The 144,179-nt window shown below is 36.0% G+C and overlaps 1 protein-coding gene across 2 annotated transcripts; it reads right to left on the bottom strand.

The window, feature by feature from the left end:
* Nucleotides 1–33,287: 33,287 nt before the first annotated feature.
* On the bottom strand, nucleotides 33,288–138,784 carry KLHL4 (kelch like family member 4). 2 transcript variants are annotated; one of them, XM_026101305.2, is made up of 11 exons: nucleotides 81,824–83,800; nucleotides 55,797–55,970; nucleotides 55,205–55,341; nucleotides 52,289–52,485; nucleotides 47,555–47,767; nucleotides 46,309–46,495; nucleotides 43,072–43,296; nucleotides 41,148–41,310; nucleotides 37,840–38,052; nucleotides 36,122–36,293; nucleotides 33,288–35,047 (listed from the first exon to the last, which is right to left on the bottom strand). In XM_026101305.2, the coding sequence occupies exons 1-11, from the start codon at nucleotides 82,240–82,242 to the stop codon at nucleotides 34,988–34,990; spliced, it is 2,160 nt and encodes a 719-aa protein (XP_025957090.1). In that variant the 5' UTR covers nucleotides 82,243–83,800; the 3' UTR covers nucleotides 33,288–34,987. The 2 variants fall into 2 exon arrangements, with proteins under 2 accessions (XP_025957090.1, XP_025957092.1); XM_026101307.2 differs by lacking the exon at nucleotides 81,824–83,800 and adding an exon at nucleotides 138,686–138,784 and having other exon boundaries at nucleotides 33,290–35,047.
* Nucleotides 138,785–144,179: the final 5,395 nt, after the last annotated feature.

Raw genomic sequence — 144,179 nt, 5'->3', positions numbered from 1 at the left:
TGCTGCGCTCTGAATAGGCTCCAAGTAGCTACGGCTATTTGTAGAGTACTGTAGCTGCCACGACTTTCGCTCCCCAATTAAGGTTTTATTTTTCTAATTCCATCACATAATTGAGAGTAAAAGGTACTAGGAATTAGTAATGTGTTACAGGAAACAAAGAGAAAGAAGCGCAAGCCACTATTTCTGTCGTAATTTTCAAAGGTCAAAAGAACCTTTTACAGTGGATTCTGCTCATAGCCAGAAGCCCTATGCCTATAAATGCTAATGTTGTAAAATCTGGAAGAAAAGCATGTTTTAATCAGGAAGTAAATTGCTGGATAATTGGAAGATTTACTGACTAAACATCAGGAGTAAAAAAAAAATTCTAGAAAAAAATACATGCCTGTTTATAGTAATTTTCAAAGTCATCATACAAAAAATAGTTATAGGTATAAGAAACACTCCTATCCAGCAGAAAGAGATGTTACTACCTTTAGTAAAACTGTAGTTCAGAATGGGCTTTCATGTCTACTTTGGAAAGAAATTTTTTCTAATTTACAACCGAGAGCCATAGATTCTGAACGGTTACAGAGAGAACATTGAAAATATGATCAGAGGCTGAAAATATGATCTGGTGCTTTGCTGTCGGAGATTCCTGGCTTCCCCCATTCCCCCCATTGAGGGCTTCCACAGCCTTGGACTTTGGCATATAGCTGCAGTCAGTGCTAGGGTTTTTCCTCCAACCACGTCGTAAGACTCTGCAGCCATCTCTTTTTGCTAAGTCTTTCAGAAGGGGTTGTTAAAAGGATTATGGTGCATAGTCCCTGTGCTGTGCTTCAAGGATTTATCACTAGTACTGAGTAAAGAGAAGAAAAGAATAGGCAAGGGAATCATCTGAAGAGGGATTATTGTTGTGTGTTTTAGTGCTGGGAAAGAAAAGGGGGGACTACTTCAGCGTGTTAGAACTGAGCAAGAATCATGGCCAGAATTCTTAGTGCAGATTTTTCACATATTGATTTTAATTTGAGTATCCTTTTAGGTTTTTTGTTTTTATGCAATTATTGCAGGTACTTTAAAAATTCAATCATTTTAAATTGTCTTCAGTTTTCACTGCCTATACAGAGAATCAGTGGGTATTGAGGGAGAAATCATAATAGCTCTGAAAGCACTATAATGATTTTTTCATAGTACTTCCTAAAGATAACTAGTTTCAGACTTAACAAAATGAGAAATTATCTTCTGGGTTGCCTACTGAATGTGAAATAGGCTGATCTTAAGTGTTTCAAATCACTAAAATCACCGTGATTATGGCTCTTATTAACTGCCTACAAGTTTGGTTAAATGAGTTATTTGTGAAATTTGACTGAAAGAAACCTCAAACTCTGACGTGTTCAGTACAGGATGAAAGACCATTCCCATGAAGATGCTTGCATGCCAACAGTTTGTCATGTGCAAGTTCTGCAGATGAAGAATGTTTAAGGTTTGATCCATTCTTCAATGCAGCTACAACAATCTATATTCACTGAGGAACTGATCCTAGTTTATTAGGAGCAAATTTGAATGACCTGGGTATCCACTCACTGAGAAGTTAATCACCTCTTAGTTCACTGAACTATCATTCTAGTCCAGTGGCTTTGTGGGAAGATCCCAAAGAGCTTCTCATGCCTGCCATGACCTGACTAGCACTGATACTACAGTAATTGCTACACATTTGTGTGAAATTATGTAAAATTTGTGTGGGTCTTACTAGGATATCTTGAAGAATTTTCACCTAGACTTTTTGCCCCAGAATGCTACAAGAGAAAGCAGGCATTCTTCCTGTCCTCTACAAAATACTGCAAGATGGACAGCTGTAATAAAGTAAAATGGGGGAAGAGGGATGGACAAGAAGGAATTGAGAGGAGGTGACTGCTTAAATTCAGAGGATTGAACAAGAGCAGTAGTTGTGGGTAGGCTTTGAGACTGTGACTATTCAAGACTATTGAAAAGGTTTATATCAATTTCCTGCCATTAAGGTAGCTAGGATTCCTGCCACACAACATTTGAGCAGAAATTTTCTGGACTAAGCCATTCTCTGCCTATCACTTACTAATAAAATGTACATTTAAATAATTAGAGAACACTCTGTCTCAAGGAAAAATCTAAATAGGCATCAGATGGCAATCAAATTTGTTCAGGGAAAGCACAGAGATATGTTCAGAGACTATTTTAAATATTTAAAGTCATAGCTATTCCTATTGCTAGAATTTCAGGAAAAAATAGAGATTTGCTATCAGAAAAGGATGCAATGCACTGAGGAACTTACATATATCTTAAATGTGTAGATCAGAGAAATTATTAAATGCAAATAAAGCTTTATTCGAGTGCTTAAACGTCACTTGAAACCATGTGTGAATCTGCACATGAAAGCAAGGAATATACTGACCAGGAAATAAAGGGAGCCCTCTTTTACGTGTGCCTATTATCTCCAAGTGAGTGTGTGTTATGGTATAACCAGGGGATTTTAGCTAATGGCATGAAGTCACTGTGTAAGCTAAAGCAATCGGAGTTCTCCATGGAGTCAGGGTGAGCAGTAACCCCGCAAGAACACTTTGGAAGAGCGGCAACAGCCAATACTGCGTAGCAGTCTCACTTTCATAAAAACTAATTCACAAAGGGAAATGTCATTTCCCTATGCAGCTATTTTTAATGTATTTTAAAACAGTCGTCTCCTAACAAGTCACACTTTCAGGATAATTAAGAAGTAACCTCGCTTAGCATCTAGCTATTGCAGGTCTACTGGATTAAATCCAGTTTATGGTGTGTCCTTTTCTCAAAGATAAATGTATGTGTTGTATAACCTTAGAAATGTAGTGCTCAGAGGAATCTCAGGAATAATTCATTCCTAAATTCACAGAGCATCATCTAGACCTTCATACTTGTTTAGCATCTTTTCAAAACCTCTTGCAAGCTATGCCACGGCTGACCTGTACATAGCTCCATTAGAAAAGATAAAGCTGCATCTGAGAAGCATCTTGTAATGACTGGGCGGATACATTGCTGGAGGAGGTTTCTGCTACAATGTTTGAAAACAATTGCTCTTTTTCATCTGAGTAATATATTAACCAAACCATGTTAAAACTATTAAGTAAGGCATTTACTAAAAAGCCTTTACAATTAGTTTAAAAATTGAGTAATTAGGCCCATGCTGCGATGATATTACTTTTCTGATATTACTTCCAACTGATACCCAGTCTCACTGCAGTACTTTCATTAGTTACTCTATGTAAATTAACTGTGAAAGAATGCCGTATGTTTTCAATTATATTTTAATGGAAAAGAACAAGTTATTTTCTTTTAGACTGTGAGAGTTAGCGGTAGATATGTAGTACACATAAAATTGGCTTCCCAATCATTTTCATTTGCAGAAGGTTGGTTTGCAGTAATTTATCTTTGTGAAGGGTTTATAATCAACCAGAACTTAGATTTACATAAGATTAAAGTTATTTTTAAAAATACTTATATTTCAAAGTATAGCATAGTGCTTTTTGATGACAGATTAGCTAGATTCTGTGACTTGACTGGGAGATGGAAAAGCTTATAATGGGAAAGGGTACTATAAAAACAAATTAACAGATACTGATGACTGACAGCAGCAAAAAGAGCTTCCATGTTAAATATACATCTACTTTTAGTACCATGTGAAGTACTGAAGATGTAACAGATAAATTGCATTAATGTTCAAAAAAATCTCAGTTCCTAAGCTATGCTAATGAAAAACAACCAAAATACCAGAAATACCTATGACTGTTTAGCTGTAGAAAGAGGTTTAAATAAGAAAAGGAAATTATCATGAAGATCAGAAATAGTAGTTAGTACTTTTGAATTTTTTGTTTTATTTATTTATAAGCATTAACAACCTGTTTGTGTGGATTTCTTTATTAGATTGTGGAGTTTTCCATTTTTAATGTGGTTTACTCTGTATGAATGTATAAAATTTCAGGTCATTCTTTGTGAAGCTTTTCATGCAATATACACTTTCTGTGAAAATGCAACATTGTGGCCAGTTTGTGTAGACCTCCTGAAACCATATGATAAATACTGTTTAACTCAGATGCAAGAAATTAGCACTAGGAAACTTTCATATGAAATAAAACATTTTAATTTAGTTCAGAATTCAAATCTATCCTTCTGTTCAAACTTAAAGGTAGGTCAGTATAAGTGAACATTTAAAGTCATTCTCTCTTTTTGTAATAATTGGGTCACATGAAAGAAACTGATGCAACGACATAGCTGAATTTAGAATAATATACTTTAATTATCAAAATGTGAAAATACTGGAAATCCTAAACCGAATCTATTCTCTGGGTCTTTGTAGGCTTTTACTGGGTTCAAGTATGGTGGCTACTGCCATAGTACAATCATTACTCCATTCCTTTTCTGTTTCCTTAGTACGTCTGCAATACAGGAGCTGAGAGAGATTTGGAGTTGGACATCCACTGCAAAACAGTTCATACCAGGTCTGGCTCTACATTAATTTTGATAGGGCACTACCATTTCATCGGAGTTTCATGAAACTGCCTGCCAGAACTGGAAATTACAAGGCCCCCTGGCAGAACGCTGGCAGGTGAGCCTGGAAAAACTGGGTGCCATTGCACACTGGTACTAGTCTCCATCCTGCTCCGAGGGGTTGCGTTAGCACGGACGTGTTCCTACCTGCTTGTGCAACGACCTCAAGGATCACTGGAGCAAACTGAGTTGCACAGCGTGGGGTGACTCCCTGGACAGAGCCCCTTGCTTTCTGCGTGCCAGGGCAGGACTCTGTGCTCCACTCTAGGTCCTTCTGCCTCACAGCTGATCACCAAAGCCCATGTGCATCATGGCAGAGCATCCTGGTTGCTAGTACTGACTAGCATCTTTTGGCTGCACAAATGTTACTCTGGACAGATGGCCAGAGGGGTTGAAAATGCATCTGAACTCTTGCTGGGCACATTCAGGCTTCCTCACTCTCACTTCCAGTCCCAGCCTCTTTTCTGCTCTAACACGAGACCTCATGAGGGCATGCAACTGTCAGAGAGGACGAGCCCCAGAAGCGAAGCACTTACAGAAAAATTGTACTATTCAGGAAGCAGGGTTTAATTATTCTGTAGTTTTTATACCATCCTGATTTTTTTTTTTTCATTCTGATCAAGACTATTGTAATACAAGCAGAAACAGATGTAGTTTTGGTGGTGATCCAGACTGCGGATGTAGTAAATGCCATCTCTGACTTGCGTCAGGGAGGTATTTAGCTTAACTAGATTGTGTGAATTATTTTACCCTAAATGCTGTGGTTTGATTCTGTGTCAGGTGATAATGGTCCCCTTCTGTCCCAAGAATTGTCTGTCTGGTCCCGAGGATTAGTCATCTCTGCACCCTCCTGGTCTGTTCTGATGAGTCAAAAAGGCACAAAGGTTTGAGCCTCCTCCTCCTCCTTTCTGATAACATGCACCAGTTACCTCCTGGGTCTTAATTGAAGATAATTTTTACGTACTCTACAGGCTTTGGTGTCAAGGATTCTGTAAAATGTATAATTATGCCCTAAATAGAGTGTTTAATGAATGTAAAAGACATTCAAGATTGAAAGGAAAACTCAAAAGATTGAATAGCATTTTAATTAAGTCAGCATTGTTAAACAAAAGAAAATAAGAATATTAATGATCAATTTTATTCTGATTAAGAAAAGGGACTATGGAATGAATATCTATTCTGCTTAGAGTAACCAGTTCTCTTAGTTGCCTTTTGTCTCATTTGCAATTCTTCTCTTTTGCTTTAGTCATTTCTAATTTACACGTGGCTTTTAACAGAACACTCTCTATGTAAGTTTGTCCAAAATTCAGTTGCTTATTAAAAAAGTCAGCTGGCTGCCTGAAGGGCACTAGCTTCATGCTACCTGATGCCTGACAGCCATCACCTCCTGTTTCTCTACTCTGCTACACTAGTAATTTTTGTAATCCTTTCTGGTGGATAGCTTCAAAAGAATAGGAATATTTTCTCACTCTAAAGTATTCAGATGGAAATATTTCCATTTAAAATAAAGTGTGCATTCTCTGTCCAGAAATTGTGTGTTATTATCACTCAAATTCATGGTAAAAAGTGGTTCCTGTGATTAGCCTATGAGTAACAAAAGAAAAAAAAAAAGAGTAAGAAAATAGCAGCAGTTATTCACTGAGGAGGAGAGGATCATTGAAATAAATTGGGGAGATCTGTTCACCTTTACTGTAGGCCTGGTGTCAAAACATTAAGGGATAATAAACTACCAGCATTTAAGTAAAGTTGACAGATTATGTACTTTTGGTGACACTCACACAGATCCTGCAGAGTGTGCAGATTAACCTTGAAAAAGGGCATTGTTCAGTGTGTATGGGGAAAGAGCATCCCCTGCAAAATTAGATGGAAATAGCAGAGTTTAATAGCTGCAGTATCAGAAAAGACCAAACTGATACTTTTTTCGACATGGAGAAACATCAGATGTCAAAATATACATATGAGATTGGTCATTCACTAGAGACAGTAGCTGCTTTAAGAGTAAAATAGCAAGGTTTGCTTACTTGGGATATAACTAGGCAAAGGCTTCTGTCAGGAAAATGAGAAATAAATACATGAGCTGAAGAGTTTTAAAACCAAAAAGAGACTGAGAAATGAATATTTCATTTTTGAAATCTTTTTGATAACTTCAGTGGTTTGGGGCTTACCTGGGAAGATCTTATAGCTGATGAATATTCACAACATTTAATTTTAGGAGAAGAGTTTCTATAATGCAGAGCTACCCTAGAGAAAGAAAAAAGCAATTTTTTCCAGTGAAAAAGTAATAAAATGAAAACCAGAGGTACACACACCCCCACACAACAATTTATAATAATTTTTTTAGCATTTCTGTAATGCAGCGGATGTTGCTATTGGAGAAATCATTGCACTGGTCTGCTCGTTATGAGGACTTGTATTTTGAAGAAGCACACGTGGTTTTCACTACCGTGCTATTTTTAAGTTAATCTCTCTAACATGGAAATTAAGAGAGCTTTGGTCTTGTCCTCCCCACCCAGCTAACTTCCGCTCTCGTGTCTTTGGGCTGACTGTTCATATGGTCGTGGCATCTGCGTGTCCACCAACACCAGACATGGACGGAGCTCGTCCAGGTGTGATGGCGGTGTCAGATGTTGTCCTTGGCACCCCGAGACACAAAATTTGCATGGTTTTGGACTTTTGAGAGAGCAGCCTAAACCAACTATTCTATCTCCATTTTTCCAATCATTTAAAAATAAACAGAGGTTGTATCATCTAATTATGCCGTTATTAGGGTTGGGGGGGGGTTGTTTGTTTCTTTGGGTTGTTTTTTGAAGAATCTCATTCCCTAAAGTTATACAGAGCTAAAGCCTGTGCTTTTAGTAGAGTCAAAAAAATACGTTGTCAAACTTAAGGGATTGAAAAATATGTTTACTGATAAAAACCTTGTCTAATTCCCTGTCAACACTCAAGTATTTCATCATGAAGTTTAGAGTTTTGCTTGCTCTAGCTTTAAGTAACTCAAGGGTTAGTTTTCCTCATGGACTTCTGAGGAAAAATTCCCCAGTTTAGGAAGTTTAACGTATCCTTTTCCTCTAACATTATTGAATACATAAACTATGGGCTATAAATATTTCGCTGCTTGAAAAGACCTCAAAATACTTCCGATGTTATTTCACTCTTTACTCATTGCTATCTGAGCAGTTTAAATAAGGTCAGTATTTTCTTTCATGATGATCTTTCCCCCTCCTTCATGACATTTTTTGCAGTTCTTCCCAGTGCATGCTTTCATTTTCTCAGTGTGATACTTAGTTGCTGAACACATCAGATAAATTTCCCTAAAACCACTGAAAGAATTGTCACTATCTGTCACTTTTCTATAACCATAGACATAATTATCTATCTCAAGATGGTTAATGAGAATATAAATGCAGTCTTGTATTCATTTACATTTATTCACCTAGCCAGCAGTTATTTAATTCAAGACCCAATTTTGGCTTAATAGTAAGAAAAACTTAAAAGATAATACGTGCGCTTTCCATGAAAGAGAGCTGCTGCCTTTCTTGTCTCACCAAACCTGGTGGTTGCTTCCTGTCTGCTAATAGTCTGAAAAGAAGAATTACTTTTGTTTTTCTCACTATTTCTTTGTATTGGGACAGGAATGATTTGTGGCCAACAGTCTATAACGCTACAGAGCAAGTTCCTGCAGACAGGTATTTTTTCTTGCTTATGCAAAGGGAACAGTGATGTTGCTGTAGCCTAAGAGCCTATCGTGTCCCGTCCTACTACTGCAGTGACTCTGGGTGAATCAAGCTAACCATGGCCCTGGGGAAACTGCTCCTTTTCTGAAAGATCAACTGATGTCACTGAGCAGTTACCTGAATCCTGGAGCGAGAACAGAAACTTCACTTTCTGTCTTATGCCATTAGTAGATAGATCTATTTGTCTCTTGACCTGCATTAAATTCTTCAAATAAGTAACAAATAGGATGATCAATGGTGGTAGAAGTGAAGGCCTTTCAATTCAGTAGAATGACAAAATAAATCATGATGTTAAAGAATATGAAAATTGTTTTAATGGAACAGAAGAAAATGCATTATTCTCTCCAATTTTAGTATATTACACAAAGACAGTAATTGTATATGGAATAAGGGAAGAAAATAGAATGAATCTCATACTCAGTACTAGATAAAACTCTGAAGTCTGAGTAAAAACAAAAGCTGTCATTTTATCACTGTTGTAATAAAGGACCATCTTATGTATTTTACCAAAGAGCTTAGTATATTAGCTGATGCCACCATCTAGCGGACACCAGATGACAGTGTTAGTCTGAGTTCAGTGTCCCACAAATTCATTCTTAAAACGTCAAAATGCTACACTGCCTGTATCATTTTCGCACAGATAAGTCCACTTTAGAACTTCTGCTTTTGGAAAATATTTTTAAACTGTCATTTTCCAATGGCATAAAAGTGAAAATTTGGAAGCACAGTAAAATTTCTTCCCAAGTCATGCAGATGTTTTTAAAAATTTCAGCTGCTGCTATTTCAGTACGCACTTTGGAAGCTAACTATCAGTGCCTGCTGTTGGAAACGTCAATGGAAATGTTAAAAGTTTAATTACTGTCCTAAGTTTGTGTTTCTATTTCACTGAGGCGCTTGGTAGGTCTGTACTTCCTAAAACTGGGTACCTTGGCATGGGATCAGCACTGCATGTCCCCATCTCAGGGCTGGTGTTCTGGTGTTAATGCTCTACTTTACCCCCCCCGCCACTGTTTTCAACAAATCAAAATAGAAGAGTGCCAGTATCTATAAAATATTTTAAAATGCCAAGCCTTTAGACAAATTGCTGCAGAATTTAATCACTTACTATGAAATTGTGGTTTGGCAAGCATTTTCACTCACTGCCTGTGAGAAATTGAATGATACAGTGCTGAGTTCTGCAAGAGTGGGCAGGGAATTAGGCAATGCTCTTGATGCACAGGCGTGTTTCTTGTGGGCTCTGAAGCTTACAAACACGCACACTCCCCCTTAGAAGTGCTTGGGATATCACTTCACGCTTTGATCCTTTATTGAGAGATGCTTCCCTGGCTGTAGCTGCTGCCAATCTCCCCACACACATGCAGAGACAGGCCTTCCTTTCTAGAAGGTGGAGCAGAATGAAAGCAATAACCAGCCTTCTGGAAAATCTCCACCAGCACACCAGTTTGTCACTTTGAAATGTTGGCCAGGATAGAATAGCAACTGCTGCAGCAATTTCTTTGTTAAAAAAAAAAAAAAAAAAAAAGGCTTTCTGGCCTACCCGTTCATTGATCCAGCATGATCAGGGGATGTTCCTTCTCCAGACACTAGTCCTGGGGCCTGATTCTCACTATACACAGTGTGGGACATTTGTCTTGTAGGCCCTGATGCTCCTGAAGGCTCACAGTCAAAGTGCTAAGCTTGAGTTTGAAACCAGGGTCCTTTTGCCTGGGAGGATGCAAGCCACTTGGCAGCACTTGTTTAAGTTCAAGAGTGGTTTAAGTTGTCACCGTAGATGTAGCTGCTCTGACTTCAGAAGACTCCCTTGAACTTAAGTCAGTAATTCATTAAAGGAAATGGAAGCCTTTATTATAGTCTTTAATTTCCGTATTTCTAAAACCACGAATGAGCATGTGAGAGTCCATTCACCAGCATGCATGAGTAGCTCATCCCCCTCTCTCTGTTCCCTCCTTTGGCCTGTGCCCTGGCAATTTATACAGTGACGGCAGTGCACGAGCCTGTGATCGCTGTGGCAGACTCCCCGTAATAGTTTCTATAGTGATTACTTCAGGGCTCCATGGTAATGGACACAGCCAATTAATTTTCTGTCTATCCTTTCTCCTTGCATAACTTTACTAATGCCAAAACTAAATGTCAGGTAGGAAAATCTTCTATTTTGTCCCCCTAGCCTAGAAACAGTAGATAAGCATAAAATCTGAGCCAAACATTAAATCTCTGGAGATTTCACATATGACTAATTACAATTTGGAAGCACATATGTTTTAAATTAAGCATTATTTTTTAACAGACAGAAAATGCCACGGACTGCAGTAGTTCAGTACCCTTAGGATATCAGGTTGTGATTTCTGCTGTAGAAGTTGATCTGATAAGATTTTTTTTTATTATTTCCTCCATGCTGCCTTTTGCAAGCTTTACTGAAGAAGAAATTATCTGGTGTCAGGTGTTTAAAGGACAGGAGGGTATTCCTGCAGTCACACACCTCGCTAGCAATTTGTCCTGTGGCGAATCGTGAAGATTTGGCATGGTAATGTCCAATCCCGTAGCGATTTTGAGATTTTGCAGTGGGAAATCAAACCAGTCTGATGTTGAGCCAGATTTGTAGCTAAATTGTTATTCCTTGTGATAACCGCTGTTGCTTCCTATTTGTCACTGCGCGGGGCTTGTGCATGCATCACTCTGGCAGGTGCTCTTTATGGCCACGCTTCTGGAACTGGGTCAAGGCGGCTGATGGCTAATTTGTGCTCAGAAGACCAGAAAGCATGATAATGGGAAGGGAGGCGATTTTGAGCGGTTCTGTCCAACAGTTCATTGATCTAGTGGTGTGGATTATGATACGGCATTTTCACAGGCACAAAGCTGCCAGCCATCTACAGTACTTTTTGTAAGAAGAACCACTAACTGAATCAAGACTTGAAAATAATGTCCTCCTTTTTTTAATGTTCTCTCTGAGAAAATGAAATACAGTTTTTTGCATAGTGTGGGATCACAGGTTGAGTCTAAGCGTATTTTCTGAAAAAGTCCTTAAAATATACTGAAAAAAACATGCTTCATTATTATGAACTTAAGCATTCATTATGGCTACAATAAAAATAGGGATATTACAGAGTATATTGAAATAGTGCTAATGAACCTTGACAAGAAAATGCAATGAAAAGTTGATCTAGATGGGTGGGTGATTTGCATATAACTGACAGTCAGTAATAAGATACTCATTCACTAGTAGTTTTGAAATTAGATTAGCAAAAATCAGTAGTACTCATAAAATAAAAGTTTTAAGTATGAAATTGATTAAGTAGGATCAGTCTGTGAAGCCCTTCAGTTTGAAAGGATCAAATCTGAAGAATCAAGTCTCATCAAATGATAGCTGGGTCATCGGGGAGGGCAGCACAGTTGACTGAAATTTGAAGAACTGCAAGAAGCAATGAAAGATATGAGAGTTTGCAAAGCTGATGGCAGCTCTTCAAACATGTGCTGATACACATTACTGCCTGGTGAACAGTTATCCCGCCTTTGTTTATGTAATATCTTGGTTTGTTGTCATCTTGTCCTTAATCCCAGTGAAGCCTCAGGTAATTATATCTGGCTTTCCTAAAACCTCAGTAGCTGATCTCTGCCCTCAGGGAAGACAGCTGTGGCATCCTGCATGAAAATTGCATGGACCTAAAAGTAGCCATTATTTACATCCTGAGCAGAAGCATCAGCTGATCATGCTTTATGATCAGCTGGGGTCTAGACGGGAGAGTCAGTCAAGCCAAAATTCACGGGTTTGCCGCTTCTCACAGGCCTTGGGATCAACACGGGCAGAGTGTTAAACTGCTTGCAAAAAACTCCTCTCCTTTTCTTTTTCCTTTGCTCTTCTCAGATTGTATTATAGGCTATGAATTAAAATGTTACAGGTCAGAAGACCATCTTACTTGTAGACCAATATTTTGAACCAAGTGATTAAAATTTAAATGGAGATGGAAGTAGTAAATACTAATATTGTGGTGTCTACAGCTGGCTGTTTTGTTTTGTTTTGTTTACCTTTACCAACATGAAATAATTTACTAAGCAAATTAATCTAACAGCTCTGAAGTGCTGCATAATGAATTTCTAAATATGCAAAGAATGTGGTCAGTACTGTGCTAGAAACATAAAGAAACACTCCATGAAGATTCTTTTTCTTGTCCTTTGTATTGCATTTTTTCTCCCGAGGAAACCGTAGCCAGAAGAAAAGCCCACAGCCTTCAGAGAGGCATGCAGTATGTAGAAGAAGATTGCTTATTGGGGTATAACCACCATTTGTTCAGTTGTTGTCATGTGTCGTCCCTCTGTCGGGAGCCACACAGTTCAAGCACGCTCCCCAGCTCCATTGCAGCATGTCAAAAGGTGACAGGGTGGCATTGCTTAAGATGCATATTCCTCTTTGAATCCCTTTGATACCTGTTGTCCAACTGGTCTTTGCAAATCTCCTGGAAGCATGTCTTATTTTACTCAGTACATGCTTTTAAAAACGTTGTAACCCTAGAAACCTAATAGGCAGTCTTTCTACTCAGGTTTTAAGAATGTCCCCTTCTGTAAGAAACAAGTGCCTTGTTGCGTGTTAGAATAACTCATGCTCATCTTTATCACCTGTCAAGGTTACAGAATAAAAATATAGATTTCTTTAAAATAGGGTTCTGTAATAATGAAACAACATTACAAAAGATATAAAATGCATTAATAGACTATACTTTGCATACTCTCTTTGTCTGCTTTCACATCTCATTTTGTTGGCAGTCTGCTTCCTTTAGGTTAAACTTGGATCTTTTCTCATCTTTCTAATATTTAAAGTATTTGCTGCTTCCTTCTTCCTGAGAAAAACAAAGAGGAGGAGTGTGGAGCAAATGTTATGATTCTTCTTTTAAGCCATCTTGACCTTGAATATACCAGCCTCACTCACATCCAGAGTACAAAAGCTGCTTTCCTTTTTTCTCCAGATGTACTCCCCCTGTTTTCTAGAAGGTCTTTGATCAACTTATCCATCGTATGGCTTCTTTAGGGTATTCAGGCTTTAAGATTTTTTTTGTCTTTTATAACCTTTCAGAGAAACATTGGTAGAACTTCATAGCATCATCATCTTACTGAATTCTTAGTAGCATGTAAAACTAAAGATGAGATCATAAACGCTGAAATTTTGATCATGGGAGATATCCTTTCCCCTCTCTTCCATGTTGCTGAAGATACTGGATCTCTTGCAGGGTCTTTATGTTTGAGTTTGTCACAAATATGTAAGTGTGAATGTGTATGATGTTATGAGATTTACATGTAATGACTTCAGTACAATATAATTACCACCTGCAAGAAAAGAGTCACAAATAAGAACGTTCATTTTCATATTGGTTAAGAAACTTGTTTTCTTTTAAGCTATATCAAGGGTAACAATGATTATCTCATACTGTGTTTACTAAGAAGAGAAACTAGCACATACTTTTTGAAATTCCTCAATTTTATTCATTGTTTGCTTAGGGAAGCTTTAAATATTTTTATGAAAGAGAAATGGAAAACTTCTAAATGCTGAAAGTATCCTTGTCTGCCAATTTAGATTGCTTAAACATTTGTCATTAAATAAACTTTAAAAAAGTACTGTAATGAGCTATCTGGGACTGGAGTAACGAATCATTTTAAGTGCAAAGGAGAAACAAAAAAATCACTCAACGTATGTATTTATTTTACTTGATAAGCCCCTGATTTTATTAAGTGCCTCTAAAAATACAGGGAGCATTGAGTATATGTAGATGACTCAGAGGTACTGCATACACATTACACACTTAACTACCTTGAAAAGATAATGCAAAATAGTTGAAATTCTTGTAGGTAGATAATGCACTACTCTAACCACCTACTATTTTTAAGAACTTGTACTTACAGCAAAATGTATCTGAAAGAAGTCCCATGTCATCTTAATGACATACATTTTGCTGTCAAAAGAACTAGCTGCCCACTTTCTTCCCCAGCTCCCTCTTCCCCCAGACCCCACCAACAGAAGTGAAATTTTGAAATGGTTTGCAAAATGAGCTAGTTCTACCACCTTCCAAATATTTGGTTAAAATTGGAATTAAAAATATTTGGATATTCAGCATAGCATTCAAACTTATCTCATTCTAATTGTAGCATTAACTTGGATGTGTTGTATACTTTAATTGGTATATAAGCTAGATCAGTAGATAGATTCTTAAATAAAACTTTTTAAAATAAATACAGTCTAATAGAAGATAATACAGAGCAGGTACAAAACCAATTGACAGCTATGACTAACCTGGCCAAAACAGCAGGAGATACAATGACAGCATTAGGCTTGAGCCCACTTCTATGATGTGCAAAATAGAATAAACAGTATGAAATGTAGTATATCATACACGTGCCTTGTTTTTCCTCAGAAATCCATTTTGCCAACACTGACCATGGGACACCAACCTAGATACCCTGTCATAGACCTAGGTTCGACCCAGTTCACCTGTTTTTGTGTGTTAAATATGTTAAACACACAACACTGCACATCAGTAGAAGTAATCAATGGAAGAAATACGGTAGGGGAACAATCGGCTAGAAAGCTGATTTTCTTCAGAGAATGATCTAGAGGTTGCTGTGGTTCTGAGCAGAGTGAAAGGGTTATAAGGCCCTACCAATCTTCTGCTTTGGAGAAAGATATCTTACATTTGGAGAGCATGCAGAAGAGAATAGGAATGATTAAATGACTAGAAAATATGATCTACACCATAAAATTGAAGTAATCTGGCCATTAAAAAGGAGAAGTCTGAAAGGGAGACAGAAAAGATTTCAAATACCTAAACAGCTGATAAAGAAATAGCTGATAAAGAAGGTGATATCTGCTCATTGTGTCCAGATAAGCTAAATTCTGCTTTGAATTTTAACACTAAGCATTCAAACATTAGGGAAAACTTTCTAATAGTGTAACTCTGACAATATGTTTTCCTGGGGAGATTTATTTCAGTGTTGGAAGCCTTTAAAACCATGTTAATAATGAGTCTAGGTATCCTGCTTTAGGGAAATGAAGTGATTAGGTGACGTCTGTGGGTCTCTTAGACATTTTTTCTGTAGGATTTCATATTCTAGCACAGACAGTGTGTTGGCACAGCTCAAAATGTAGACCTGCTTTTTCACGAAAATGATTTACTTATACATTTTAACACTTTTCTTTTAAAACAGTGAACTACTATAAAGACACAACTTACTTTTTACAGTTTCCTGTGAATCAGCATCCTTACCTATTATTGCAATAACCTACCAGCTTGACTTGATCTCTGAGACTGGCTGGTGGTTTTGTCCATAGTGGGCACTTTTGCTTTTCCTGTATTTGACTTTAATCCTTTTCTTAGGAACACACATTATATTTGTCCCTTCAAAATTCTGAAAAATCTGGGTATCTTGACTTACTACATCTTCTTCAAGTGTATTTTTATTGGGAACTAAAAGCTTTTATGTGTTTAGAATACCTCTTAAAAAAAAAGACACGATATCTTTTTCATGTTTCTTTACAGTTATTAATTGAGTACATGCTAAGATTTACTAGGTCCCCTTTTAGGGAAGAAGCTTAGAAGGAGGAATAAACAGAAATAGCCCCAGTGAAACTTTTTATACCTATATATTTGTTTATCACATGAGTCTTTAAGTGGATCTATGAAATGACAATGCAGCACCACCATGATTTATTTGTATGCATTATCTCCTGAGACATTACAACCTTCAGGACTGTTGTATTTAGAAGTAATGCAATGTTTAAGTTTCAATACTAATAAAAACTTTTCTATTTAATCACTAGGAGGTCAGGATTCATGGCTGTCATACTACTAGAACCACTGATCCTCAAAAGAGAAGCTTTAAGTATCATTATGAAGGAAACAAAGGACATATTCTGAAAAAGGTAAGCAGAAAGAATGAATCTCTCTCAAACTCTGGTGACCAGAAACCATTTTATTATATCTAAGACATAGAGTATAATGCATGTCAGAATAGAACATAAATTCCTTTGACATAAAATTATACTGTTTAATGAAAACAAGCTACAGATGGATGGAAACTTGTGAATGCTCTGTCAACCCTTTGCCATTCTGACAATAGCTGACAACAATAAATATGGAGAAAAAGTAAAGAACGTTCTGCTCAATTTTACACATCATTTACTGTACCTGCACTGATTCCCTTTTAAAATGGACATCTTCCAAAGTCACATGTAGCATTATGGAGGAAAAGCTATTTTATAAGTTACTGGAGCTGTTCAAAGAAAGCAGTTTGGTCAATACTGGGCCAATTAAATCAGTAAAAAAATCATTGTGATTTTTTATTTTTTTCCATGAGAATTGTTATTATTTAGTTTCACCCATACTAGGACATGTTTGGAAAATTAATGTTTTGTAAAGGAACTTAATAAACAGACTTAATTTTATTTCTGTTACATAGAGAAAGATTTACTTTAGTAGGAGAGAGCTCATGCCCAGCATGGCTTACACTGTGTATTGATAGTGAATGAGCAAGGCAAAATAAGTGTTTATCATACACCGAAATGTCAGGCACGTTTTGATTAAAGTACACTTTTTCTGTGTCTGTTAGTTCTGAGAGTGCTTACAGCATATTTCTAAATATAATTCCACATTTATAGTTTAGCTGATTTACTACCATTATGTGGGAAGGAAAGACAGAAGTCTGGCTTTCAAATGTCTGCCTTTTTTCATAACGGTAAAACTGTGCAAGCAATGAGAATAATGCCTTTTCTCATAGGCTGGATAGCTAAGCTATGATACCAACTAAGGACTCAAAGACAATATATTCTAAGGCATCCAGATGCATTTCATCACTTCTAGTAGACATTTTTACAATGTTATTATCGGAATCTTCCCATTTTTAGTCAGTTGTGTTTATTTCAGAAACACGAAAAATCAGTCAAAATTGATTAATCAATGGGTCAAAATTTCAGGGAAAAATGAAAGTGTCTTGGAACTCAGTCTCTGGATATGTGTGATTAATGTCACAAGTGCTGCATCACATGCTTGATTATGTGTTTGAACATGTTAGTTTTCACAGAATTGCTTGTGAAGGTTTTATGAAATGGTATTTGTACTTCAACTCCCTTAAGACATAATTCTATTCGTTTAAATGCTGTAGCAATGCCAACTTTTTAAGTATGCCAGTATATACTTTATGAGATTGTTGAATAGCCTTGTGATTCTGAACTGCAGATAAATCTTCTGCCATGTTTGTTTTCAAAGCCCTCCTGTCTACTAGTTCTGTTTTGTTTTCATTAACTGTTGACTCACGTAACTCTATGCAAAGAAAATCTTTGAGATATATATAAAGTTAAAAAGATATATCACAAGTAATTCACAGAGTATTTGTTAGTGTCAAGAGACATTGGCTTGAAGCTCTAGAGGATTTCTTATATTAGCAAAATTCTGCAACCACATTTTTAGGCTTCCCGAGAAATATTAGAAAAAATAATTGATTACTGAATTACCCTCTATTTCTAATTATCACAGTATTATAATGCTGATATATCATGTGTGATAATATATCACATTCTAGTTTTTAAATCACTTCTTCTACACTTTGAACATAGAAGAATGTTTACACATTCTGAGAGAAGAACTGAGAAGTTTGGGTCCTCTCTCTGTCCAGATCTTCTCTCTAGAACCAACCCACCTACTATTCACACAGACCTGCTACTGAGGTTTCTTGCAGCTTAACCACCAAAATATCTAGCTATTTCACCACCCAGCATTTCCTTATGCTCTCCCTGCCCCCCTGTTTCCCCCCCCCCCTTCCTTCTTCTGTATGATTTTGCAAGTGAGTAACTTTGAAGGCTGGTGAGCTAATTATTTTTCTTGCTTCAGTAAGGCTAATTTAGGGTAGTTGTGTTTTTCTTTTCAAAAAACAAGACAAATTTTCATATAAAGATTTCTTCATGTGAATGTTTGCAAAATACTGAATGAATTAATGTATTGTTGTTTCGAGTATGTCCACAGATCACATTTACTCATCAAAATTATGGCATGTTGTACTTGGGGACCCTTAAAAAGAGAAAATATTACAAGATGACACCTGTCTGATTTTGTTCATCATTCTGTGTTTGTAATGTCTGTCAGTAGCAAGACTGTGGTTTTTTTTATTATTTTTTTTTTTTTTAAGAAAGGAATAGTGTAACTGAATCATAGTTTTGCCTTTCATAGCAACTTCTACACTGGAATTTAGAGAAGCGCTTTATTCAGTTTAATTAAAAGCAGAATTCTCAATGTGCAGCTCAGCAGATGGACTGAAATAGAAATTTCAAAGCATGGTCATTTCTGTGACTTTACAAAAATCTACCATGAACTAGGAAAGCATTAGATGAGCCGTCAAATTTTGACTGCATTGTAATTTATGCCAATAGAAGGTCTGCATTAGCATCAGCGAGCTACTGCTAAGTGCTAAGGTCAGTTGTGCATTTCACACCTCAGCTGCAGAGGAAGGATTTTATTGCTTTCCATAGTCACGCTGCAGTGAAAAAGGTTCTTTATGATGCCACAGACAATTAATTGAGGTACATTACCTAGAAACTAAAAAGGTCACATGTGGAACATAATTGACACCTCATAACCCCTATTACTGATTACAGAAATGCAAATTTGTACTTTTCAGTTTCCTCTGAGTAGCATAAATCTTCTCCAGCTTTGCATTATGTTTCCATTTGCTTACAGTCTTTACTCTTTAAAATGTTTAATTTACCTTTTTCAAAGTAACACCATCTACATTTAAAATTATACCTTATACAAATTTTACATTCATAAAAGGTCTGTTAAACTGCAATTATATTTCTGTGCAATAGCATGGAGGAAGACTAAAAAATGAGCACCATATATGAATAACACAATGCTTCAGTAACCCCCTTTAGGGCTACATGCACTAGCACTTTTTCTGTTTCATGAGAAATATTTGCCCTTCCTTGTGAAGGGAAATTTGAAAATCTATGAGAATTTCATATGCTGAAAAATAAATTATAGGTTTATTTAAAAGCTGTTCTAATATTTTGTTTTTGTTGTGTACAAAAGAAGCAATCCTATCACATAAAGATGAGAAGGTGTTAATCAATGGTTAGCTACTAAACTTGCTCAAATCCTCCTGCATATTTATGCATGCCCACTTATAAGGTTAGTACATCAGATGTCAGATCCTATTGGTTTTACTGTAACTGATGTTTCAGCTCACTGTTAATTTCTGGCATCACCCACAGCATCACAGCATGGCATCATGACACAACTTCACTGCGCTGAGAGCTCCTTTCCTTGTAGGCTGTAATATGTTTTATCAAGGTCAAAGAAACATTCAGTAGAATGTGAAAATTTTTCAAAATAGGACAAGTTTTAAAAAGAATTACATCTTGATGTAGTTCCGTGTGAAGCCTAGCTGCTTTACAGCAGGGTCTTAGCTGAGGTGAAGACTCTGGAAGAATGAGATTTGACTCTGCTCCAACGTCCGAGCCAGGCGTTGCAGGTCCCTGCACACCTGCGAAGCTTCCAGGCAGCTGTGTAGGTCTTGCCAGCCCAGAGCTTCTCAGAGTCTTCATGTTTCCCATGCTTTCCCAGAATGCACAGACAGCAAGTGTAATACCAAAAAATGCATTCATGTCCATTGCAAAAATTGTTTTGGAAAGACAGTACCTGAAGACTTCAAGTCATAGACTCTTAGAATAATTTCGCCGTCACAATAGAGCTAACTTTGACATTAGATCAGGTTGCTCAGGGAGGTGGATGTGCTCAAACTAGTCTAGCAGAGGGCCACTAAGATGATTAAGGTGTTGGAACATCTGATGTAGGAGGGGAGGCGCAGAGAGATGGGAATATTTAGCCTGGAGAAGCGAAGGCTGGGGGAGGGTGGGGGTGGATCTTATCAGTGTGTGCCAGTACCTGATGGGGCAAGTAAAGAAGACAGGGCCAGACTCTTTTCAGTGGTGTCCAGCAGCAGGACAAAAGGCAATGGGCACAAATTGAAATACAGGAAATTACTCTTAAACGTAAGAAAAAATTTCCTTACTGTGGGGGTGGTTGAACACTGGCACAGGCCTCCAGAGAGGTGGTGAAGTCTCCCTCCTTGGAGGTGTTCAAAACCGAACTCCTTGGAGGTGTTCAAAACCGAACTGGATGTGGTCCTGGGCAACCTGCTGTAGCTCCCCTGCTTGAGCAGGGGTCATCTCCAGAGGTCCCTCCCAGCTTCCGCGATACTGTGATTCCCTCCTCTCTCTGTACTCCTGGACAGCCCACAGAAGAGTGGTGATATTTATATCTTCTACCTTTTGTTTCATTTGTTATACAAACCTGTACCTACCCCGAAGTGATCCTGTGCTGACAGGTTTCAGTAGCACCTTGAGCCAGCAGCGGCTGCCTGTCGCGGTGCTTTCACGGAGGGCGCAGGTTCGGCTCCTTGTCCCCTGCATTCCCATCATTAGACTGCAGCAGATCTAGATGTGGTCCCCGAGCACCCGCTGTTTCAGGCCTGCTGGCACTGCAGACATAGCAAAACAAACGTAAAGCCTTCTGTGGCCTTTTTTGTACTTTCTCAATTTTTCCCAAGAGCCTCTGAGGTCTGATCATCCGCATACAGGTCTCCATCCTGATCTACGCTATAGGTAATTAAAGGCCATGGTTATAGACCCTCGTGCTTACACTATTTAAAAGACAAGCTGTTTTCTAGTACATTTTATGTTGGTATACGGAAGCATGCTTAATTCTTTTGGAGAGGTGTGCTGCCGGTCTCATACACAGTATTTTGTCTCTGGTCTGCAAAGAGGTTCGTTAGGCCAAGTCTTCGGCTGATGTGACTTGATACAGCTTCACTGCGCTTGAACAAGCTGAGAAACTCGCTAACTGTGACTGTAAAGATAATTTTTGGCAATATCTGACCTTTTCAATGTTTTACTTTGCAGAGGTGTTTTAGACTGAGACTGCTGATTCATTTGATTTTCTCAAGCAATTGGTATGTTGATTTGTAAAATCATCGACTGAAGAATTTTTCCTTAAGTATTTTCTTGAGTATTTTTACATGAGTATCTTAATTAGCATATCAGGCTTTTAATATTTGTTATCTTTTCAACTAAGTCCATTTCTACTTTAGTTTTCTTTGTTAAATGCACCACTTCCCTCCCCCAAAGAAACAGGAGTCCACTGTAAAGCTACCGTACACAGACAATATTTTCCCTTTCATAAGAGCCATATGCCTCATCATCAATTTTTTTTAGCAGTAATATTGTTTCCTGCTGTTAAATCTGTTACTACTGAGACACATAACAAGCTTTTAAACTTTTAAAAAGCATCAAGTAAATCTGTTACTACTGAGACACATAACAAGCTTTTAAACTTTTAAAAAGCATCAAGTAATGGATATGCAGCCAGGGATCCAGCATATCTTTGTTTCCCTCATTTAAAATGCTGCTTTGAACTTATTTTGAAGAGGTCAATTTTTTTATACAATCCAAACCTCAGTTTCTCTTGTAGTCAAATGCTGCAGTTTTTTCCTCTCTCTTCCTTTATGCCATCAGCCAAACAGTCTGCTGTTTGTGGTATTTTTTTCAAGTTGGAATTAAATTACTTATGTTGTAATTCAATACCGGATTTAAAAATGGATTTGCTTTGTAAAAATAGCTCTGAACACCATTACAGATATACCGGCTAGTCTGTGTGACTTTCTGAGATATCACCTGCAGGAGACTAAAAATAAAATTTGTCTGTACTGAATTACACGAGTATTGTGCACGCCATTAGACAGAGGTGGAAGGCAAGGCAAGGAGTTTAAATTGCAAGGAGTTTTAAAGATGTAAAGTTAAACACAATACAAAGTTTTCCAAAGTCTGAAATGAATAGAAATGCAAATGAATTTTTAACAACGAAAGAAACAGTTTTATTGCAGTGCATGAAAAATATATTTTAACTTGCAAACGTTTTTTAGATAGTTTAGATAGTTTTTTAGATTCTTACAGTGACCCTCTAAATCTGATTCTAGTAATATGTAAGATATAAAAAAAGTACTTTTATCTGTTGTTTTTAAAAAGTTTTTTTCTATTTCCCCTTGGAAGCACTACATTCAACACATCATGCTGTAGCTCATTCATTGTGTTCAGATGCAGTGTCTGAGGTAGCTGATATTTGTCCCCAAAACATGCACCTGGGAAATAATAGAAGAAGATTTTAAATACAGAATTTTATTACAGAAAGACTTTTTTTAAGTTCTGACTTACTCAACAGATTCCTCTGAAAACCTTTGCCTCTACCATCTTAAAAACAAGAATGAGTAAGTTTGTTACTTGTAATTATCAACCGATAACCAAGCACAATTGCACAAAATTCTGCATTTATGTGCTCTGAAGTGTCTTTCCTCAGCTGAGAATTTGTACCGAGACTCTTCTAACACATCCTGTAAATCTGCCTGAGAGAGATGTATGGCTCTGCACCATACGTTTGCAAACAGATAGACCATAATGTGATTCCTGGTCAACTTTTTATCTTTCTTTAAAATGTGTCTTGGTGGTCAAGGTTAGATGTGCAATACTGTTGATTTCATAGCAATTCTTCGCTTGTCTCTCTGTTACTTGAGTGCCATTTTGATTGCTGTTTTGAGAGGATGTGTGTATGCGGTAGGTGGCAAAAAAGGGGTCCCCAGTAGTGACAAAAAGGAAAGGATCAAACTACATGATCCATAAAGCCATTTCAAGTCTTTTCCTTGGGAAGAGTTCTTCTTAAAGGCTACTTAAACCAATTATGGGACTATGAGCCTTTCAAGATGGTGACAATTATTGAATCAGTTTCCCAACAGTTGTCCTGCAATAACTGCAGCAAAAGTTTCCTTTCAGCTCTGGCTCCGGCCGGCTGGTGACAGGGTGCCGGCACCGCTGGTGGAAGTGGCCTGGAAGCTGCCCGGCAAGGGCTGCGCTCGCCGCAGCCCCCAGAGTCTTCCCGGTGCTCCGTGGTGACGGCCTACGAAGGAAGGGAAGGCTCGGCTGTGAACAAAACACAGCAAATACAAGTCAGCTAACAGACAGATAAAGCATATGTAAAGCGAGATTTCAGAGAAGCTGAGTTTGATGTATAAAGCAGAAGAAAAATCTATCCCTTTTTTGTTGTTGGGTTTTTTAGCTGAGGATCGGTTAAGGCCCTTGAAAATCCTCTGCTGTTGAATGAAATATAAACCTGTTAGTATTTTATGATTAGGAACTTTAATTCCACTCCTATCTCTGTAACCAGATAATTGAAATATGAATATATATACGATTTTCATGTTTAAGATATTAAGCGTAGGGAGGAACAAATTGCAAATGCTGTGCTGCTTTCCGGTCTGAGAGAATGGTTGAGTTGGCAGGAAGAAAACAGGAAGAAAAGCCGTCACGAATACTTTTGCCTTCTCTCATATCTGCGTTGCTTCTGCTTTGCTTCATAGTCCTTTTACTTTAGTGGAATAAATCATCAAATAATGTTGTATTTTATTTTATTTAAAAGATGAATCTGAGTTTGAGAGGCCCTTCAAAGTCCTTCTAATCTATTCCCTATATTTTCCTTTTTGTTTTTTTCTACTCTTCGGTGTCTGTTTTGGCTCCTGACCTATTCGCTTCAATCTTTCTCATTTTTATAGAATATTGTTAATGAAGTGTGTACCATTTTGCCTGGGAAAAACATGCCACAGTGATTTTTCGTTATTTTTAAAGTGTGTTTGATTCCATCTAGCAGCTGCAGGCCCCCTTTTTCACAAAAGAATCTGATTACTGAGTGTGATTTAAATGAATTTTTCTTTATATGTGAAACTGTTTTTCCCAACTGTGAATCTGACAAGCACTTGTTTTTCTGAGTATCAGTGTAATACTTAAAGTTGTAAACACACAATCATCACAAGACTTTTTATTTACTATTGTTAAATACAAACAGTGTAGAGTGAAAGAAACTAATGAGGTCTTTGATAATCAATTCTTATCAGAAGTGTCTTGGGCAGAATGTGGGCTTCCAATTATCAGCCGTTGTTCAGTAGCTGTATACATATGCTTTTTCATCCAGAAGTGCTGATTTTATCTTTATTTTAAGAAAGATGAACTTACATTTGAATGCCTGAAATTTAAACTATTCCTACTTGGACTGCTTACTTGACAACTGGCATTTTATCTTGAACATTTTTACATGTAAGTACTGTCACAGAAATATCAAGCTAAATTTTAAAAGGAAAAACTCAAAGGTGGGAAAGGCAGGCAATTGGCAGGTAGGGGTCTGGGGAATTTGAGAGCAGGATATTTGATTTTAAGGAGTCTCTGGGAACAGAAGAGTGGGTAGAATAGACCAGCCGTTCTCTAGGGAAATGATGGTTCCAAATTTGGGAAGAAATTGGAGAAAATACTGCTTTGCAACTGACAGTTCAGCAGGAGACTTTTAGTGTAAGAGAGAAAAGACGAGACATAAGGACTGTATGTCAAGCTTATGTTTGTTTGTTAGTTTCTTAAAAAAGACTCTTTTCTTTAGATACACCTGTTCTAATGTAGCCAATATACTGACAGCTACTTCAGCATCATCTCTTCCGGCACCTAAGCACACAAGCTTTATATTTTTGTTTCCTAGCTTACATAAATATAGCCAATTTATCTTGTAATGTTTTTAATGTAAGCAGTTTGTATAAATATTAGTTCTGTCTTTTAAAAGGGAGCAGCTGAGGAGTAATCAGATTGGGAAGCTGTGGCATTGAATCCTTTTAGACTTTGAGTTAAGCAGTAAATATTTCACTGTCAGCATTCAGATAAGGTGACCTTCCCCTCCCCTCCCATCTCTACTCTTTGCACCCCAGAAATCAAGACCCTTTGGGACTTCTTTTGCCCTACGGTTGTAGTTATTGAGGCATTGTCTTGGAGGGGTTTCCCCCCCCCCAAAAAAAAAAAAAAAAAAAAGTAGTGAACTTTGCCATATAATACTGGCGATTCATAAAACAGTATTTTATATATTTACAGTGTGTTTACGTGCCTAGATAGAGCATGGTCAATGATCTCTGAGCTCAGAATTACCTTGAGTTCACAGGAAAAGAAAAATAAGAATAGTTCCTTTGATTTAAGTCTGACAGATTAAATGATAGCATTTTTAAGTAGTGTTGTATTGAGCTATCTCCACCTTAAAAAATTATATAATTCTTTTCCTCACTGAACATTTTAGGTGTATTTACAGCTATCCTAAGTACAACAACATAAAGCTGATTGTAAACTGGTCTCTGTTTTTTAAAAGAAATGGTTCAAAAGCTGTATATTTTTGATGTTGTATATGTAGTATCTCTTTCTGATTTCCAGGAGTAATATCAGTCAATTGTACGTCAGTTTGAGGTGATAGGGAGAAATAATTTGTACGTATAAAAGCACGTTTCAGCTGGGTGGTTTTATACAGAGGTGAGATGAGACTGTTTGGGAACCCCTGGAAAGTCGCCTCCACTACCTGGGAGCTGTTGCTCTGCTCACTGCTACGAAGGAAGGAGAGGGCAGTGATGCACGGGGAGAACAGACCTGGCTTAGACCCATAGAAAGAAAAGTAAAGATTATATGAAGTTTAGATATCACTCAAGTAAAGCTCACTGTATTCACCTCTGTCCCCTTTTCCTGATTCTTCAAAAGGGGAAAATGAAGAGAAACCCACTTACATTTACGATCTTAACATCTACAGAGATTTATTTGGCTTGGTTTGGAAAACGTGTCTCTTAGAAAAGGCGGAAATGTGCAGCTTGCACTCCATGTCAGGGACTGCGTCTTAGATGTGTCTGGGTTAAGTCAGGGTGTGGGCTAACTGGCTAGTCCACAACTAATTGGCTACTTGCTGTGAGCTAATGGGCTGTTGGGGAATTCCCGAGACAATGAGACGATACCGTCTTTTCTTCATCAGTCTGTCCATGTCCTTTGCTTTTCCTGTAGAGTCTTTGCAACTAGATAAATGATTTATTTTTGTAATTTGGGCTCAGCGAAAGAAAAGCCAAGCAACAGTTTGAGTGTGCCAGAGTGGTGGGGCGTGCGCAGAGTGAGCAGTGCCCGCTGCTGCGCGGGGAGTATTTACGAGAGGAAAATGCTTTGCTGGAACTTGGTCGAGTGTGCACGCGCGCCTGGCGAAAATGTGGAAACGGGAGACTAATCAATGCAGTGGGCTCTTGAGATTATATAATGGGAAAGAGTTTATTTAATTTCAGGGATAAATATTACTACAGTGTAGCTTCATATTTGCTTAGTAAGAGCCAAGATCCCCCCATAAGTTATCACATAGCACCATCTCCTGAGCAAAGCCTGTATTGCAAGCTGTAAGACAGTTGGATTCCTGAGCTTTAATGGTCCAACTGCATACACCCACAAGACAAAACCTTAGTATTCCACACGTGGCTTTTTCTGCCCTGAAATAAGAATAAACCTCTATCAAACTTTGATGAGGCAAAGGACCCAGGTGGTTAGGGAGGGGGTCTGTGTAGAACAGGTTCACATCTTCTCTGACTGAAAAATTCACTGACGGTGCATAAATTTAAGCAAATGCACAGTGAGAAAATCTTATGTAGAAAAAAAGGTGTGTGGTGACCGTCTTGATAGCAAGATCAATATACAAGTAAATTACCTCACGCAGCTGCAAGTACATAATATGCCTGGAAACAATATATGCAGGAAATTACAAAATTCAAAAGACAGCTATATTTGCAGAAGAGAAAATTTTGATTACCAAGACCAAAGCCTTACCAATGCGTTATTCTAATAGTGCAGGTATATGCATTACATATCATAATAATGTATATTATTATTCTAATGCATGTATGTTATTCTGGTAATGCTTATACATCAGTCACATTCTTTAGTCACGTAATTATGCTGAAGAATGCTTCACTGTCAAAGGAAAGAGAGCAGAGAAGTTTCCAGTTTGAAAGGACGACAGTTAAATTTGGAGTTCTGTTGATATTTGTGACTTTTACTAGTTTTTGTAATTTACTGAAATATACTCTGTTTCAGTTTTGAAGTTTATTCAGGAAAAGGGAGAGTTTCCTCTTTCCAGAAAATTGCTAAGTTTATCTATGGAACAGTAGACAGAGCAATAATCTGGTCATAGAATGTTATCTGGTAACTCAAATGCGGTCCAGGATTTATTATTTCACCTATATAACGAAGGTTTTTTTTCTCCATATATTTTATATCCGCATCTGATGAACAGGAAAATATGAGTGTTTATTCTGGGCTGTGTGCTTGAGTACCTTGCCTTCTGCAGCTACAGCTGTGCTCCTTGAAAAGCTGTAGGCAACCAGCCTCGTGCCGCCCGTCCTCGCCGGTGGCCTCTCTGGCCCTGGCTGCAGCCTCCCTCCCTGGCACAGACCCGACCAAAACCAGGAGCTTAACCTAGACCTTGCCTAACCCAGAACGTTTTAATGTGTTGGTGCGTTTGCCTCTCCAATGGGTGAGGGAATACCACCGAAACTACAGCCAAAAGAAGGTAACTGAGAGTTAAAATAAGATGGGGCAGTCCTGCCAGGGAGGCCCAAAACTCCTGCCGTCACATAGGGGTGTGTTTGTTCTTTACCCAGTTTCAGGCAGTCCCGCCTGGGACTTTCCTGGGCTTGACTTGCATTCTCTGTTCCTTAAAACTTCGTTCTGTAACTTGCAGAATGTAATGATAATGTGGCTGAAAACTTACAGTACTTTCAAAACAATCGTTCTATAGTTGGAGACTTTTCTGAAAGTAAATTTAATGAAAACATTTATTTTCTCGACAAAAAGGAGGAAGAGAACTGGAAGTGTCTTGGATCAGACTTCCTGCTTCAGTAACAGACAGACACACCTTCACATATAGTTTTTCTATTTTCTATTACAGCTTTTTCTATTTTCTTTTTCTATTACTAATAATTTCTACTACTTTCTATTACTTTTCTATGATTAATAATTTATTAGCCTATATTTAACTGCCATATTTGAAAGATCGTTCCTGGACAGCTTTTCCTATTTGATTCGTTTAAGTGATAACCAGAGGATATTTTTTCTACTATCCTCTTCTGTGCACTCTGTAAACATGATTTTTCATGTGTGAGAAAACAGAGCTGTTATTTCTCTTTGCTTATGTAGAATTGCCACAGAGGAAAAAAGGCCTCAGAGATGTGGGCATAAGGTGCAGAACCGTTAATGAGTGCGTGTGTGTGTGTGTGTGTGTGTGTGTGTGTGTGTGTGCGCGCGACCCAGCGGAGCCGTACTGAATAGGGAATGGTTTTATGTAGTGTTTTGTTGTCAGCTTCCTTTGACAAGGGATGAGGTCAACAGAGATCTTCAGGATAAAATGAATGTAGTTTTCCTGAGAGAAAAGAGCTTCTTGATCTTTGTGAGGGGAAGTGGAAGTGAAAGGATTTCTGCTTAGATAAAATTCCCCCTTTCTGTAGAAGGGGAGATAGAAAACAAGGGGTGAGGCTCAAATATCAACTGCAGGTGCTCTGAGTGTGCAAGCTCTTAGAAATGCTCCAAGTCACTACTGATTGATGCAAAAGCTGTGTTTAATCTCTTCAGGAATGAATTCTAATCAATAAAATGAAGTTTTTCCTCTTTGAATCATAGGAGCTTTGTGCATATAAAGTCATTGCATTTATTTGGCATGCAATTTTTATGATGTCAAGCATCACAGAAAAGGCTATGAAGAGCTAATTTCAGTGCAGGATTTGCTGAAACTGAAGCTCAAATACTGAAAAACATACTTTATCCACTTAGCATCATCCACCCCATCACTGAAAGAGTCTGGAGTCAGGTGGAAAGGAAAAATGACATCATGTGAGACACATGAACAGAAATACACATGTAGAAGAGGTAGGATTAACCTCACCCAAAATCTTCATTGATTCCCTTTGATGACACTACCCTGCCAGTTCCTACCAGATACCAGCCACCAGTTATTCCCTTTTATATTAAAAGATTTATTATCTCTCTGACCAATCTGGCACATACTGTAGTAATGCTGTTTTTTTAAGTTCCTTAACCAAGAAGGCAGAAACAAGAGAAGGTGGCAGAATGAGCTAGTTGACTGGGTAGCTCTAATAAGGCTCTGAATTTCTGTGAATCTTTGATCAGACATACTGCTTGCTGTCCTAAAGGAGGAGCAACCTAGTGACTAATCTGGGTGTTGAAATGTTTGGGCCAAAATCCTTCCTTTAAGGTATTTTTCCTATGTGGCATCAGGGAAGTCATTTATTTTCTTTGTGCCACTTGTAAATAGAGATAGTAATGCTTTGCTACCTTGCAGATGTGTTATAAAGATGAATGCTTCAGTAATATAGGCCTATAACTACCAAAGATAGATCGAGCAGGGTGTCTTTGAACAACTGTATTTTGGAGCACCCAAATACATTTTCAGTAGCAGGTTTAAAATAAGCGTGCAGACCTTTTTTCATGATGCCTGTAATTACATTGTAAAATTCATTGCTGCAGGATGCTGCAGAGACCAGAACAAATGATCCAGTAAATTAGCGAAGGACAATTTCATCAGTAACTATGAAACGTGACAGTGCTTAGTGATTGCAGAAGTCTCCAAATACCTGATAGTAATAATCTGAAAAGTTACGTCAGGGAGGGCATTTTTCCCTACTAGTTGTTTCTTGCACTCTTTGCCTAAGTATCTGCTACTGGTCCCTGATAGAGACATCATAGTGGATTAGGTGGACCTTTAGTCTTTCCCAGAATGAATTTCAAGTGGTAAGTGGGTTATCCTACTTTCCAAACATTATTTTCCAAGTTTTATACTATATAAAATACCGTTGCTGCACCAGGTCATAGAGACGTTATCTCCCAATCCAGAAAGTTAAAAGGTGATTTAAGGGCCAGGACTTAAAGAAAACCCAATGATTTGGGCAGAAGAGAAATAGCACAAATAGCAGTCATTCTGCCAGTGAGAGTTATGGTGAAGGAGCAGAGCAGCACAAGGCCGGAGATGAGAGGGTCACTTCCTCCTGGACCTTGTAGTGCGTTGTGCCTGCTGCTGTCATGAGATTTAATAAGCAAAGAAGCAATGTAACTACTACACCTACTCATGTTTGTTAAAGGAACAGAGGAGATGTGGAGGGATGAGACCTCATCAGAAGATATTTCTAGGTTTCCCTAGCACCTAATCTATGTCTAGCCATATCCAAAATCTCTCCAGCTTGTTTTTTTCCCATCTTCTTGCTAGGTGTCCAATTTCTTACTGCAAATTGCTACTTTCCTCTCACATGATTTTTCACTACAGAGCTACTATGGGACACTAATAGCTACTAACTTCTATTTCTATGGAAGAAAAAAAAAAGTTCTAAAAACACTGAAGAATTGCTTGCTTTAATCCAAGAAAAGTTAATTGTGCCTTTTTACTGCTTGGATACAAGTGTCTGTTCAGATTTTATTTTGATTTTTTCTTACTACTTATAATTTTAAGTTTACAGTAAGCCTCATTGCCATTTCATCCTAAATTAGATGATTCTAAAAATAATTCAGGATGCAAGTATGTTATATTGCTCTTATTCTTTGCAAGTTGAAATAAACTTTCATATCAACAGTTCCAAAACTCTGCTAGCCACAGAAGGCTTTTTTGGGAATGAATATGTATTGCTGTAGCAAAGAGCTTAACACCATACTTTGGCTTCTATTCACTGAAAAAGATCTTAGAAAGGTGGAGTGATTATTGATTAATTTAGGATTTCCTCCATACAGGTGTCTGAATGGCATCTGATTTATTAATAATTACAAAATTAGGAAAAGAATGATCAAAATTTTGTTGGAGAGGGGTGAGAAGAGGGAGTGCTGGGTTATTGCTGACTTACCGAGCCTAAGCCTGGGTGAGTTACGCAGGACTTGTGCACTGAAGTTTCCTAGCTGAGACCCAGAGGTGGAGGCAGACGCTGACCGGGGAGAACCCCAACTGCCAATTGCACAGTGGCACATAAAAATACTTTGTGCAGAGAAACAGATACTTCATCCCTTCAGCTTTCCGTGGTACCATAATAGCATGCCTCTCAATATCCTGCCTTCAGACAAAGCTTGAGATTTCAGTTTTCACTCAAGGAAAGGATGTATGTGCAGAATTATGTCTCCACATGCAGTTTTTAACTCCATTCTTCCCTATGTTTATTACTTTTATTTATAAGGTCTCACTTATATTGCTCTCTGATTTTTCTCTGTTTCATACCCTTTCCATATTTTCCCATTTCCACTCACCCTTATCTTTGTTTTGTTTTTATCATAACATATTTTCTTAAACTTAAAATCTAGAAAGCATGCTAGTTACCATGGCCTTGCCATAGAAATGGATAGACCATGTTCAGGAAAAACACGTTTGGAACAGTAAGTAACAGATTTTCAGTGACATAGGAGACAGTAATGAGGACATAGGGTAAGGTCTCATACTTTACTGACACCGTCTCATCACGTAATATGCACCTGTAAATATTCACTTCACATACCATATCTCAGTGGTTACGGCTCATTGCAGGAAGAGCTACTAAATTTATCAAACTGATAAATGTGGCTGCATGCTACAAGATAAACAAATGCTACAGTTTTTCCTTCTTATTTTATTTTAAAATAAGCAAACCTCATGACACAGTATCTTTAGAGACTAGTAAAGAAGAATAGAAAGTGTAATTTCTTCTAATGCTGTTTTTGAGACTTTATTAAACTATACAAATGGTAGTATATTTAAAAAGTTTTTTTAGTGGACTGTTTACATTTAGTGTGTTTCCTAAGCCTCTCATGCCCAGTTTGCTGATAAAGCTTTTAATAAAATTGTACTTACAATGTCTCATTTTAGAAATAACTACAAAACTTAATTCTAAATATACAGTGCACATGCCATTAAAAACATGTGTTTTGTAATGCAAACTGAAGAACAGGGCAAAGGCGGGGAATTTTGTGACATCCCTGCAGTCACAACGTTTGCAAGCCTCAAAGGCAGGTCCCGGGTCTTTGCATTCCAGTGCTCATCCACAGTTTGCGTTCTTCAAAACTGACCTTTTCTACGCTCAAGTCTTCATTTTCACTTATAACTGTAGATTTCACTAAGTGTTAGATATGCCTTTATATTTTGTAAATCACGCTCTACTAGCTAAGGGCTCTTGTGTGCTCTCTCTCCCTTGAGGTTTTTTGCCTTCTTTTATCCCCAAGAAAACTTCTAATTCAATGCAGAGGCTCTATGGGAAAGACCCATTTGTATTGCCAGTTTATTGGTGTTAGCTTTGACCTGTCCTTCTTGCCCATCTTTTGACGTTGTTTGTGTATTATTTGTATAATTTAGAGCTTTAAAAATGGATTGCTTTCCAACCAATAATAGAATGAATGAGGTTATAGTGGTTACTGGAAACAGTGACATGTTATGGGAGAGCATGAGAGAAGCACAATATAGAGCCAGAATAAATATAGAATATAGAATATAGAGCCTGATAAGCCGCAGTGACACGCTCCCTCTGATCCACCTGGTATTTATTCATACAAAAGAATATACATGGCTCTGCGTGAGTGAAGCAGGGGGGAAATGTTAGTACATTTGTTTTTAATGTTTTGGTATTTACTGTGAAAAGGTGTTCCAGGTGGGTGTTCAGACAGGTTTCCTATAGCATAGGGGAGAGAGAGAGAGATTAAATTAGGATCTGCCTTGCACGCGCGCTTGTTTTATTATGCAGACTTGCTGTCAAGCCTGATGAGTAGGCCAGCTTCTGACCCCGGATCTGTTTGCAAATAAAAACCCGCGTGTCCATCCTCTGGTGCAGATTCTCTAAGCAGTGACCCAGTGGCTGTTTTAGGGTTTGTCTCACATTTGATTGTCTCTTTGGCTGGGTTTTTTTTTTTTTTTTTCACACAAACTGACTCCAGATCAAAGTAGTTCTGAAATAGAGTTTACGTTTTCCGGCCCACCAAGCAAGTACATGTAAGTATGGGAAGGAAGGTAATTTTTAGTTTACGTGGACCAGATGCAACGAGGAGACTGTGACAGGATCTTTTGTGATATGAGAGCACAAAAATTAGAGACACACTTCTGTGCTTTCTATTCTTTGAAAAGATGTACAATAAAAATCACAGAGTTGTTAAAATAATATAGATCTTCTTAGCAGAGAAAGTAAAGTTTATTTGAATGTGGCATGCCATATATAAACATAATTTAATTGCTTTTTAAATTTAAAAATGTTTTTTTCTTTTTATAAATACACTCAAGAGGTTTTCTCTTTGGAAGTGTTCAATACAATTAACAGTATAACTTTTTTAAAAAAATCACATATTGCTGAATTCTGAAAATACAATATTCTCTCAGGAATATTCATGATATATTCATGAAATGTTCCGAGAATTTTAATCTGTTTGTCCTGAATTTTCTTTTACTGATGTAACAACAACATACCAGAGGCTAGAGCAGATAATGTCCAAATAGCATGCTTTACAGTATGGAGTATATCCTACATACATTCCATTCCTAAAATACACTTTCAGCATTTGAAATTATCAAAAATGAAATTAAAGCAAAACATGTCAAAACCCTCATAAAAATTGGCACACAAAAAGAAATATCATGCATGTGGAATATTATCGGTGGTTTTCCTAGTGATTCTTTTCCTGTTTATTCTTCATTCTTAGCATTCTCATAATTTCAAATAAAACATAAGCATGCGTATAGCATTGGTATATACTGTTACACAGTGCACATGTTCTTTGCTTACCGTATTTTCTACTGTACATGAGAGAAAGCTGGTAATCTTCAGCTGAGGTCAAAGATTGTCATATCAATATGATATAAAATTTTCATTTCGTAAGTTATACTCAAGGAATGTAATTACATGAATGTTTTAAAATTTTAATGTGCAGTGATTATTCTAAGAATAGCCAAACTGGTTTTACGTGTACTGACAGATGGTTAGTGGGCAAAGATGAACCCAGGAATAACCTGACACTGTGATCAGCATTAAAATGTCACATTTCAATGCACTGTGAAAATGACTGCAAATAATATTGGCTTTGTGTTTTGATAAAGGAGATTTCTTTCTGTTGGCACACACTTAGTAAAACAAAGATACCTTAGCCCTACTATTTTTTAACTTGCAGCATTCAACTGAGTATATTGCTAAAAATGGATATTCTGTCGTAGCACTAGCAATGTTGGAGGTTGAACAGCAACCAAATTCTACGCTTCTCGGATTTAATTTATTACACAATTACTTGAAAGTCAATTGGGTATTCTAATTTCTGAACATGGAAGTGAAGTTACTTCTGCAGCAAATATTATGTTGTGAATGATATTTATTGACCAATATTTCCTTCTGTGCAATTCTCTGTTGAAGGTGTTTCTCTTTTACCCATTTTCATTTACTTCAAATATAAAACCTCTTTTTACAAACATTAGCATTACTGTTGACATATAAAAGAAAAAAGTATATGAAATCTTACACACATTTATCACTTTCCTACTGCATTTGATAAATAACAGAAGAACTTTTGTAACAAACCTGAACCATTCAAACATATTATTGAATTGCTATGTGTTAGGTATAATAAAGTAATAATTCACTTATACAAAATTCTCTGATTTTTGCAATGCAGGAAGACTCCAGTTTTGTGCTCTAATACCGTAAAGGCTCAGAGATGAGTATTCTCTATAGTGGTGAGCTGCTAAGATGTATATGGTTTGTACTGCCCTCTGGAAATATTTTTTATCCTCCTGACTCAGTCTCCATGGAACTGCGCTGAAGCTTTAGTTTCACTATACATATGGTCATCATGGCAACTTCACAACAACAACACATGCACCAGCCCTTCCGATATTGACAGGAACTTCCTAGAAAAGAGAGAGGAAACATTTTTAGTAGACTCTCATGGACAGGACTAGAAGAAATTACTTGCAGATTAAAAGGAAAGCAATTTGTTTATCCAAACTAATGTACTGCTAGAAAGTAAAAAGTACAATTAGATTTAACTAGAACTCTGAAAATAGGATTTTTGCTTTTTGGAAAAAAGACTTTTGCAGCTAGTGAGAATTACAAGAAGGGAGGCTAGTGTTGTTGCTTTTAGCTGTCGTAAAAGAATTTTATATCTTGTATTCCAAAAACAGGGACTATGCAGCTACAAAAGGATCTTGACTTTTCCCTTGGCCTCAAAGGGGATGGTCCTAGCTCCAATCACACTTCAGGTGCATCCAGCAGAGGGCTTTGCTCACAAAGCTGTGCCGCTCCGACCACAGGCTCGCCAAACGAAAGCACTCCGAGTTCTAAAAAGTGTGTTTTGACTTCTTGTGGATCATATTACTAGATATGCGAACATCATTTCATGCCAGAATAGAGAAAAAACAGTCTTCAATTCTTTTTTTTAATCAAAACTAATTCAAAAACCTATTTAAGTTATTGTGCAGTTACAGCTGATTGGTTACAGCAGCTGCACATTTTATGCCCGTATTGCTCAGTTTTCCTTTAAGCCTAACCTCGTTCCCAAAGAGCCTGGATGTTTGGCTTGGCAATGATTAGGTGAGACACTGACATTTTGCAGCCGCAGGTTCTGTGTTTAACTAACTCAGTCCATCTCTCCAGTCATTGCACAGCATCTCTAGCCCTTCGTCTGCACATCAGAATGAGGTGGATAAGTCTGAAAATGCGACTCCTCCATTACCAAATGATTTGTATAACCAGATTTACTTACCCATGCATTGTCTGCATCCTTTAGTCTGAAAAGCTTTCTACAGTTATTAAGTAGGACAGGCGACTTTATACATTTACACGTACCCTATTTTTATACATTGCAAACTATGGTATTACCACATTCTAACACAGCATTTTTCAGAAAACTAGTACTAATTTTGCAACGTAATCATTCTTGCTTTGTCCACTATTCAGATAGATTTCTTCATATATGTAATTACCTCTGTCCATTCATTATTTTGAGCATCATAGGACTCCACAGTATCCAGGTATGTATGGCCATCGTAACCTCCAACAGCATATAATCTGTCCCCGAGAGGGCAAATTCCAACAGCATCACGAGGTACACTTAAGGGTGCCACTGTTGTCCAAGCATCTGTTTTAGGATCATATCTAGGATGTTTATGATCAGAATTAGAAAAAGTCTTTGAAAAAAAAGAAACATAATATTTCAAATTTAAGTAACTTAAATTTCTCTTCTCCTGTATTGTAGTTCAGCTTGCACCATGAACTAGTATAGAAAAATATGAGTAATATGACTAAATATTTTATTTAGCCACTAGAGGGATCTTCAGGCACATTTAAAATGTCCACATTTTCACTTTATGATTACAGTCTCTCAGTCCTATGAGATTATACAATCAATATGTTTTGAGCATAAATGAAGACGGAGGGAATGATGGTGTGACAGCAGTTGAATCAGTAAAGTTAAAGTAAATTTCAGTTTACTCCTTTTTCTTCAGAAAGATTTTTATTTTCTATTTCTCGTCAGAACCAAGGTTTTAAGTAAACTTCACTGCAAAAAAAGCTAAAATATCTCATATAATTGATAAAAGTTGTAAGACAAAATGTGTGGCAATATTTGATATCAGTGTTCATTTTACTCCAACAATATGTATTCAGCCAGTCTCCAATATAAATTCAGACAAATTCCACTGCAGTCCTAGCTTTACACCATCTAACTGCAAACAAAACATTGTGTTATTCACAAGAGGGATTTGAATGCTTGCCCAGTTTTCCTTTTTTGTCCCCCCAAAACCTCATCAGAGTAGTCCTTGCACCAATAGGCTATTAAACAGCTGATGAGTCAGTAGGGCCCCTTTTCCCCAGGGCTGGAGTATCCCCCTGTCCCCTCCGTTGTACCACGTGCCAGCACAGAAACAAAGCAGCATTTGGTACGCAATACCTGTATTTTTAAAAAGAAATGTCTGGTATTTGCAAACTCTTAAGAAACTATGCTCCTCAGTGGAGAAAACAAAAATGGGATTAAATAAGGATCAGATAAACTGTATTTTCATTTAAAAAGGTAATTTCTCCTGGAAATGGATATAAAGCCAAGAGGTTGCTTATTTCTACCCATTGTTCAAACTTGATGCAGGAGAATAAGTGTTGAGTTTTGCAGATTTGATTTTGGATTTGGATTTAAATAATGCCCAGGCTTCTGCTAGGGCTACGTATTGAAAAATAACAAAGTATGCAAGACAAAAAATTTTGGAGGAAACATGTTGACAAACGAAACAAGCATTCTGTGATTTCGCTTTGGTTTCTCCCAGCTCTTCATACTAGGGAATGGAGAGAAGGAACACAAGCTGACACTTCAGAACACTTATTTTGCAAGTTGAATTAAATCTTTGGAGTCTTATTGAATAAGAAAATTAAACTTATTGAACTAGCAGGGAAAAAAGTGTTCTGCAGGTACACATTTTAAAATCATCAGATCCCGTAACAGTCCTGTAAAGGTCTGAAAGATGTCCATTAACGTACCAACTAAAGCATTTCTGGCAACATGAAAATTGCGTTCAGTGTACTTTTCTAGACATGGAGTATGTGCCGACTTTATAGTTTTTACTTCCTTTGGAGTACTCAGTTTTGACATTGCAATAAATTTTTTTCTATTTCCTGGAATGTTAAAAAAAACAAAAACAAAAAAACCACTTACCTTTCTACACAGTCGGAAAGCCGAGAACAGTGGTTGGAAGCAGGTGCATCATGACCTCCCACAGCATATAAGAACCCGTTGTATGTTGCAACGCCAACGCCGCCTCTTCTCTTCGACATTGAAGCACATATGCTCCACTTGTTTGTGTGCGGGTCAAAACACTCCATGGATTTTAAGCAGGAGCTCCCATCTCGTCCACCAACAGCATACAGTCTGGAATAAATACCCACAGGAAGACAAATGGACTTTCAGTCTTTAGCCTCTCATTTTAAAAAGAATTTTATTTGGTTAGCTTTATTCAAAACACTTACATTCTCATTATGTCTAGTGTTTGCTATCTAAAGCTATGCTCTGGAAATTTCTTTGCACAACAGGTTTTGCATGCTATACAAGGCAGTTATTTTTTTCATTTTGCAGTGCAAATTTTCAAGCAGTCACATTAGAAAATATTAAAAAATACTTATCAGTTTCTTTAAATATGAGCTATGGATGGCATTTAATTGAAAAGCACTAAACAAGGTTAAAACATAAGGGTGATTTTCCCTATGACTTGCTTATTTAGTACTTGACATCTTAGTATGGCATTGTTAAGCAAATTTCCTGTGCTATTAACATGTAAAAGAACCATAATGAACTTCATAATATATCAAAGCCGTATTTAATATACTTTTGACAGTGTTTCCTCAGCTTTTGTATTTGAGAAAATCTGCAGGACTAAAGTTACTGTACAGGTATGTCAGTCATGCCGTGCCACGTCATGTCATCTTTTCTGAAGTTCAACCTAAGGGCACCTACACAGGCAGTTCTTTCTCAGCTGGGTGGTATGTTTGTATGTGGCAAATGCTAGAACCTGAATTTAAGTGATCTAGCTGCGGTTCAAACCAGCTGGTGTTGGGAAAATATCTTAGAATAAATGGTGGAAATCCACATTAAGAACCATGGAGTTTTCTGTGGCTTTTTGCCAATGAATTTTACAAAGCCTGAATTTCTTTTGTATTCCAAGCTATCTTGATGCTGCTAGAGTATGTACACAGGATGTAATAGCAGAACTGTTTTAGATGTTGAGTGTGTCCATTTTCATGTGCCTTTCAGACCCTCGCTGTTACTTACTGCTATGAAATTGAATTTAGCTAGTGCAACTAATTAGATGTTTAGGGAACAACTCATCTTGTCCAGAGTAAGATACTCAAAACAGAGCAGAAGGACTGTGCTTGCAAGGTGCCTGTTTTTCTCCTGTGACTGGAAGAGTTTTCAGATCCCTCTGATATATAATTTAACAAGAAAATTCTTGCCCAGTGAGAGAGTAATACAAGCCCGATCTTTTAATGTTTGTGAATTGGAGGTAGACTTGAGCTCTGTGCAGTTTGTTGCTTAGCCCATACAAAGCTTGAGGATTTGTTTTGTTTTCTTTTCTTGTCATGCTCTTAGCTACAGTCTACTTGTTTACACAGCTTTCATGGAGAGAGGAAATAACTGCATACGTGAACAGATTGGTTGGGGTTTTTTGTTTTCCATAATGTATCTAGAAACATGGCAGAGTCATCTAAAAAAAATCTTTTTCCGTTCTCCAAGGAGAAGAACAAATATATCCATATTGACAGATGTTTTTATTACACATTTCATTGGTCAAAAAGTGTTGTTTCTATTAAAACTCAAAGTATTTTGTGGTGAGATTGAATAACTAACAGTTATAATTTCAGTAGTGCTGCTATAAGAAATACGGTGTGACTTAGGGAAATGGGAAAAGTAGAAGCATTCACCTAGGTTAGCCCGCAGCAGTAATGCTGAATGAAGGACATTTGATCTCTGCTTCGCCTGCTGTGCCAGAGATTACATCACAAAACTAACAGACATGATTTCAGTCAGGTTGGAGACAGCCTGTATCAGGAGCGACTGAGAACAGAGTCAGGATCAGGCTGGATTTCCTCTTTGACAAAGTGGTTTCCTGCATGTCACTGTGGAAGGTACCAGCAGGAGTTTCTGGTGAAGGTTATGTTCAGAACATTTCCTCTGAGATACGACAGGGACTTGAACAGACAGTTCTCCTTCCCTCAAACTTCAGACTTACTGATTAAAATCATGTGATGTTTGAATGCAGTATCCTGATTCCTCCCATATGCGAGGAATTTGTACATCTGCAAATATCTGTTTGTTGACATCTTTGCTACTGGTCCATTATCCTCCTCTTTCATAACCCTCTGGAATTTAAAAAGTGAACAGGGAAGCCGGTGATAAGGTTTCAGGCCAGATGCAGTCCTCTGCTACAACCGTCTGTGTCCCTCCGAGGCCCTACAAACTGTCATTGCCAAGGGGCTTCCATGGAGTTAAATAAGAAGGTAGTTTGGCTCAGTCCATATCTCCAGCATAACCTGGGTCATACTACCGGGCTCTTGTATTTTCAGGACCAGACTGTCTTGCTGAACAAGGGGAACAGAATTCTGTCAAGCATTAATTTATGAATTGTTCTTCCTCATGCTGAAATACAGCAAATACCAAATAGGAATATAAAATAAGGTGTAACACACCTCATTTTACAGGTACAATACAGGTTGCACACCAGGTTCATACATGAGTCTGTTCCCATATAAGGATGTTGGGTCACTTTAGAGTCTTAGGAGGAGGCTTAAGTAAATTTTAAAAATCTTGTCTGGAAAACAATTTACAGCGTACAATGAAAACATGACCTCAGTTTATTCAAGGGATAGATAAGGGGTAGAATAAAACCGGATAGCTTAACACTTAGAGAAGGCTGTTTATTCCGTGCCTGATTATTAAACTCGCCTTCCTTTGATTCAACATACCATATATCTTCTGACTTTTAAAAATTCTTCTTGACTCTGAACTTGTCAAGGTCATAGCTGCATGCAGAGGGTCTAAAATGACAGAAGAATGGCTTTGTTTCCACAGAAGTAGTTCTTTTAAATTGTGCTTCCTTAGGCATACTGATTTAAAAAATGTAAAGTAAACTTAGAACACTGTTTAAAAAGAAGTTCATCTAAATTCCCATGAGTTATATTCCATGTAAAATTCTGATATGTGTGTTAGAATATTTCCAAATTGCCATAGCTTTGGAGAGCTGAAATATGTTTAAAATATGACTGCAAATTTGAGAACAATTTACAGCACAACAGAGTAAAAGCTTTTCTTTCCTATTTTTGTACATTACAACTTCTATTTGTTTTCTTGAGGTGGTGAGTTACTATATGATTGAAAAGAATATTTTAAGAAGTATATTGCGATCTAAGCAAAAGGAAGCAAGCAAGGAAGCAAATGAAAAGCAAAAAAGAGAGTTTTTCCTGTTCACATACTTGCTATTTAATGCTGCAACCCCTACAGTGCTTCTTGGAGTTGACATGCTCGCAACATAATTCCACTGACGTGCTTGGGGATCCCATCTTTCTACTGTATTAAGATAACTCCATCCATCATGGCCACCAACAGCATACATTGGTCCTTCAAGCATTGCTACTCCTTAAAAGATAGAATTAAGGACAAATTATAGTATCTGATAATTTCAGTGAGTGATAATGGCTTAACTTCATACTTTAATTCCCTGTATACAGATAAGCAATTTCAGTATCTAAAAGCTGCCTTGTCACTGAGCAGAATAAACATACGTACACAAAATACTTCACATACAGTATTTTTCTGACTAAGCGTTATCTTTTGCCGAAAGCTCAGAGGAAAGCTGCTTTATTTGTGATGTTCTCTTCTGGGATTTTTATATCTTCCACTTCTGTTGACTCTGTTCTGAATCAGATTTGAGCCCATACATGTGCAGTAGTGCTATTCTTTTAAAGAAAAGCAAAGTTTGAGCCAGGCAATGACAATATTTTTCCAAAGCAGCTCTCTAATCCTGTGCTCTGATCTAGCTGAAACTCTGTAGTCACTCCAGCATGAAGCCTAAGCTGAGTGGGCTGCTGTCTTTATTTGTAAAAGTACCATAACGTTTTAACGGCGGTAGGTGGAGCACACTAGGATAAGAGCTGACTTGTATCTGTTCTTGTGCCTCCTATTTTGTGAGCTGCTGCTGCCCCTGTTGTTATTTGCTAGCTTTGCCAGTAAGGCAAAATGTTTGAATCTGGCTGCTTAAAAGTTAGTTTTCTAAATCTATCCTTTCAGGCGTAAACAGCCTGATTTTTTCAAAAGTGCTAACTCCCCCCAGACTCGCAGAGAACCTAATAGGAGCTGTAGGTGTAAGGCAGCTTTGCAAATCAGGGCCGATACACAGTTAGAAGCCTAAATTTGGGCACTCAAATTGTGACCTACTTGTTGGGTAGAATTCTGTCTCTGCAGCTGGTAATCCTACAAACTTGGATAAGAATTAATTATTTAAAATTTTTTTTTATTCTTTTCCTTTATGACCTCTATTTGTTTTTATGAATTTGACAGACTAGCAGGTAAAAAAACTCTACACTATTCTTTTAACTGAGACCAAGTGGTGCAAAAGGTAACAGGCCACAAACCAAGGTTTCCTGAATAACTCCCCATCAGTCTTTTTATATTATTCACTAAAATAAAAATATTCTATGTCGTTTGAACTTAAGAATGATTTATGCTTATAGAAAAAGCTATTAAATGAAGAGAAGCCAGCCTTTTTCATAACAACTATACTATACAAATCATTCAGAAATTATCTTAACCCCACTTATGTGCTCTCCCAACTTTAAACTTTTTCTTATATTTTGTAGTTCCAAAAAGAAACTCTTGATTTCATATTCATATTATTCAAGCACTGTGAATAATATTGATTATAGGGTGGTATAGATCCATAGATAATAAGCTATGGCAGAGCTCTGTAAAATTTCTTGTAATGACAACATTAAAATTAGTGAAGGTGTAGTTTATTCCCTTATAGCAATCTTTTCTTCAGTGTCAGTTATTCTAGCATCTGATTTTCAGAGGTGTTAGGTATCCATAAGTCATCTTTTTCAAGAACAGAAGATCAGGCTGTTACTCTCTTGCAAACATACCTCTTGACCAGCAAATTCGATTTGGAGTTGATTGTTTTCTCTGCTGCTTACATTTTGCAATTTTTTAACAGCAAAATTAGCTCTGGAAGGCTAATGCTGGTTAGGTGAATGTTGATAAATAACTCTCTTGGAAAATATTTTTACAGATATTGTTGCATGCTATTAAATGCTTTAAGAATGTAATGTCAGCAGTGTTTGTGTCAATCAAAATTAATCTGTACATGATACAAGGTATTTTCAAAGAAAAAGTACCTCTTACCTAGGCCATGTCTGTGTGTCGACATAGGTGGCATTACAGTCCAAACTTTGGTGATAGGGTTGAAACATTCAACAATATTAGAAGTTTTCAGACCATCTCTGCCTCCCACAATATAGAGTTTGTTGTCAATTACTGCAACTCCAAACTGTAATCGTCTGCCATTCATGGTGCCAATTTGTACCCAACTATTAGTCCTGAGGTCGTATTTTTCAATTGTAGTGGTGCCTGTTAAAATTTAATTATTATCAAAACGTAAACAATATGAGATAGCTGTGAACTGATCAGTGCCCAGCAGTAAGTAGTTGGTGCTCCCCAAAACATTATTAAACTGTACAACGTTGAAATTGTGTATGTGGACTTCTGTTGCTGCTCCTTGAGAACTTCAGTTACGAAGTGTGAACCTAGTGAGAAAGCTGCATTAATTTCATGCATATATGATTGCCAAACACTTGAGAATAAGCTGAGGGCAAGAAGATGCAGAATTACATGTCAACAAATTTTTTTAACACTGAAAATTTTGGAGATAAGTTACATCTGTTACTTTTTTCTCATTCTTTATTAACACAGTTTATCACAGCTATGCACTCCTTAACCATGCTTGTGCTTAAACCGTTAGCACTATCAAAAACTAAAAATGTATCAAGGTATCTGTCTGTCTTAGCACTTGGGCTGCATCCTCAAGAACAGTTTTGATGCTTTCCTTTCTGTGATGGAGACAGGGAGAAGGCTGAGTTGTGTGTGTGCATACGCTTGCTTCCCGTAGGCAGCTTCCCTGAGGTTCACCTTTGCAGAGCCCTTGCAATAGCTATTTCTCTGCTGCAATATATAAGCTGTATTTTCAATTTTTTCATGTCACTAAGTTTTTAGTAATGTTTTTACTACAGCTATCCATATGGCTCATGCCATAACTCCCTGCCATTCAAAACTAGCATTTTCCATGCACTGGCTCCTGTCAGTCACTCAACAGCAGCAACTGCTCCTGTGAGAGCTGATTTAGCACTGCAGGGAGATGGCTGACTAACAGCCAGGTAGGCAGGAGGCAATTGCCACTGACCCATGTAGTGCGCCTTGTAGCATGGCTTCAGTTTTTCTGAAGTCATCCAGATGAGAAAAAGAGAGCTTATTTCTTAACTGGAATTTGAGAATAAAGAAGTAGCATTTTGAGTACTACAAAAGGCAGTTAGTGAGTAAAGAATTGTTCATGACAGCAAAACAACCATGGAAGGAAGCAGAAAAGAAAGGTAGCGTTCGCTTCGGAGATATTTTCCCAAGCAGAGTCTGAAATAGATCAACTGCTATACTCAATAAATTTAGTGAAATAATAACATAACTTATGATTTCTTGTTTTCTGTATTCTGTTTCTGATCTACATGCCTTTCTAAATGTATTGGCTGGGAAATAAACTACCTGATCCGCCAACAGTAAAAGGAAGAAATCCTACTTTTTCCCCTCTCCTGTCTTCTTTTATTCTGAGCACCTGGATTTCTTTTGTTGTTCTTTCCATGTGGTTAGTCTGTTTGCTATTCTTTGCTTTGATTCCTTCTCATTTATTTTATGCTAACACATGAGTTTCCCAAAATTCTCAGCTTCAAAAGAAGTATCTCATGTACTAACTGAAAAACAGGAAAAATACATTAAGGCGTACAGTGTGTTCATACCCTGTAGGCTGTAATTTTTATAGGGGCTTGAAAGTAGGTTTTTAAAGTTAATGTGGTTTAGGCACATGCACATTTTTCAAAACACTAGACCAGAAGTGGTTCTTTGATCTTCTTTTGATCATTTTAACTCGAGATTTGACTTCATGTATCACCTGAGATAAGCACAAAACCCAGCCTGGCGCTCCCTGAGAGTCTGAGTTTTCTTTATCACGTAAAGCGTGTAAAGCACAGTACTGCCAGAGGTGGTAGCTACTCCCTTCACCGGTCTGTTCATCCCGGGACTCGTAGTTTCTTAGGTGGTGTTGCCTTATCTTACAGTCCAGCACAAGCTTAAGGGATGAGTCAGAGATGTAACGGGACAGCAGGAAGGAGAGGAAGTGCTGTTCTTCTTAACCATCAAAAGGCAAAAGTTCAAACAATTGGCTTTATTCCAAAGTAATAAGTAAAAGAGGCACCAAGAGGAAACCCAGATGTTCACTGAAATAGCCCTTTCTCTGTATAACCTTTACTGAGAAAATGAATGAGGAAATTTTATTATTATTTTGGTTATAATTAGTTTAAAGTTAACTATTAGTTCTTGCCCATGTTATATAATTTGTAAATAATTAATACTGCTAATGAAACTACAGTAATTGCTACAGTTAAACTTCATTTTGTGAAACTGCCCTATGGATGAGCCTGTGTTTTGACTTCATATTGTTATGGTGGTGAATGTCTATTTTGCATTCGATTTGTTTACATAGACATAGAAAGGTAGCAGTTCAGGATTTCTCCTATAGGAAACATCAGTCATCAGCAACATTTTGCAAAACATGAAATGGATTAACTTCTTTGTGATTCTATTAATAGTTAACTCACAGAGCTAAAATGTAATACAGTTCAGCAAGTCACTAGGCTTTAAAACAATTGCAGTTGTTTGTATTGCACCAGGCTGTGGATTTGAGGTTAAGGTTCCTGTAGAAAATAGGTTAACATCCTGCTCGCTAAATAGAACAGTGTAATTTGTAAAGTTGTTATTTAGATCTCTGTTTCTCTTTTTACATCTTTTTATAACTGATAAAAATGCTATCAAATTATAAACAAAAATAATGTCCGTAGTAAAATACTACAGAGTCTAGAGTGTAAAAAAGAAGGTGCTTTGAGGCATTTCACTTATTTTGTTGGTCTGCACATCATTCTGAAACTGGTTGCAGTTGTGAAAATCAAACCGTAAAAATTGGCATGTATGTTTAACATTCGACTTTTAACTACAAACCTGAAAATAATTATATGCAGTACTGAGAAAAGGTACGCATACTGTTGCAGTCACGAAGAAGTGAAAATCTTTCTAACTGAAATTTTATATTAAGGATCGATAAGCTTTAGCTAAGACTTTTTAAAAGTTCATTAATGCTTTTGGTTTTATTTCCCTCTTCTTTAAAAATTTTTCAGCCTCCTAGCTCTTATCCAAAAATGGGGTACAGGATTCTAAAATGGCAGTAAAAGTGTCCTGAGGTATTTCAAGTATTAATTTTTTTCTTCTGGTTTGTAAAGTTGAACTGAACAGGTTTCTGTAATACAATTAAATTTCCAAACTCACCTTTAGTGGCATCCATGCCTCCTACAGCATAAAGTGCACCTACTGTAGACTTTCTAGGCTTAGTTCGAGGACTCTGCATCATGGACCGTCTTTCTGGTAGTAGGTGGTACTTCATAGCCTCCATAAGAAGTTTCTGACACTCTAGGTCGTCTGCGAACATTGGACTATTTTCTAGATCGGCTAGTAACTAAGAAATGAAAAGTAATGATCTTATTTATAGTTAGATCCTTAAAAGTTGTAGGCACTCTAGTAATTAAAGCATTTGTAGCTACAAACATTCATTTTCAGTTCACTTCTCACCTTAGGTTTGCTCTAAGTTTTGTTTTAATGCAAGCGAAACAACATAAAGGTAAGAAAAAAGTCTAAATATTATCTCTTTGCTTTATTTTTTCTGAAAAGTTGGTTCTAACCTTCAGAAAAGGTTAAAATTACAAACATAGTATTGTTCTTTTTGAAGCTGAATGCAAATCTCCTCTTGATGTAATATAAGCAAATCTAATACCTAATACTGGACATCTCCACTAATATCAGAATATATTAAATAAAGTCTGTATTTAAAATGAAATGTATCCAACATTTTGGTACTTAACCCGATACTTGCTGCTTCATGCATAGAGATGCATGAAGTAGTTGTAGTGTCCTGACAATGTTGCTATTTGTGTAAGCATTTCAGGTGAGACACACAGATCTTGTATCACACAGATATGACAATGTCGGTTTACTGTAAAGCTGTGTATCTGTCTCTGGAAAGATCTGCATCTGTATCTGATGACGTGTCTCTTTCAATATTACAGGACATGTAGTGCCAATAGTCAAAACAGTCAGGAATAATCTAGATAATGTAATAATCTAGTTTTATGGTGATAGAGACGTGGCTTTTTAAGTATTGTGCCTCATACATCCTGCAGTTTGGTAAGACTAAATAAATATCTTTATATAGTATCTAAACTGCTGTGGTATTAGAGGAGAAAATGCTACCTAACAAACACTCTATGCTTTTGAGGCTCTGTTAAACTGATATTGTTATAGAAGTAATTCTGATCCCAGTAACTACATTGTCATTGTGGGATTTTTTTTCATTCATTTTTACAAATAATAAACATACTTACTACACAGTTTACAATATAATTTTTATAAAGCCCCAAACCAGAACTTTTATAAAGAAATTTGTTCTCTATCTAAATGGCGCTTGAGGCAAGCATTTCTGCTAGTAGTCCAGTTCCCTGTTAACCATCCCCTTTCCTACCTGGGGCGGAAGTAGAGGCAGTCTAATATAAGAAAGAAGCATGCCTAGGTCTCGTTGCCTGTTTTGCAAATCGTGCCTCACCCACATCATTAACGCCTGGAATATGGCTTCTTCATCTGGAACATTGATGTCATCACTAGACAGGAGCTTTGCAATTTCGTTAGCAGGAAGTAAAAGAAATTCCTGGTTTTTTATTACTTCTGTGAAGTGTTCCTGGAAAGAAAAAGGTTTCAATCCACTCATGATTTTCACACCTTGAAATAATATTTGCTTAGATAACATAGGCTTTTCTGCATTTCTGTTCCATTCTACAGGATAGGGGAAAGCCATGCATATTCTAAAGATTACTGAATATAATCTGGCTGGCTTCTGTCATTTATTCAAGCATAAACCTGAAAGGTTTAGTTCTTAAAGAAAAGCTATTAAAAGAGAAAGAAATATTTTTAAATGGAAAATACAAATGAGATTCAGATGGCATATCATGCAGAGCATTTTTGAGATTGTCCATTAACCTTTCTTATCTGGTGTACAGAAGCAATTTATGGTTAGGTGCTAAAAGTAGTTCACTCTTCTTTAAAAATAGTACATGTTCTTTAATGGAAGAATTACTTTTATTTAAACTCTTACTTATTGATGCCAACGATTTGCAGTAGCAGAGAAAGTCTGCAGTACAGAGTAGGCCCATGGATATTCCCCGCTAAATGGGTGGGTGTTATCTGCCTGGCTTAACACACAGAATTTTAGACTTCTACTTAGTCTCAGATTTTGATATCTGAAGTAGCAGCAGACTGACTTTAGTCTATCCCTAGACTTTCCTTCCAATTGACAGCTCCTCAGCTCCTTCCAAAAGCTCTCACTTTTCTGTGAGCATGGATACCACAGGAACTCACCAAAGGATCACACACAGGATTTTTTCCATTTATATTCAAGAGATTTTAAGAAAATTACAAATATTTAAACAGCTCTGTTTAAACAGCATCTTTTAAGTGACAAACATGAAGATTTGGGTTGGCCTAAAACCTCCTCGGAGTCACTTTTCTACATCAGTACTAAGTAAAAGTGTTGCAGTGATCCAGCCTTGATACATCACCACAGAGCAGAGGAAATAACATAGTCATTTGTGTAGTCAATATTTTCAGGGTAATGCATTCAATATAGATATGGGAAGTTTCAGAGGAAAAAGTGGGGAAGGAATGCAGAAAAAATCTCATTTGCAGAAATCTAAGACCTTCTGATAAGTCTAGTACTTGCAGGCAGGATTCATGAATGAAAATGGTATGTGTTGGTGTTTTCCAAGAAATACTTTGGAATATCTTAAAATTTTATTTCAAAGAAGTAAAATTAGAATTGATTTTTGTACTTTCCCAAACTGTACATAAAATTACTAACAAGGTAGACTGGTATTATGTTGATTAGTAAGAAAGGCTACAAGAAAAACAATAATGGTGAATTTACTGCTCACTATCAGAGCTTTTTAAAGATTATTTTACATTGTCTGCTTAGTAAATGCTTGTGACTTAGGACAATTAGTTACAATTATTTCCTGGTTTTGTGAGTACTGAACACAGAAGATGAACTATTTGTCCTTGTCTAATTGCCATTCAAGATAGTGTATTTGATGTTAATAATAGTACCTTTCATTTATTCATATAGAAATAAACATTTCATACGTCTGATTTATAGCCTTCCCATAGACACTAATAAAATAAAAATCTCTATTGCACAGGGAATCCCTGTGTGACTTACACAAGTTTGTATAATGCGCCACTGTCCACTTCAATACTGAGAGAGGGGTTCTCTTGGCTGATCTGGGAATGGTGAACTGCAACGCATTCTGCTTTATTTTCTCCTTCCCTAGACTGAGGCATGCTATACTAGGTAAAGGAAGACTGGGAACAAGGTTTATAATTGTCTGTCTGGCTTTACATCACCTGAGATTTACTGCCATGTGGGAAATCCCATCTACCATTTAAGGGAGATTTTCGTTGTTCTTTGTTGTTTAGTATTGCAGGACTGGAGAACAGTGATCATCTTCTCATAAACCTACTTGCAGGTGTATTTGTCAGTATGGCATGTCTCGGGGATTTGCCACTAGCAGTTTTGCCCCTCAGTATGATCTCAGGACTGCAGCATAATAGAAACACAATTTGAAGATATGAAGTATATCCTAAGAACGCCAAGTGGACATTCAGATGAAGTGTATAAATTGTGTCATGATCAGATTCCACAGTCTTAAACAGATTAGATTCAAACCCTGGAATTTGTTCACAATAATTATGCCAAGTATTGACTGTATGTCTCCACTATCAGAAGCAGAAAATATAGCAAGGGAAATAAAGCTCACTTTTCTAACAGTATTTCTAATGGTACTTTTGGCAATATTAAGATATGCTTCCTTGTGTTAATAATTCCAAAGGAAAAAATTTTCATTAACAAAGCTGTTTTTATAATTTATTTGCAAGCAATGTATTTAGGGATGTATGTCTGTATTTGAAATATTAATTTCCATCTACATACCCAAAAGTAATGTATCTTACTCGAAAACCAGATTGAAGTAGGGCAGATGGAGACATTTTAGTAACTGATATTTGTATTACTTGTTTTCAGCAGTCTCGTAACTTTCTGTGACTCTTTTCAAGAGTACCATGGATATAAATATAGAAGTGATTGAAGGAGATGTTAATTTTGCTCTGTAATGTACATCCTGCTTTAATATTTTCTGACATCCAGAGAATAGGAACAGGAAGGCCAATCTGCATTTAGTTACAAATATAGCTCAAGATGTTTATCAGAACAGGCTTTATCTGCATGAAAAGACACTAGGCAGGAAACTGTTAATACTTTGCATCAGTGACCAAAGTAATTGAATGGGAAGGTCACCAGTGTGTTTATTTTTATTGAATGGATGTGTTGTTTATAGTTGATTATCTTCTGAAAATGTTTAAACTACTAGTTCATTTGTATGGTCTCTATATTTACAATATGACTTTATACCTGTTCCCCTAAGGTGCACATTTTCAAGTGGCTGAGCTTGACATGAAACAAAACAGAATGTTTTATTTATCCTCTTTCACAACAGGTGCGTGTGTGTATGCATTGTTAGGATCTCTGATTCTCTAAAGTCTTTTGAAAAATCAGTTCAGGAATTTAAAAGAAATTGCTTTAAAGTTATTTCAAAGAGGTATAGATTTCCTTTTCTGTATCTAAGTTGTCAGTAGCTGAAAACTTGGTGGACGGTTTTACAGTGTGCAAGCTCCTGCTCTTTCATTGCAATAGCATCACTCTGTGGCATGCAAGATAGAGGATTTGGTTCTAGAGGTGGAAGTGCTCCTATTTGTTTTCAGAAAGGCTAGCATAAATGTACATTTGACATTTGTACATTTAAAGGTCCAGTTCGCATTTATATGTGACACACAGATATGGCTTTCATTTAAAAAATAGTCAAAATCTAACTCTTGGGGAAGAAGGGTGGGGAACTCAAATGGCTAAAAAATCTAACCAAAGAAGTCCCTTCATTGTTTAATGTCAATAATCACATTATTTTATCTGTTTTGCGGAAGTCTGGACTGTGATTTGTAAAGCATTGTTAAAGCTGATGCCTGAGTGCTTGGGCTGATGACACTGGGAGAGAAGAGACAGTATGGGGGAAAGCTCCTGTTACTGGCTCAGAGTGTAAAACTGTATGGAGCAGGAAGGACAAGGGTACTATACAGAGGCTGAGTGAACCTCTATCTTAAATGTCCATTTTCATACTTTAAAATGTAAAAGGAATCTAGACGTCTGCTAAACAGATTCATTAGTATGACAGGCAGGAGCAAAAAGTGCCCTCAATCTGCACATGCCACTCTGGTTCACTTCAGCATGCGGCAGTGCACAGTCTATTGCTGGAATTCTCTCAGCGTTATGAAGCCTCTAAACTGCTTTTGACATACTGCACTTACATTTCAAGCATAAAGCTGCCATGTATCTCCTCACAAGTGGCTCTTTTTATATCTATTTAGCTGTAGCAGTTGCTATTCTTTTTGTGTTTAAAGTTGTTATAGCACATCTTGTTGCCCTGAATATTTATCCCTCGATTTGGTTTCACAGCAAGCTGTCTTGCTTCTCTGTTTCCCACGCTCTGAATATTCATTTCTTGCTTTGAGCCAGAGGATTACACTCAAGTCAGAGATGTGCTTCTTTTCAGTATTTCAAATCTTTCCTATACATTCTTTATTTTGGCTGCTTTTTGTGCACCTCACCTTAAAATCAGATTTAGAATTTTCTTTGTGTTGATCAAAACCATTAAGATTGAGCCATGGACAGGGGTTTTTTGACATTAGCCAGTTTAAGACCCTATTACATTTTTTGGAAGAAATGTGTACAGATCATACTGCATATCTAAGTTCAATGCTTATCCCCTTCTACAAGGCAAAATTCAAAAGAGGAAAAAACAGAACTGAATATTTGGTTTTCTAGTGTGCTTTTCTCTGCTTCCAATACTTTAGTGTCAGTCACAGTTCTTAAATTTCCCCTTGGAGAATGAGCTGGGCACACATCTCAGGGTTACGGATTGTGCAGATCCCACACTGCCAGCGCACGACAAACACAGACACGGTATCAGTCTGGGGACTGCAGCAGTCATGAGCCCAGCTCAGCTGAATCTGCTTCTCCAAGGACCAGAGGTTTTCCGGGAGAGTATTTACACCTGCTGTTAGCATTACAATTTCAAAGCAGTTAGATTATTTCTCTTACCATAGTGTATGTATGTGCCACCTTCAGCAGCTCTGTGCAGCCCTGAGCATCTCCGAAAGAGCGAATCCCTAGGCAGTTTGAAGGATGGAGCTGCTTCATCAGGAAGTTACAACATACCTCAATGACCTGAGATAGCTGGAGAAGACAAGCTGCAGCTAGCAAACTTTCTATAGTGTCCTCCTTTAACTCTAGAATACCTATGCAGTTTGTGCAGAGAAAAAATACAAGTTTTCAGTCATTATCTTTGTATCTGTATTTACTTGAAATCTTCCCACTCCCCAATGTTTTTCTCCTCTGAAAAAAAATGAAAAGGATGTTCCTGTGTTTCAGAAGTTCATTTTCCTTTTTTGATGAAGGATTCTTTAAATAGATTTTTTTAACAGGCTTACATGTTTGGTAGATTTTGAATATAATGATTGGAACATTTTTTATTGGAACTCAAATACTGTTAGATCTGATTTTGCTTAGAACAGTGAAATAAGGAGACAGATATGATTAGGTGAAAATCTTTCACAAAAATCATATGCGAATGAAAAAAATATATATCATAAATTTCTATTACACACAAGAGCTTCAGTATCAAAAGCTAGGAAACTCTAACAGTCAGTGTACACAGGAAACCGGATTTCTTCCGTCTTCTCTACTTGTGTATCTAAATTTTTAATGAAATGTTTACAAGATGTGAGAACTTCATAATGTTCATTAGACAGACTAGAAGGTGTTCATTTAATGAGATCTTCCATCTTAGTTGTTCAGTGTATAGTTTAATTCCCCAGTTAATACACAGCATTAAAATCCTGTTCTGAAAAAAGAACTGTGATTTTTTTTATGAACACAGTTTACAAGTAGGTTCATCATCACAATACCCAATTGCCACAGAAGCATTAATTTCTTTTCCATCTTCCTCTGTGAACAGATGATATATACCACCTCCATTTGACAGACGGAGAATTGTGATATTGAGAGATTACAGTCAAAATTATCATCAGAGTAGCACTCTAAGAGGTTTCTTGTCCAAAGTTCACTTCTGATTTATTTCCATGGAATATGTAAACAACGCTCAAAGTTATAGCTCTTATCTCCTCTAAAAGTCACATTTATATTTCGTTACCCAGAAAATAGTAGCACCCACTTAAGAGGCTTGGTTACTATCACATGAAAACCTGTGACAGAGACAGTGGGAAAATTCAGTTTTCCAGAGTTCAGCAGTCTTAACTTAGAACAATCCCATTTGCTTCATACCTTATATAAACAAATTGAAAGAGTAGAGATTTAGCCAAGCAGGATGATTTTGACATACAGGCAGATAAGAAGTAGCCCACCACCCAGCTTCTTTGTGCTTCTACTAATCCATTTCCTCGGGTAATACATGCTAATTCAGTGCCATAATATCACCACTTTACAGATGTTATGCAGCATTCCCTCGAGCCTGTGATTATCCCCTTGTCAGTGCCCACAAACATAAAAGGAGTCTATTTTGTGTGTGGAAACTTCTGTTTCCAATCTGATTTGCAGGTTGCTTGTCTTTCTGGAGATTTTTCTCTTTACACAATAGACTAGATTTTTGAGGTGCCTTACTTAGTAAGTGAAGGAAATCTTCTATTTTTGACGTTTTTGCCAATACCAATATAGTAAATATACTTGGTCTTTGATTTTCTTTGAAATTTTTTTATACTAACACCTTTTAAATTACTATAAAGACATAAATAGATACCTATGATACTTCTTCCAGCCTCTCTGCCTCAATATAGATATTGTGGAGAGTTATTTCATTCAAAAGCAAGCAAGCAAGCAATGCCCTGCATGGGACATCAGATAGTGAAGGAACTAGGGAATGTTATTGGTATTGGACATTAACTGAGAGGATGGGTCAGTTTACCTAGCAAAAGTTCATAAATTCAGAAGGCTGTTTTTCTAGTCAGTTAGGAGTCCTTACATTCTGGAGGAGTAATTCTCTCCTTTGGAGATGTGGGCATTTTTTGCAGAACTATATAGTTTGGTGGGGGGAAAGGAGTTTCTCTTCTACTTTCCTGGCTGGAGTAGCTGCCATCTGGATAGAGTGGCTTGCCAAATACCAGAACCTGCAGGCTTCCAGAGTCTGCATAGGTTTGAACAATCTGGGTATTTTTAATTGCAATATATACTAACATAACCACTGTGTTCTACAGCATTTTTCTCTGCTCATTATAGAGCAGCTGAAAGGCATTTTGGAGTTCTCTGATTTGCTCTTTTTGGCTATTGGTTCAAAAGTTAAGTGATCCAGCAAGCACAGGGGTAAATTTTGAAAATGGAAGAAAAGAAATTAGGGAAAAAGTATAGACATTATTTTTTGGTATTAAAATAAAACATTTTAATTTCATTAAGATAAAATCTCTGTAATTTTTAAAGAGAACTAAGTAAATGCATCTAAAATTTGGTGGTACTTTCTCATAGTAAAAGTTGTTCTATTCTTAGGTGTGATCGTATTCCTGCCACCCAGCCAAACCATTTCTATGGCTATTCATGACAGGAAGGTTCATAATACCCTTCTCTCTTTCAATACACACGGTGAGCAACCAGCAAAATATCTTCTCTCATTAAAATTGCCAAAATAATTTTTATCTAGTTAGAGAAACGAGATGTCCTAATAATGGATTTATATGTTTATATTTCTGTATATCTTCTACAATGTCATTGGAGCATCACTATCTGTTATTATCTGCCTTCAAAATGATAATTATTTTATCAGAACATATTTATTAAGTAATATTTATTCATTATCTTTAGAGAAAGGTATACATTAAATATGCATGATCTATGCCTATATTTATGAAATGTATGGAACATATAAAATGGAAGAAGTGAAAATTATGTATGCATTTAATAGGTTGTTATCTTCCTTTACAAAACTGATGTAGGTAAGGGAGGAAGAATTACCTGTGTAGGCATAGCGCACCAAAGCTTTCAGCGCATCCGGGTCTACACCCTCCATTTTGATTTCCTCTTGTTTTGCTTCACGCACATCATTAGTAAACATTGCAGCAAAATAATCAGACACTGCACTGAGAACCAACCTTGAAACAGAAGCATTTCAGGAGGAATGCAAATTACTTCATAATCTCAATAGCAAGCACGAAATTCAGCATTATTATTCAGTATTATAAATTGTGTGTGTAATAGAAACATTATCTTTAGTATAGGACTTGAATCTTACAGTAGTGAGTAATAAAGTTAAAAGGATAATAAGTAATCTAATTTTCAGACTGCTTGTTTGTGCAGTTTTGCTTCACTGCTGTCTACAGTTTGATAGCAGCAAGGAGAGAGGACGGGCAATATCATCGGCTCGTATTTGAGTTTCCTTCTACCTGAAATAATGACTATGAAACTCTGATGACATTATTTTATTCTGTTAGTTGATGTGCTAATTATAGTAACCATTCATTCATAGCTAGACAGGGCAAGCATAAATTATCATAGCGTTTGGAAATTTCAGGCTTTGAAGCCTTGTAAACAATAATGGGAAATGTACCTGTGAGCTGGAATCTTTTGGTCTCCAGCTATGAGGAGAACATCACACAGCTGTTTCTGCTGGAGATAATTTTCCATTTTGCGGAAAGTTTGCTCTGCATGGTTTGTAGATTGGAAATATTCATCTGAGCCATTGGTGTTCATTCCAAGTAGTGAACTGCTAGTTGTTGATAACCTGTGAGGGAAAGAGGCAGTGTAATTACTGTGGCATTATAAATTCTGATTATGCTTGTCATATAATTTTTGTTCAAGTGACATAACAGAAATGTTTAAAAATATCTAGCTATTATGATCCTGGTCTTACTACGCCCTTTTCCATTTGTTTCTGCTTGTTATCTGCAAGTTTTCCTTCACAAGGTTGCATGCAAGTTCTAATGTCAGTGAACAAGTGATACAGAGCTGGCTTTACCGAGTTTTCTACCTCCTATCAGTTTTATGTCAGCTATGCACAGATTGCATAGCACTGACTAATCGTAAATGCAGCCTCCTGACCGCAACACACAAAAAGCAAAGCTATTCTTGTGATACTAATATCTAAAGCATCTTGTAATATAAAATTTTGGATGCTACATGTCTTTAGGTCTTCTTTATTTTTCTATTTTTCTTCATGGTCTCTGATTGCGCTTTACTTTGTACTTTGAATTGCATTACTAAATAGGAATGAATTAGAAGACAGTCTGGCAAGGACCATATAATTCCAGACAGATTACCAAACCAAAAAGCACATTATATCACCTTCAGAATCTGAAAGCAAATAATAAAGACAAACTGATTTTTCTGCTTTTTCAAGTGCAAAATGTAAATGTATTCCTCCCACTCCAGAATTATCTTAGCTATACACATAAATACACATAAAAACTACATACACAATTTCTTTTGATGTCACTATGGTTTTTTAAAAACATCATTCCTTACTACCTTTTTAATACGGATTATGTTGCAGATTTAAATGTCTTTTTGTTATTTTCTGAGAAAAATATTTATTATTGTCAACTGTTTTTAGTGAAGTATTAATAAATTTGTTGATGTACATGATATCAGGTATCTTGAAAATGCTGCAATCTACAACACTTTTATTTATTAAAGAATTTTTTAGAAAAATCTTTTCTCAATTTAATATTACATATTATTAAAATGTAAAGTGCCTGTTTTTTAAATTTGCGAGGCCAGCTAGGAAACAATGGAAGTTGGTTGACTGATAAATATACTAATTATACACCTGGCTTTGATAACATTAATGCATATACATAAATGTTTAGAAGAGATAACATCTCTTCATCAAGTTAAAGAAAAGTATTAAAATGTAGCAGAAGTTCACATTTTGGACACAACTGAACATTTATTTCAGAAAATACAGAAATAAAAAATGGCTAAATCAGGTTGTCACTTAATAGTATTGTTAGAAAATTAAGATAAATTAAATCATACATTTTCAAAGATCATAGATCTTTAAATAGCTAATCAGGATTCAAGGGGGATAATTAGAAATCAAATTATATGTAGCATTGAATTGAGACACAGTAGAGAGTTTTCTGTTCCCTCTGCATTACAAGCAAATTATTGTACATCAGTGCTTTTCCGAATAGTACAGAACAATATCAGGGTTGGTATGACTGTTGTGCATCTTGGTTTTTACAGACATCCTTTTTTTTCCATCTGAAAGTCTTCTCCAATCACAAGGAAGGTCTTTGGATTTTTGCATTGCATTTACAGAAATCCCACAGCCTTTTGGAGCGTGGCATCTTTTGGGCAATGGTGTGTTGAAGGCTTTCAGATCCCCAGTGTATTTGATTTCCTTCAAACAAAAGAGTACAAAGCAATTGTGGGCCTGGCTCTGCCAGACTCCCTGGCTATGTGAGATGATTTATGGTCTGCACAGACACATTAATTAGTTCTGGTATAACTGAGGTATGTCAGCCCTGAGGTGTATATACACACCACCATTGCCTGAGGAACACGAGTACCGCCAGCCTGTTGCATCCCAGACCCTCAAACTCACTCTGCGTCTGTACAGCATGTGTACATGTCTTTCTGTCTGGGTAATTTCAAACAGATATTATTATCTCAAAATATATTAAGATATACCAAATCAGTAGAATAAAATGTCTAGCTTTCTTTGAACCTCTTTATTACAATTTTAAATGCATTTTCCATTTTATAGAAGTGAAGGGGCAAGGCAAGTGCACCTATAATGTGTATCTTGCAGTTTACAGCTTACAAAAATTAATTTGTCTCAGTGAGTTTAATGACTATACTTTTTTGTTTGTTTTCCTTCAGTGCTCTCCACTGAATGTGAAGAAGCTGCAAAATTGGATTATATGCTCATTAGTTTTGCATCAGCTACTTGATACCAAATTCATAGTCTGTAACATTCACATTTTGTCATTTACCTCTTAGACTTACTTTCACATTTTCAGAAAATGAAGTTTGAAAACTCTGAAACTTTGGAATAAATATAAAAATCTGTTCTGCATGCATACTTCTATGATTCATCTTTCTATATCCCAGATAATGGCTAATAAAATGAAATTCAGTTCTGTCTATTTTCACTTTATCCTCTCATCATTTTTCCTTTTAATTCTTTTCCCCCACTTTTCTGTTACATAAATAGAAGCCATAAAATATTGTAAATTATTTTTTCAAAAACATCTTGTGTCAGGTTTGTTACATCCAGTTTAAGTACTGTTAAATAGTAGGTATGCTTTTATATTGCACTTGACCTCGATACCTGTAGAAACTAACCAAAATAAAACTCAGTCATCCCTGTTGCAAAGGCACAGTAACAGTTTCTTGAAATAAATAATTTCCATAGTGTATATATTTGTGGGCAGAGAAATCATTCTCAAGCTGCAAAGATTCACAAAAGGACTTAAAGTCTTAAAATTTTGTCCAGTCCTGGGTATTTTTTTCATATGTTTTGTAGAGTAACCTTCATCTACAGCAGAAATACCAGTAACAGTATTATGATTAATTATTTTAAAGACGAAGGTCCTGAGAGTCTGAAAAGTACTAGAAGCAAAAAAAAAAGCTCCATTAACTTAATTGTTAATGTTATCATTGCTGGTTTATGTTCAGTAGTTGATTCAAAATTGTGGCTATAATATATTAAGGAAGTGATAAATTAAATTCAAAGATAAAAATTTTATGTATTTTCCTTTGTGTATGACTATAACTGATATACAGAGAACTCAAATATTGACCTGCCAAATACTCAGGAGGAAAAAATTAGGTGAAGTATAGAAGATAGAGGTTAAAGTACATTGCAAAAAGGAGTTAGTAAAAGTATTGACGAGTCTGGTGCTTAAGGGCTGAAATATAATGAGGATCCTGTGGACTGTAGTACAAAGATAGGCAAAGTACTTGCAAATGTACTGTTTGAATATGTCTATCCATTGCATGTTGTTCTATGGGGTATGGTTTAACATGTTGAAAATTCAGATTAGTTCATTAGGACCTACTCAGAAAGGAAACATGCAAGATGGAGAATTATTTTTTCTACTGGACAAACAAAATCTGAAGAATATTGAATAATAAAGGTTTCAGAAGTACATTGATCCCAGGAAGAGCAAGGTTTTCTACTCAGTCACGAAGGAAAATTACTAATGAATCATGCTGGGGAATCGGAACCCCAAACTGCTTAATGTCATCCTTACAGTAGGGTTCATTCACTAGGATGGTGAGTTATGTTAACACCATTAGCATTAGCAATACCGGCTTGAGAACTCGGATTAGGCTAGAGAGAGCAGAGAGAAATCTCTGCTTCAGTGATTTCCAGGTAGCTGAGCTAGGTGACCTTCAGCTTAGGAAGAGAGCAGACTGAAATAATTTCAGAGTTTTCCTGTAAGAATATATGAAAGATGGTGAAAACATGGTACCCATTTTTTAAAAGGTAAAAAGAAGATTTTTTATTATGGAACATTATGGAACAAACAAACTGAAAAAATACTTCAACAAATAATCAAAAAATGTTAAGCATCTAGATGAAAACCAGGAGATAAATACCAGCTAACACGGCTGTTCAGAACAAATCATGTCATACCAATTTCTTTTTATGACAAGATAACATAGCTCACTGGGAGAGAAAAATTAGGTGTCAGAAGTCATCTTGACTTTTGGATGACTTCTGACACTATTTCACATGATGTTTTCAAAATCAAGCCAGAATAGCATGTTTTAACTGAAATTAATATGAGAGAGATGAACAGCCTGTATAGTCAAACTTGAAAATTTATCAGGGAACCACTTTCAAAGGCAGAAGCTGTTTTCAGTCCATTCCATGGTAATATATTCTGCTTCTGATGCTGCTCAATATTCTTATTACAGAAGAGCAAAGGATAGAAACTGAGTATAATTTTTATACTGATACATAATAACAGGCTGCAAAGTTTTGGGGAACAGAATTTAAATTCAAAATGCCATCTTTGTGCTTGTCTTTACTGAACTTTATGCATATTTTTCCTTTTCAAAGATCTACTCACCCTTGTGAGTAATCAACTGAATGAAATACAGGATAAGAAATGACAGTCTAGGTAACAGCTAGATTATACTAGATCCCAAGGAAAAATGGTGTTAGGGAGTAAAAAAAAAAAATTTTTTTTTAGGTAGGGGGGAATGGACATGATGAGTTTTGTAGTTCATTGTAGGCCTGTTTTCCTCAATTCTTAGAAATCCTGAACCATATGATAAAATATAACATTTTAATTTTGTTGTACTTGATAAGGCTATTACTTATATTTATATTTACGGCAACTGCTTTTCTGTTGGATACTTGTTGAATATACCTATTTAACCTGCTCTAATATTTGTGAAATTCAGTTTAATGAAGGAACAGTTCAGTCATTGTCAGTTACAAATTTTGGACTACCTTACCACTAAACTGTAGACCCTACCATCCACTAGCAGCAATCTAGATACCATCTAGAAATATTATTAGACGTCCTAAGGACTTCACCATAGCTGAAAACTCAAGTGTGACTTAGGCTATGTGCTGTTCTGGATGTGCTTTAGAAGTGACACGGCACGAGACAGGACTGCAAGTTCATCAGTTCAGTTTGTTTGTGCAGCAATATTTACAACGCAAGCCATCATTTTCTCTCTCTCATTTCTTTCTGCTCATTCAAGAAAACTGCAGTCAGCCCCCACACAGGCAGACGTTCTCTTATCCAGCTGCTTGAGCTCTGAGCCTCTTTCTGTTGAGCATAGGTTATGGGGCAGGAGAATGAGAGATGCTGTTTTCCTATGCCAAATCTTAGGACTACAGCATCTGTTAGACGTACCCCGTATCAGCTGGCTGAGAAATAAAGAAGATATATGTTTCAGTTAGGAAGCATTGACTATATGCTGAACACAGCACAAAGTAATGATAAAGTTGATGCAACCTTACTAATTGCTTGCTGAGATTATTATGCCGCTTAGTTGTCCCAACCACTGCTTATAATTTCTGCTTCAATTGTCTTATTATTCATAGTTTGTAAGTATAAAAGCTAATAATTATGTTCCACTTTTTAGGGTGTTGGTGAAAGAATTTGATCAGTAAATCAAAAAGAGTAAGGAAAATTGTATTATACATCTAATACTGCTGGGGGTAGCAAGATTAACATGCAATGGAATGAAGCAAAATGATGAAAAGGGAAAGAATGACTGATTGAAATGACTGATGGGCAGAAATATTAAAACCACTGTAAACTTGGTTATTTACAATGAATTAAGGAAAATGTAACTATGCTTCTTCTGGAAATTTGAATTTTGCTTTTCACCCCCAGACATGATGATATACAAATTAATGTCATTTTGATTAGTATCAGGAAAAATATGGGTTTGGATGTTTTCAATTCTCCTGTGAATGGAAGGCATTTCTTTGGTGGGGTGATTCCACTGATAAGCCAAGGCTTCAGTTAAACTGCAGAGCCCGTGAGTACTGTACAGCCCTTTATGCTGGTGTCAGCTGTGGCCACATCATAAATTCATGTTACAGAGAGGGCTAGATCCAAACACTCTCCCTACATAAGCTGTTTTCATTTGGAAATTGTATATTTATTGTTTTACCAGAGAAGATTATTTATAAAATTATTTTTTAGGCTTACTGCAGTGCAGATTGTTCTTGTTAGTGTGCGTATTCCCACAGTTCAGCTTTCGCTACTAAGAATACAGTTTGTTGAAAGCTTCACACGTTCCTTTATTGGAATCTTGAGTCTGCAATAGAGTTTTAAACAACACAATTTGCTGTATACCGACAGTTAAGAAATGGGATGCTCTTATGTAAATTTTAAACAGTTTCTGTAGTTTCTTATTGCATAAAAGCAGAAAGCATGGCTTGGATCTTCTTTGGTTGCACTATAGTAATATGTAAATTGTTTTCATTTAACTGCTCAAGACAAAACATTTGAAAATACCACCATTAGAGAAAGGCTTATTCAAGAGTCTGTATAGAAGGCTGGGATTTTGTTCCTGATTATTGGGGCTCAGTGTTGAAAACTACATTTTGCCCCAGACCCATTCAGAAACTTCAAGAGAACTTAAAATGAGGAGCCAACTGGCCTCTGCTTCTCTTAAGTCAGAAACGTGGGCTGGTAAAGGCAACGGAGCGAGGCCGTTGCCCTCAGTGCAGGCAGCACCTGCACTGGGTGCCCCAAGGGACTCGGGTGGAGTACAGCCCCTCGGGAGCAAAATCCACAGCTCCGAGTTAACGCCTCAAGTGCGATATTCGTAGGCTGAGCTCAGAGGTTCTTAGCCAGCTGGTACGAAGTGCTGAATTCACCAAAAGGGCTGCAATAGCTATAATCAAGAAATCTTTCTCCCCCTGTCTAGTGGCTGTGGGATTACACAGTAGCCTGTGCCTGTCAGTGTTAAATCTGTAATATAGCAGGGATTTTCATTTTAAATAATGTTCCTCTTCCCAATGTAGACAAACCTAAATATGAAACTTTACTATAAGTACGATAATGGGATGATTATGTTCTTAAAACACTTATTTCTGTACCATGAAATACTTCCTGAAAAATTGGAGCTCTAGCAATACCTAATCAGCCTAGAGAGCAGACTGGCTGAACATTCGTTAGTGTTTTAGTATAATAGATATGTATCTATATTCAAAAGATGCAGTGAGTGTCTAAGACAAATCATTTAAATGAATGCTATCTCAAATCATCATTGAAGAACATTATCCTTCAGGATAATTAACATAGCATTCATTTACATTATGTAATGGAAAACAATAACTAAGTGAAATGTTGCAGGTATAAAAGATGGGGGTATATACATTACTGTCTTAAAATTAATCCTTCTTTTGGCAATCCCAAATGTATTGGGAGCTATTTATCTCCAAAATCCATGTGCCTTTTTTTCTCTAATCATAAATGTTGCTTGAGTTTGTTTTTTGTGCTTTGTGTGCATGTATACAAAAGCTATCACCTTACTATTCACAGATAGAATGTTTTAAAGTAGGTATTTAAAGCAGAAATTACAAGCAGCTGCTGAAAATTATTTCAGAATTAATCAGATGCAAAATCTGCATATCATTCGTTTATAACTTTCTTCATAACTACACAAGGTTAATCAGATACTACATAGGGACAGGGAAATTACAATGCAAAAATTGAATATTGATCTGTAACTATTACTCATTCATAATAAAATCAATTACCTTTACAATTACACTGTTATCAATAAATGTTTTTGAACTAATTTAAGAGTTTGATTAGAAAATACCAGGTTAATTACTGATGTAGACAGGAGCAACTTCACAGAATTTGAAGACATTAGACATGATGTTATTTATAACAGTGATGAACATGGCCTGTAGCAATTATTTACTGTAACAGCCAAAAGCCTATCATTTTCTCTAATCCAGCTGGTTTAATCACTAACACTCTGATTCAGCCATTTCCTGCAGAATGAGAAAGCATTTCCCTGTATAGCTCATATTATATGTCTGGCACATTATTATATAATTACTTTTAGAACAAAATTAGATTTTTAATTTATATCTATTTTTCATAAGACAGACTCGAGAAGCAGTAGCAAGTAATTATACATTAAAATTGACTATGTAAGACATATCATATAATGTGTGCCACAAAATTTCTTCGTCTTGATTAAGACAGACTCCAGTAGCACAAGAAGAATTCTGCAGTCATTCCTGCAATGCATGATCTAATTTTTGTATTACATGATTATGTTGAAGGGAAATTAAAAGTCATTGAAGGAGAAATTCAGTGAGGCTGTTTACTTGTTGCTCAACTTTCTGATAGCTAATGATAATATTACTGGTTAATTTAATAGCATCTTTCAAAAGAGCAAAAAATGAAGTGACCAGAACTATCTAAAACTATCTGAAGTTGTCAAAATATACAAAATGAAAAGTAACAACTAAATGCTGGATGTGAGTTTGTGGCTCATTTATTTAGAGAACACATAAAAAACAAATACAAGCAAATGGCAACAAATGATATTAATTAATATTAAGTCCATATTTTTTATTTCATTGAGTACCTTTCAACAGGCTGTGGATTTGAGAGGTTGCAGGGAAGAAGACATGTTAAAATATTTTATGTTATCTCCTCCCATTGCTGTTGGCAAAAGTGGATAAAAGGGGGGCTTAGGGCATCTGGGTAAAGAAGAAAGTACAAGAAAACACAAACATGAAGCAGTTCCATCTCCACCTAACATTTTTGAAAGGCCAGAGAAAAACAAACTCTCAATAGCAAGCATCCTTGTGTCTATCTCTTTGAGAGCTGCAGCTAATCAGATACAAGCAAAGCTGTGAGATTTTTAAGACCCAAAGCAATACCATATTACCTTAGTACATGAGTCTCACTTCTTTTTAGTACTTGATCAAAGGCAAAGGGGCTCTTTTCCTGCGCTTGCCATGGCCATTTCATCTTTTGCATCTTTTTCTTTTCTGCTTATATCTGTTTAGATTCTAGCTATGCACTATCAAGACTGAGGCTTGGCTGAAATGGGAAAACATGATAATCCCCACTCAGCTGCTCTCTAATCCTGAAGACACCACAGTTTTAAATTTCAGGTTCAATAACACACTTCCCCAGTCACGTAAAATTCTATAGGCATGTTCCCAAAGCATTTTCTCACTCAAGACCTGAGGTAGCAGTTCTGCTGGATGCCTCATTCAAGGCTAAATGCTACTGAAAGAGGAAAAAAACTACATGATTCTTAACCTATTTAACCAATGTGCCTTGTTAAATAGGTGTACTGTAAGAATATTTAACAGATCAGACTGAAAGACAGTGTTGATTTTCTTTCTCTCCAAAGCAGGAAGAGAGGAATGTTTATTACTCACTTTTAATCTATAGCTCAGGATTAATGGAGAATTCACCAAGGAAGTGATGAAACCCAAAATCAGCTACTTCCTTAGTGTGAATGCCCTTACTACAAACTTGGGGTTGTTTCAGGCTGAGATCCTCAGACTTTTTCTATTTGAACTTTGCCATTTTGCTTGTCTTAATTAGAAATTTATTAGACAAGAGATAGAGAGAAAGAGAATGTGTATGAACAAGTATGGTCAGCCTCAGAGTACAAAAACACATTTGAGAGAGGTAAACTTAAGTTTTCTATGCTGTAAAGAAGCTAAGGTTTCATCAGTCACATAATTTTATCTATGGCCAATTTCTTCCTCTTAAAGGTGTAAATTATACTCTGAGAGTGTTTCCCTCTCTCGTGGCCAAATATTTGTATGTGGTCAAAGGTACAGACAACCTGATATGAAGGTATTCTCCAACTAGTCATCTTCCTCTGCTTTTCTGTGTCTGAAAATGTAACTGGAACTCAGGTCTGAAAAGGAATCAGAATAACTTAACCAGTCATATTTGTATCTGGCTCCAGCGAGTGGATCTGCTTTAAAGCCAGCACAGTTAAGACAGCATACACTGGATTCCCTCCCACACACACTGGAAAGAATTGTTAATGTTATAAATTATGTAGACTATTGTGCTTTATCTCTGCTTTTATCCTTGGCCACTGACTTTCACTTTTTAAATGTCTGAGAAATATCTTAGTATTCATTAAGTATATATGCATTTTTGCTAATGTCAGAAATGAGTGCTCACTGAATATTTAGTATTCTTCCTCAGACAAGTAGCTTTTTAAAGATGGCTATTTATAATTGTTTATTGAAGATATCTCTATCATACATAAGTCCATAGCTTCTTTGTAATGTAAAAGAGAATTACCTTTATAATCTTTACAGATATGCTATTAGGTCTACTTTTTTTTTGACAATATCAAGTGTATTTAACACTATTTCTGACAACATATTTTAAGAAAATATGTACTGCTGATGCTGTTGGTGGCATTTATCTTGGCAGACAGTGATAGCTGCTCCAACAAGCTTTTGTCTGCTTCAGCCTCAGCTTACTTTAACAGAAATGGAATAAGAAGTTTATGAAATCTAAATAAAAAGGTAGTGTTTGTAATTGAAATAAAAATACAAAGAAATCGAAAAGCACAAATAAAGTTGATATGAACTGCAGCAAATATTGCTTATAGTATCATTATGTCTGAGATTTTTTTTTCTTTAAGGTCCTTAATGAAATATGGACATAAAGGTACAGAAACAGTTGATGTGGGAATCAGAACAGGAGTGTTCTGGAGGAGATTTAGTTAATCAGGATGAGGAGGGAGATGTGCTGACACACCTTTTCTTCTGCAGAGTGAGATGCTGTTTTATATAGCAGGTTGTTATGTCCTGTGGTAATTATACATTGTTGTCATAGTAGCAATGGTGTCAGGGAATAACCTGTAATCTTGATGATTTTTTTTTATTTATTCTTGATGCAAAGACATGGAAGTTTCAAGAACTAATGAACCCTTCCATATTGAAAGCTTTATTTTTAAGTCCTATAGCTGAAAATACTGTAGATTTTAAAATAATTTAATAGAGCCCATTAAAACAAAAAATTGTGCCTAATTATAAACTGTAACAGCCATTAAAGAGTATTTTAGGAAAGGAAAGCACCTTCTTAATTTCTGGCAAGGCTTATACTATAATTTGAAATGAATTGATCCATCCAAATCAATTGCATACTGTAGCTTTATAGATATGTAAAAAAGACCACAAAAACCTTCTTACAGGAAGTCACTGGAAAGGTCTTTTAAACTTATTAGCATAAAATATATGATAATTGCTTTCCCATCCTGAAACATAAGTCCAGCTTACATTTACAGTGATATGTGAAAAAGAATGAGGGTCTATTTTAGTGATGTCATATTTTTCCTTCCTATAAAATACATAATAATAACTAAGATCTAAACTCTGCAATGTATATTTTGGCCAAGGCTGTCATCAAAGCCTAAAAATTATAGTATTCCATTTTGAATGTATATGCAGATTTTGAAGGAAATTAGATGTATGATCTAAGTGACTCAGAGTGTAAAGATGTGTTGGCAATAACCAGATTAGATTATTTGTGTTTATTGAAGAATACTAAGGTACTAATACTACATATTAGTCAGCTGCTAGGACTTTAAAATAGGAGTAATGATAGACAAATACTGAATTAGAAAAATTGGGTGATCAGAATTTTCCTTATTAATACTAATCCTTGTGCTGTAGTTTCAGCTTTTACAATACATTTGTTATAAAGTTGGAAATCCATGGAATAGACTTCCTGACAGATTTCAGTAGGGCCCCACTTTAGAAGAAGATCAGAGAGCTAGTTTTATGCTACAGAAAGGAGCTTGTGAAATGGCTGCTGAGAAGAGGACTGTATACACAGTTATCCCCTACATTAATTGAAGGGTAGTATTGCCCAATTCAGACAAAAGTAGAGAGCGTTTTGTTCATGGGATGCCGTTTTCTTATATTTTCCTTTTTGGAATAGTTTCCTCAGGGTATTCGCTATTCTAGAGTGGAGGGAGGCAAAATTACATTATAATATGACCTTATAGAAACTAACAGAGCAATTTTATCATTTATTCAAGAAAATATGCATCATCTCTCTTGCTGAGGTTGTAATATAACAACAGCTGAATGAAGCATATGATAATATGCTAGCATAGGTAATCTTTATAGAAAAGACAAATCTTTGCTTCAGTTAGTTTTCTGCCTCCTGAAGATGGAATTGATTATTTAGATTGCTTTACATTGTTTCAGCGAAAATCTACTCACAAGATTAATCTGTGCCTTAAGATCATTCACCAGTCACAGTGCTTCTTCATTTCGGTCAGCTTTACAAAATGCTCAGAGAGGCTGTGCAGTCTCCATCCTTCATGGTTCCCAGGCCCCTAGTGGATAAAGCTCTGAGGAACCTGGTCTGATCTCACAGCTGACCCTGCTTTGAGCAGGAGTTGGGCTAGAGACCTGCTGAGGTCTTGTCCAGCTTGAATTGTCCTGTGATCCTACAACACTTAGTAATTTGAAAAACTTAAAAGAGATAATAGTATATTTAATGGGGATTCCAAATCTCTGGGCTTTAAATATCTATTTTGTCAGCCTTTATGTAAACACATGTCTGTTTACCAGCTAATTGTTTAAAGGTTGCCCAGAAAGCATTTATCAAGGGTGGGGGGAATGTGCAATACTCATTTATAAAGAATTAGGAACAAAATATTTTTCATTTTGAAAAGTTTTTGAAATTATTTTAATATATGTACTCAAAATATGGAATGAAACATTAAAAATGCAGAGTGGAATTGAGGATCTTAGGCAAAGTTCTAACTGTGTGAAACAAGACTGGCTAAGTTTTGAGAAGCATTGCCAAGGTGCATGCTACTCTACCACTGGGTTATCATAAGAAAGAAAATCGTGTATATGAATCATACAGGAAACCACAACATACTCCAGTTGAAGCAAAGATTCTGGAAGTTATAGATTAACTTATCTTACTAAAGTAATAACTGGATGACTTGGATGATGATTTGGAAACAGAATTTTCCACATGCACAGGACAAACGAGCAATTCAGCCATAGAAAGCTGAGCTCCTCTAACTTGAACATTTTTCTGAGATTAAATTTTTTAGCACAGAGAAGTTAAGACTGAGACTGATTTCAGAGAATTGATTAAAGCTGTTGATGAGATACTTCCCTCTTTGGAAACTATCGGGACCTCTTGAGAGGTCGCTCAGTTTCTCACACAGTTTTCTCTTATAACCTGGAGAAGCTTCTGTTAGTGGTGTAATCTTTGTTGTAATATATATTCTATTATGTTCCTGTTCACCATTTTTCCATCAGAGAGAAAATAAAATGAGTGTTAGTAAAGCGTTTTAAGTGCAGGTCAGCCTTTCTTGCTCACTTTTTTCTGGGCACTACTTACTGAACACCTGTTTATTGAAGAAATTGATGTTCCCTTCAAATTCAGTGAGAAATATTGATGCATTAAATTGAACTGGCCAATCCAAAACTGTATTTGTAGGGTCAAGACCCTTTCTACCTCACCATCAGTGGACAGATCACCTTCATATACTGCAAGTCTTTCGCCTTTTGAGCCAAATGTTCTATATTACAGGCTACTCTTGCATTCAAGAGAGAATACATGGAGTTTAGGATAATCAAAAAGATGACAACAACTTATAGAAGAAAAAAGTAACAAATGAGAAAGTTAGAAATTTAGAAATTCCACTTTTCAGCTATATTTTTTCCAGAAGTACTTTTAAATATGGTTATGATTGAATGTCACTTATTAGGAAAGATTAAAAAAAGTTGTGAAGTGTTTATCATCAATTGATTTATGAAATGTAATAGTAGTAGCCAGCAGAAATAAAATAACAGCTTTTTTATTTAATTGTTTGACATATGGGACACAAGGGATACATTATGAATTGTAGAGACTTAAAAGAACTTGTGAAAATGCACAGATTAGGTATTCACATGATATTTTGTTTGAAATATATAAGGAAATACTTCCAGATGTCCAAATAAAAGCCAGTCCAGAGAATATTACTAAATATATATGAGTGTTACCATTTTACTGCCTAAGCAGGCTACACTGTGCTTCTGGTCCTGACTTTACTCTTTTGTTAATTCAGGTTTGAATTCACTGTAACCTAAGTGAAACAGTGTAATGAAGCTCTAATTTAAATGGCTAAATAGTAATTGAGCTACATATTGAATTTCTCTGAAGAGAAAGTGAGAAGCACATTTTGAGCTCTACTGCTTTCACGCATCTCATGGGAGCTTCAGGCTGAGCAACTTTACTGGCATATTATAGCAGAAAGCCACTCTAAATTTATTTTATAGATGAATGTGGTAACCTTTAACTACATGAAAAAAACAAACAAAGACAAAAAATTAGTCCTAGCAACCTTATTTCTTTGTGTCCTTCTCTCACTGCCTTCATTCTGTTCCGACTGAACAGTCTGACTCCTGCATGACTGCAAGGCTGTGACTTCCCAGGAAGCTGTCTTAGACAGCTTGTAAATCTCCTGTAACAAGATATATCAAGAGACTGAATTGGCTATACTGCTGGATGATTTTACTAGGTCAAGCATCTCAGACAGAAAGTTCAAAAGTCCATTCTAAGCCACTGAACTAGCATGCGGAAGAAGTGTGATTTTTTTGTAAGTAATGGCATAGAAGGGAATTTCTAGCTTTACCTGTGGTTTTCTGTAAGCTGAATGACCAGTTAGATAGACTGGAGTCAGTCTTCTATGAATGTCTTATGTGAGATTAAAAAAGTATTGTGCTAAAAGATACTTACGTATGTTTGATTTAAAACTCTTACAGTCATGGTTCAGTGTTTACCTATGTTTTGAATTACAGCTGATAAGCCAGAAAATCAGCACAAAATTCTCCAGTGTATTGGACAGATTGGAGAATTTTCTGCAGAAAACTGTAGTATGATGTCCAAATCAAACGAAGGTTTTCATTGCTCCAATTAGATTATAGCAAGAGTCAATTCCTGCCTATAGGTACTAAGGAGGTAAAGGGAGAATGCAGAACACGTGCAATAAAGTTCATATAGAGCAGGCTACATGACATGGTTTGACAAGCCACATCTGTCCCAGTGGTCAAAACAGTAGGCCAGAAATGGCACCACCAGATCTGGACTTATTCCTGCCAAGTTTACTATAACAACATAGGACAAAGGCAAGTCTTTTGTCCCAAACAGATGATTACCTAAAATGTGAACCCAAATGGATCAAAACCAAAACTAATGTTGGAATAAACATGCTTATCTGGAAACAGAAGCTTTTAATTGCAAAGCTTCTGGTTTATCACAGTGGCCATGGCAGAAATGGAGAAACTTCCAGTGAAGACACAGAACATGACTAAGATAAAAGTGCAGAGGTATTTTTGTCCTCTCTGCATATGCGTACACGTGCATCTTTGTTTCTTCACATTCTAAAGCATTCTAAAATGATATGACATGGAGACCCAGAGCTTTCCCGTGCATCTGTGCTAAGAGAACACTGTAAAAGAGGTTTCCCTAGCAACACAATCATATGTAATAGCTTAAAATAGCTTTTCTGCAACTCCTAGGATATCTTAGTGGTTTGCACATGATTTCCATTTAAATCAAGGTATATTTGCCCAGTTCCAAAAGGTTCTTTATTTTTTTCACCTTTATTAAAAAGAGCAGGCTTGAAAATGCTCGTGTCTTGCAAGAATGCCTCCCTTTTGACCTCTAGTTTATCGGGTAAACCAAAGCATAGCAAATCATGACAGTGCCTGTCCATTTTCTCTAATGTATCCCACGTATGTTGGCTGTTCAAAACATTTTACAGTAACTATACTGGTGTTTACTTTTGCTTGTTGTAACAGAAAACTTTTAGTTAGAGTTTGGTTTTTGTGATAATTATTGTCATAAGCAGATAAGCCGTGCAGCTATATAGTGTACTGCACCAGTCATAACATACATGCATTGTTTTGCACTTTAGTAGCACTTTGCAGAAAATTATGGTTGATCCATTCTTATTCTGTCCCTAGGAAGCAGATATCGAATACCTATCTCTAGCATGACCTATCTTTAACACCCTGGCAGGAGGAGAGGCAAAGGGCACAAACACAGGAGACTCCATTGAACACAAGCAAGCACATCTTCACTGTGAGGGTGGGTGAACACTGGAGCAGGTCCCCAGAGAGGCTGTGGAGTCTCCATCTTTGGAGATACTCAAAACCTGCCTGGACATGGTCCTGGGCAACCTGCTCTGGGTGACCCTGCTTGAGTAGGAGGCTTGGAGCAGATGATCTCTAGCAGCCCCTTCCAACCCCAGTTATTCTGTGATTCTGAGATATGAGTAAACTATGATACCAAGAGACTAAGTGATTCCTCTGAGTTTATATAAGCAACAAATTTGAAATAGAACCCATGGATCATGAATTTCAGATCCTAACACAACTAGTCATAAGTCATATATTTAAAAAATTATAAAGTGGCTGACAGAGCATGAATTTGATTAAATCAAATGTTAATATACAGATAAGATCTCTAGATTCTTGCCCAAACTTTTTCAAAGTGTACACAGGAAAACTGAAAAAAGAATCGCATGTCATTCATTGCTCTCTTTTCCAGTGAGTATGTTTGTTTCGTCTAAATGGGTTTTAGTTGAGAAAATGATGAAGGAAACATCATATACGGTTTCATTTCTAAATATGGCAGTCTCATGCAACTGCAGAACACAACATGAGAATACAGTAACCTATCTCTTGACAAACCTTTTAAAACTGTAGTCATTTAAAGATTGTATAACCTCAAATTAAGTAATGGCTACAAGGTGGGGTATTGCTTTAAATACCTTTAGTCATCTTTCTCGTTACTTGTGAGCAGTAGACAGACTTTCAGTGAAACATCCTGTCTCATAGTATAGAAGGAGAACTATTACAAGAATTAAATGAAAGATGTTGTATGCAAACTATTATTGTACAGGCACAATTGTTAGGAAGAGCCAGGTTGTAAGATCTTGTTCTATCTGTTTTAATTAGCTTTGAACCACGTTTCAACAAATGGAGCATTTCCTGGGAAAGGGGAGGAGGGAGCACACTGGAAGAAGATTCATTGTCAGAGCTGAGTGACAAGTTCTCCTGCCAGCATAGCTGAGGTGGAGTCTGACTCCTCACAGGAAGAAGTTTTGTTATAGTTTTCATTTTATTATTTTTTACATTTATTCCCTGTACTTCCCTTAAGATCATTTTGTGAATCTGCATAGTACCTCAGCCTGATTTTTGCATTCATTTGGCCCACATACCTAAAGATTTTATAAACAAGCTATATTCTTCCTCAAATCACCTGAAATGGTCATTCTCTAAATATAGTATCATTAATATTTTCTAGCAGAATGAAAGGAGACAAATCCAATTGGCATGTATTAGGCTTACTCTAGCTGTTTGACTATAACAAACATATCCCTGTATTTCTTTAAACATGAAAGATTTTAGTAATATTCCTCATTGGTCACAGTATTTCATATAGTTCAGAAGCAAGCAATTCAGCCACAAAACAGTTGTGAAAACAAACTGTCCTTTTCTTTTAAAATGCTTTCTAGCGGTAGCTTTCAAATTAAGTCCATGTCTCTTCCCTTTTTTAAAAAATGCTTGAGCAATCATACAATTTCCTGTTGATTTCACAATTGCATATGCTCAGTATGTCTGTAAAAACAGTCTTACTGCTCTGCATGTCACTTGTATTTAATCATATCCTTAACTTTTTTCTGGAGACATTAAGAAATGATTTTAAAAACTGTAATAACTCTTTAAAAAGTAATTTAACACCTGTCTTTGCTGAGAGCAAGCCACATGGAAATGAGAAGATAATTGAATCATAAAGAAATTGTTTTGAAATACCCATTTCAATGGGTCATAGTTTCTTAAATTAGTATTAAATGGTAGGTTTTCTCCCTTGCCTGTGATACTTGATTTATGAAAGCTGTGCATGTTAAATATAAGCCTGTAAAATATTCTGTGCTTTCATAAGTCATATTATTTCTCACCGTAGCTTGCTTTGAGAGGAGGTGTTTAGACTGTATGACATCCAGAGGTCCTTTTCAGCTTTAAATTATTCTATGATTCTATTTTTGTACTTTGGAAAAAAAATTATTTTGGATAAATATCCACTCCATCCCGAAATTATACATAAAATGCATTTCAAAATACAAACTGATAATAACAATAATTAACAACTGTTTCAGCCCACTTTAATTTCACATAGTTTCTGCCCTTTGAAGTTCATCACAAGATGTCACAGTAAAAAGACAAAGTAGAAATAAAATCTGCTGAGGATGCATTTGAGACATATTGATTCTAATTTCTGTACTAGGCACTTTTGTATGAGGCAACAGCATTTATTTTCTCTGAATACTTTTATTCAACATTGTTCATTACATTCCCCCTTCACCTAAAAAGTCATTTGCTTCCTTGCATATTATCCACTTTTATGAAAAAGGTAAATCTGCACTTAAATTTTAATTCTGCATCGGATGCAGCTTACTGTAACTTCCCAGTGTTTCCACATTGGATATCAAAGGAATACTTTCCCGGTTAGTCTCACCTGTATTTTTTGTCCAGTTGAGAATGAACTCAGGTAAAATGCTGTTAAAATTCAGCCTAATTTCACTAATTAGCCCATGTGCTACATGTGCATTGTTCAATTCATAAGTAAAACTAAAGTAATCTCTGGCACCAGCAGACGCAACATCTCATTGATGCCAATAGGGTTTTCATCAACTATCATTGCCCAGAATGTCATCCTTGCTCCCCGGCTGCCCACTTCTCTTCTACTCCTTTAAAATACTGAAATGCCACATGAGCTGTACAAAACATCACTTCAGAGAGGAAATCAGCTACAGTATCTTAAATGACCCATTTTAAATGTCCCCAGTTTTAAATTCACTTTATGACCTTTAGTTAAAGGTCATCTTTAGTAGACAATTAGTTTTTGCTTGTCCCTGAGGTAGTAATGAAGCAATCCATAGTAGACTGACACAGAATCATCTTTTTAAAATATATTGCTGAATCTGAATTTAATTGTTATAAGTTTTAAAGAAAATAAGTAAGCAAGTTCTGGCTCACAGTATATAGACAGGCTGCACTTGTGAAGAGAAAGTTTTAAAAATAAAAAAATCTGAAATGTCCATTAAAATGTAGACAATCAAATAGATTTTGAAACAGATCTCCTTTTTTCTTTTGATCTTCTGTTTTCTTGTATAATATGGTTGTGAGATTGCAATAGTGTAGAAAAATATTAAAATGTTACTATTTATATCATCACATATAGATGCATTAATAGTATCCTTTAGTTGATTTTATCTCATGTAGAAATACTGAGGAAGTATGGCAACTTTTGGACCCAGTGCAAGAAAAAATTATGCTTGCACATAATTTTATATGCATACTATTGAATATGTGTAGGACTGGATCATTATACACCATTTAAAAAATGAAATATCTTTTATGCAGTACAGGAGTATAAATGAAACATAAGCACTAACTTGCTATACGGCAATCTCCTGTCAGCATGTGCATGAGAGATGGGAGCTAAAGAAAATGTGGATTGTTGCCTTTCCTTTAAATGGTAGAGTATGCACACCAGCTTTTCAGACTTCCGTCTGCATTGGGATGATATTGATCATATTCTTCAAGGTGATCAGATCCTAACTGAAAATATTCTCATTGGAACTCATTATTAGGTCTAGGGTTATCTAGCTATAGCTAATGTCACATGTCCCTAAGTCCATGTATGGCATACAATTAAGTGAAATCCCTACTATTTTTATGTTATTGGATTTGTATGGTACTCAATTTTTTATATTGCATGCATGAGGATGCAGAATCTTCTACATTTAGGAAACTGTATTTAGGAATAAATAAGTGCAAAAATGTACAGATGGTTTAGGGAACAGGGCTTCAGTAAAGGTTAGGGGAGCTATGATGAATCACAAACCAGCCATAAGCAATGACATCACGTTGTTGACAAAAAAAAACAACAAGTAGGATATTCAAATGGGATTTTAGTCAGAATGATATGTAAGTAATCCTGCCCTCTACTCCAGAATGGTCAGGCTCTAACCAGAATGTATCCAGTTCTGACCACAGCACTAAAAGTAGACAGACATCCTGGACAGTGTCAGGAGACAAGAATCCGAAATGATAGAAGTTCTGTAAGATAAGATTTCTGAGAAAAAATTGAAAGATTTGGGGCTCTTTGGACTTGTAGCAATTTTCAAATATATAAAGGAATGCTGTGGACATAAGAAGGATAAGGGGAACGATATGCTATCTATATCAATGGGCTTAAATTGCAGTAGAGATAACTAAGGAATCATCTAAAAACCAACTTTGGCATAAAATGATTGATGTGCTGTTCTTTATGATGTTTGCAAGTACTTTATTTGTTAAAGTTGAGATTTTTTGAATGTTGGAAGTTCAGTGAAAGTATGAAATAAAATAGGAGAGTTATGTTTTCATTTAAAAGTAAAGGCTGCTGCTGTGTGAGATTTGGAATACTCATTTCTCCACTTTTGCCTTAGGCATCAGATATAGTTTACAAGACTGATTTCTTCTTCAGAAGGGGGAAATAGTGTCACGGTGTACTACTCTAAATGCAGGCCTTTACCATCCTCTCTGCAAGGGATACATCATGGCCCACTCATATACTAGGTAAAATTGGAAAACTGATGCATTGTCATCCATTTTCAATCATTCTCATGAATCAGTTGTAGTACTTTGTTTATCTGGATACCCAGAACTGTCGCCCTAATGCGAAAAAAAAATTATCTGTTTTGACAAACGGTTTTGTAGAATAATTCATATGTTCTGTTTCCACCAGGAAAATTATCCCTTTTTATTTTTTGAAACTGAAGTTTTGTATTGAAAAATAAAGCAGACATCATGTTTCACTGAACATCAACATTCACTGAAGATCTGTGATAAACCTCAGAGGGCATGACGAAGGCATAGTGTAACAACGGCTCTCCCCAAAAGAGTGCTCAGCAAAAGGAAATATGACAGCATGTGCCCTTGGCCTGTGCCACATTAGCTGAGAAAAAAATGGCATCACATAGGCAAGAAATTGGGGTCAGGCACTGCTCACTGATTTATTCATTTCCACCTGTTCAGTGTTCCAGTCTCCACAAGTCTCTTGGGATACTGCAACAATAAAAAGGGTATTTTTTTTCTTTTATGCACCTTTTTTTCACCCTGAAATGTGAGCCAAGGCTATTATCTGCTGCTGGAAATAAAGATGAAAGAACTCTGGGAAACCCCTGTTATAGGAATACGTGAAACAGTCATGTATATATGTGTGTGTTTATGTATATGTCAGAGAGGGCAAGGGAAACAGTTTATATGAGTTATTTCTATATGGCTGGCAAAAAGAAAAAAGACAGTTAGATGAGTTTTCATGTCTTAAATAACATGAACTACCAAAATAATAGAACTTCATAAATAAAAACTGCAGAAAATGCATTGCCTCAATTAAGAGGATACTCCTCCTCCTACATCATGAACAACTGCTTGGATTATGGCATAGAAAGATTCCACTAAAACAAATTAGAAGTATATTCTCTCTCATATGGAAAATTAGAAAGCACATATGTTTAGCAAAACTAGAGTTTGTCAGCAACTTTTCAAGTATAAAAATGCATAGGAGAAATATAATGAATGCTACATTCATTACTGAAATCTATCTGCCTTTGGGTAACTAGAAAAAGAGGTAAACATACTTTACCAGCACACATGGTCTTGGGCTTTTTTTAATACTATACTAATAGAATCATAATATCTCCTAGGAAGCATGCTTAAATTGATGTGACAATGTAGCATTATGCAAATACTAAGCATAGTGCGCATATATACTTCAAATAAACAGTTGTGACTGGTGTCATATAGAATAGATGATATATCTAGAACTGTGAGTATATATATAAATGTAAAGAAATATTTTGGGAAACAAAATAAAATATGACTAATGCATAATACATATACTTATGCAAATTATTATATACTATATTAAAAGAAGCAAAGAAAAACAAGAGGTTTATATAGACATGCTTGTGAGTCCAGAATTTATCAACAGAAGTAATCAAGATAATTCAATATCAAGGATTATTGTTCTTAGGAGACATCAGTGCTTTCTCAGTTTGTGTGTGCACAAGTGTGTGTCTGTGTGTTATGCACAAGAACAGTCTTTTTAGACCAGTAAACAAAATCCAGCTATCAAATCCTCAGAGTTTTCTTTGATATCTCTGGAACACTGTCAGATTACTTTCTTTGAAAGAAGTGAGGCCTACTTTCAGGAATTTTGGTCTCCCTGATGAAGAAGATTAAACTTCAACAGATTCCAGATAAGACAGAGAAGACCCGAGATGATCACCAACAGACTGTCTATGGTGCACAAAATTCACAATCATCACTTCTCAACCAGTAGCAGTTCACAGTTTACTTACCATGCATTGTTTCAGAGATCGCTTAAGCTCCTACTACCTTAATCAAACCTAAAATCTTTGAACATTTTTGCTGTTGATTTGCATGGCCATTCTCTGACGGTTTAGCCGTACAATCAGCCCAGTAATACCATAATGTTTTACAGTGGGAAATAGCATGCAAATAAATAAAAGATCTTGGTACTTATTCAGTATTTTGACGTTTTCTCTGTTTCTCACCTGTGAACAGGTCCTAATCCTCATTCAAGCGGTAGGTTGATGAGAATCAGACCAGGTCAATGAAAGGTATTATCTCCCACTGCTAGGCTTTTTTCAAAACTATAGATGCAACTCTCATAAGAATAGTTGTTTCCTTATAACAAGTCAAGACCAATCATTTTAGATGCTTTCAGAAGATCAACTGATATCTCTTGAGTATGTTCCCCTAGTAACAATCAATAGGAAGGTCCCCAAACATGCTGGGAGACCTTTCATTATTTACAATTTCTGGAGAACTTAGAAATCCTTAAAGAAATTTTAGAGACTGATGTATAAATTCTTAGGAATTTAGGTTTTTCTTTTTCATATCCCATTTTCCACTATAGACTTCTGTCAAAGAAGGTTCACACAAATCCGAGGGCCCCCACTGCATACTTTCACCTGTCATATGATTGCAATGCTTTGCATACTGACACAGTTTTACTTAATCTTGTGCCAATAAGCACTCTGTCTGTATGCACCCAGCAGGTATTGGTCGGTAACATCTACATTGGCTACTATTAGTAAAAAACTGATGAGTTTTGAGCACTTAAGTTCTCATTTACTTTGTCAGGTTTCATGGGATATCACCCAGGCATAAGCCTGTTTGTCAGAATTAAAACAACAAATGCCTGAAATACAACTTATGTGCAGGTGGGAGTCCATATTATGTAATAGACTTCTCTCTTTCACTGAAAGAAAGGATTTCTTTAAGTCTTGCCTTAGTTATTTCAGATACTGGAGTACCAACAAAGATTTTAAAAAAGCAGAATCAAGTGAATTTATTCATGATAGCATATTCATGATAGCATAGTGGAACTATTTTTTGGAATTTTTCTTTTAGCCTTTCTCCTTAATAAACAACCCTTGTTTCGTCAAAAGTCAGTGTGCTATGTTTGCATCACTGAAAGCATAACTCGTAGGTTTCTAAAAAAAGGCATCTCATCTCAAGGTTTTCTGAAGAAATTTAAAAAATTCTTGTTTCCAAAGCCTTCTGGTAAGAAGCATTAAGCTGCTACAAGAAATTGCTTTCATAGTGTGCTCATGATAGATATTTGTATGATTTCCTATTCTTTCCCACTATTTTTGATGTCAAAGTAATCACATAGCAGTGTGCTCATTTTGTCCTGCTTTGGCATCCGGCTAAAAATGGGGCTTCTTCAGGCAGAGGTAAGCTCAGGCATGATTAGAGATGACCACTCAGAAGATATGTTTTCTTTTATGGAATAAAAGCAGTTTATTTGAGATTGTCTTTGGTGTACTCAGGTATGAATGTGGAAGAGCACATGGCTGCAATAATTGTAAAGTTCATTATGCCGTGGCTTTAACAGTGTAGGAAGATGGTGTGGGGCGATCCTGCAAATGCCTGTTTTTTCAGAGGTGTTAATCACTTGAAGATTCCATTGACTGAAATCATTTGTGACTACCTGGAACTTTCAAAGAAGGACAAGCCCCAATATGATTTAGAAGGATGATTTCAAAGGTACAAGAAGAGATATTTTCCTAAAGAGATGAAAATATATCCAGCAACCTTTACTGAAGGTGGAAGGCTTCATCCCTTTACTTGCTATGACTAAAGCATGCCCAATATCTCATTCCTATCCAAACATATTAATTCTTGTGTGGCCTGCATTGGATGCTGTAGGGGAGGAGAGTGTTGATTTACTTGCAATTCTTTTTGGTACATATTTAAGATCTTGGAGCTCAGCTAGGGTTTCTTTAATGATCTATTAAATTTCCTTGAAATAAAATTTTACTTATAGTGTAACTCGTAGTAATTGACTGCTTTTTAATGAATTTCTTACAAATTTAGCTTTTTAAGATGTGTTAAGATAGGCTTTAACATACAACATGCATAACAAGCTTCTACTGATAACTTTACAGAAAATACATTTACTTGAATATAGCAATGCTTTATGAGATATATACATCCCAAAACTTTTCTAAATAGCTGCAAATTTAAACAACTCAAGAGAAGAACCTAGATTTGAGAGAATATGAAGGCACAAAATTTCATGAGGTCTTAGCAGAAAGTCTATATATAGATGGAGGAAAAATGTCACATCTTATTTTAGAAGACGGCACCTTAATACCTTCCAAACTGAATGAATTATGAATGAATTATACTTTTTTCTTCTTCTTTACATGATATAGATATAGCATTATTTTGTTAATTCAGTGTTCATTAATATTCCTCAGATTAAACTGGCTTTCTTTCTAATGTGTGCCTATAACTGCCACTTTATATTTTTAGGAAATTTGTATTGCCATTTAAAATAAGATATTCTAAGAGTACGTTTCTTATTCATTACAAACCAGTACAGTAGTAAACATGCAGAAATATCACATTCTTACCTAATTAATTTTATTTTGTAATGAATTTATATAGTACACATTGACTACTAGAACTTTTCAAAATGACATTTTGGAATGCATTTTCTACTGTTCAGACTGCAGATGTTCCCTGTACCAGATGCACAACTTGAAGAATAACAGCTGCTAAAAATACACAAACTGTCAGCTTTGTTTTACTGAGAGAAACTATAACTTCAAGTAAGATAGATTTGTATTTAAGTACAAAGTAGATATCCTAAATTATTCCCAAAGAGAGATAGCAATCCCATCATATGATGCAAGTAATCACGTTACAAATGCATAATTTGAGTCCAAGGTGGGATAAAGTGGAGTATAATTGTTCTCATACAAGCTAGTAATATTGACATCAATTTTGAAAAAAATCATAAACAGTTTTAAGGCATGTTTAATCAAATGCCTTGTATTCATATTTTTGTTCTCTGTGTTAAAGTTTTAAAAAATAGCTCATCTTTTGTGCTTACAACTTTAAGGTTTCATAGCTGTAATATTTCATTATCTGACCTTGCAAAAAGTATTTGTCTCCTAGTATGCTAAACAAGCTGTGAAAGTAATTTGGTTTCAAATAAACCTTTGAAGAATCAAGGAATGGTGCTTCCTTTTCACTTAGTTCAAGGTTAATTATATTTCTCAAGAAGGCAGTAAGAAAAGGCAGTGGGAAATCTGACAGACTGATGGCAACCACACAGATTGTGCATCTCCAGCAGCTCCCATTTGTCAAAGTTGTACCCATTGATAACGTCAGAATGAGGACAGCATTTCAGAAAGCTCACTTTTCCCCTGTGCTTATGCATAATAAATCAAGTCAATAAATTGATATACTGTAAACTGTAATAGATCATTTCAGAACTATTCTCTAAAAATAAAATCTGCCAAATTTTCTCTCTGTTAAGCCAAGATATCAAAACGTCAGGACAATATTCCTTTTTTTTTTTAATATGAATGTGTTTTTATTCATGTGAGTGTGGGTGTGCACATATGTAAATTGAGCTTAATGCAGGAAGGAACTCTAGGTAAAAACAGAGATGGTTTTAGGGAATAACTTGGATAGAAGTATGGTTTTCAAAGTGCAAACTTTAAAACTCCTACCTCTCTGTAGATTCATCTGAATTTTCCTCTGTAATCATCTGCAACTCCTGTGTGGTTTTTGAATCTCCTTTGACACAGTTTTCCTCTGTGCTTGTTTTGGGAATATCCTCATTTGCTCGAAGCTGTTCTATGAGATTTTGTTGATGCCAGGTTTGAATAGATCGGTGGTACACCGGGGTTGGACCTGGCACGGGTGCCAGTATATTGTGGTGGACAGGACTGCTGTTTTTCTTCAGCCCATTTCTGTCCCGAGAGTGGTTCTTCAACCTGTTCTGAACCGGTGTCCCTCTGTGCTCATATCCTTCCTGCTGATGGCAGCCTCCAGTGCCGGTGGAGCCTTGCGAGGGGTGACTAAACCATCTCCAGCGGAGCCTCAGGATCTGCTTCACATCAAACTCTTTCTTTCCAGATACTGACATTTTTTCAGAGAGATGAGGAAAAACAAAACAAAACAAAACAAAAAAAACCCACAAGACAAAAGCCTATTCTTTCAGAAAGGAAATGGATTCTTTGTTATCTCCTGTGTTTCAACTCCTCTTCTTAAGAAAACACAACAAAAGAACAAATACCGGTAGCTCTCTCTCTCTCCCCTGATTAATATACTGCAAGCTCTTCAAGCCGATGCTAAGCTGCTGCTAACTGTATAGGTGGGAATCCATACTGACAGGATGATGAGGTCAGACCTTAAACAAGTAAATCAGCTTAGCACAGGAAAGCAGCAACCATAACACTACCCAGCTGCTAGGCTTACACACTCACAGCACTATAACACAGCTCTCTAATATATAACCTAGCCTCACATGATCCTAAGGGATCTTAAGCTGCAACTTAAAATGCAGGAAAGCACACAGAAATAAAGTGACAAGACTTGCTATCTCATGAGGTTTTTCATGAAGCCTGCTAATAAGCAGTACTGCATTTCACATCAGATTTATAGTGCATTCTTCTGTGTTGTTCTTACGCAGATTTTTGGTAACGATTCACGGTGAAACCATCCTGCAGTTCATGTGTTTCCTTAAGAGGTTTGCATTTGTTTATCTTGCTCTGTAAAATTCCTACAAATGGCCTCAGTGTGGTAGTACTTACCTAAAAGAAAGAGGCAGCGTTTGAATATATTGTGCAGAACTGTATCTGTTTTCTCACCTACAGATAGAATTTTCGATATAATTGCAGGGATATGAGAACAGAGAGAGCGAGCGAGCACGCTTGTAAAAATCAGAGGAGATGTGCTCCCTGACTGACTGTATCTGTGGAAAACACAGTGTTTCCTGGCTAAGTGCCTGTGTAAACACCCTTTGCCATCCTGCTCTTAATTTCTCACGATCCATGAAAAGAGTGTGATTTAAAAAACAAACAAAAAAAACTTTCTTTTGATAGTGTACAGTGCAACATGTTTTCAGCAAATTAAAAGATGATACAGATTTATTCTTATCTGTTCATTAATATAGAGAGCTGTGAGTTCACTGTGTGTTTTGAAATAAAGTACACAGAGTGTTTTGACATGCAAATTCAAAGTAATTAAATGGATTGGATTTTATTCTCATGTTACATTCTCAACATAGTGTCTGCTATTGATTATTTATAAAACTGCAAGCAGTGTGCAGAAATTAACAAAAAAAAAAGGAAAGCTGTCATACAGATTCAGTAGGACACAATTTGGAATCAAAGGAAGGTACCCCTCTCTGCATGTTTTCTTACATCTCTGCTTCAAATCTTCCCGCAATAACTTCCCTTTTCTCTGTATGTCTGTTCTGTGTTTTTTTGTTTGTTTGTTTATTTGTTTGTTTTTTAACTTCACCAATGGGCTTTTGAACCTTCCAAGACTGAAATCTGCTTTCTTTTTGGGCTGCATATAGCACAAACAGTGAAATGTGAAGTCAGAGTTTTGGAAAGAAAAAGCAAAATGAGAGGACTAGGGAAGCAATAGTCGTTATGCTGGCTTTCAAACTCCTACCCTATTCATGAGATTCAAGCAAATGATATACAAAATATCATGGTCTGGATGAACATGAAATAAATTAAAGGATAAGGAAGGAACTGTAAAATGGTTGAAAGAAATTATGCTCTTTACATAGCATAGATACACAGAGGGAAAGAAAAGACTTCATACAGAGGGAAAACTGTGAGAAAGAGTTGGCTGTAAAAGGCAGAAAAGAAAAGGTTGAGGGAACAGGATTTTTTGAAAGGCATAACCAACATATCTTCATTGCTACATAGAATATTGATGCTGAGCTATTACAATAAAATGTATATTAACATGTGATTTAGATCGCAGGGTAGGTGCCCATGACAGATAGAAGTGGAAATTTGGTTGAAAATAATACTACTGGGTGTAGGAACTCACTTTCTTACATGAGAGAATAAACTGTTTGTGGGAGCTAAAATGCAAGCCCTGGCACGCCTGGCCCCAGTGTGTTACATAATTGTTCCAGCTGCTGACCCCACTCCTCTGCCACAGGTTCCTGCTCTCACAGCAGTTGTCAGAACTTGCATGTACCTTAGCTGCTTTAACTGAAAGTCACGATTAAACATCCAGAAAAAGCTGGCTTTTCCTTAGATACCAGACTGAGTTTCAGCAGCTGCAATGCAAGCAACCATTCTGTTCTGCTGCTGTTCTTCCCATTGCTGTGACTTACACACAATGTGGCAAAGGCTGCCACATTGCCACATTCAGGCATCCCAAATTGGTGCCATTCCCCTATAAAAATAATACAGCACTCCATTTAACAGTAATTCACTAAGACAAACTGTATCCTTATGTACAAATATATTTGAAACATATATATATATGTATCTCATGATCTTTTTGTTATAGTCTTCACTTCCTTTTCTTACAATCCTATATGTCTTGTTTACTGGAGATTGAAATGAAAGAAGGATTTCTGTGTATCAGATGATTAGGGCTGCTAATGGAATATATTCTTAAAAGATTCCATTTTCAGTGTTATAGGAAAGGATAGGAATTAGAAAACTTGTTCAACTCCTAAGGAGGTATATTAAGAAGGTACACAAAGGCTTGTTTGTGGGATTTAATAGGGGGTTTCAATTTGAGCTTATTGAGAATATGAGCTAAGAAAGAAGCTGCTTCCAAACTTCAGGGATTTTACCAAATTTATGGAGAGTAAATGGATAAATGAAAGTGCTGGCTATTGTTTAAAAGAGGCAATTATATGTCTCCAGATCTCTTCTCACTTTAATGATGACTTTTTGTAATGATCTGAAAACTTCTGGAGACAGAAATGTTTACGGTATTTTTTTCTTGCACTGTGACTATATTATGTTTAATGTTTCTTCACTTTTGAAGGGGATGTTCCTCTATTTGCTTTCATAAAAGAAATGGGACTTGGTGGTATCTATATATAGTCCTCAGCTCGTGGCTATCTGAGATGTTTTTTAAGAGAGAGGTATATATATATTCCAAGTTAATAAAATTATGATAAAATCCTGTAGAGGTGGACAGAGAACATGGCTTCTCGCTACTATCTTAATCAGGTCACTGAGCTATCCCAGCAGCTCTGTCAGTTCCACTTAGCAGCAGCTCCAATATATATAACCCATAGTTTTTCACCATTTCGCAAAGCTTCTGTTGGTTCCTTTCCTTAAATCCCTTTTGCAGAAGGCTTATTATACTCCAAGTTATCACTAAAAGCATATTCCTTAAATTTAACTTGAGAATGTAGAGAAGGTACTTCTGTTTGTGAATTACTTTGTTTCCTACTTAGCACGTTTGGGCAGATGTAAAGTGTATCTCGCTAAAATTAAAATAGTAAGAATGGACATCTTCTGAACAGACTGTCTTGCTTAAAAATTCAGCGTGAGGTATGGAATATGTCTCAAGCAGGACTTAAGTATATTCTTGTTCACACACCTTGTTGCCATTGTGGCTATAATTTCAGAATGCTTTACTAAGACAGAATAAGTCTGATAAGTTTCACAATCGAAAATTTCATGCCTGAAATGATTAAAAGCAGCTATATGGCATAAATATGGCACAAGTTTACAACACATAGCTGCTTCTAATGATTTAGATCTAACTTCTGGTCCTTGTCAATGTGAATGGAACAGCAATCTTATATTTTAGGAGATGAACTGATTATAAAAATATACATTGGCATTTTAAGCAAAAATTGAGAAAACTTATTTCCCTTAAAATTGGATACAATTTGACAGTTTACTTTTTGATGACCTCCAACATATTTTTTTCTCTCTGACTAGGCTCAGTCTTCTAAATGTGAAAAGAAAGATAGAAGATTTATCTATTATTACTTATCCTAATTTCATGTGTTTGGCTTTTATTCAGATAAATGTCCACCATAATAACAGCTTTCTTTTTTTCTCTCTTGGATGGAAATCTCCAAAGAACAGGATTTCCTACGTTTTTTTCTCCATTGTTTATGCCTTTCAAGATCTACAGGAGTATCACAGCATTTTTAAAATTTCTATTCTTCTCCTGTTTCCTTTGATTTAAGCCTCAGGTCATAGTTTTTGATAGCTTTACATAATTCCTTATTTTAATTTAATGGATTTACTCAACTCATAAAAGGAAGAATAAAGAGAATTGTCAAAAAATTCTGAAATAATGACTCTTCAAAAAATCAAGTAAGTAATCACATTTAAGAAATTATTTTCCCAATATTTTTGAATAAGCATTTTCAGATTTTTCCCAGTACTTAGGTGCTGATATAAGCAAAGACTATAGCCATGTCCTTTGATCAACTGTATTTCATTGTCCTCAAAGACTCATACTTGGGTGACAGGATATTGTTTGATTATACCAGCAAATTGTACCCTATGCTACTTGAAGGCAACTGGTTCCAGCGGTGGAGTGATGTTCAGTATACAGAAGAAAATACCTCCCTGTGAAAAGTCTCTGGTGCTGAGGCTCAACATTGACTGTGAGTTTGGCCACAAGTGGTGCTGGTAGATGTGATCATGAGAGAAATCAATTTTTTTTAATGCTCACAAAAGGAATTGAAGGCCTTTCGTATGATCTCCCATAGTATTCTAATAGCCAAACCGGTGAAATATGGACTGGGTAAGTGGATAATAAGATGGGGTAAAAAATTGGCCAGATCACCAGGCTTAAGGGGTTATGATTAGTGGTAGAAAGACCAGCTGGTCGTCAGTTACAAGTGGCATCTCTAAGGATCAATACTGGGGCCACTGCTGTTTAATGTCTTATTACTGATCTGGACAATGGGACAGAGTACACTCCACAGCAAGTTTGCAGATGTTGCCAAATTGCAGGAACTGGTTAATATGCTAGAGATTTGGGCTGCTATTCAGAGGGACCTTGACAGGCTGGAGAAATGGGCTCACGGGAACCTTATGAAGTCCAACAAAAGCAAACTCAAAGTCCTGCATCTGGGATGAAATAGCCCCATGCAGCAGTACATGGTGGGAGCTGACTGGCTAGAGAGCAGCTTTGCTGTGCCCTGGTAGATAATACTTTGAACAGCAAAGGCTGCATTAGCAGGAGTTCAGCCAGCAGTGATTATTCCCCTCTATTCTGGCTGCAGTGAGACATCTGGAGTACAGTGTCCAGGTTTGGGCTCCCCAGTTAAACAAAGATACAGATGTACTGTGGCAAGTCCAGCAGAGGCCACCAAGGAGATGAGGGGACTGAAGCACATGATGCCTGATGCAAGGCTGCAAGAATTGGGTTTATTCAACCTTGAGAAGTAAAGGCTTAGGGGGGGGGAATCTTATTGCTGCATTCAGGTGAATGCAGGTACCTAACAGATGGGTACAGACGGCAGAGCCAAACTCTGCTTAGAGGTGCCCTGTGGTAGGACAAGAGGCAAGAGATGCAAGTTGGAATACAGGAAATTCCAGTTAGATATAAGAAAAAAAATTTCCACAGTGAGGGTGGTCAAAGAGGTGGGAAGAGGCTGCCAAGAGAGGCTGTGGCATCTCTGTCCTCAGAGACAGTAAGAACCCAAATGGACACAGCCCTGCACAACCTGTTCTAGCTGGACTTGCTTTGAGCGGGAGGTTGGACTAGATGAGCTCCAGAGGTCCCTTCCAACCTAAGTTATTCTGCGAGTCTATGATGTGCCAGTGAATGCTTGAAATGTTTATTTAGTGACTACAGTGGAGCCATGTAAAACTAAAGCTGTATGAAATAAGAAAACAAAACCCTTCGATTTGGAAGCAGAACCTAAGTGTAGCTGCTTGCAGTTCTGAGGGATTTCTAATTGTTTAATGTTTCTAATAATCCCACAGGAGGCTTGCTTGTAGCTTGGGGAAAAAAATATATTCTTTGAAAAACCTCCATTTATTTTAGCAGAAGGTAAGCTTTTGAGGAAGATCTTTGCTCAGACTAGGAAATCATACTAAATATGATGGCAGACTAGGAAGCTAGGAATCATTTTAAAAGGTTTGTATAAACAAGCTGCACTTCCAGATAATTTGAGATACATACTATTAATAAGAGTATAAATAGGTGTTAATAATACTTTTAAGATTAAAACTCTAAATACTTAATAAGGCTCTTGAATTAGCAAATTATAAAATGACTTTTTTATAAACTACCAATAAGAGGAAATTGAGAATTTTCTTTCTTTCACAAACCATGTTTTAAGTAGTTTTCCAACACAACTGTTGGAAATACCAGTTTCTGTCTTTAAGTATAACTGCCTCTCATGTTCATCTGCCATCAAACACCTTAAAGAAAAGATTGTTTGCTAATGCATTTTGAAATGGCAGTATTCTCTAATTAATACCTTAGTAATTTTTTTGAGAATTTGAGCAAATGCAGTATGTTCGTGCAGTTATATAATGTTTATCCTCCTCTAAAAAGAGACATAGCAAATGATTTCTTATTCCTTCTCTGTTGGCCTTGAGGTGATAGTGCAGTGCCTGTATGAAAACCCTGTTAGAAAAATCCGTCTCTGTTCCCACAAGCCTAGCAAAGAATAATAAAAAGGAATCATCTAACTTTCTTGCATAATAATTCAAGAAAGATACCATCTGCAGACTCTGAAACTAGGAGTATTGCAAGGACTAGATTACTAGCAAGAGCTAATGAAGTAGTTCTTTGTTGGAGATGAGGCAGGCCAGAAAAGCTGAATTTTTTTAAAGTCAAGGGTAAAAAATCAATGATATCTTTGGAGCAGATGTCTTCAATGTTAATTTCAATGATGCAAATAGGGGAAATCTGCGTATGCTGAATGAGACATTTTGTTTTCAAAGGAAAAATGAGTATTGAGAGTAACTGAATGATGCATGGATATGCTTTGACTTCTGATAGGATCATAATAAGATGAAATTTGAAATGAGAGAAATTACTGAGTGATGAAAATTTAATTTTATAAAAAGCCATTAAATAACAAGAAGTGTTAGATATTGAAAGGACAAATGAAAGTATTTGCTTGAGTAAGGCATAGTGCACATATGTTAAAACTGTGTTTCTCACATTTTGCTCTCTAGACATGTATCCTATATCAACAAGTGTCCTTGGTACCACATATATTTTTAAAAAATGGATACAAAAGCATGTATTTCAAATCAGAACCGGATATTCACTGATTCAGGTGTAGCTAAAGAAATCTCCAGTGAACAAAGCACCAAAAACATTTTAAATAATCATGTTTGAAGGCAAACAAAAGCATATTGCATACTGTATAACTGAAGAATATCTGCATGGGAAGCAATTTTGTAACAGTGATGCAATATCCTTCTAAGTTAAAATGCAGGATAAGGGAAAGGACAGTCATAAATAATACAAGGCTACCTTAATAAGTCTGAAAGAATACGTAAAATAGTTGAAACTGATTCAAGGTACAAATAACCTATATTTCTGGTATGGCAGAGGATAAGAATAATAAGCATATGCCATTAGCATCTGTTACATGAGGAAAGTATGTCCTTCGTATTCCAGATCTAGGTTTCTATATAAAAAGTGCAAAAAGGTCTTCAAATCATTAAACCTGACAAAAAGCCTAACAACAATAAAATCAAAAAAGCAAGCTAAGCACAGAAAGTTAAGAATGTCTTTTCTGATATTTTTCAAGATACCTGATGACATTACACTTTTTAAAAAGTCAAGTTAATTACAAGCTGATCTCAATAGGGTATACTCTGCAGTGCTTATAATTGGGGAAAACATCATCCTAAGATCTGCATAAGTACAGATCTTTGATACGTAAATAGTCATGTGTGAAAGAGCTGTAAGCTATCTACCCAAACAGTGTAATGTACAGGGTTTTCACAGTGTGTGTATTCTGCCTGTGTACATATATTGCGTGTGAGACCAGATAAAGAGAATAGGCTGAATATTTTCATTATATTGTTTTGAAAATAATACTGCAAGAGAACTCCTGTTAATCTATCATTTGTACAAGAGATATTCCAGGAAACATCTGCATAACAGTAAGAGCATTAACAGAAGTCAAAGTTATCATCAGTGACTTTGTGTAACGGAAAGGAACATAAAAAAAAATAGCTACATATAAAACCTGCAGGAAAGTTCAACTTTGTTTTAAAAGAAAGCAAATGCAAATCAGTTTAAGACAATCAGTTACTTTTGATACTTCCTACTGAAGGAGGCAGTAGAGATGAACCACATGAGGGAAAGCGTTCACACATTTAAATGCAATTGCTTCCTCAAATAACTGGAAGCTGTACTACAGATTGCAACCCACCTACCACGCTTTACACCCAAACTTGAAGAAATCACAGCATTTCCATAAGATCCAAGGAAAAAGAATGTGATAAGTGAACCTGGTGTAAGTCTAATTAAGATCTTTCTAAACAGGAAGAACACTGTCACCCTCAAAATGAAACCAGAATACTAGAGTTAAACAAGGAAATAACAAATAGCACTTTACAGACAGTGTTAAAAACAGTAGTCATCTTGAATGAACTTTCATGGATAAAGATTTGAGAGCAATGGTATTAATGCAGCAAAAGTATGCTCAAATACATGACTGGAAAAGAAACACCTGTCACAGGTCTTCTTGCATAGTTTTGTAAAAAGACCAAGATGTAAAGGCATAGAAAACAATGTATAAAATAATATGCACAGGGATATACAAAATAGTTCATACTGATTTTTATGACACGTAGGTATTTTTCTTGACTTTTCAAAATGTTCTGCTCAATTTGCTACAATTATTGTTTCATTGCCTACTGATAAAATCAGGTATCACACTACAGCATTCGAAAATGGAAGAGGTAGGAAAACTTAATACTTGTGAATTAGTTTAGCACATTATTAATACACAAAAATACATGAGATTTTTAACAACATACCTTAAATTAACAGTAAACAACATACAAGAGCAGACATATACCATTTCTCACCAAAAGAAAGTACACCTACCATGTTACTCCCTCTGTTATGACCAACAGTATTACATAATAAAAATTAGTGCTGAATCCAGAAGTGTGGGGGAAAGTACAACATATGACTAAATCCAGCATGTTATGACATAGCGAAGTAATTTACCAACAACAATTGAAGCAATGAGTGTTGAATTTAGCCTTTTATTATAATTCTGTTTCTGGCACATATAACTGTTAAATCCATTGCCCAAGCTAAGTCTTTTGAGTCTATTACAATGTGTCTATCACTTGTTCTCAGGGATTGTTTTACCAAATGAGAGAGAGAACATAGTTGCCAATAGCTCCAAATAATGAAAAAGGTGGCAAAGGTTTAGGGCCAGGATTTTCCAAAGTTAGTACTTATTCCAGGTGCCTAATTTGAGACATCGGAGAAACAGAAGCAAAGCACTTTCCAAAGTACAATTGAGTGGTACTGCATTGAATAACTAAGCATACTGGTCCCTTTAGAAAATGTCTAACCTGTATTTTTTCCCTTAAATTTTCACATGATTCTCATCCAGTCCAACACTAAGAGGGAAAATGCTACTGTAAACACTCTGCCAGTTTGCAGCACTCATTTTTTTCAGTGCACGGGTATGCCCTAGTGCTGTAACACAGCCCTTCCACAGACTCAGGTCCCATCTGCTGAAGTAGCGACTGTTCTCAATTTCTGCCAACCGATATGAGAGTTTGGAACGAGTGAGGATGGTTTTCCTCATCTCTTTCCCTAGCTCCTTAGGAAGATTGCAGACTTTCTTGATATACTTCGTGTATAAACTTATGGAATTTTTATGAAGAGAACTTATAGTTCTGTATACTCTTCAGAGAAGTCTGCCCCTTATGAAAAGTAACACTCCAACTACTAAGGATTAGTAGAGTCAGAAAAAAGCAACCCATAGTTTTATGTACAACTGTTATATGTGAATAGAAAATTCATGAGTGCATTTTGACTTTATAAGAAGCGAGTTCTAAGAAACCATTTTTCTAAGCAGGTTTAACTAGCAGCTGTTGTTATAAAATAACTTGAAATATACCCAAGATGAAAAAATTTTAACCTTTATAGTAGATAAAATTATATTTCTAAGTAATGTTTTGTTCTGCATTTCTCAGAATCAGGTGTTTTTGTGCATGGCTTCATATAAATCTTGATTATTCCATACATTCTTTTACTAATTAAGTATAAACAAAAATTTGTAGTTTGCAGAAACATTAGCCTGAATGTAATTATTTAAGAGTTTTTTTGATTTGGTTGTTTAGGTTTTTTCTTTTAAATTCAGCCAGATATTTAAATAAATTATTTTATTGATATCTGTTGAAGGCAAATATAACTTAGACCTATCTATGACCCAGAAAGGGAAAAACTAATCAAAAAATAAAAATTCTTTTCTATGCAAAATTAAAATGCCTGAATGTAGAGCTAATAGCCAGGATAATTATATTTGTAATAGATAAGTCTTAAAATGGATTTCCAAACAGAAGAGAAGACTTCAGGGGAGAACAATATTTTACAGTCAGTTTCCTACTGCCAATATGTATAGTCATTTACCAACTCAGAACACAGCATAAAAAGACATTAGAATGAATGTACTGCTACTAATCAATGGGAAACTTGGATATAAACATGACATGCATCATTTAAGACTTTGAGATCAACAACACATGAATCAGTCTGTCACTTTATACATAGTCAATGTAAGTAATATAGATTAAAGCTAATATTCACAGTATTAGTGCATCCTAAACAAGCTCCAACTAAGTGATACAGGGATACAGTCTGTGTTCTTTTTGGTCAGAAGGTCCAGTAAAGCTATTCTACATTATTCAAATACAATCTGTTGAAAGAAAGAAGTTGTTGAAGAAATCTCTTGAAGAAATATATCACATTACCATATCACTGCTTTAAATCCCTTCCCTCCCAAAAAGTGTCAAGCAAATAGCTTTATTCATTTGAATCTCCCACTCATTACCACCTGTTTCAGCATAATTTCTAGCATTAGTCTAGTAGTAATAGGCTGCTTTACTTAAGAACTCAGTAAGGTCTTTTGTCTTGTAAGCTTGTCTGTTTAAGCTGTAACACTTCTTTTTTAAGCTTAATACTTCTTATTATAAACATTACCACATGTCTGACCCTCTTAAGGTAGCTTGCATGAGATACCATTGCCTCTGCCGACCTCTGTAAAACAAAAAAAACAGCCCTCCCCTCACTGAGTAGTTAATAAGAGCCCATCAAAACAAATGTGGTGACATCATTCAAACAAATCTCAGTGTAACATGCCACATCTTTGTACTGCGAGAGAACAGCAGGCTTTTGTTTTCCATGTAACTGGCTTAATATTTTGTACCTTGTTTTCTGGAAACTACACAAAGTACTTGGAAAAATGTGTTTTAGAAACACAGGAAATATCCCTTTTCCTTTATTAACTCTGAGTAGCACACACCTCCTAGAAATAAGTGGAAAGTTGAATTATAATATATCAACTGTCAAGTTGGAAAGGCTCTGCCTGTTTTTTGATTTGGAGGTTTGTTTGCTTGCTTATTCTTGTAGTGTCCTAAGAATTTAAGTACTCCAGAACAAATTATTTGCATTCCTCCCTCATGGGCCTTTAACTATCTTCTCTAAGACTACTTTCTATAAAGTTTGAAAGGAGGTAACCCTTTCTTCTGTAAGAAAACAGACCTGAACAGGTCGGTAGCAAAACGCATGCATGAATGAATCTGTGTTAGTCCCATATTGCACTAACCTTGAACACTGGTTGGGCAGCTGTGATCTAAATATAGTTTGTCTTCATTACTGGTCATGGAAAAATTTTTTTCTAAGAAAAAGAACACACTAACCAAGCAATTGGAGATGTAGCTATATACTTTAATTCTGTCTTTTGACATTTTCCTTGTTGATGGTTGCATTTTCAATTCACAAGAGCAGTTATCACAAATAGAAACTGAAGCAACTGCAACTATATCTGCATTGTTTCTTCATTAAATGTCATCAGCTTAATTCCGCATTGCTTCCTATGTCAATTGGCAAAGAACTACTAATAATCTGATTCAAAAAGGAAAACAATTACCTACAGGATAAGATTGTGAAAATATGATGTTGAGAACTATGGAGATATACAAAACAACACTTCATGCTTTTTATATTAACTTATAATATGCTGTAGCACAGAAAAGCAAAGCCGAATCTTTTCTGCTATCGAACCATAGAATAACTGAGGTTGGAGGGGATCTCAGGAGGTCTCTCATCCAATCTCCTGATCAACACAGGGTGAGATATGAGGTGACACTAGATTACTCAAGGCATTATCTAGTTTGATCTTGAAAGCCTCCAGGATGGAGACTGCAGAACGTCTCTGGACAGCCTGTTCCAATACTCGACTGTCTTAAAAGTGAAAATATTTTCCTCATATCCCATCTGAATCTCTTGTTTCAATTTGCCTGTCGTCCTCCTGCCATGCTGTGTGAAGAGTGAAGAGCCTGGTCCTGTCTTGATTACCTCCTCATATGCACTGGGGGGCTGCTATGAGGTCCCCCTGAAGTTTTCTTCTCCAGGCTGAGCCAGCCCCACTCCCTCAGCCTCTCCCCACAGAGCAAGTGCTCAAGCACCCGACCATCTTAGTGGCCCTCTGCTGAACTTGTTCCTGTTTGTCAATGTCTTTCTGGTACTGTGGACTCCAAAACTTCACACAGTACTCCTGATGTGGTCTAATGAGTGCTGAATAAAGGAGGATACAACCCAGTAAGTAGTCCAGTGTTTGACCTAACTTTTAATTACAGTTATTACATGTAACAGCTGTATCAAAAGTGACACTTTGATTCCTGGCATATGACAGCATATATTCTGTAACTCTAAAAGGATTGTGATAGATGGATGCATATATTTTTATAAGAGGTGCTATTGCTTACTAAAATTTCTCCTGAAATAATTTGATTTATCTTTGGTTGACTGTTAGAAGCTAGAACACAGATCGGTTCATATATTCCCTATTCTTTGGTACTTACAGTTTGCCCTTGTCTCTTACTCACCACCATCAAAGATGAAAAGATGGGAAATGGGGTAAGATGGACCTTTGCCTGACTCAAAAGTGTTACATTCTTAAGACTTATTTATAATGTTGTCTGTTTTGATTTATTTCAGTATAATAATTTCTAAAGAATAAAGAAGATGTAACCCCTGAAATGTTGACCCCTTGCGGGGGGAGGGGGGGGGGGGGAGGTGTCATTCCTAGAAGGGGCATAGCTCATTAACGTCAATTGTTGGCAAAATTTAGAATCGTTAAAAGAAAAAATACATTTTTCATGTGCCTGAGATTCCTGCACATTTTTGTCCTTCATCCCCTAAGTGGCTCTGACCATAACTGTAACTTTCTTGTGCATTGTCTATGACACCTGTGCTCAAAAAAACATGCTGTGGCCAACCCAGAGCTACATGCATGCTAACTATGTTTCTTGGTCGTTCATACTCACAGTGACAAAATTTGTTTATGGGAAAATCCTGTGAAGTGGAACATCTGTAAAATATCAGTGATCACTTCTACACATTCCAGAAATTACTCCATCAACTTTAAATGTAGAATCAAATAATTACATCATTAATCCTCTAGGTTAATTCTGTGGAACAACAAAAGATGACTAGACCTTTTCTAAATCTGTTGAATTCTATACAAACTTTTGTATTTTGTATATATTGGTAACTGGGCACATTAAAAATGGATCTTTTTTTTTCTACCTACAGAAAATTTTGACTTTCAAGTAAAGGTAAAAAGAGTGAATGTTTTTCTTTTGATAAAAATTTGAAAATTTTTGTGTGGGTACAAATTTGTGATAGAAGCAAATAATAGCCACTACAAGCTCGTTTTGAACATTGTATTCTAGATAAAATACTATTTACACAACAGTATTTTCTGAAAGACTTAAATTTGCAGTAAAAAATAATGCTGAAATTACAGTTTTACTTCAGAAAAAAATTGAAGTGTTTTAGAGGAATCTGTGCAGATTCAGCATATTCAGATTCTATGTAATTTCAAAGAAGTTCAGCATAAATCTTCATTTCCCTTTTGTGTTCCACTCCCTCAAAATAACTGTAATTTGACCTCCAGTGATACTCTCCCAATTGACTGAATTGGTACATTGGCTGGACTATCACACAGTGCATTCTTCAGAGTGACACAGTGCTTGGTGGTGAATATATTTCATCAGAGGAACTGATTCACAAAGGACAATTGTGGTGTAAGAGACAATGTGACCAAATAGGATAACGAATCTTGATATTAAAGTGACTTGAAATTCAGTATGAAAGTGTCAGAAGATTTTTGATAGGAGTTGCAAGGAAAAGTTTTCTAGAATTTCTTTATTGAGTTGCTTTATCTAACATGGTAGTGTTAATTGGACTAGTTAGATGTAACTAAATACTAGTACCCAACCATTTGGCAGGAAGTAATGCAAGCAGTTATCACAACTTTCATGAATGTATCTTCACCTAGAAAATACTTGAATTTTCTGCTTATTCACTGACAATAACAACACTTATTTATCCAACAATTACTATCACTGGATATTTAAGAGTATGGAAAAGATCTGGCATACTCACAGGAAAACCCAGTATTTAGATTTGACACTTGTCAGTATAGGTCTTTATTGTATGACATCTCAAAGTCTTGACAGAATAAGGACTTATGCCCAAGGTCAGTTTTCTCTGGTAATTTTTGAATGTGAATTTTGTTCACTGTCTCTTAAAAAGTAATAAATGCTGTCTTTCTCTTCAAGAGAAGGAGGCCCTTGAGGCAGTTGTGTTTCAGTGCAGTATAGAATGGAATGATCCTTAGATGTATTAATTTTTTAAGTCACAAAGGACTTCTGAGGCTTATGAAAGGTGCTGTATATATTACTAACAAAATCATTTAGAAAGTGTGGCTCTGCATCTCCTCCAGATCATTGAAGACAGAGGCTCTTACACTCTAATCGTGGATAAATTACCTGCCTTAAGGCAGGTGTTTGAGTGGTTTGAGACAGTCACTTGGAGTCTTTCTTCTTAATGACTTATCTAACTTCCAATTCACATATCGATTAGATCACAGATAAATACTCAGGTTCATACAAGCCAGCATATTGTGTCAAGTGTGGAAAAAGGACAAAATTTATACCGTCTGGTTTACTTTTAGATTTATATTGAGGTATGCAATTTTTTACAAGTAAGGGAAATAAGTCTGAGGCTGTTACTGTTGGTTTTTATAGCATACTGATCCATCAACCTTTCTTCTTACATTCAGTTTTCCTCCCAGTTGTCATCAATTTTCCTACAAGTTTTCAGACCATTGATCTATCCTTTGTGATGCTGTAAGAGTGCAAGGCACATAATACTTTTCAAAATCATACAGTTTCAAGCACCACAGTCACAGCTCATCTGAAAGCATGCTTTAAACCAACATCATTGTCAGCAAACTATACAGCAGCATCTTATGAACAGGCATCCCTTTGGCCATGTCACCTGTAAAAGCGCAAACTCAATTTTTACCTTGACAAAAAGCCATGCAGAATCACATCACAATCTTATTGCCATTCAGCCTGGCTCTAGCTGTTGTCAGCTGCCAAGTGGCCCTGAGGCTGCTCTTTCACTTGCTGATGCTAGTGCAGAATATAAAAACATATAAACATGGCTTTAACCCACCCAAGTACTAACTTTCTCATACAAACAAATTTGATTCTGTCACTTCTGTAACTTTTAGAATAGACAAGCTCAGCAAATTATATCTAGGGTGTTTTGAAAAGCTTTAGTAAATATTTTCATATTTTCTGGGTAAAAACAGCAATGTTGTATATGATAGTAAAATACAGAACGTTTTATCTTCACCTATATTCATTAATAATCAAAACAATGAACTAACCACCCTATTGATCAAATTCATGAGGGTAACAAATTGCAAAATCACCAGGGAGAGAGAAATAGCATGAAACTCCCAGAAAGCAGAGATTCTTGAGTATAACATTCGTCAGCAAAATTTCTGAATGAAAGATTCCAAAAGGAAGAGATAAATATAAACTGCTCAAAGAGAACCAGAAGATGATACCTGACAATACATTAAATCAGACTTTTTAGCATAGAAAATGGTTGAAAAATCCAGTTACAGACTAGGACAGAGATGTAATGGGGAGTAGCATCTCTTGTTTTAGGGTAGGTTATGATGACCTAAATTCTTCCAAGACTTCATTAGTAGTCTTACTTGCTCCAGTCCCAAGTCTCTTAGTCTTGAACATGAAAGTTATTGTGAATTCTGCCACCCCAAAACCTAACGATGTGAAAGGATTTTCTGTAGGTGTAACATTTTGAGTTTCTGTGTTAGGGGCTGTAGACAAGCAGCCTTTGAGACAAAAACTCATTTTAAGTTCCCAACTCAGTTTTGAGTGTTTGAGTAAGATGCATATAGTCTATAGTGTATAGACATACAGCAGCTGTATGACAGCTGGAAGACAGCAGCTGTACAGTACTGTACAGTCAGCAGAAATTTCTGGGACTTCTGTGATAAGGTCAGGTAGCATAATTTCCTGAAAGGTCCATTGGTGAAAAGTAGAAATAGATGATCAATATAAATACCCATCCCTGATGGGACACATGTACTGATAAGATTTGGCAATGGAAGTTAACCCTCTTTTTCTCTTTGATTAAGGAAAAATTACTTGCAGCCACATGGATTAATTGTAAGTATTCTTCTCAAGATAGCAAAGATAGAGCTGTTGTGACAAATTGAATCCTTCCCAAACACACTACCAGAGAGCTGTTCTTAGAGGAAATTAAGCCTAGCAAGCCTACTGAAATTAAACTCCCATTGAAGGAAATTGATAATATCTAACTAATATAGTTTAGCATATGTCATAACTGTAAATTCAGACAGTTGCTCTTGGTTAATTATGTCAATGTAGAAAGCAGTTTGTATCAAATCTTTCTGAGTTCTCAATTTTAATAGCAGAGATCATAAGGTACTTTTATTTTGGTTTTGACCACATTTTAAGGTACATGGCACAGCTGGACTGATGACGTTTGGCCCTTTGACTGATCTAGTTTCCTAGATTAAGTTAGATACCTCTTAGCGAGTGGCTGATAGCTTTATGATTTCTTGATACAGTGGATATTTTGGATGATCAGATACTATCATCATTTTAAAGTAAAATACCAGTGACTACAAAGAATAGTCTGCAGTTGTGGTGGTGTTAATGTGGAATTAGTGATCACAAGAGAAAATACATCTATCACACTCCACTGCTTTAATACAAGGTTCAACTCACCATTGAAACCTACAAAAAGGTTACAACCAGTGTGTGCCCTTTAATCACTGTTAGCAGTTGATACTTTTTAAATGCTTTATTTCGTAATTTAATGTTTCATGTTAATGAAAATGTTATGGGAGAAACCAATGGGGAAAAAAAAACTCTTTGACTCTGTTTACCTAATAACTCTGTCTTGCTGATCCATTTAGTTGTTTTATTCCCTTGGAAATAGTTTCTGTATGCAGGAACACACCTCACTGTTTTTCTACCTGACACAGTCAGGCTTGCAGACCTCTCACTTATGTAATAACAAGTGCATATAGCAGAACAGGCATTACTAGGATATATAATCTGCTTGTAAATAACAAATATTTTATTTTCTAAAGGAAACAGTATAGAAATCCTAAAAATCTTTTTTGTGATTCAAATCATTTATTTAGCAGGATGTTTAAATCACATTCTTTTCACAGACTTGGTAGAGTCCAAGAAGCTTTAACAAAAAGGTGAATATTACTCTGTCTGGTACTTTATATCAGTATAAGAATTATTTTCATTCTGCAACAACCTGCAAAATTAGACTTGCCTTTTCACCTAGCCCTAGAGCACAGAATTTTTTGATATCTTATTTTTGTCAATATTTTGATTAATAGTGCACAAATCTTATTTTACATAACTGTTGATATTTCCAGTTTCAACTTTCTAGTTTTTCTATATAATTATATGTTCTTAATGCATTAGTGTGAAGTATTAAATGTCAAAGAAAACAATCTTAATTCTTCCTTGCTTTTTTATTCCAGGAGCATCAGTTAAGGCATAGCAAAAGAAATCTTGTTTAAAAAAATGAAAATAAAAATGCAGCAAATTGATGACCATAGTGCCATTTAAAATTCTCTAGCAGTATTCTTACAATCAATGAACTGCAGTAGTTCCCAGAACTTCAGTGTTTCTGGCACTAAAGTTCAACTCATTTTAGTCTGATTCTTAAAATAGTTTACATCTACAAATGGAGACAAAAGACTTCAAATGATTTTCCTCATCATGAAAAGCTCATGATGATGACAAATTGAACCTATCATCTCCTAGTCAAATTCTTATTAACATCAACTTTTAAACATACCACACTATTAAGGTGATTCATCTTACGCTGTGGACTCGCTTAATGTGTATCTTTAAACCTTTGTTATTAAAAGGAAACATGCCTAGGGAATCCTAAACCTTGGACTGAAACTTCAACCTTTGGAAAACACTTAAAAAAGTATCAGTGTGATATATTAATATTTTCCACCTTGAACCAGCACTCTTCTATTTCTCAGAACTGTTACACTGTCAAAAATCTGTATAATGCTATTTGCACTGTAATTCTTTCAGTAGGCAAAGATATCCTGACATCCTAACTACTATTCTTTCAATTACTCATTCAGTGCAGCTGAAATGCTTTCTTATCAAACAGGGGTATACTAAACTGATAGTGTATTCACAGCTTTCTAAGGATGAATGATATTAAACTAGTTTTCTTTCCCAGTATGCATACTTGCTGCACACTGCAGTGCCCTCATCCATCTCATAAGAGGAAGGCTGTGTTGACTGGCCAGCTGGCTGATCAATAAGCTAAAGCTAGATCTATGTCTTCCTTTTATCATCCGTTTCCCATGTCAAGAACCACAAACTTATTTAACAAGCTGCTTTTAATCCTGTCCTGTTTTAGGCATCCCTTGGGGCAAGATGAAACTTGCATGGAGAGACTTCTAATTTACTTCTAAGATTGTAAATTGAATGGTCAATATTGCTTAAAATACATTAATGTATCCCTATTGCACTAACCTATGAGTTTTGTATGAAAAGCCAAAAGATGAGGGATCCTTTTTATAAGAAAGGACTAACTATTGTGTAGTCTGCTGAGTCTCTCAATGATTTGATGTAATTTGTGTTGCAAATCATCCTTCCATTCTCAAAACTCTTCCTTTCTTTAGAAACAAATGTGATTTTTTTCCAGAGTATCTTCATATGTAATTTATTTCAGACAATAAGCTATTTTAAGTACATGAATGCTTCAGGCCTTTTGGATGTATTAACTGTGTTGTGTGATGGTGGATTGTCTGATGTTCTTTCAACAACATGAAGGTACATACTTCACTAAAATACTTAAAGATGTATAGCTGAGCTTGCATATAGATAGCAATGATACATCTTATCTAATGTAGTTTTAGACATTTAAAACTCTGTTCTTTCTGGAACAGATCTTCAGACAATATAAATATTACAATGGTCTAAAACAGCATTTCACATACAGAAAGTAAGCTGTGAGTCAAATATTAATATTGATTATACTGAAATGTCTCTTTATGCAAGACATGTAAATAGAAATACTTGGAACATGGTTACACTCCTATTAAACTTGAGTATGGCTTTTAGTTTCATGTAAGTGAAGTATTTTTGGATGTTCAAATGACAATGTCAGGCTATACAGAATGGATTGAACACATTGAATCACATATCTTTTTTCCTACAAAAATTTAAGATGGGATTTATAAGAATTTTTGAGAATCAGTTTATCAGAAGTGATAAAACTGACTTCAAGTGTACATATCTACAAAGAATCCTTGCCATAAACAAACTCATGACTCAAAACCAGTAATGGGTTCTAGGAAACTTCAGCTATTGTGTAATTTTCAAAATTAGTTGTAAGTTCTAGGAATTTTACCCTCTGCCTGCCTTCAAAAAATAGAGGATTCTACAAACAGTCTACAGTTCTACAAACAGTTCTACAAACAGGGAGAAGAAGGCTTACTATGAAATTCTCTTCATTCTAGTTTGCTCTCCAGTTCAGTTGGGTAAGTTTTTAAGTGAACTACAGTGACACAGTTTCTATGTTTTTAGAAGAGTTTGTTCCCTACCCTTCTGATCACTCAAATAATGAACTGTCAATCCAGCATAGATAATTCACAGCAGTATGAAGAGATTTATTTTTTTTTAAGATTTAATGCAGTGTTTAATCTGAATTTCAGAAAACAAGTGCTTTGGAATGACTGCTAGAGTACAGAGGAATGATAATTCTCTGATAATCTATAATTCTCAGATACACACCCTTAAAATAATTTCTGTATTCTGGGTGAATCGTTTACACTCTGCAATAAATAGTGTATTGTAAACATCTGGACAATATCATATCTTTTTTTTCCTTCTTCAATGAAGAAAGAATAGAAATAAAGTTGAAACATTGCCTTTTTGGAGCTTGCATCCTTCAGGAGAAATTACAGCTTTCTGATACTTTCTAGTTCCCTCATGGCAAGATCTTTGGTCTCTATCTGATATGCTTTCATGACACATTACTAACCAGGCTTACTCTTTATCATGACTTCAGTTTTGCCCTTTTAGCTTTTATTATATGTTTGACATTAGCCAATTCTCCTGTCCCTTCAATGCTTTAAGGATTATACATATCTAAAAATATTTTCAGTGGATATTTTTTACTTCTGGCAATGTTGGCTTTTTCTGTATAACACAACTCCTGCAGCCTCAGAGGCAGAGACTAGTTCTGCAATATTCCTATCACTTAGTAATGAGGTGGGGAGAAAGGGATCAACCGAGCTGGTAGGTAATTTGAGCCAGATGAGTCTAGGATCCAATGGTATATATGAACACTTTATTCCTTCATTTTGAATGCTTCCGAAGACTGGATTACTGCCATTATAACAGAATACTCTTTCTTAATGTGAATGGGACAATGGAGGACATATCAGCAAAAGATATGAGTCATAAACCACCTACTGTTATGGAAGAGAGTAGAACTGATTCCTAGGGAAGAATGACTGGATTATCCCAGAGGGGAAAGATTTTATCTCACAATCTGCCACAGACTACAGGTTATATAGGAAAGGCTGCACCTGGGATTTCTTCTTCACTCAATGCTGCTTCTTAAGACTAGGTTTTTAGTTAATAGCTTATCTTGCTAACCTTTCATTTGAAACAAGGATGGATTCCAGAGAACAAATGCTGTCCACGAAGTAAAAAGTTGGCCAGATGTTAGGGGTACTATGAGAAATAACAATGCAGGTAGCCACTCAGCTAATGCTCTACTTTGAATCCAAGGAGGGACAAGCTCCTTCCATTATAAGAGAGAAACAAGCAGGATTGTGAAACTGGAACATTACAAAAATCACTTCGAATAACTGAGTTTGGCCATATTCTTGCAATTCACAACCCAGCAATTCTTGCATAGGTGATAACACTAGATAAATAGCAGGCTATCTGGCTATACATAGGCTCAAATTTATTATCAAGAACAATGGCTTTTTTAAAGTATTGGGCAGTACCCGTATCAGTGCAAAAACTTTAACAAGTGGACTGGATGCTAGAATGCGATCTGAAGTTTTAATGCATTCAGTTCTTGTGTTCATCCTGAGACAGTTCATATTAATCTCTGTCCTATTGTCTTTCTGGTAGGATGGAAAACATTGTAAATATTGCCTTAAGGGTTAATGGCTAGTGATATTGGCATCCAGATGCATACAACAGTTAGTAGCCTCCTCCAGTCATTAAATTCTTTGTTTATCCCTTCCCAATAATTCACACCAATAGGTAACTGATTGTAAGCATGTAATCTTTTACATCTTGCCTGCAAGTCAGTCCTCCATGCTTTTTTGCATTTCTTTGGCTAGAATAGCAAAATGAATCCATTGCAGGGAAAGCAAACTGGAGATTTAATGAAGAGATAAATGAAAAGACAATAAAAAGATCTAGACAGCAAGCTATGTGAATTGAATGGTATTTCACTGTGTGAGTGGGAAATGTTGGTGCTGGTTTATTTGATACCGTTTGAAGTTACGTGTAGATCACTAATGAAGACGTGTGCAGATGGCAGACGTGACTCCCTTAGCTGAAAGCAACTGTGTGGCTCCAGCAGTGTGGCTGCTCCAGTTTTACTCTTAACTCACTTATGGCAACGTGAAGGCTGGCATTTCGGTCAAGACGTACTGATTTAGCATTGGGCCCGTTGACAAGAGACCATGGAAAGTGAGGCCGGGCCATGAGGCAGCACGCGCCTCTGCCAAGCTGGGGCCCGAAGCGGCAGGCTCGTCGTGAGGACACAGCGCGCTGCCCACGGCCGCCACCGCGCACTGCGGGTGCTGCGCCTGCCGCCCACCCACGCAGAGCACCACGGGAGACCTTGGTTATTTCCCCCACGGAAACTGGAAACAGCCTGACCTGCTGCCCCAGGAGTCACGGGAGTCTGCTGGGCCTCTGCAGGTGGAGGCAATTGACTGGGAAAAGGGTCGGAACCTACCCATGGCTGGCAGCAGTCCCGACTGCCTCCACTCGCGCTTCTTGGGTCTGTCAGGGACTCTGAGGGGGCGGTCGAGACCCCCGCGGGGGGGGAAGGGGGGGCGGGGGCAGGGCGGGGCCGCGCCGCGGGGCACCACCCGGGCGTGGAAGGTTCTGGAGAGCCCTGAGGCTGGTGGGGAGCTGTTGTCGGAGAGGTGAGAAAAGGGCAGATTTGGGGGGTTGGAGGGTGAAAGTGACTGGTTTTTTTTTCAATATACAAAGTAACTACTGCTGTTGGAGTGCAAAGCTGGCCAGGAGGAAGGGACCCTTCCCAGCCTGCTCTGTCCGGGTTGTCTGGTAACTTATTAAGCTAAACGTGCCTGTAAGCTTTTGCAGGACTGAGCCCCGAGCTGCAGAAAGCTGCATCCTTGGGTATGTGTGGTTGGAGTTTTTACTTCTGTTGAAACTCAGTGAAGCCGTTTGGCTTTAGTGCAGGAGACTGCCTTCTGAAAGCTGAATTGCAAATTCATTGCCTAAGTGGGAAAAAACTATATGCTTAGTACAAGTACAGCATTTGAGTTTTTAGTATATAGAAACTTATAGTTTTACTTGATACCATGATATTTAAGGATAGGCTTTATTTTGGGCCACGATCCTTATGGCTACACGCAGAACTCTTTGGATACATCACTCACAAATGATAGTGATATATGGCAGCAAAACATAAAAGTGAAGGGGGAATGAGGCAAAACTAATAGGTCTATCCTATTCTCTTCAAATTTTAATTAGTGTTCAGCTGCTGCTGATACTCTGTCTAGTCCAGGTCTTGTGAGTTAGCACACGTCATCTGTGGAGAACTTTGCAGTGCGGGGTGTGATACAACCCAGCTGAGCCCGCCACAAGGAGGGCGCGTAGGTTTGAGGGAGAATTCAGAGGTTTTCCCAACCGATAGAAGCTGTTTGTGTGGCAACCGAAGCTAGAGAGAGTGCTTGTTTGAATTAGGAAAACCATGTAAAAAGGCTCTGCCTAGTGAGAATGAAACAGAATTGCTACATGGGCCCGAACTAGGAGACAGATTTGAAAGACTTTTGGCCCAAACAATAAAAAAAGCATGTGTTTGGTAAAAGGAATAAAAGAGACATATCAGCTTCTTTGCTGAAGCCTGTTTAAAATATTCTGGCATGGGTGTAAATCCATAATCTTGGAAAAAGCCAAAATATCAACTAATAACGAGATAATCTGAAATGGGAAGATTTCAGGCACCTGATCAAGTTTGCAGAACTAGTCCACTTTGCAGAACTGTTCTTATGTTATGTTCTCTTTAGCAAACTTCAAAATAGTTGAAATAGAATATCTGATTTCCCCAAAGATGAAAGAGCACTGAAGTAAAGTTCTCTAACAACAGGGTAGTTTTTCTGGACTGCAGACTATTTTGTGTGTGTGTGTGCGTGCATGGTTGTCCTGTCATTGCTATACAGAATTCAGTGCAAAATTCCCTACTTCCATAGCTTAATTAAAGCCTTTCCTTACTTAACTTTTAGGTTAAGGCAGTTTTATTTTATTTATTATCTCTATCCTGCTGATTTTTCTCAAAGCTAATTTTGATATTTTTTTGCTGTACTATTTATCCCAGGCTGAATGTACATTTTCTACCTCTTCAATTTAGTAAAGGAATGTTAATAATACGGAAATTCCTCTGTTACAGAGTTCCATTAGTAACCTAATACAAATAGTTCAAGTTTGAGGCAGTCTCCAAAATTACTTGATTTTTAGAGCAAATAAAGGGAATATAAAAACTTTTTTTTTTCTAATTCTTTAGTGAGGAAATGATATGGTCCACCAGTACAGTTATTAAATCTGGTCTGTTATTTTTCAGTCCTGTCAAAAAGCTATTAGGCTTCAGTGGATTCTCCCCAAACCATAAATCATTCTAGGCATCTATTATTTCTTAATTACATAGAATGGAATATCTGTTTGCAGATGTTGTACAGTAATTTAAAATGACAATATTGCACAGGTTCAGGTGATTATTTGTGCTACTGGAGCTATATAATGACGAATCTGTAAGTCTCATCCGTGCATTCTTGGCTAGTTTATGGTACAGCTCTCATTATCTACATACAGTTATAAAAATATTTTTATGTGAACAGGAATAAGCTTACCATGTATTCAACAACTACAGACTATGTTACTATGTCTTATCTGCTATAAGAGTAAGGGTAGTAAGATACTTTCTGTTGCTTTTATGTACTTGATGTAGATTCCTTTTTCAAATTTCAATTTCCCAGTTGTTTCCTTGTATCATGTAGATACAAACTCAGGTCTGTAAGTTTGTGCAGCTACAGATAAGATATAATTCAGTCCTTAATATATGAAACTAATCACTCTGATAACTTGGATAACTGTGTTAGCTTCAGCTGAGCAGCTGTTAAGCTACTTAAATTTGACTCTTAAAATATGTACATGCTACTCAGTTTTACCTAGCTTGTCTTTGAACAGTGTATATTTGCCTGATAAATTATTGTATTTTAGAAAATCTTGGTGCCAATAAATTTGTCTAGAGGAAATCTCATACCATATTTAAAAAAAAAAAAAAAAGGTCGAATGTATCTTTTTGCAGTAGTAATATATGTAATATATACAACACACATAGTTAGAAAAGAACGGTATCCACTAACCAGGTGTTGTTAAGAATTGGTATACAATGTAAGTGTTATATTGGCCACTGGCTTCATCATCATGAGAGAGTTTTATAAAATTTTAGAAATACTCAGTTTTAGTTCTAGTATGGGATAGAATGGAGTGTACTTTGCTTTTGAAGGGCTGTGAATGAAACTGCCAGCTCTTATATTCATCCCTTTTCTGGAATTAATTTTTGAAGTAACACTGCAAAGTCTGTTTTGCTTGAACTCCAGAATGTGTTTTGGGAGATTTTGGGTCGCTTCCTCTTTGAGCCAAATCTATACAGCTCTTACTTGCTCAAAACTTGTGGGAACCAGTAAAACTTGTGGACACCAGTATATCATTAGAATTAAGAGTGCCTAAGGTATTACTAAAGTATTAAAGATAGGATAATTCCTTAAAATTACACCAAAGAAAATACCATGAGTCTAAAAAAGCCTTCCTTCTTATTGCTTCTGTGCATCTAACTTTATCCTTGAAATTTCCTCTAAAGATTCAAATTTATTGTCATAATGTAGTTGTTAACAATAAACACATTTGCAGATGTGCAGACATATAATTATAGGAAGTACAGATAAGACCTTTGTGTAAAGACTAGCACAACAGAGAATCAGGGAGGTTTATTATTTTAGTAGTTTAAAAGATTTTTTTTTAGCATATGAAGGAGATCCAGCTTGCTTTAGAAAGGTATATGAAATAATAATGTATGCACTTTGTGCAAACAAAACAACTATTCTCCTTTTAGTCAATGTTATTTGTATAATAAGCCAGCTAAATTAAGATATTTCACCAAGATACTTCTTTAAAAATATTTTCTGAGGAAATCTGATTTATTTTTTATGCATGAATCAGCAATGCTTGTTGTGCTTCATGACTTCTGTCCCTGTTACATTGCTTTTGCAATTGGCCTTTTTAGATCTCAATGATCTGAAGCTCTAGGAGAAAGGTAGCTTTATATACCACTACATGAAATTATTAAAGGCAACTTCCTCATGCTTCCTTAGATTTCAGAGTTCACAATGTGACTAAATTGAATCTATTTGTAGCCCATTACATACCATTAGTATAGTGCTGTTATCTGTAGAGGAACAATGTAGTGATACAGAACCATCGTGTTCTGAAAGAGAGAGCAAAATAGGCGACAACCTAAATGTTGGGATCTGGATATTTGGGCATTTGGGGAGCTTTTCTCAATGAAGTAGAGCATATTTCTTGAAAGCTTGTTATCACATTCATTTTGATTTCATTTTTGATTCCCTCCTCTTTTTGGAGAACAAAAACTTCCTTCTTTTCTTATCACAACTAAGACATGATATTGGTTTGTGCTGCAGCAGTGCTTAACAGTGCAAAGGGGCTATATTGGCGCTTCATATCTAGCACGAAAAAGCCAGATGCACAAGGTAGGCTGTGCACATTGGAGTTCTGGACTGCTGATGCCTTGTCAGTTGATGTGGGGATTCTTGCATTTGCTTGACAGTGAACAGCTTGAAAAAATCCATAGGCACATCTGTCACCAAGGGGGGATTTTGAAGTTGATGAGGATCTTTCTTCTATGAAGCGCTAGTGATTGTTAAACTGTATCTCTTACTTCTGGCTGATTCCAAGTTTGGGTCCATTTTGAAGACAAAGTGGAAAGAAATTGTTGTTCTTAAAGTTTTTTCTATGTACTGTATCTCCTGCCATTCTTTCTCTGTTTTGGGTTTTTGAGATTTCTCTTTCTTTTTCTTTTATTACAATGCAATTTTAATATATATTATCTGCTTGAGCTGGGAAATGGAGACCCAAATTCAACTGCCTTAAGAGTTGGAATATAATGCTAGAATTGTACAATTCTTCCAGTTTGTGAATGAAATTCAAGTACTATAAGAAATTTAATTCATTATTGCCATACCATCAATATTAGTAAAACTTCCTTGTTTGTTCTAAAATTTTTTCGCATTTCCCAGAATTCTATAAAATTAACTTTAACATATGTACTGATTTTTCAGAACTGCTAGGAACCTGCAAAATCAGTTATTTGGAAATTTCTGGTTTAATTTTGCTAAGCTTTGCAGATGGCTGCATAGGACAGTGGAAAAAAAGGTGTTTTGAAAAGCCACAGAAGATCTGCCTTTAATCTCTGATACTTGCCTGAGAAATGGCACTCATCTTCTACATGCTTGATTAGAACTATATAAAGATTGCATGCTTGATTTTAAGTAGCAAAATAGTAACAGCAACAGTAACAGCAAATTCATGGTGGAAATGTAACATTTAAATACAAATATAATATACATATAGTTATATAATTGTTATGGATATGACGTATGCTTTGGGTTATTCTTAAACTATACAAGGATTTCAGCTGCTGAGAAATGTATGTTTAAGGGAAAAGTGGGCATATATGTACAGGTACTTAGTTATAGTACTGGAAAAAATGCTGTCAGCATTGTATTTTTGCATTTTCATTATTTGAGAACTTAATTTTAGAACTCAGACAACTCAGGTCTTAAAGATCAGGAGCACTTAAAATAAATGCTGCCAGGAATATCATAGATGAGCATGATTTATGCCAAATACTTGGTGGAAACCAATACTGTGGTCAAAACAGCAGGTCAAATAGCACTGGAATTAAACAGCAGAGAAAGGACTGCCTTCTTTTATGTGGACCAGAGTTTTTTTGAGGGGAAGATGGTTGTATGTTTGCTTTTTTTACTTTTTTTAGTAAGAGCTTCAGTGATTTTTTTTTTTTTTTTTTTTTTTTTTTGGAAGAGACTTTGGTTTGAGATCAGCTTTTAAACTTGAGCTCCAAAATTTGGCAGAAGGCAGAAATGTTGTCATGGTAACCCATCATCTAACACTGTATTACTGAACCTCCTGCCAGTTCATCCACAATTGAATGCTTGAAGGCAACCTTAGAGGGTATTGTATGTTCTGTCCTGAAATAGTTGAACAGACCTTTCCAAAAATAGACTGTGACTTGAGAATATGAAGAGCTATCTGGAAAAAAAAGTTTTCCCTTTGCAAAGGTCAGCCAATTCACTATATCTCAGTAGTGAATTTTCATCATCTCAGTTAAAGCTGGTGGGTGTTTTACAGTGAGAAGAGGTGGTTCAGAGACATTTTAAGTTAGAATGGTGATGATGCCTTCTGTTCTAGAATATCCTTCAAATTTAGGATATTGTCATCTTTTTGTCGTGCATTGAGAGTAGTATTCTGGATGAGTTTGTGTAAGTGCTGTTCTCAAGGAAATACAGTCAAGATTGGAATCCCAGTTACAATATCATTGTCCTCAGACCAATTATTATAGAGCTTCAGTTCACAGTAAAGGGAGGTGTTTAGAATGGCTTCAGAGAAAGCAGGTTACCCTACAGCCTGCATTTCCAAACCTTTGTATGATTTAAGACCAACACCTTATTTCTCAAATTGAATAGATGGGAAATTCCATTTGTTCAGCACTGAGAAATAATAGTAGAAGCAGTTTCACAGTATTATAAAACTAGCACAGATTCTGGGATAACCAGTAGTGATACTGGCCCCAGCATCCTAATTTCTTTTCCCAGCAGGAGATGCAGGTTACTCAGCAGACTAGCCTCAGAACAACCTCCTTGTCTCTCTTAGTGCCATGCTAGGATGGAAGTTGCACTTGAAGCATCTGTGACATATATGCAGTTTAAGAGTTGCAAGTTGGCTACCCCTTTACTACTGCTCCTGAGTTTTGTTTATAAAATCTGAGTAGCTGGTTTCAGTGAATTATCTTAAGTCTATATCCTTTTTAATGTGTATAATCCTATGTATCATCTGTTCTTTGCTACAGTTTTTTTTCTTATAAAAAAGCACACGGCTGGTCATCAAAAGAATTAAAAAATATAGTGAATTGCATGGCTTTTGTTCATATTCTCAGGTTTCCAAATCTCAAGGACCATTTTTTGTATATTTGTTATTGGTTTAGAAATATTTGTAATTATTTTGGAATTCTATCTATCCATAGACTTCTGCATGAAGCAGTTGTTAGCCCAAATACCCTACTACTCTGTATTTCTTATCTGTGTATGATTGCTTCCTAAACTGTTTCTTTGTTTCAAAATACTTGTACTGTGATACACTTGTCAAAACATACACAGAAATAAGGCCTAGCTAGAAATGCATGCCAAAACTCAAAACTGATAGTTTCATTCAAACTAATGATGACTGATCAGATTTGCCATGAGCATCAAAGCTTCCAGTAACATTTTCTTCTAGCAGCAAGAAAAAAAAATTTAGCTTGAATTTTTTTTTTTTTTAATGGTATGGCTTTTCTGTTCTACATTAAATGAGCCTAAGTATTGGGTAATTTTTTTCAATATTTTAAATTAACTATGTGGGTGAGCTGTGCGTGGAGGGGTGACTTTGAGAATTTATCTTTTGAGGCCAGTAAAAGATTACAGTTTATTGCTGGGAGAGTGCTATTTTATATATTTAAGTAAAGTGGAATAGACAGCAAATCTGTGGATTATTGCTGTGTTTTCTGTTTGATGACAGGTGCTGTTTTCAAGAAATTAAAGCCATACCATGACTTTTGATATGAAGGTATTGCAGTAGTAGGAGACATAGGAAATTTCACAGAATTTCACACTTTTAATCAAATAAAACATCAGTTTCCCTTGAATTTCATTTTCAATTTATTCTGTTGTTTGGAAGCTAAAAATCTTAGCTGTGTGCTCATGTTGTCAGAATTGGGAGTATTTGCTATGATTTATTGAAGACCAGATGTGTTTAATGTATTAATTGCATATCCTTCAGTCTGCAGAAAACACAAAACCTAAAAAAAGGAAAACAATTTTAATTTTTTTCGGCTGAAAGATTGCTCTGGAAGATATCATGAAAATAGAAATTTAAGAGCTATACCTTAGCTCTACTAAAACAGTGCAGAGCACAGGAGTTTCTGAGTCACCTTTGTGATTGCAGGTTTTTGAGCTTGCTGGAAACTAAAGTAGCCTGAAAGTTGCTCTGGCTTTTGCAAGCTGATATTGGTTCCCAAGGGCCAGCAATCCAAGGACTCCTGCTACTGTGCTGTAACATTTGTGCTGGAAGTAAGGGGCCCCATAGCAGGTGATTCAGACCTGCTTACCTAATGTCAAGGGAATCTGGCTGACCTGTTAAGGCTTCTTATACTGTACAAAGCAGCCAAAATAGAAGCCAAGGGCTGGCATGTTATAAATAATGTTGCTTAAATCAGACTTTCTTTCAGTTTTTTTTTTTTTCTTATTTTAGAATTTTACAAATTGGCCGTTGACTGCATAGCTGAAATGGCTCCCTTGCCAGATGAAAGCTATCACGTCATAAATTTTCTCTGTGTTTATTAGGAATCTAGATGCATGGATCTTCATTGTTCCCACTGAGCAGGTGGGGATCTAAGGGAGAGTGCAAATCCTTATTAAGCTTGCCTCCCCTAAACAGAGAGGTCTTTTGTATTAGTGGGAATTATTATGTAGAATAATACATGGAAGCATACTGCACTTACTGTCCCATAGGAGCCAGTACAAGCCTGCCAAATTCAGCAGCTTTCATACAAATTGAATGCATAAATAGTAAAACATAATATAGAACACACCAGCTATATTATCCTTGAAGATCTATTATTTAAGATTCTATAACGGTTTCAATAGCTCTCAGCCTAAACCCAGCACACAACTTGTGGTGTGTTGTCTGAGACATCCTTTACTTTCAAGCTGAAAAACGTCTCAAGAATGGACAGAGAGCAAAGATCTGTCTCTCTATGTTGGGGATGAGCAGCAGAACTCTCAAATGCTGTCTCCTGTTAGATGGTGTGTGTCTTCCGCGTAGTTGCTCCCATTTTCATGTAATCATGAAAGCAGTGTTGAGTTCTTGTGTTCTATGGACATGGCCAGATTTAGACACAGGATAAGTCATCAGCTGCACGGAGCCTGAGGTTCCTTGGGAAGACAAAATAACCATGTGAAAGATGGCCTGAGAGCTCTGGAAAGCCAGGATTGCTATAACCACTGTCTTTGCATGTGGATAGTTTGGTGACTGCCTCTAAAAGCTGGGGAAAGGCAGTAATAGCTTCTTACTCTGGACTGGGACTATCTGGGTTCTGACTTTGGTCTCCCAGCTCAGTATTTTCGAATCCATCGCTGCTTGCACTGGCTGGGGAAGAAGAATCCAGGCCCCTGCTCCTCATCTTTGGAGCAACAAATCAGCATTTTACTGTCTCACTGCTGAGGAGCCTTGAGCCAGCTCTGAGTGGTGGTACAGATTTGAGGTGGAATAGCTGCTTTTGCAGGAGAGCAAGGCTGAGAAAGGTTTTCCTCTTGTACATTGAGGCAGATGGAATGTATTTTGGTGTAATATTTGCATTTCGTTGTTTGAATAAAATCATGTTTTACATCAAATGCCTATTCAAATGCTTTTTACACTTCTTTTTTTTTTTTGCAGTTTACATGTTTATTCAGCTCCTACAAGGAAAGCTCCTACTAGAGATGGTGGATACCCTAGGTTTAATATAGTTTACTGTTAGAGTATGTCAAGTCTATATCTGTTGAATTCGTAATAGATTTTAATTATTTGTGAATTTAGCCTTTGGCATGATAGCATTTGAGAGCTTTGTTTGCCAGATTTTTAATGTTGCTACAACTACTTAGAATGTTTTCCTCTCTTCAAAAATTTAAAACATTTCAATATTTAAAATAACTATACTGTTCATTTTAGGACACATGTTATTGCATATATTGTAGTTCTATTTTTCTGAATGTGTAAGGTTTTGAGGGAGGTATTTTTTTTCCCCCTCAGATACAGGTATTTCATTCTGACCCTGGAGGAATTGACGTTTGTCATCATCATTTTGAATTTTGTTTTAGTTCTGATTGTTAACCTTTCCCCTCTGGTTGTATAGGAACCCCAAGGAAGCATGAATAGAAACAAAGGCATGAGAAGAAAGAAAAGTAGGTAGCGACAACAATAGCACACTGTCAAAAAAGGGGTAGGGGTGGGGGAGGGAGGTGAGCTTCGCACATCCACCTTCTCTTCCCAGCTTCATCTGGTTTCTGTTCCAACCCCATTACCTGATAGTGTCTGGGACCAATAAACAAGAATCAGAGCTTGCAAAGCAGCTTTTTTTGAAGTCTCTCTTAAACTAAAAAAATAATGTGCCTAGAAGATGGATAGGCAATTGCATCTGAGTTTAGGTAAGTCTGAACTGTCAACATTCTAGTAATTCAAATAGATAGTGCTAGAAATTTCTCCTCCTGATACCCAGAATACTCAGTATCACTCATTCATTATTTTAGCTCTTACAATGGCTTTAATAAACTGAAGTACCTTAAGAAGTAGAAAATTGAAGGTATTTTTTATAATAGTAAATTTCCTGAAAAGGCACATTTTAGGATTACTGTTCCATACATTTGCCTAGAAATTCTATATAGAAAAAAAAAAGCATTATGTTTATGCTGATAATATTACCTGAATTATATTAGATACACACTGTGTTAAAACAGAACTTATTTTATATATTTTTCTGAACTGATTGGGGAAAACATTTCATCAGTTTTTAAAACTAAACTTGCTATGGTTTAAAGTGCTTAAATATAGATAATTGATTTAGCACAGTGGAGACTGTATTGTATATCCTTCATATACGCCACAGTCTTTTTAAGTGGTAGCAACACCATATTTTCCCATTCACAAAATGAATTTTGAGCTACTAAATTTAGCCAATAAAAATACTGAATTAACTACTCCAGCTAAAATGACATCATGTGCTGTAATAATGTTAAAGGATGGAGCTTCTCTCAAACCCCATGAATCTTCAAAAGTCAACTGAATTCACTGTTTGTTACAGAACTGATTTAATTGAACCTTGAAAGCTTTTCAGCACCGAGAGAAAAGGGGTGATACCCATGAGAGATCTTAGTTTTTTTTTTTTTAATCTCTGTGATTTGCTATTAAAACTGCTTGTATTTGTATTTGAGAGGGTTTTTTTTTCTTTCCTAAAGGAACAACATTGCTATTTAGAATTTTTCTTTCCTTGAATTGTTAAGCTTACCTAGCAGTAAACTGACAAATGCTGAAAGGTTTGGTTTGGTTTGTGCTGGCTTCAGAAATAGCTCTTAAACTCTTTACTCTCCACTCTTAAATTCTGGTCAGCAGTAGTAAACCATATGTTAACCATATCATATTTGACAATGATGTCCTACAACTAAATCATGAGTATGCTTAGCAATTTGTGTAATAAATATCTCTTCCCTGTTTTCCAAGTAACTTCACATGGTAGCACTACTCCAAACAAAAAGTGCTCTGTATTTAATTCAGCAGGGAATTTTGCCTTCTCACATCCCTCCAGAACTGAATTAAAATTTAAAATATGTACATTTAGGAAAAATATTTTATGTCAATATGTCACTCAGCATTCCTTGCCTGTTAGTCGTGAAGTACTTTTCCAAGTCACATCAACTAGATAAAAAAGAAATCTAAACGATAGCCTTTAGCATCCAAAAAACAGAATTCAGTTTTATTTTTGCATGCCATGTAAAATGAGTAAGTTCCATTTTCAGTAACTACATTTGTCCTGATAGGCAGATAGGGGTATATTTTTGTTTTGGTTTTGTTTTTTACATGCTGCCTGTTCAATCAAAGGAACTCATTACTGAAGCTGATAAAGAATGGGTATTAATAGTAAGCATGCTCGTTTCATATTAAGCATATTATTCTCGCAGAAGAATATTTTTGTCTCCAGATCACAGCAGAAGTGATTAAAATTCAAGACATTGATTATACTTTAATTAAACCAAACCATATTTCATAGGATTGTTTTGGCAGTATGAGGAAGAAGTCTGTCTCCTCAGCAACTAGTGGGGTGGTTGTGACAAATTATAAAATCACTTAAGCAAAGTAGAATTTTTTCGGTCAGTTAAGTGTGTTTGGAGGAATATAACCAATATTTAAGGATAGGGAAAAAGTACAGCAGCATTTTTAAGTCTTTCAGGCATATGCTGCAATCATCAAAAATCATGAATAATGAAAATTCATTCCTTTTTTTTTTTTTCCCCCCTCTCTCTTTTCATGTAATCTTAAAGTGCATTGTTTTCGTTTGGACAAGTGATTTTACAGTAAGGTATATGTTAATGGCACATCCATTGGTCTGTTAATTTAGACTTCTCTAAATGATATGGTTCAAAGTCCTAATTGTCTGTAGGAGAATGTGTATTTCCACAGTAAGGGAAGGATTAGAGCTAACTTCTTATGGCTCCACAAAACCTTGAAATGTAATGGAAAAGTACTTTATTCTTCTTTGTGTTTGGTATTTTATTTTTAAATATTCTACATACCATGTGGATACAATCTGTAAAAATTTAACCAGCTTTTGTAATTAGAAGTGAAGTGCTAGGTTTCTTAAGATCCTTCAAAATATTCTTTGTTCAGAGATTTTCTTCCAGAACATAAATCAAAGCAAAGCTTTGGTCCAGGTTACATAGCAAGCAGACACCAATTCTTCTAAGCAGAATACCGTGAACATAGAAGATGAGAATAGAGTGACTGATACATGCGACAAATAGGTGATAGATCCTGCTGCTTAGTATCTGCATGATTTGCTTCCCAGCTCCATGTTTTAAAGTCTTCGCTTTGAACAAGAGATACAAATGCATACAGTTACTATTAGGATTTCTAGTCTCTTTGATTAGTTTTGGTCCTTCTTTGAAAGAAACTATAAACACGAACTCTAGAACACATATGCTTTTTTAGTTATATCTATAGTTCTTTCCTTTGCCAGTGATGGTAGTCAGTGCCCAAGTAATAGTGGGCACAGTGGCCATGCTTGGATGTAAGCTGCCAAGAACATTTATCCACAAGTGAAACATCTAACGTCTCTTCTATAGGTTGTAGTAAGTTTAAACAAGAGTTTGGATCTGGTAGATACCTGACTTTGATCTTCACTGAAGTTGTTGAAGTGACACTCATATCTGGAATGTCTTCCTCTTGCATAGTACAGAAATTGGATGATACCAAGGCCCAAATGTTAAAACAGACAGGTTATACAAAAATTTGTAGGTTGGTGATATGTGCAGAGTATTGCCAAGGCATTGCTCACATCATGCTTACATAGTTTGAAAATCTCAGTTGGAAGAATGTATTTAAGTTTGGTAAATAGGAATAATTCCCCAACTGAGTTAGCATGGAACTGTTAGTGGTATATCCAGCATATTGCTTAGTTAGCTGTCTTTCTCCATGGTGATGGTGAAGTTACTAATCTTTGTTGTAAATGACCTTGTTAGTGACATAGGTTAAGTCTCCTATAAGTTCGCTTTTTCATGGTTAACATAATTGAGATACCACCACATGTATTTCCTAACAGGTTGGCTTGGATACTTTGGAAATCGATATATATGATTTTTAGGTGTATATGTTACATATACAGCCTAATACAATTGCATATAACAGTTTCAATTATGTCTACAATTTAGTCTTCAGTGCATGAGCAGGATGGTCCAGATTTGAACTGAACCAGGAATCACTCTGTAGTTGGATTTGAATGGAAAAATAAGACATGCCAGTACATATGCTAGGAAGAGGATATATGGCTTTAGTTGTTTGTCAGGGCTTGCTAAACATGCTCCTGTTCTTAAAACATGCAGGAAATTTATGTTTTAAATGAGTGCATTAGTGTACAAGTTCATTATAACATTTGCATAATGTATGACAACTGCTGCAGAGGGATTTGAACATCCAAGTTCAGTTATATGAAATGTTCCATAGTATTTCTTTATAGTTTTTTCATAAGTCTCAGTTATTTCCCAAGTTTCTCATACCTGAAGGGTACTTAATGAATAGGTCTAACTCTGTTCAAACTGAGTAATTTAAAGTAGAATTTGCTCAAAAGATGCAAATTAAATTTAGTTTTGGAATCTGATTTTTTTTTTTTGTATGATATTTGCATCAGCATACCATGTTGTTATAACATTGGTTCAGTGTTCCTGCATGATGAACTTAGTTTTAAAAGTTCTAATTTTATTTTGGAAATGAAATAGATCAGTTTAGAAAGGTCAAGATGTTTGGGTAATAATAATATGCTAGCACTATTTGTCAGATAGTCATGATCTAAAACTAAAGAGTTAAAAAGCAAGTGAGTGAGTTGCTGTTCTGAAGTTTTCTTCATAATCCAAGAGAAGCCAAGAACAAACTGGAAAACACATGTCTGCTCATTGGGATGCAGGTATTACCTTGTGACTTGATAAAAGTGAGTGTGTAAATGTATTCCAAGAATGTCTTGCTGTACTAAGGGAGAACTGGACAAACAGATGGAAGAGGCCTAGCTGAATCTTTCTTTCTATAAACTTCTTAAATAGAAGTACTGACTCTTACTCTTTTGGGTACACTCTCTGTTCCTGAAGATATACTTAATTTTTTCACAAATCGATTCATTATTTAATCTCTGTCATGTTTAACTAAAGAGATAATTATGGCTTTCAAATTTTTCAAGTTTTCTGAAGCTCCACACTATGGAAACATCATGATGAGTGAAAAAGCAAACATCTAACTGCTTTTCCATTCTGCTTAGCTTTTAGAGTACATTTAGTGAACATTTCTTGTTGTTCTATCTGTATTTTCTAGGAAGTAGGCGGTTCTTTGGAAGCCATTATCAGCCTCATTTCAGATAAATTCTATGCCTGTTGAATAGTACTTGGACTGCAGATTGCATCTTTCATGCAGATGGAGCACTGCCTAAGAGAGTTTTACCAGATGAATTCTTTCCCTGTAATGACAATGTTGGTTAAAATGTTAGACTGTTTCCATAGGTATCATCATCTAAGACTGAGATGCTCAAAAGTTATTAGTCACAAACTTCAATGAAATGCTTCTAAATATCTTTGAGGTTCTTGGCCTTTGGGCTAATATGAAAGGGTCTTAGGCACCTTGAACATCCATGTGAATTTTAAGTATTACCTGAAATCCAAGTTAGATGCTTAGGCTCCCTAGGAGGCCTGGGAAAGTGATGTAGCTGTTGTGAAGCATGGATTACAAGACTTGTCTCATGTTTCACGTCTCTGTATGAAGTGTGAACTGCAAGGAGGGGCATTCATCATGTTGGGAAGCAACAGAATTCTTAAATTTTCCTCTCCTGAAAGAGTACTCTGGCCCCTGATTAGGAGCTAGTCTTAGGGCATAGACCTGTGCCACTACTGAAAACAGCTGATACTTGTTGGGCCAGAGAAAGTGAGTAAGGGAAAAGTATCATTCTCTAATTCAGTGGGTAGGGCACTTGTCTTGGGTGGAGTTCCTAACCCATGTTCCAAGAATGTACATTTCTTACTGAATAATCATAAGGCAAATGCAGAAAAGGTCCATCTCCTCTCCAAGATAAGCAGTCAGACTGTTGTGAGGCTTGCTCCTTTCTCTTGTCCACTTAATGCACTCTGTTGTGCATTGGTATAGCTACAGTAAGATTAGTTAAGTTTGTCACAGAGCAGTTTATGATCTGATGAGTCCTAGGAAGCTGGGTTTGAATCAGGCTAAGAACAGCATAGACTAGGTCAGCACACCTGGCGGGAATTCTTTAATCACTTAAGGTTGAATGAAAAGCAGATACAATTACTGCTTTTCCTATTCTGGTCTTGCTTTTTAATGAGACTGTTTTTGAGCAGTGTACCTTTAGTGTGCTGTATCTCAATTTCATAGATGTTATGTTTGGAGTGTTCAGAGTATCAGATTGTCCCATTCTGGAGGACAGATTAAAGAAAGGCCAGTTTGAAGCAAAGCTACCTAACTTTCCCTTGTTCTTTGTAAGCAAGCACTGCATATATTGAATTCTATCTCCATTAGTAAAAATAGTGGATTTTCTTCCATTTATTTTAATAAGGAAAGAATATGTTTCTTTCTAGTAATATTTTCAGTAATCCCTGTACTGTGTATACAATGACAGCATCAGATCTTCAAGAGCATGTGTGTAGGACTATATTTTTAAATACAAGCTATTGTTATAGTCAAATGAAACAGGGAAGATTCTCACAACCTCTGAAGTATTACTGAAGATAAAATTAACATATTCAGGCTAATAATTGAATAGTTGGATTTTGACAGAGTTTTGAGCACAGATTTTTTTAATCGTGAAGAGTAATTACAGAGCTGAACATTTAACGGCTTAATATTTTGTGACTTAGTATTCTACTTACTACCATATTTTTTCACATAGTCTTCATCTAGTTGAAATAGCTACATGTTTATGCTCTATTTTTAACAAACAATATATTTCATTGTGCAAGAGGTAGTATTAAAACACTTTTGTAACTAATTTAGCTATAGTTTTGCTGAGCGAGTCCCTTTTTCCCCCAAAAATCTTAATTCTCCTGTTAGTCATGTACAGAGTATATAACTTTTCATGCTAATGTTCTAGGTTGATCTTCAAAGCTATCTGAAATATTGAAATAAGTGCTGAGGGAAAATTTTCAAAAAAGAGATACAGATAGAGATGTGAAATGTTTAGCCATGTGAGAATGGACAAAAAGCTGTTTTAGAGTGAAAGCATTTCCAAATCTGTGTGCATATGAGAACGTATTAGCAAGACTGCATTACCTCTTTGGATATGACTCAGAAAGCTGTTTCTATTTAATTAGATAGGAAAATTGTGACACAGTCATGGTACGTGCCTTTGAATAACGAGACAAATCAGGGAACTGCATTGAATACTAAAGCTACTGTTGAAGAAAAAGCAAAGGATAAACTTGAAATGGTTTCACTTACTTTAAGAAATTGCTTTTTCCTCTTTCTTTTTATAATGTATGTATTTTTACTATTTCTTATATCACTTTTATCATTTTCTTACTTCTGGAACTGGTTGACTTCAATTACATTGTTTTATGGCCAAATATAAAATTGCTTGTGAAGTTAGTAAAGCCTGTTAAGTAAGCTGTCAAAACATGCACAGTTTCATACCTTAGAGCTTAGTAAGAAAGACAATTTTATACAATTTAATTTTAAAGTCTTTCAGTGTCACCTTGTTGGACAGCCTGGAGACAGATTGTATGCAGTTACTGTTCATTACGATGCGTCTGTAGGCTATTCAATTTCAATAGTAAACGGTGAAAGAAACATCACAGTCTTAACAAAACTGGCATGATAAAAGCAAGCTTTTACTTCAGGCACATGTTTTAAATTAAAATGAAAAGATTATAAATGGGGTTCATAGTGTTATAGTAGGATTTGGATAGAGACATTTCAGATACCTTTCTCTGTGATAGAGAATCCTGAGTTTCAGATAGCTGAGAAAATACCAATTTGAGTTAGAACCTCATGCACTTCAGAGCAAGTACTTGACATGTTATTTTTGCATTTCTACCAAGGGTTCTCTTCTGAAGTCTGACTAAAGGTAACTTCTTGATCAGAATTTCATGTTAATTGAATTAAATAGGTAATCTGTATTTCCTTTGTACAGACTGATAGAGTGAGAAGTGGCTGAAAAATATAAAAATTAAATGCTGGCTGTATTTGGAAGAAACAGGTCTTATATATATTTCAGTAGGAATATCTTTATCTTTAAAAAGTTAGCAGCCCTGACCCATCAGTTTTTTTCTTTATAAATTAAGCTATTAGAACCTAGTCTCATTTTGATTAAAATCAAAGGACAGACTGTGAATCTGCTTGTTCTGGGTTCTTCTTTACGTACAGTTTGCTGGGCAAAGATAATACAAGATGACTTTTAAATGTGTTCCTGTAGCAGTAGTTCCTATGATCACAGGAAACTTTTTGGTAATCAAATACTAGCAAAAAGCATCAATACTAGCACTTAGAACTGTGATGGTTGTAATAGTTCTTAGATTGTTAAAGTGAGTACTAATATACAAGAAATGATCTAATTATAGAGCAGTGAAACCTTGTAGAAGTATTGGGTTTTGTTTTGTTTTGTTTTTTAGGTATAATATCATTTGGATATTATGCAGGTGTCTGAATAGAAATTGCAGTTCTGACTATTACTAGGCAGGGGAGATGCCTGACATTACTTAAAAATAAACAAACAGAAAAACAATCACCTTTCTGACTGCTTGTACAAGTGTCGGGATTAGCTAAATCTTTTGCTTATACTATATATATATATATATATATATGTATATATATAAAATGTATGTATATATATATGTATATGTGTATATATATATGTATATGTATATATATATTTTTTTTTACACAGAAAGAAATGGAAGCCTTTTTGTTGAAAAATATTTTTCAGTTTCTATGGTACTTGGTATGAACTACTTAATTATTTGGCTTGCATTACTACTCACACAATCTTCAACTCATCACACATTAAACCTTTATTCCTTTGTTTTCTTTCATTTTATTAGATGCACATTTCTTTAATGTGTTTCTGATTTGTAAGATTTCTTCAACAGTTATTTCTTTGGCCCCTAACTTGTTCATTGCATTTCTCTTGTAATCAACAACTTGAATATGTATTTCATAAAATACTCTATTATGGGTGGAACTTTACTAAATATTATTTTTCTTGAGATCCATATGTCTGTTCTGATCTTAAATGGCAGGGCTCAAATACAGCAATTATTAGACAATTTTCCATTAGCAGTGGTTGCAGGCGCACTTTTGGCCTGTGTGGCAATTTCAGAAGAGCACATCTACAGACATCTCAGTTCATCCCAACTCCTGCTTGGAGTGAGAATGCCACAGTGCGTAATTTTGTCCTGCTTGGCATATTGTTTTGCTTCACTGTTTAAATCTCAGTGCCATTTCTGAAAGCCTCTGTATATCTTTAGGTCACCTGCAAGGGCCATACCTGTCTTAGTACTCTGAACTGTCTTGGTGCCATCTTACTATTAGAATTTATCATAATGGGTGCTTCTGAAGATGTGTAGTCTACCTTTATCGTCATGTCCCGCACCTCTTTTTTTTTTTTTTTTTTTTTTTTCTGGCAGTCTCATTTTGGATATGCTGAAGTAGTGCGATGTATTCCCTTTCTGTGGCATGCACAGAGTAGAGGAGGAGCAAAGTGCATGTGCTCAGAAGTGGCAAGGTCTCAGGGAGGGAGTGTGCATACTCAGGGAGTACTCAGTTGCTGTCTTTAAATGTGAGATTGTTGATTCTGTTTACAAGGATCTAGCGGCTGAGTAAGGCTTGCAAAGAGCCATATTTCTTCAGTGTGTAAGTGGTGCACAGACTTTCCCGTCTTGCTACTCTTTGTATGCTTCATTATAGTTGGGCTTGTGTAGTAGAGACCTTCCACAGACCTCTGCCTCTGGATAATTTAAGATTAGTAAATGTTATGTAGGCTTGTACAGAAATTTCCAGAAAGTGGCAAGACAGCAATAGAGATTGAGGGACAGAGCTGTAAAGGAGATGAATGTTAGCCCTGTAGCTAGGGATGTGTAGGGTATTACAGCTTTGTAAAAGAGGTCAGTACAAAAATAGTCCTATGCTACTAGTTGGATTTGTCTGTTTGGCTATTCTAAGATGCTCCCAGAATTACTTGGGACAGAATTAATGCAGCCTTTTGGTCTACATGTGGTGTCATAATACTGAAAATACTTAATTTTTTTTCTCTTCCCAGTTCTGAAAAGTGTCTAGATGCCAGTATTGAGTATCATTACAACATGGCCTCAAATATGGCTTTTTTTTCAGAATGTTTTTCAAGAAAGGACTTTGTTCAGTTTTACAGAACCACCAAGCTTGTCTCAATTGCCATGAGGATCAATTTATGTGAGGTAGCATCGTGAGTAGCAAGAATTATCCTGTGACTGATGAACAGCAGCATAAAGTAAAGTCTTATTATTCAACTTGAAGACAGAGAAACCAAGCTACAACTCTTCTTTTCACTTCCTGTGTTCTTACTTGCTATCGTTTATCTTGCCTCTCTTGCATAGTTCTTTTCACGGTTACTTGCTTTATCCTTAAGCATGCACAAAAGCACCAATAATTATTGAATCCATGTGTTCAGTTCTTGCTGTGTCCAAATGTCACATCTGGATATTTCCTGGTCTGCACATCTTCCTCTAGACAGTAATAGAAGTGTCTCACAGAGATATTTGTTAGTCTTAAGTATGCATCCTGCTTGTTAGTCAGTCCATTACTTTGCTGCTTATTAGTCACACTCTCAGTTCCCTTATGCACAGTTAGACTTTTTTTTTTTTCCTACATGTCTTATTGAGACCTTGTTGATTTAGGGAAATACAAGTCTATAACAACCTATGATGTCTGCCTCAGGTAAATTAACTCTAAAAATAGAATCAATATATAAATGGATAAATTTGCTGGTTTTAGGAGGAAGAGAAATAACAACCCCAAATACATTTGAGTTCTTTGAATGGTTCAGCAGGCATATGAATAAGGTGTTCTTGTTTATATTTTACATAGGTTTCCAAAAAGCTTTTGACAAAGATCCTCATCAAAAGTTTTAAGGAAACTATGCAGGAACAGGATAAGAAGGAGGATCCATAAACAGATAAATAATTGGTTAAAGAGGGAAACAGGAGATAGGTGTAAAAGGTCCTTTTTTCACACTGGGGGAGATTTAGTAGAGTTACATAAGGTTCTTGAACCTTTCCTTTTCAACATATTTATAGCAATTGGGAAAAGGATTTAAATAGCAAGCTGTTGAAGTTTCCTGATGATGCCAAGTAGCATGATAGCAAAAAAACATGGCTGACTGTGAAACACTGTAGCTTTGAACAATGAGCCAACAAGACTCAGTAACTGGGCAATGAAATGGCAGCTTTGGCAGAGATTTGGTATAGAGAAATGTCAAATTATGCACTGGGGGGTGGGGGGAGAACCAACTCTGCCTGTAAAACAATGGACAGTTTAGGGATACTAAAAGTTAACATGGGTTTAAAGAGGGATTGGACAAGTTTCTGGAAGAGAGCATCAGTGAGGATTACTGAATACAAAAAACCATGTCCAGCTCTGGGGAAACATGAGGCAAGTTCAGCTTTATGCTTGCTCTGCTTTTACACTTCTTCCTAGTAGCTGCTTTCAATCACTGAGAAAGGATACCTTTGGCCTGACCCTGTATGACTGTGCTAATGTTCTAATAAAGTGACAGATCCTGCTATGGAGATGCTCCCTAGTTTCAAAAGTCTTGACTAGAACAAGAAATGAAAAGCATGCTAGTCAAAAACAAAATGAAAATAGTATAGGAATTGCAGTAGAGGAGATTTTCTTACATTTCTGTCTAATTTCAGATTGAAATTTATGGAGTAAAAAGAAAAACTCAAGGCAGATTTTACTGTGCAGAGCTATTGGTTTAAGAAACAAATCATGTATTGAATTCTTGTATAGAAGAGGGAACTTGTAGTTCTTCCCAGATCCCTGTAAGCCACATACACTGTATAAGTGCATACTCAGGCAAAAAAATAATTAGGTCAGGCATAAAGATCTAAGCACAATCTGGATAATACATACTAAAGCAAAGAATGTGTCATATTTAAGTTTTTTTAAAAAAGAAAAAAAGCAAAGGAAGTATTAGGGGTTTCTTTCTTCTTTAAATCCTACCCTTCTTCAGTTCAGAAATATTCTTTATAATTAATTTTGTAGTTATATTGACATAGTTCTAAGCAACAAAATCAGATGAAATACAAAAATGGCAAACAAAATAGTTTGAAGTACTAATACAATCTTTTTTTTTTTAATTTTTAAGATTTTCCACTGATTCCAAAGATTGATACTGTAAACACAGTTAATGCATCAACTGGTAGAAAATTAATTACAGATGTACTTTTAGTGGAGAAAAGCAAAATTTAGCAGTTTCTAGTATTAAAAATAGTATTGAAAATGATGATAATTTTAGATGCCAACAAAGAAGAGAGCCATTTAAAGAACTTGTTCTGTGGATTTGCCTAAGAAAATGAGAGAGGCTTTTATTGCTTTTTTCCAGAGTGGAAAGGTATCAATCTTCAGTAGAGCATAAAGCAGTTAGAATTTTAGAGGTAGTATGTCTACCATGAGAATATTTTTTTTTGTTAAATTTAGCCTTTCAAAGTAAACTAAATAAAATTTTTCACATAAAGTATGTGCTTTCCAAGAAAATCTTACCCTTTTTCTACAAAATGTTTTTAAAAGTTTGTATAAATGGGAGATAGAAACAATGTAATGTTTTATGAATACAGTTGTCACTTGTTGCTAAATAATGTTCCACGATTCTGAAATGGGCCAGTTAGCTTTTCAGAATTCTGAGCAGAGGTTGTGGTTTATCTGCTACTCAGTCTTGGTCAAGCCCCTTCAGGTTCTTAAGACTGTATTGATCATCTTGAGGGATTTCTTGGCCTGTAGGGTGAATTTTTGTTTAGATAATAAACATTTTAAAAACTAAATTCACTTCCTACAGTGAGGGAAGAACAATTCAGACTAAAAAACTTTACAGTTATTGTTGGAATTTGTAAGCATTCATTGCTGCAGCTGTAATTAAAATCCTGAATCAAGCTTTTAGGCCACCTCACACCATTCATAAAAATAGCCAATACCAATTTATTCCAAAAACGTGGTCTTCAGCACATTTTGTTGCTTATCAAAACAACTACTGATGTAAATGCTGTGTAGATTTTGTTAATTATATTCCCTCCAATATGCCAAACAATATTATTTCAGAATATTGTGTAAATTAGAGAGGAATTTTTAAAATAACTTTGCTACTGCAAACCATTGTTCTGGGAAGAGATCCAATTTCAACTGAGTTTTAAGCATAGCTGATGTAATAGGAGCTCAGTGTATGTAGTAAGAGCTGGTATGATGACTCCTGCCCTATAACTCTTCTTTTGTTTTGGTATGACCAAGTTTGTTTAAGCTTTGCTTTTGTATTGTGTGTATACTAGATAGCTTACAACAATTACAACCTCAACTGTTACTAACTTTGCCTCTGCTCTTCTTTTTTGTGCCTTTTTTTATGCTGCTCAAAAGTGTGGCAGGCACCATTCTGTTCCCCTTGTACCTTCTTTTTTCTGAGTTTTTACAGCAGGTACTTAGTATGAAATGGAAAGGAAGCTGATAAACCATTCTGGATCTCACATTCAAATTCTGGATGATAATCCTTGTTGGTATCATCATTAGCTGATCTTTGGATGGGAGGTGGGTTCCTAGCTTATGACTTGCAAGACTCATTTTCACATTTTCATATGGGCCTCATGAAAACATATTTAAAGTTTCTGATCATTACTAGCTCTCGTTCTTGCTTTTAGCAAACCTATACTTACAGGACTTGCTCACTCTTGCTTGTCATGCCTTTTCGGATTCATGATACACCAGTATCTTTCCACAACAAGATGGATAGGTGCTAAAAGCACAGTCCAGGGAAGAGAGATTTTACTCTTTGAGAAACAGTTTCTATTCAATCACTGGGGGTTACTGTAGGTATTTCATCTAGTAGACTTGCTTCTGACATTCATCTAGTCCACAGAATTCCTAATGGTAAGGAACATCATGGGACATCAATGTTTTTTGATGTGTCCACTGCTATGACTATTCCTGAACTGAAGTATTCCTAAATGGCTTTGTTTAACTTTAGACATCAGCGGGAAAAAAATGGATTTTCTGTCCTCGAACAGGGTATATTTGGGAATTATTTTGGGAATATTCCTGGCAGAAGCAACTGACTCTTTTTTTTTTTTTTTTTTTCCTCCCCTCACTCCCAATCCTTTAATATTGAGAGTGCAAATAAAACCAGGACGAAGCACTGATAACCCTCCTAATAGCAATAATAACCCTGGAAATCCTGAAGCCATCTTTGTTTTGTTTGTTCTTTACCTCTCAATGAAGGCATTTCTTTTTAGGGATGTCTTGAAGTGGAGCTCCAGGCATCTAGAGTTCCATTCTCAGCACTTTCCATCTCGTGACACAGAAGCTGGATGTTTTCTGATGTTAGAAACTACTGTACTGTTGTAGACAAAGTACCTCTAGGGAATGTAGTGACTGAATGATCCTGGGTTTATGAGTTGGTTCTCCTAAAGGTCATTTAGCAGTGTTTGTCCTACTATGTGACATTAGTGATGATAGGGGGATCTTGCAGGAAGAAGTATGTCACTAGCCCAACATGTTCCAGAGAAAAAGACCAGGGACAGATATTCAGATTTCAAATGGATAAAACAAAAGGGAAAAAATACATTTCTGTGTCTATTTGTTAGTATTTGCAATAATACTAGGAGGCAAATTATACTCTTTGTTTCATTCCAGTGATGGTTAAAAACAGACATAGTATTTTAGCTGCAATAATTTCAATAGAATACCTTGTAGATGCACCTTAATAACTCTCTCCTTGTGTATAAACATAATTTATTTCTTAATTCTTGAGGATTATGCAATCCTCTAAATAGGGAAGACAGGTTAAGCTGAAGTTTTTTAAACATGTAAAAAGTACATGCTATATGCTAATGCTTGTTTAAAATAATATAAATACTTTCAGAGCAAATACAAAAGATTGTCTTAAGCTTGAAAAGTCACTGGTTTTATAAGCAAAATCGGTATTATTGCTTTTAGGAAAAGAAATTCAACTTTTTTTCGGCATTATTACAGTTACATTATGGAAATTATATATCTCTGACAAGAAAGAAATAGCAGTCTCTTCTAACACTTTTTAACTTAATCATTCCATGTGAAAAGCTATATGGGTAATAAGTTGTAGATAAGTTGTTGCCGGTATGTATTTTCTTTTAGCACATGCATTTTGCAAACTACAAATATGTGGCAACAAAAATAACATTTGTTGAATGGTATTTGGTGGAAAGTCTTTCTAATCAAACTGTCTTTGTTTCTTTGAAGTGCCCGTAAATATAATCAGTTAAGAAAAGGATCTAGCTAGGTACTGAGGAAAAAAAAAAATTGGAGGAAGTATAAAATTCTTCAAAACAAGCTGTCAGGAAACTGTTGTACAATCTTCTAGAGAGAGTAAGCTTGTGTAACAATAACTTTTTTGTAAAAACACAAAGGTCTATTGAAGCTTGCTTGGCTTTCAAAAATAGGCCGGGGTTGGAAGAGGCACAGAAACACTGACAACTTACAGAAATGGAGGAGCATATTTTAGAGAAAAAAAAAGATATCCTCGAACTGGGATGCAGTTTAAAAGTTATTTTTGTAGTGATGCTTAACTTACATTGTCAAAGCAAGGACAAGAGGCCAGTTGGGTTGTATTTATACCATAAACACTAAAACAGCTGAAGGGGTGGATTTATTAGCTCAGCCATGTGCTAAGCTGTTCAGAGCTTTTTGTTCAGCATATTGTGTTGTGAATTCATCAAAACAGAACACATTAATACTGTGCGATTCTAATGAACTCTGAGTGGGATTAATAATGAGATGAGGGGAACCATGGGACCAGATAGTAATTGTTTCATAAACATGCCCCCATTTCTATTCCTGCGTTATGTTTCACAAAGATGCTAAAATAGGTTGTTTCCAAACAGTGAGTTTTCTAAACTTAACAACTACATTTAAACATAAGCTAGATCTTTTGCCATTACAACGCAATAGCAGTCCTATTGATCCCTCTTAAAATACAGTTGTTACACTTACGTATCTGTTGTGACTTAATGCTTTCCACAGCGTGAAGAGTACACTGACAGACAATTAGAATGCTGTAGGAAGAATTAACTGTAGGGAACAGATAAACCGAACAGATGAAAGAAGTGTAATTATTTCTTATCTGGGAAATACTGCTTCAAACAAAATGTATTTAAAGGAAGCATCACTGAGACATTTATGTGGAGGAGAAGTTTATAGAATTCTTAAATGACTGACTTCTTAGCATTTCAAATAAGACCTCTGTTTGATTCCTCTCGCAGACTAATTCTCTTTTAACAATTCAGTAACAGGTATCAGCAAATAATTTTTGAACATCTCTTTAAGCAACAGAGGACTTCAGTCCATCCCTTCTTCATGAAGATTCTTCTAAACTCTAAACTCTAACTTCCTAGTTATAACTAGGAGTAAATTTGAAAGAAATGGAAAGAGTATTTTGTATCTGTTGTTGAATAAGATAGGATAGCTACTTTTTTTTAAATCCTTTTTGGACATCATTTTTATCTGGCTTTGGATGCATAGAGCCAAATACCTAGAACTGTTAAAGGACTGTGTGCTTGACTGCCCACAGTATCAGTGCATACTAAGAGCAAATTTCAAGATCATCTTTAACTTGCTGCACCATACTTGAGATTGTTCTACCTATTTAAATTTTAAGTCCTGCTATGCTTTCGTAAGTTTATGAGGGGAAAAAATGCTGTACTTTCTGTCCTTATGTGTGTGGTATATTTGATATATTGATTTCATTTGAACTTCATAACGGTTGAAAAGTTTTCCACATTATAGGATGAGAGCATACGTGTGCTTTTAGTTATAAACCATGAGGCAAAAATTCAGCCACAATTCTCATAAAGTGATATAATACCACTGTTTTAAACCAGAAATTGCCATTCATTAAATGGAGCTCCTAATAGGGCAAAAGTCAAAGGGTGAGAAGAAACTCATCCAGCAATTGCAGTGAAATTTTTCGATTAATAGATGGATTAGAATCCTGTTCCTTTTCTTTTCCGTACCTTAGGCTTGATTTTTACTTTTTTAGGGTACATATTTACTGAACTGGAGACACAGTTTTACAAAATACTGCTTATTAAGGATGACATTAGGACTAGAGGCCTAGATGAGTACATTTTACACTAATAATAGTCTCAGCCTTGCTAGAATGCTCTTAATGGCCTAAACAATTTTAGAGTGAAAGCGGGTACAGAACTTGCAGTTTAAACAGTAAGTGTCCTTAGTAGGTCATATAATGGCATGCCTTACATATTTGATCTCTGTTCTTGCAGAAGACTTTATGCTAGTAGGAATAAAAAAAAGAGATAGTAGTTTGATTTTCTGTGCTTTCTAGTTCTTCTACTTTCTAGTCTACTGTAATGTCTTTTATGTACAAGACTTGAAAGCCGTATGTGAACAGATCAGTGAACTCTTGAAGTATGCACAGTTAGAGATTTCAGTTTGCATTCTGTTTTAGTGTGCTAATGTTACAGTTCAAAAACCTAAATTTTTAAAGTGGGTATATTAAATAAAAATGTCTGTCATCAAACTGTGCCATCAACATTGCATTCGTTTTCATGGCATTGTATTTTTTTCACCCCAGCTCAAGTAATACTCCATAAGGCATTAGGATTTAAAGAAAGTCAGTTCTTTAGCTTTTTATGGTCACATGCTTAGTATTTTTAGACAAATACTCAAGTTTTACTTCATAACTTAATTGCTGAAATAACTTACTTGAAGCATGATATGGGTTTATTTCCATATATGAATTTTATATAAAAGGATTAAGACTGGCCTTTGGAAAACAATCCCAGTTCTTTTATTAAGATACCATTCCTTTTCACAGGGAGCTGTGATCTGCTTTTCTTTAAAATCATGCAGTTGTTTTCTTTAATAGAAGTTTTGTACTGGATATGTACTTAGGAAACTACGCGATATATTCTAATTCTTTTTATAATTCTAATTACTGAAAGACTGTAATTCTTACAAGATGAAAAAACCAACCAAATAAGAATATGTAACTGAGTAAAGGATGCAAACATAAGACACTGTTGAAACAAACAGTTGAAATATTGCTGACTTTCACAAGAGAGCAATGTTCCTGAAAAGCCAGTATTCAAAAAACAAACAACCTCTAGAATTGCTTAACTGCTTAACTTCACAGTATTTTTTCTTCCTAACACTGTCACATAGATACTCAGTGCAAATCATTCTCATCTCCTTTAACTTCAGTCATACCAAATGAATTACCATAGTCCAGAGTTTGTAAAACTGTGAGGTGTGTAGAAAATGATAGGCTTCTGTGCCTGCTTTTTTCCTTTTCAAGCTTCTTGTTCTCACTGATGAGAAAATAAAAAGTAGGAAAGACTCTGCAAGACTGATGCAGAGAATGAGCAAGGTAAGCAGAAAAAGTCAAAAGAGAAAGTCAATAAAGTCAATAAATTGAAAGATACTGTGCTGTTGCCGTACAGATGTGCCGCTAGACATATTGGGGGAAGTGATTCTCAGTGGTTTTGGATGAAAAGTTTTTGAGACAGTGGAGTTAAAAGGATTTTTGGAAAGTCTCATTGAAAAATATTCAGTGGAATGCTTAGAAAAAGGAATTAGTTTAACTAAATAGGGAGAAAGAAATAAACAGATGTGTTGTCATGATCTTAAAATTAAATGTTTGAATGCTTTGAGGTGAAATCGCATTGAATAGTTACGTACATAAAATGAAAAAGCACTTTGACTTACTGAGTGTGGATGAAGTCAGTATTCCAAAGCTAAATATTGATAAGATCATTATTGCATAGATCGCTTTCATTACGCCCCCCCCAAAAAAAAGAATGGAAATTAAAATAGAATCTAATTATATTTTAGAATACTTGAATAGGATATACAAAGCCATTGTAATTATTTATCTGTTTTGAGTTTTCTTGCGTGCTTTAAACTATTTTCTTGGATTCAGTGCTACTGGCACCGCATTTTATGAAAGACAGTGCACAGTTTGCTATTTAACTTCAGTATGCTCTTGGTTTCTCTAGAATAACTTGATGTGTTGTATCAGCTATTAGATAAGTAGATGTGTCACATGTTCTTTTCCATTTTGACCTAGTGTCATATAGGCTGTTACAGAAGTTTCTATGATTAAATTCCAAAGATACCGATACTACCAGAAGTAATCTAAGAAATCTTGACAGCATGAAGGCAAAAATTGGCACTGAAAGAGTACTGGATAATAATATAGGAATTTTCAGTATCTGGCTATATAAAGCATTTTATAAAGTAATATTGTTAAGACACTTAAATCTATTAAACTGAAAGACCAAATATTCTTTGTATTGGAGTTTGCTTTTCTCTTTTGGGTTTTGCTGGTTTTGCAGTCTTTTTATAGAAAAATAGCCGTTTGTGTATCTAATTTTGGTAGAATGTGTGCCAGTGATTATTAAATGCCACTAATTTAAAATCTGATCTGTAACTTAATTGCAAAATCATCTTTTTGTTGTTATCTTTATATGTCTTTACACATCTTTCTTTATTAAAATTTCTTTCTAGCTATTATTTCTTAGGTTAGCCTACTGTGACAGGAAGGTTGGACTAGGTAACCTCTAGAGGTCTCTCTTAATCTGAATTATTCTGTGATTCTAAATTGTTTCATATGTAATTGCAAAGTTCCACTAAATACACTGTGATAATCCAGGGTTGCCTTGAGAAACAGGACTTGCAGGATTGCTGCAGTTAATGGGGTTTATCTCTTCCTTACTTACTTCTAGATCCACCCACTTATGTATATTGGCTTTGTTTAACAGTAAAGTTTACACAAAGCCTATAAAAAGATCATGCTTTATGTGCTCATCTTCTTTGTACTGCTTCAGGCACTGGACATTATCAAATGGAAAATCATTCCAGAATTCCGGAGTATAGTTAGCTCGTGTCTCAGTTCAGGCAGTAAGTCATATATTTAAGAATTCCTTGAGTTTCATCAAAACTAAGCAAACTGTTTCCTTACGGTACTGAATTTTTCCTCTCTTTGTTTTGGTGCATATTTTTACAGGTTATTTATAGCACAAGGTTATTTGTAGTGAAGCTCATAATGTTTGATAAAAGGTGCCATGTTGTCTTAGCATTTGCACACAGGGTAAAAATGAGAAAGTGTTGGCTAGATTATCTGTTCCTCTAACAAATGCAGGTATTATTTGTTAAGAGAAAGTGAGAAGGATGCAAATTTTTCCATCCCATTGACCTTGTTCAGTGAGCATGATCTAGATTGTTATACCAATCATCGTGTACTTGGATCTGGTTTTAGATATAATCTGACATACATACTTTGATGGAGTTGATTTGCCCTTCTGGCTATTTACACTTCAGGCTGTGGGCTAAACTGGGGGGCCTGTTCTGTCTAAAAATCCTGAATACACAGTGGGGGAGGGAGGACCTCCTCCAAGGGACGATGTTGCTAGATATTATTATTCCCTGGTCATTTTCAATATAATTTATGATATCTTCAGTTAAAACAGTGTCAGTTTTGTTCCATTATTATTTGACAAGATAATTATCCAGCATAGAGTAAGCAAGATTTTATGTAAAGATTTCATATTTTCTTAAAAGAAATAAAGTGGATGATACAGTTCTCTTTCTGAGCCAAATATTGAAATGTATTGTACACATTGAATTGTGCATTTTTTATTTTTGATACTGAAGCCAAATAATTAAACCCTGCATCATCTTTTTATGAAGACTCATTGTGTCCAACTAATTTTTGAATATACCTGCTAAACTCATAGTTACCCCAAGATAATATAGAGTTGTATACTCAATGGCAAAGTAGGTACTGCCAAGCCGTGCAAAACAGGTATTGCACAGTTTGGTCCAACATAAGGAAGTCGTGTGATAGCAGGACAATATAGCACCAACTAGTAGTTTTATAATATTTTAGATGTACAGTTATAGGGCAACTATGGGATGATGTTTTATGAGGTAGCTTTATTTAGTACTAATATAGGATAGCAGCATATTGTAGAAGGAAATTAACTGGGAATGTCATAATATATGTATATCACCTTTGCGTATTTTATATAGAGATTATTTAAGTCTTCTCTATCCCAACAGTAACTTTGTTTCTTGTTCTCTAAAATGGACGTCTGTGTATTCAATTCCATTTCACATCCTGGCATCAATGCATATTTTGACCTTTTATATTTGTGGAGAGTACATTTGGCTCCATACTGGTTTAAATCAAATAACATATGTCTCATCACCTTTCAGAACAGACAGAGTGTTAAGGAACCTTGCTTTGCACTGTAGTAATTATGTTAGCAGGCAGTTGGCAAATGGGAAATGGTCAGTCTCCCAAGAGTTATACATACATAGTTACTCAGTTCTTTTTTTTTTTTTTTTTTTTTCCCCTACCTCAGAGTATGCTTATATGAATGCATAAGTGTTATTAGATGTGGTAAGTATTTACAGAAAGTGGTACTGAAAGTGTTGTATCACCTTGTTTTGCACTGGGTGTTTTCTGGGGTTTTTTATTTGTTTTTGTCAGTATAGCTGTAGATGTGGATAAAGGTGATATGTTCTTGTTGCAGTCTGAAATTGTACAGATTAAAAAAAAAAATCTCTTTCTAAATTTTAAACTAAAAAGCAAAAAAATCCCTTTTCAGTAGCTTGCATATCTAGCAGTAATTGACAGTAGAACTAATGAACACTTAAAAAGTGAAGTACCAGACTGCTAGTTCTTACAGTGGACCCGAAACCTTATAGTTATCCATGCAATATTTATAGGAAGAGTTAGAGGATTACAAACTTCATCATTCTCTGATACTACCAAACTTATTCCCCAAACCTGATCCAAGGGGGGGCAGCTCTACTGCATAAGAGAATCAGGCAAGAATAGTGCATTTTATTGACACTGGCAGCAAGGCGGTGGTTATTTTTATGTGAACGACTCTACTTGAGAAAGTTATCTGAATCCAGGATCTCACTTTACATAGGCATTTGAATAGTTAGCTGTCATCACTACCTACATAGTTTTAAGATACCCAGTGGTTAAAAAAAGAGAGAACTATCTAAACATCTATAAATGTCATGGGACTTGAAGGTAATGGGTTATTTTGCTCATGTATCTACTCTCTCCCTCCCCTTCCTCCCCCTTCCCCTCCCCTTTCCCTCTCTTTTAACCCCTTCCTCACCCTAAGTCTTTTGAGTTATCTATTAAAAAACGTTCAATATATTGATTACTTCAGCATTGTTTTCATGTATTGATCTAGCATTACATAATTCCACACTTTAGAGAGTACTTCAAAAACTGCTCTATGCTGCTCTGTGAGCATACCTTGATGCATCCTGCTCTGTGTAGCAACAAACCATGCTGTGCTGTATTTTATTTTATGTTCAGGTTTCCTTCCAAAGGAACAGTTGGAAAGTAAGCCAGTACTACCATACTCCAGAGAGTCCACCAGTGTGGACAGTGGGCAGGTTCAGGACTGCAGGGCTCTCAGTAGTGCACCCTTTGCCTGCTTTTGAGATGCAGCCAGGATGTGCATCCTGGACCCAGGACTGCAGAGCCCACCATGGAGTATTTGGTTCCTGTATGTATGCTTCCTGAGGCATGCATAGAAAACCGCTCCTATGACTCAGGGAATGCTTGTTTTCCTTCCTTCCAAGTAGAATCAGTTCTACAACCTAACATTTATATATAATAGAAAAAATCAAAAAGTACTTTGTCCCAGCTTCATTGCCAAAGTAAAGGTGCCCAGTTATGAGGGAGATAACTGAACTCTAAACAGTCTCCTCGTGTTTGCACTGCTGTCTTCAGGATAGGTGTGAATCTTTGATAATGTTTATTATCAGAGGCTAGAAAATGTACTGCTTATTTTTTTTTCATATCTTGGCTCATACGTTTTCTTTAGTGGTTTTGTATTACAAGATAGCTGCTTCTGTGAAAATAGTGGCTCTTTCATCATAAAAGATAAAATCAAGTGAGAGGAGGTCTTCAGTGGCTGCACTTGGCATCTATTTGGGGCATCCAGAGAGCAGAGGAACTGAATCAGTGTGTTTTGTCATCAGATATTCATATGGTTAATGCCCCATTAATAAGGCAAATAAATTGGTATGGATAATGTCCCAAAATTTGTGAGAGAAGAATTGAACTAATGCAAACCTTAAGCTGAGATTAGCTAGGACTGATGCAGGTCCCACGTGGGGCATGTACCTGCCCATTGTGAATGCGAGTGAAGAACTCTCAGCAGGAGCAGGAAAGACCCTGAAGGATTAGATAGCCCTCTTAGTGAAAGACAGGAGATGACAGAAACACCTGTAGGAGGTCCCTTGATGAGGGGAGACCCCTCACAGTTCTCCCAGCATTTCCAAGTGAAGCATAACAAAATTAAGAAATAAAACAGCCAGTGAGATCATCTTTCTTGCTGATGTGATTGTGTCTCCCAACTATTTTGTGTCATTTCTTTGACGTTTTTTCTTTCGACGACACCAAGTTGAAATTGCTTCTGTCCTTATGCACTGCTCTTTGATTCTGCTGCTTTCTCACTGTCTAAGTCACATTTATCTGCATCAGCCATGGTCATTTTACCATTTTTGATGTATCAAACTTTATGAACGAGATACTTTTCAACTGCTTTTTCCATATTGGGGAGAGACTTTTATGAAGACCCACTTCCTCTGTTTATGTACAATAAATGAGAGCCTGTTTTACCAATGTTTTAAGCATTTAGGTTCTCCAGTTGAATCTTTCTTGATGAAGTCATTTATTTATCTATGTTACAAATGAAGGAAATGGTGAGGAAGACATGATACTGTAATTTAAACTAGAAAGTAGTGTGAGAGAAAAGATGTGAACAGTAAACAATGGGGAAGGGACAGCAGGTATAGAAAGACAAGCACCCAGTAGAGTGCAAGACTGCAATCATGCTGACTATTTTGCTACTATGTTGCTTCTTCCTGTCTTGCTTTTTTTTTTCTTTTTTTTTTCTTTTTTTTTTTCTTTTTGATAGCAGACATTGTCGGACATATTCACTTTGCTTAGCTTTAGGAGCCATTTGAGTGCAATTCATAGTAACAGGCCTAATTTAATTGTCCTAAATCACCCTCTGGAGGAGCCTCTTTTTCCACTGAGGTATCTAGAGAAGTTAGTTTCCTAGTATTGGTATCTGGAACTAGGCAATGTGACTATTCCATGTAATGAACTTCTCTCTTTTTTCCCCACTGCGTCTTCAGATAAGCCCAGAAAACATCTGTCAAACTGAAGGCGTTAATACAATTCCAGTCTTATTTTGTTGAATAAGAAGTCAAAGATACTGGAGTCCAAGACACAATTTTTTCTTTAAAAGCTTCTATTCACTCATCTGGGCAGCCGTTCTACCTTATTACCTGTAATTTAAATTGTTAATGATGATGATTTTCTTTGGAACTTGACCATAACCTAGATGTTTTAAAATATGCAATTGCAATTAAGACATCATATTTAATGCCAGTATAATCAAGTATTTCAAGGTTAAAAGTATTCAAACCACAATCTTTTTCTCTACCCACATACGGATATAGTGCTCTCTATGAAGAGTACATCTTTCCTCTTGTATGTACCTGCTCCCAAAAGGACTGCTCCACCCCTTGTGCTAACACTGGCAGGCTCAGAAGTGACACCCTTTGCAGAGGTGTACTTTTGCCTCTTGAGAGACTCTCGAAAGATTCTGACTGAATCACTGGCATTTCTCCGCAGCCTGCAACAAAGCAGCAAAGTCAACTGTTGCAACATTTGTAAGATGTATTGTTTCCTTGATAAATTTTCCTGAGTTACTCCAAAGGCTCAAATAATAAACATACAAATGATATATCAAAATAGGAAATGAATTAAGCTTTGTAGCCTACCTTTAAGAAGTTTGAATTGGAAGTAGCCAACTTTCAGAGAATGGCACAATGCTGCAAAAAAGTCCTGAGGTGTGGAAGGCTGTAAAATAAAGGAATTGCCAACACACAAGTATGTTTTCTCACGTCTCAGTGACAGGTTATTTCAGAGAACTCTCTAGCCCATTTCCTATTTCCTTTGCCCTTGGTCTGCTGAGTAGTATTTGCATTTTTCCCTAAAACAGCATATCTTCCTATCTGGACGGAAATTTCTGATAAATGTTTTCCGTTGAACTTCCTTCAGCACCTACATTAAACAACGCCTTTGCCAAGGATCATTTCCTGAGGTCTTTACTTTCTACCATCTGAACAACATGTAGCCTCAAGATTCTGTCATGCCTGCTGGCTACCGCTGCTTTTGTTGTTTAGGTTTGCAGGAAATTTTCAATATTGAATATAATTATTTCAAGAATTGTCTCAGAAATTTTTACCTGACTATTCAGGGAGGGGACAGGGGAGAGGGGGGTGTTGTAGCTTTAAATTAAATAAAATTACTTTAGGAATAAGAACTATAACAAATAAAGGTCCTTAGAGGATGGAATGAATATCCGGGGGAGACTTTTTTTTCCAATTTATTATCTTCTTTTTAAAATGTAGTGAAAAATGAAGTTCTAGAGTTCTTTTAAATCAGATAAAATCACATTTCCATTTTAACTCTGGAATCTTTCAAAGAGGCAGCCATACAAATTGAAAAGGCAGAAAATAAAATCTGTAGTGGATAGAATATTTCTACTAACTGAAAGTTTCAGGACCTCCTGGGTTGAAAGTAGTACTGCCAGGTTGCAAAGCATGAAGTAAAGCAAAGCATGAAGCAAAAGAGATCTTGTAGTACGGGATGTGAACATGCCCTGCATTCAGTTCTGTAGGGAGTATTTTGTGCAGGAAATTTCCATCATTTAACAAATTTTGTAATACTAAATGAAAAATTGGTGGCAATTTTGGATCTGACAGTGGAAGTACTTAAATTGGAAAATGCTAAAACAGGAAGCCATCATAAACAAAATTCTACTTCTTTTTATTGCCTGTTTTCAGTTTTGTTGGCAACATATTTCAAGAAAATATGGTTATATCAAAATTTATTGAACTAGTTTTGATCCCCTGAGTTCTGCTTAACCTGTATAACTTTTAACACTAGCATTCATGAGTAAATTTTTTGGCTTCTGACTTGAAGGTTGTAATAGTGGTATGCTGGGTAAAGTACAAATTACTTTTCAGAAGCTGAGAAATGTAAATAAAGCTTTGGATTTCATTCCTGCTTTCTGTTAAAAAAGTAACTAACAATAGGTAAACCTCAGGATGCCAGATACCTTAGTTTAAATTAACATCATGAGACACAATCGACTATAAAAGCTTATTTGAACTTACAATTATCGTTTCTAAAATTGCATCCAAAAGCCTAGAGAGACGAGTCATCTTTCTTTTCCTCTTTGTTTTTAAAATCTAATGTGTGGACTGATTTTTTGCAGCAGAAAATTGCTAGAAATCAACATGGCTGGCTACATTATCTGTCTTAGTAAATATGTCCTTCAAGTTTCATTTTTTAAAATGTAACGAATACATTTTTTTTAAGTCAGGAGCCAGCAGTGATGACAAAGAAGGAAAAATTGTGTAAATATTGTGTCAATATATATATATAACAAGCAGGGAAAAAGATTTGTCACGGTGTGTCCATAAAGTTGTGAGGAGTCAGTATAAAGTCACCAGAGTATTATGGAACTATTATATTGGGCTCTATTGGCTTCCTGTAGATAAGCGTGTGGGTTTACACATTACTGAGGCAGTCTGACTTCCTGAGCCAGAAGTATGTCACTGCTTGTATGCTTGGTTTTGTGAGAACGTCAGCCCTGTTGCCATCTAGTGTGGCATCTGTCTGATTAATGGACTGTTATAGCACTCGTATCAGTCTTGAGATGAGTGGCCATGGCTCCCCTGAATCAAATGAAAATGTGCTCCAAAATAGTTGGTAGAAGTAGCCTGAGATAAATAAGCAAGAAAAGGTACCTGACCTCAGAATTCATATAGTAATTAACGTGAAAAGGGTAGGGCAGATTTTGCCATCGTCACGATATACAGTAATTTATCCAGAAAAATTCTGTTTAGACATGGGACTTAGTGTGAAATACACCACTAATACAGTGTGTAAATGGAAGAAAACAGTTTTCAAGCATAGTGAGCAATTACCTTAGAAACCTTCTCCAGAAATCTTAAGCCTGCTTGAAACAATATAAAACTTTCCTACAAGATGGTTGAAAATAAAAATTCTTGAGGGTTACAGCTGGAGTTACTTAGGGCCTGTAAACTAAAACTGTTCTTTGAGGAGCAAAATCAAGCACATATTATAACGTTAAGTATTTTATGTTGTGGCATCGATAGGCAAGCATTATTTCAGGAGACCAGAGAAAGCATTAAGGTGAATTATAGTCAGGTTGTTTGATAACAACTTTCATTTATTTTACAAAATAAAATATTCAGTGACATGCTACCACTTGCAGTCTGTTGTGTCATTTTCTGTTTAGGTTCATTGTCCTCTGTGTGATTCATACTGTTTAATAACTTTGCATTTATTCACACAACATTTAAAATTTAGTTCATGTGCACATTTCCATGGCAGCTAATGATTCATTAGAGTTCTACTGTGAAAATAGAATTGGCAAATGAGCAACATTCATATTGGAATGAACTTTAAATTAAACATATGTTAAAGTAATCCTTGCAAGACAATGTGTAAAATGTTGCCCTCTAAAATGACATACAAAAATTTGTTACTTTAAATTTCTCTTGAAAACCTACTTTATGAGTAATACTAAGGTAGATCTTGATTATTTATAAAATTCACTGCAAAGGCCTATCTTGCAAAGTTTTTTTTTTTTTTTTCCTAAAAAGAGGGAAAAGTAATGCCTTCAGAATAACATTTTTTTTCTTTTCCTGAGTTTCTGTCCTGCTGACAACTGTTCTGACAGTTTGACTCCAGATGAATGCTGATCAGTGCTATTAGGTGTGATTCTCCAAGTATTCTAAGTGTGTTGGATTATCAGTAGTATATTTCTTTGTGAAACTTCCATCATTCTCACCTACAGGAAAAATGTAAAATGTATCATCTTAAATCTGGTCTGTGACTATGTTTTGTATTGAAGAAATTACAATAGTAGAATTACACCTTATATAATGTATTTTAGCTATTATACTGACATGCTTTCTCCAAAAGTGTTATGATAACTGATAAAGAATTGCACTGCTGGATTACCAAGAATTATTTTTAAATCTTAAAAAATTACCTTGAAAGACTCCGTAATCAATACTTTATAGGCATGTGAGTGTGCTGCTTTATTACCCTTTTCATTCAAGTGTAAAAAAATAAAGTATTGATTTTTGTTTGTTTTACATGCTCCAAAAGCAAAGGAGAAATGTCATTTTTGAATACCAAGGTCATATGCCCATTGTTTTATTGATTTAAAATTAAGTAAAAGGTATGTAAGGCAATAGTTGAAATTGCTTTTTGGAAAAATAAATGCTGTTGAAATAAAGTCTTTTTTTCAAGAAATACCATTGAAAATAACATACAGCAAATGCATCTCTCCAGCTGAATTTTCAAAAAATTCATTTTGGGACTCTGCAGAGTGATACTACAGAAAGAACAGTGCAGAGCTCCATTATTTCAGTTAGTAGTTCACACTTTTTTTTGACTTTTTATTTTGTTTTTGAATTCATATTTACTTTTGGATATTCCATTTGAACATAGCCTCCAGATTAGATATTACCAGCAAAAACAGCAAAGGTGCTCCTCTTCCCTCTTATTCACACTGTATCAACTACCTGTTCATGACTGTTCAGCTCAGGTTCTCTAAAAGGTTATCTAATCTTGTTAATTATCTACTTTTTTAACCTATGCTCACTGTATTTAGTTCTGGGTTTTTTGTTTGTTTGTTTTACAGTCTTCAGAATACTTTTGATTTTGCTATTGAAAATAGCAAGAAACATTGCTATGACATGATGTTACTATCACTATCTTTTGGCTTGTTTTACTATTAGGACAATTTCTAGCAATCAGCAGTGCTGTAGTTCCAATAAATAAAAGATCAAATATACACTTTTGAGAGGCTGCTATATTGGGGCTTATAGCTAGACTGAAATAAAATACAAATATCCAGAGCTGAAAAAGAGAAAAAGTAATTTACATATTTGTGATTCCAAGGTTCTGTTGAGCTAATTCACTGTCTCCTATTTTACTCTTTCTTTCTCTTTGCTGTACTTATAGTGTTTTGGATTTGTGTTATTAACTGAGATAAAGTTATCAGAAATATTACATCCAGAAAAAAAACACAAAACTGTTGTTTTGCTGAAGTGAATGTGTGTTATGTATTTACTTTTATATTCTTGCTCTGCTGGAAATGCAGTCACGGTTGTGTTGCTTACATAAAAGACATTTACTAATACAAAAATATTATTAAAGAGCATTTTTGATACCAAAGAGGGATCAAAACTGTAATTTCTGATGGATTATTGCTGATTTGTTCTCAAAAGCGTCCTCTAGTGGAAACTCCAGTTTTCCATGGCTGTTTTATCTTTCCTTTAAAAATAGATTTTTTTTCCTTAATGGCTAACCAAATTCTTTTTGCTGTAATTTATGCCTGTTACTTTTTGGTCATCCACTATGAATTTGTGTATTATTGCCCTCCCCCCCCCCCTTTTTTTTCCCCATGAAAGTGTTTTGAGACTGCAGCGTATCTTCTGGTTTTTAGACCAGATTCTTTCAGTCTTTTTTTGCATGCAGTTTCTTCATGCATTCTAGGCCCTCATCAATGTCACTGTTGTCCTCCAGAGTCTCTCCAGTTGTTCCATATTTCTCCTGGAATACAGTATCCAAGACCATACCAGCAAAAGCTTTACTGAGTAGACTGGGAAAATTACTTTGTTTCTTTATTCTTTACTCGTGTTTGTCCATCTGAATATACTGTTTATCCATCTGGCAGCAACATGCTAAATGTGTTTTACGTGATTTATAGAAAAGCAGTTGGAATTGAATTTTAGATAAATCTCTTAAGGTTGTGAGATTATACATTTTTTATATTCTGTATTTGCTAGTTAAACCAAATTAAGTATTCATAAAGGCCCTCTGTTTAAATCCTTGGTACCTGGTAGGACTGAGCTCTTGAGCTTTTAACATGAGAAGGGAAGCCACCTGCTGATGAGAGAGAGAAAATAATGTTTCTCCTGTGGATTGTATAAATGCTTTATAGTAGATAAAGCTTTATAGTGGAGACAATTTTGGGGAATTTTATATTTAAGTTCATTTGGAAGCTTGGTTTTTTTTTTTTTTTTTTAGTAAATGAGATTTGGCATTTATTTTCTGTGATAGAGAGCTGAACACCACTGAAAAGCTCAAGTGTTGAGTAGTCAAGTCTGGTCTGACTGTAAGCTTTAAAAAATGAGAGAGATTTCTATAGACTTGCATTTCTGA

Source organism: Dromaius novaehollandiae, chromosome 11, assembly GCF_036370855.1.
Source record: "Dromaius novaehollandiae isolate bDroNov1 chromosome 11, bDroNov1.hap1, whole genome shotgun sequence".
NCBI lineage: Eukaryota > Metazoa > Chordata > Aves > Casuariiformes > Dromaiidae > Dromaius > Dromaius novaehollandiae.
The sequence above is the reverse complement of the archived record's forward strand: the minus strand, read 5'-3'. Positions and strand labels throughout refer to the sequence as shown.

What these genes read in the sequence shown, in the direction of transcription:
- KLHL4 (XM_026101305.2), bottom strand. Translation starts at nt 82,242, where the DNA reads ATGTCAGTATCTGGAAAGAAAGAGTTTGATGTGAAGCAGATCCTGAGG. An exon ending in AGGCATGGATGCCACTAAAG is followed by an intron (nt 43,297 to 46,308) that starts GTGAGTTTGGAA and finishes AAATTTTAACAG; the next exon opens with GCACCACTACAATTGAAAAA. An exon ending in CTTTCCGACTGTGTAGAAAG is followed by an intron (nt 36,294 to 37,839) that starts GTAAGTGGTTTT and finishes TAAACATCCTAG; the next exon opens with ATATGATCCTAAAACAGATG.